Source organism: Somniosus microcephalus, chromosome 6 (assembly GCF_052327205.1).
Source record: "Somniosus microcephalus isolate GS21.2 chromosome 6, FLI_Smic_1.0, whole genome shotgun sequence".
Lineage (NCBI taxonomy): Eukaryota > Metazoa > Chordata > Chondrichthyes > Squaliformes > Somniosidae > Somniosus > Somniosus microcephalus.
The window spans coordinates 39,119,949-39,264,127 of record NC_140992.1 but is presented as its reverse complement, the minus strand read 5'-3'; the positions used below and the strand labels follow the sequence as shown (position 1 = coordinate 39,264,127).

The 144,179-nt window shown below is 48.5% G+C and overlaps 1 protein-coding gene across 1 annotated transcript; it reads right to left on the bottom strand.

The window, feature by feature from the left end:
* Positions 1–52,267: 52,267 nt before the first annotated feature.
* LOC147115631 (palmitoyltransferase ZDHHC19-like) lies at positions 52,268–138,868 on the bottom strand. Its single transcript, XM_085989821.1, has 9 exons — positions 138,704–138,868; positions 124,953–125,074; positions 117,598–117,743; positions 113,290–113,462; positions 112,567–112,669; positions 106,336–106,424; positions 75,227–75,290; positions 66,076–66,151; positions 52,268–53,760 (listed from the first exon to the last, which is right to left on the bottom strand). The coding sequence occupies exons 1-9, from the start codon at positions 138,805–138,807 to the stop codon at positions 53,591–53,593; spliced, it is 1,047 nt and encodes a 348-aa protein (XP_085845947.1). The 5' UTR covers positions 138,808–138,868; the 3' UTR covers positions 52,268–53,590.
* Between the last annotated feature and the right edge of the window lie 5,311 nt (positions 138,869–144,179).

Genomic DNA, 144,179 nt, shown 5'->3' with positions numbered 1-144,179 from the left:
CTGCTCCTGTCCCCACAGGGAGTAAGAACCTCGAACCTGTTGGTCAAGAGCAAGGGCTGCGGCTCCTCCAGCTCTACCTCCCTGGATCCCCGTACCTGCCTCACTCGTAGTCACACCGTCCTGTCCCTGACCATGGGCTACATCTGAATTACTTAACTTCATAGGTGTGACCACCTCCTGATACACAGAGTCCAGGTACTTCTCCCCCTCCCTGATGTGTCACAGTGTCTGAAGCTCAGACTCCAGCTCATCAACACGGAGCTGGAGTTCCTGTAGCAGCAGACACTTGTCACAGACGTAATCACCGTGAGCCTCAATGGGGTTCACCGGCTCCCACATCTCGCAACAGTAGCACATCACCTGCTCCATTCTATGTAATTAATTAAATGTTTTATTGTTAGTTATGGACACCCTCTGCCCGATTTTAGATGCTAGTATCCCCTTTAATTAATTGGATTTAAATTAAATCAATCCCTCTAGTTATACCAGTTAAGTGGTTTACCAACAGTCACTCTGCACCAGAAAGGCCTTATTAACTACAATCCACAGAGTTAAAGTTTGAAAAGAGCACCTAACACCCCACTTACCCTAACTCACAGCACTCTTTGATGACTCGCACTCCGTGCTTGCTTGCACTAGGACTGGTCTTTTTACACTGTTTGTTTGTTTACAGCCAAATGAGTCACCCCTGCTGATTGGTTAGAAAACTGGTTTCCACTGCCTGCTGTGCCAATTTACTCCTACTGCAGTGTAACCTTGTTTTACTCTTCTTAAACCAACAGAATCCCAAATATTTAACTTTTCCCGTTTACTTAAACTGCTTAAAGTAATCTTATCAAGAATGATTTAAAGAGAAATAACAATTGAAGAACTCTCACTCTTACCCAAACTCACAGCACTCTTTGATGACTCGCACTTACCCTTTAACTAATTAATTAAAATTAAATGATTCCCACCAATTTCACTACAGTTAAATGATATATTTAAGAGCCCTGGTTTACAAACTGTCCCTGGTACACCACAGCAACCTTAAAAACTATAAACCACAGACTTAAAGTTTTAAAACGAGAGAAATACTCCAACCAATCACCTACCTGTTTTGTGGTGATGTCACACCTTGAATACTTTTTACCTCTCTCCTTGCCTGAGATTGGAGATTGGTACACCTACCTGAGCCTCTGGGGCCTTTTGTAGTCGCTCTGCCGTGCTGCTCCACCTCCACCCGCTGCCGATGCCGCACTGAAGCCTACCTGAGCCTCTGGGGCCTCTTGTAGTCACTCTGCCGCGCTGCTCCGCCTCCACCCACTGCCGATGCCACACTGTTTATGTTTTTCCCTCCCATGTACCTTCTTATTTGCTTGCATTTGATTTGTTTTACATTATGCAATAAAATTTCATTTCGTTTCATCAAACTTGGTCTATAAGAGTTTTCTCTACATTGTAGTTCCTGCCCCAAAGTCCAGAGTACAGAATCTAAGGGGCGAGTGGGTCGAACCACTCACGGTTTTACTGTGCAACAGAGAGAGGCCTTTAGAGAGAGAAACCTCTGCGATCTAAAACCCCTTACAGAAAATGGCGACCGCGGCAGGACTCTGGCAGCAGGATTGCAATGTACTAGATCCAAGTTTGAATGGACGAAGTGGTATGGATGAGAGGATAGCGGATTATGTCTTTGGCAGCGTAAATCTCACTAAGCAGTGGATTTCCGACCTCTTACTGGATGGGCGTCCGGTGGACGCAGCCATCAGGTGGACAGAGAGCAAAGAGCATCAGAAGTCAGTGGAGAAGGCAGTGTGGCTGATGTGTTACAAGAAGCAAGTCCAGATCTTGGACCGAGTCGTTGCAGCACAGGCAGCCAGTATCACAACCCAGGCAGCAGAGATAGAGGAAAAGGCCATGGGTGGGGAAAAACTCATCACAGCGCTTCACGCGCTGAATCAGGAATGCCAAGTGGTAGCCAGTCAACATCGGGCTAGGATAGAGTACCTGGAGTGCCAGGTTACTGAGACAAAGATTCATGAAACGAGGATCCGGGAGAAAAACGCCCGCCTCGCACAACAGCTAAGAGCGCAGGAGGAGAGAGTAGTGGAGGTTAAGGCAGCTTACAAGCTAGCCCTCGAGCACGGGTTTGAGAGCACAGACCACGGCCCCTGCCAAAAGACCATAGAGGACCTAAGAACGGCTCTGGTTAAGGCAAAAGGCATGGTGTGTCTCGTCAGCCCGAAAGCCAGTCACATGGACTTTTTAAAGGAATCGAAACAGCCGATTCCAGCCGAAGTAGTTGTGGCACCAGCCACCGAGCCCTCAGCACCGCCGAGCTATAGTGAGGCTTGGCCGGAAAAACAGGGGGTGGTAAAAGAGGAGGTAGCCGAGGTGGAATGTGAGGAAGAACAGCCACTGGTAGCAAAGCCGGGACCGGCACCAATGTGTCCCGCTCGGCACCAGAGGTTCGGTCCCAACGCCGACAGTGGCGATGTCGGACAACACATGAACCAGCTCGTAGTGCCCTACAGTGCCCAACAAATAAGATCCATGGTGACCCACCTCCCAAGACTCACAGTAAAGGGAGATCCCTCAGTTCATTTCAGGGAGATAGAGGAGACAGCCGCCATTAATGATTGTGACGATCAGGAACAGGCGAAAATGTTGCTCTTCTCCCTGGATTGCACAATCCTTCAGTGCCTCTCAGATGAGAGTAAGAGGGGACGGAAAGGGTATGTGGATCTCAGGGAGGAAGTTTTACAAGTAATGGGAGTGGACGACGGTAGTCCGTTTGACCATGTGGAAGGGACCGTGCAGCTATCTGGAGAACCCCCACGGGTTTTCGCAGAAAGGCTGTGGCCAGTGTATCGACGCAGTTGTCCGGGTGTGCCTGAACGGGTTGCAATGAGCGCCGAACAGCGGGTTCATTGGCTCCGTTGCTTGGTTACCAACAGCTTGCCACAGATATGGGCCCTAGCCAGATCTTGGTTTGATCCCCAAGGTCCCGGTGTCACGGAGGAGACGGTGCTCCGCCAGCTCAACGTTGCATAGAAGAATTGTAGAGGTCAGGAAACACCTCCCCAGAAGGGAAAGGTGCATGAGGCAAAACCCGCAGCCCCAAGCAAGAAGGAGTGGTGTCAGGAGGGGAATCGCCCTGCCCAAGCCAAGCTCAATTGCTACGGGTGTGGGAAGGATGGACATTGGCGCAACGACTGTAGAAATCCGTGGAAGGATAATAAGGGAAAATTTCCCGCAGCCCAAGCCCAAGCCCAGACCGCCGCCCCAGCACCAGCCCAAACCCAAGCCGTAGCTCCTGCCCCAACACAAGGAGTTGGTGCAGCTATGAACCCCGCTGCGATTGAATCAATTTTAGAGACAATGCGGTCTCTTATGATTTCGCAGGGGAAGATAGCCGTCACCACTGGTCTTGTCGTTCCCGAAACCCCGACCGCTGTGCCCAAATGACTAGAGCCGCCACAGCCCGTCTACCTGTGTGTGCTGCGATATGATGTATGGAGGCGACCCCTCATGGAGATGGAGGTGGAGGAGGTAAAAGGGATCTATTTGTTGGATACGGGGGCATCGTGCACCGTGATCCACGCAGATAACCCCACCGCCTCGCCTCTGTCCACTGGGGTCCCATACCTTCTGTCGGGCTTCACGGGCGAAGAACAGGCTGGCGCACATTCCATTCCCCTCTCCATTCATTTAGGATCACTCCGCACCACGTGGAAGTGTACACTGATGAAGTGGGAGAGGGGGGGGTGGAACGGGAGTCCTTGGGTCTGATTTCTTGGTAGCCCACGGGATCCTCGTGGACCTGAGAAATCACTGTCTCTGGGGAGCGGGTGCGGGCGTGAAAGGGATAGAGGATGCCAAGGCCAACCCAACGAAAGCACGGGTCGGCCGGCGGGAAGTCAAATTCCTGGGTCTGACCCTCCGCGCTGGCGAGAGAGGCACAGACCAGGATAGACAGGAATCGGTGCAAGATCCACTGGTCCCCGCCAGTCGTGCAGTGGAGGTACCCCGACGCAACAAGTGGTTTCACATAAAGCGGTGCAAACTGTTTAAGCCGGGTGCAAGAGTACCAGCAACCGAAGCCAGGTCTGAGGGTAAAGATCCTCAGCCTGAGGCGTGCGATGAGCCACAGACCACACAAGCTGGAACAGCAGCCTGCTTGAGAGGAGAAGCTCTCCTGCCCACCTGGGGGGAGGTTTCCCCTATGGCCTGGGACTCGGACGAGGAGGAGCCCGAACAGCAAGGCCCCGCCCTCGACGCGATTCTGGAGGAGGTGGAGTCGGGGGCGGAGGTCCCGCCCTTGACTCAAGCATGGGGGAGGTAGAAATTGGGGGCAGAGATTCTCCACCTGTAGGGACAGGTGAGGAGGAGCCGTCTGCCACAGGCCCAATTCCTGAAGGGGCGGAGCCTGAGGGGAGGGAGCCGAAGCCCACAGACGTGGAAGAGCCATGGGCTGTGAACGCTGAAATCCCACCCGAAGGTCCATTCGCTAAGGGAGCCTGCCCAAATCCCAAAGGGGCGGAGCCTGAAGGAAGGGAGCTGAAGCCAGCAGCTGTGGAAGTGCCACGGGCTGTGAGGGCTAAAGTCCCACCCGAAGGTCCGCTCGCTAAGGGAGCCACGCCAAAAGTACCTCTTCGCAGGTCAGCTCGTATGCCTCAGCCGGTGAAACCTTGGCCCAATTCCCCCACCTTCAGTAAACGCCGATTTGGGAAATCCCTGGCAAAACGCAGTCCTCGTACAGCAAAAGGTTGCGAGGAATCCAAACCACAGGTCACTGTAGCCCCGCCACAAGGAGCGGCAAGCTGCAGCCAAAACAGGGATTAGGCAAGCCGCCCGGGGACGGGCGGCGCTGTACATAAGTTTAAGTTTAGGTTAAGTTTTAGTTGTACATACATTAAAGTGTTTAGAGTTATAAGTAGTTTTGGATCTGCCCAGTATATGTGTTTGTTTGGATCGAGGTCGGAAGACCCGATCATGCCTTCACCCAAGCCAGAATCTCTCGGGAGCCTGGCTATATCTTTTAATTTCGTTGCAGAAACCAGGAAAAGATGAATAGGATCCTTGTCGTGGCCATGATAATCGAGTACAGTGTGGCCTATCGGGGCCGCACTAAGGACTCCACAGTATATGGGTGCTCTGGCAACAGAGGCCCCATCGCGATCGACAGAACCGGCCCGCGGGACGCTGAAGAGACTGCTTCCTACTTCCATGAAGGAAGATGGCCAGGCTGGCTGGGGTCGAACTCTACTGAATACTCCAGCCAGACGGGGTTTGCATACAGAGAGACATCTCTGATGTGCCCCAGGGTGCGGATCATTGCACCCAGAATAAGCGTCACTGTCGGGAAGAAGATTTGCCTGGTTTGCAATGGACATGTACCTTTGAATCGCTGGTGGTGGCTGCGCAAGTTGAGCAGCACCATGAAGAACTCCACGGTCGAGTGGGAGAGATTGGGTAACAACACCCATCGGACTATTACAGGGACTCAGGGGGGGTTGAGTGTCTGCTGGGACAAATGGTGGGAACCAGATGAGGGGATCTACATCTGTATGTGGGGTTCAGAACGCGCTTGCCCCACAGGCGTCTCCATCTTTTTCCAAAGGCAGTGGCAAGATGCTGGGAGAGGAATGAGGTGGGGCGTCAGCACACGGGTGTGCGGAGTCCCATACTCTCAGATCCCAGTAAACGCCACTGAGCTCATCACCCGCCCCCGCAAACCCCTGCCCACGATTCCGGTAGCCAAAGCCCGCAAGGAAGGGTGCCCCACCACTACCAAGGGACCCGGGAATGGATTGGTATTACAGTAGTACCCACAGGTCAGGTGCTGTACCAAGGGGTACACTACGTGGTGGCTTCAGTGATTTTAAACCTCACCGAGGTGCGCTTGCCTGAGCGGTGCCCCAAGGAAACAGAACAATTGTACCAGGTCCTGTTAACAAACATGTTCAGACAGTTTTATGAATTCGACTTTGCCGATGTCGACAGAGCTGAATTGTACACCACACCACATGAGGTCTTGGACAGGATAGGGAGGCAAAGAAGGGGTGCAGTAAATGATTTTTTCACAGCTTTTAATACAGGAACTTCCGTCATCAACACACTGGATGATGTGGAGCTGCAAACCCAAATCAATGGTTTGAAAACACAGTTAAGAAAGATATTGACTGACGAGAACAAGGTAGTGGGTTCTGAGTTACATGAGGACAAGGCCATGACACTACACTTAAAAGAAATTATAGCTGAGCTGGAGAAACACGCCATAACGGTAAATGCTCTCATCAGGGAGAATCGGAATGCATCCGATCAGGCTGCGCAGAACAAAGCTTGTGTGCTATACGGGGCGTGGTTACTGGGCGAGGGCCGCAGTAACCTGGAGGATTTGAAACAAGGTTTAGTCCCCTCCTCAGCAACAAGCACCTCGCAGCCCTCCACCCTTTTGAGAATGCATTAAGTCCGTGCCAGCTCAGACTAGCTTCAGAAGCCTACCCAGTCCCAGTGGACTGTGGACGGTTTAATCACACCATTATGGGTATAGTGGTAAGAATGCCGGTGATGGAAAAGACAGCTAAACCCGCCCCGGTATACAGGTTGGAGAACATTGGAGTCATTCAGTGGGGTGCGCACATTCGCTACACAGGGGTCCCACCTTACGTCATTCGATGGGAGCATGCAATGACGGGTACCGACCTCTCGGGGTGCCAGAGCCGGGGAGCACACATCATCCTGTGTCCCCAGCACTTGAATGCCCATTCAAAACCACAGTGCGGGTTCAGAGCTGCTGGCACGAAGCCTATAAATTGCACCATGGAGGCAATGGCACAAGGCCATGTGCCCCCGCAGGTAGCATATATAGGGGGTGGGACATACTGTGTCACCACTGCAGCGCCCCACTACCAACATGGACAGCACGGTTGGTGTCCGGTTAGTGACAGCAGCTTCTGTTTCAAGCCCAGGGCAGGAGTTCAAGTGGCCCAAGAGCGAATTGTCCCCATTCCTGAACCTTCCACTGTTCAAATCACTGTTAAAATGAATTTTACCGATCTGCAGCGAGTCGTTGCACATTTTGGATATATCATTCCCCCTCTCCCTGAATACCTCACCAAGATATTAAAAGCCGTTGTTGTTTCACAGAAACATTTCTATACACTGGAGCAGAAGACTTTAGAGATAGGGGCAGACATATTGGATGTAGTGACCCCACCGTGGTAGGACCTGTTCACTAGTATAGAAGTCCCTTCTTGGATTAGGATAGCCTCCCACATTCTTGTAGTGTGCCAGGTTATCATTGTAGTTTATTTACTGTTTGTACACTGTAAAAAGGTTAAACATTCGCAAAAGTATGAGAACAGAGGGGAATGGAGGGAGCATTATGTGCGGGTAGAAGAAGAGACACTAGTTTAGATTTTTGCTGCTCTGTATAAAGTTAAAGCTTTCCCTCCCTCCTCTGTATTATTTTGATATGTATTCATGTGCATTTGATTTTTGTGTGTGTACTTTATTTTTATTCTTGAAGTTTATTAGATGTGTTGTTATTATTAAAAGATAGTGTGTATACACCAGGTGATGTAAGGGTATTAGGTCCCCCTCCACGCCTGGAAGTGAATGTGTCAGATTTCAAATCCAATGTATTGCCATCTATAGATGCTTAATGTACACTGTAGATTTTTCTGAAATGGGAAATGCACATGTCGTGGGGTCATAGATAGGTAAATACTGGGGATGGTTTGATTGTGGAAGGTCAGAAAATTTTGCTCACCCAGAATTATGATACTTCAAGCAAGTTACAGTATCATCAGGGGGGAGTGTAGGATTCGCAACATTGAACTTTATATTATAAAGGGTCGAATGGCAGAAGAGGCCATGATTTTAAAGACTGTTTTAAAAGAAGCCTAGGAAAAAGGGGCATTCAAAATGGCCACCAGACCCCGTGACCAACTTATTGGGACACTTTAAAATGGTTCCTGCAGTCCTCAGACAGCTTTGTGGATTCAGCCCACAGTAAGTTCTGGAAGCCGTTTCTGAGAGAACGAAACCAGACACCCACATATACATATAGATTGGATGCAGATCCAGTCAAGATCGGCCTATAGATAAAGGCCATCTAAATGTTTACCCAGACAAAAGGGAACAGTTTCATATTCATGAGAAGAGCATCAAGGACCCGTTAAGGACATCACCAGGACATTAAAAACAATGAAGGTCATTCCAGACCAGAGATGGCCCTTTACCGGCCATCCCAAAGTATTTTAAAATATAATAACTACCCCGCTGTGCGATAAGCCAGCCAAAAGTTAAACAAAGATTAACCTGATTTGGGCGGGAGAAAGGGGCTTCTCCTGAGAAGTATATCTGGGGAACCCGGGGGTAGAAACAAAGACAGTCATCGTTGTGCTACCATCGTATCGGTGGCGTCATCGCAAGAAGAAGGAGAAGAAGACAGTTCAAGCCGGCGTCCCGCCCCGGGGTAAAACATCGGGAGATCATCGACCAACCCCGGGCCGTTGACGAAACGGGAGGCCATCGACCCACTCCGGCTCGGGAGAAGAGACAACAAAAAACTACAGAAGGGAAAAAGGGGGCCAGTCCGAGGCTCCTCTGACCGGAATCGAGCAGACGATCCTCGACTCCGCCGACATCCAGGCCCGTCAGTGTCCAGCCTGTCCGTGACCTTCACCTCGAGAGAGAGAGAGAGAGAGAGAGAGCGAGAGAGAGAGAGAGAGAGAGAGATGTGGCGCAGCTCGCTGGGGCTCCACTAACCACGTGGAGACAGGACGCCTGAAAGGATCAAAACACAAGACTTCAAAACTCTATACTTTTCTCATTGGACTGGTGAGCATGTTTCTGGCCCTTCATAATCGGATCTAGATAGGTTAAAGGGGGTGGACATTTAAGGGTATAATTAACATGAGTTGTTGTCCCTCGATGTTCTGTGTGTTTCCCCATTTCATGATGATCTTTGTAGAGTATAATATGCCTGTATTTGCCTTAGTTAGTATTGTGTCGTTATGATTTGTTTGTGTTGTACCCTCTTATTTGCTTGCATTTGATTTGTTTTACATTATGCAATAAAATTTCATTTCGTTTCATCAAACTTGGTCTATAAGAGTTTTCTCTACATTGTAGTTCCTGCGCCTAAGTCCAGAGTACAGAATCTAAGGGGCGAGTGGGTCGAACCACTCACGGTTTTACTGTGCAAGAGAGAGAGGCCACTAGAGAGAGAAACCTCTGCGATCTAAAACCCCTTACACACCGGGCATGCATGGGCTGCAGCCAGGGCAGGGGGAAAGGGTAGCACAGGTGCCAGCTCCCCAGAGGGTGAGGTCACACATGAATTCTGGTGCACAGGACTCAGATGAGGACTTTGATGGGGTGGCCTACAGAAGAACTCTGATGGATATGCACAATGAAATGCTTGGTGCATTGGCAGGCCTGCCAGAAAGCCTGATGCACTGTCAAGGAGCATGGAGGAGTCCGGCACCAACCTTGCACAGGGCTTTGCACAGGGCTTGGAGCCCATCCTTTCCAGCATGGATGTGATGGGCAATTTCATTAGAGCACTTGTGGACCCAACCATGATGCAGCATCTGATGGCCAATGTTTCAGCTTCCATTGCAACACAAGCAGAAGCCACCCAATGTCTGAGTGCTGCAGTGGAAGCTCAGACTGAAGTCATGCAAGCACAGCTTACTTCACGCAAGCGCAGACTGCTGCCATCATGGCTGCGGTTACCAGTGTTGAAAAGGTCTTGCAGGGTGTCACAGCAATCCAGTGATCTGTCCTTCAACAGATTACTATGATTGCTGAGGCGCCACACCAGGGGAGTGGCAGTGGCTTCGTGGAGCACGAACCTGTTGTCCTCTCTCAAGATGACAGCATTCATCCTCCCACCACTGCCACTCCACCAGTGCCCTTGCTGTTGCCTGTCAGCCAGCCAGCCCAGACTGCTGCCGCCCATGCCAAGGTGGTGCAGTCTAAAGCCGGGCCTGCTAGGCCCAGAGCTGCTCCAGGTCAACCTGCAAGGCCATCTGCAGTCTCCCCTACTGCAAGTCAGCAGCTTTCCTCCAGCCCTGCTGCAACCATTGGGTTAGCACTGTGTAGGAGCAATAGGACAGGCAAAGGCACACGGAAATCAGGCACTAAGGGAATGCACAAGGGTGATTAGTTGACAGTGTTATGTAATATTGGATGGAGTGATGCACAATGTCGGTTTGGAATGTTTGTTTTGTGGTGGCTTTTATTGTAGCATTGTGGCCAAGAGGACGCTGTGATGGTCTCAATAAATCCGAGACTCGATGTTAGCGAAACAAAACAAGGCTTTTATTGACTTAGAAGGTAACACACAGGAGAGAGGTATCTTCCATCCAGAGCTCTGCCGTACTGGATGTGCTGCAGGCTGGGCCAGCTTACATAGGGGCCAGGTATGGGCGGAGCCCTACACGTAGTACAATACAATGGGCCAGGTATGGGCGGAGCCCTACACATAGTACAATACAATGGTGAGGAAACGGAACAGAGGTAAGGGAAATGAAACTGAAACCAACCACAGTCACAGGCAGTGATGAATGGAATATTTCATCACATTCACCCCTTCTATAGATTTAGTCTGTTCGGGGGTTTGATAGTCCTCTGCGACAGACGTGGCTGTTGTGGTGCCGTGGGTGTCGGCTGGGTGACCCCGGTGGCCTCCTGGGTCTCTGCCGGGGGTGCCGCCAGGGTTGTTGAAGGGGTAGTTGGTGGGGGTGCCGTTGGTCGATGTTCTTCCGGGGGTGATGAAAGAGTAGTGGGTGGGTAAGAGTTGCTGTGATCGTTGTTGCTGCTATTGTCGTGGTTGTTGTCGTTACCGGCTGGGGCGACGTCTTTTATGGACACGGTGTCCTCCCTTCCGTCGGCGTGCCGGACATACGCGTATTGGGGGTTGGCGTAGAGTAGGTGCACTGGCTCCACGAGAGGGTCCGTCTTGTGGCCCCTCACATGCCTTCGCACGAATACCAGACCTGGGGTGGAGAGCCATGACGGCATGGATACGCCTGAGGTGGATTTCCGGGGAAAGACAAACATTCATTCATGAGGCGTGGCATTAGTGGCAGTACACAATAGCGACCGCATCGAATGGAGCACATCTGGGAGGACTTCCTGCCAGTGGGAGATAGGGAGGCCCTTGGTCCTTAGAGCTAGAGTGACTGCTTTCCATACTGTCCCGTTCTCTCGCTCCACTTGACCTTTATCCCGGGGGTTGTAGCTGGTGGTACGGCTCGTGGCGATCCCCCTGGACAGCATGTACTGGCGTAGCTCTTCACTCATGAAGGACGCCCTCCTATCCGTATGGATGTAGCTCGGCATACCGAACAGGCAGAACAGGCTGTTGAGGCATTTAATGACCGTGGCGCTGGTCATGTCTGGGCAGGGGAAGGCGAATGGGAACCGGGAGTATTCATCCACAATGTTCAGGAAGTAAACATTGCGGTCGACGGACGGGAGGGGGCCCTTGAAATCTAAGCTGAGCCGCTCAAAGGGCCGTGTAGCTTTGATTAAGTGGGCTCTATCTGGGCGGTAGAACCGAGGCTTGCACTCAGCGCAAGTGCGGCAGTTCCTGGTCAGAGACCGAACTTCCTCAATTGAGTAGGGTAAGTTGCGGGACTTTATGAAGTGGAACAGCCGCGTGACCCCTGGGTGGCAGAGGTCGTTGTGGAGGGTCTGTAGCCGATCCCCGGTGGCGCTGGCACACATCCCTCGTGAGAGGGCGTCAGGGGATTCGTTAAGGGCCCCTGGCCGGTAAATGATGTCATACTCGAAGGTGCAGAGCTCGATCCGCCACCTAAGAATCTTATCATTTTTGATCTTCCCCCTCTGTTTATTATTGAACATAAACGCTACCGACCGCTGGTCGGTAAGTAGGGTGAAGCGTTTGCCGGCTAGGTAGTGGCGCCAGTGGCGCACTGCCTCCACAATGGCTTGGGCCTCCTTTTCCACGGAGGATTGTCTGATCTCGGGCCCTTGGAGGGTCCTCGAGAAGAAAGCTACGGGCCGCCCCGCCTGGTTGAGGGTGGCCGCCAAGGCGAAGTCAGACGCATCACTTTCCACCTGAAATGGAGTGTTCTCGTCCACTGCCTGTAGCGTGGCCCGCTCAATATCCTGCTTAATGCTTTTGAAGGCGGCGTGGGCCTCAGCAGAGAGCGGAAAAGAGGATGCTTTCAAGAGGGGGCGGGCTTTGTCGGAGTAGTTGGGGACCCATTGGGAATAATAAGAAAATAACCCCAGGCACCTTTTCAGGGCTTTGGGAGTGTTGGGCAGGGGCAGCTCCCGTAGGGGGCGCAATCGGTCGGGGTCTGGTCCGATTTCCCCATTCTCCACCACGCTGCCTAGTATGCAGAGGCGCGTGGTGTTTAAAACGCACTTGTCCTCGTTGTAGGTGAGGTTGAGTTTTTGTGCGGTTTTCAGGAACCTCTCGAGGTTCGAGTCGTGATCCTGCTGGTTGTGACCGCAGATGGTGACGTTGTCGAGGTAGGGGAAGGTTGCCTGCAAGTGGTGGTCATCGACCATGCGGTCCATCTCCCTCTGGAAGACCGAGACCCCATTCGTCACCCCAAAGGGGACTCTGAGGAATTGGTAGAGGCGTCCGTTCGCCTCGAAGGCGGTGTACGGGCGGTCCTCTGGTCTGATAGGGAGCTGGTGGTACGCTGACTTGAGGTCGATGGTGGAGAACACCCGGTATTGGGCGATTTGGTTCACCATTTCTGATATGCGGGGTAGCGGGTAGGCGTCTAGTTGGGTGTACCTGTTGATCGTTTGGCTATAGTCGATCACCATCCGTTTCTTCTCGCTACCCCTTACCACTACCACTTGGGCGCGCCACGGGCTGTTGCTGCGTTCAATAATGCGCTCTTTCAGGAGCCTGTCTACCTCGGTCGCGATAAACCGCCTGTCCTCCCAGCTGTACCTCCTGCTTTTCGTCGCTATTGGCCGGCAGTTAGGGGTAAGGTTCGCAAATAGCGAAGGCGGCTTTACCTTCAGGGTAGCCAGACCGCACACTGTGAGGGGCGGCTGGGACCCACCGTACTTGAGCGTGATGCTTTGGTGGTTGCACTGGAAATCTAGGCCCAAGATCACGCTCGCACATAGATTCTTCATGATTAATACTTTAAAATTATCGTATACAGTTCCGTTAACGGACAATTGTACCGTGCAGTAACCCATGATGGTCGATGTCTGGGTTTTATCAGCCATAGAGATGGTACCCCGAGTAGGGACCACCTTTAGGGAGAGTTGTTGTGCCAGTTCAGGGTGGATAAAACTCTCCGTGCTTCCACTGTCAATTAAACATTTAACCCCGCACCCGTTTACCTCGATGTCCACCATTGATTTGGATAGCGGGTGCGGCCTGGTCTGGTCCACTGTGACCGATGCCACTGTAGGGCCCTGATCAAGACAAGATGGCGTCCACGCTGTCTGCTCATAAGATGGCGGACCCCACGAGGTCGGGCAAGATGGCGTCCAAGATGGCCGCTCCCACGGCGCACACGCGGCGGTGGCGGGTTTTGGTTTTCCGGCGGGGTTCCCTCTGCACACCTTCCCGAAGTGCCCCTTCTTACCGCACTTAAAGCAGGTGGTGCCTTTCGCCGGGCACAGGTTTCTGGTGTGCTTCGGCTGCCCGCAGAAGTAGCAGTTGGGTCCCCGACGCGTCGCGGCTGTCGTAGGGCTTCTGGGGGGAGAGCGGGGCCCCGACGGTGTCGGGCTGCCGGGCGGGGAAGATGCCTTCCAAGATGGCAGCGCCCTTGGTGCGCACGTGGCGGCGTGGATGGCGCGGGCTGAAGAGTAGGCGTCCGAGTTTCTCTGGGCCACAGTCCGCAGCCTGTTTCAGGTCCAATCCTGTTTTTTCCAGCAGTCTCTGCCGGATGTAAGTGGAGCTGAGGCCTGTGATAAAGGCATCGCGAACAAGCTCGTCAGTGTACACTGCGGCTTTTACATCTTGGCACTTGCAGTCTTTGCCAAGCGTTTTCAGGGTGCCTAGGAACTCCTCCACCGATTCCCCAGGTCGCTGTGCGCGAGTAGCGAGCAGATGCCTAACATACACCTCATTCGTAGGCTGCTGGTAATGCGCCTTTAAGATGTCGCAGGCGGCCGGGTACGTGTCGGCGTCTTGGATGAGGGGGTAAACCTGGTGGCTTACCCAATTCCGCAGAATTCCGAGTTTCATACTCGCAGCGTCCGTAGCGCCTTTGACGGCTGTGGAATTGTCCAGGAAGAATTCCATGCACATAAACCAGTGTCCGAAGCATGCCGATGCGTCCGAAGCATGCTGGTCCAAATCCAAACATTCGGGTTTCAAGAGTTGATCCATTGTGTTGAAAATTAAGTCAATAAAATTGATGTGCCTCAATAAATCCGAGACTCGATGTTAGCGAAACAAAACAAGGCTTTTATTGACTTAGAAGGTAACACACAGGAGAGAGGTATCTTCCATCCAGAGCTCTGCCGTACTGGATGTGCTGCAGGCTGGGCCAGCTTACATAGGGGCCAGGTATGGGCGGAGCCCTACACGTAGTACAATACAATGGGCCAGGTATGGGCGGAGCCCTACACATAGTACAATACAATGGTGAGGAAACGGAACAGAGGTAAGGGAAATGAAACTGAAACCAACCACAGTCACAGGCAGTGATGAATGGAATATTTCATCACAATGGTCAGTAACAGAGGGAAGGTAAGGTGTGGGACTAACCTGAAAGTAGGTGATGATTCCTTTAAATAGCGTTGGTGGGGGATCCTTTCTGCTGCTGAACACATGTTCAGCTGTGCGAGTTTAAGGTCGTTGAGGCCGAAAATGGCATCGCTGGCTTAAAATCAGTATTACACGCTGACTGACATCACGATCTGCCTACTCTGCATAGTTCCAGTGCATAATCCTAACGCCCGCGCTAGCGACCTCACCAAAATGGCATCCGGCACGGCCCGCACCAGAAATGTGCGCGTGCGGTGTGGACCCCACCTTGGATACAAAATGGCACCTGCAGTACCGAAAAAACGGGCACTACGGAGCTGAATTTCGCGGCCACTATATTTTGAGATTTTAATAGCATTTTGATTTTGGGAAAAATTTTCAAAGTTGCAGGGAAAATCTGATGGCTAGTCCAGTAAGAAGGTTTAAACATACGACTACTATGCAATTTCTGGCATAATGTTGCTGTTATTGAGCAGGTGGATCATCACATTACTTCTGCACGTACTCAGCTGTTCATTCATGGAATAGTAACATTATTAGGATGCTAGAATGCCATAACTAAGCTGACTGCACGGAAAGAACTACGAACTTGAACTTGACCGACAGCCTGATGGAGGGTAATTGGACAGAACAAAATGCTCCACCCTCCAATTTGAAGGATGCTGATTGGATAGTGAGTATTAAACCACACTGCAACCTAAAGGAGGCTACTTGCTTGTACAGAAAGACTTTCAATCTACCAGGGAAACACTAGGGGTGAATTTCCACATGAGTTCTCCCACTCATCCACTGTAACTTCAGCAGAAGAGTTGAAGAAACTCCAGAACAACAGATTAAATGGTATTTACGCCATTTCTATGGCTCTTCGCGGGAACTCTCCCAGAAATTAATTCCCTAAGTAGTTGCTTGACTCATTGGGTCAGAAGGTCATTTGTTCAAGACTCGCTACAGGACTTGTGTACTGAGGGAGCACTACGTTGTTAGATGTTCCGGGTGTTATAATGTGGACCTAAAAGCAAAATAAAAACAGATTATCTGATCATTAACTCATTGTTGTTTGTGTGATCTTGCTGTGTCCATTTTGGCTGCTGTGTTTGTCTATATAACAACAGCGGCTGCATTTCAAAAGTGTGAAGTATTTTGGAACATCATGAGAACAAGAAAGGTGCTATATAAATGCAAGTTCTTTCTTTTTTTTTAAAAAGGCCATAGGCATGTCACAAAATGGAAAAATGCAAATTAAAATTGACATTACAAGGCAGATAAATAATCTCTATTCATTCTGTAAAAGTAAGGATAACAAAGGTGACCTTGTTAAGCACTTGTACGCTGTCACAAGAGGTTCATTAATAATTGCTTTGCTCTCTGAGCTGCATGGAATTTGAAAGCCGCTTGTGTTGGTATGCTCCATACATCATAGTGTTAACCCCATCAACACCATACCATACAACAACAGAGCCAGCCCATACAAGATACATGCTAGTACAAGGTGTGCTGCGGTTACTAAAGTCAAGTATTTGCAACTATTTGCATTACCAGACTGCCCAGTGCTGATTTCTTATCTCATTTGGTGTCTCAAAAAGGTCCTGCACTTGTGCTAATTCAGTGTGGGGGTGGGAGGGTTGGTTGGGGGTGGGGCGGCGGGGGTGGGGGGTAGGGGTCGGGGGGGGTGGGGGGGTTAAGGGTCGGGGGGTGGTGGGGGATAGGGGTCAGGGTGGTGGTGGGGGGTGGTGGTGGGGGTGGGGGGTAGGGGTCAGGGGGTGGTGGGTAGGGGTCGGGGGGTGGTGGGGGTGGGGAGTAGGGTTCGGGGGTGGTGGGAGGTGGAGGGTAGGGTTTGGGGGGTGGTGGGGGGTGGGGGTGGGGGGGTAGAGGTTGGGGTTGGTGGGGGGCGGGGTGGTAGGGGGTGGGGGTGGGGGGTAGGGGTTGGGGGTGGTGGGGGTGGGGGTGGGGGGGTTAGGGGTCGGGGGGGTGGTGGGGGTGGGGGTGGGGTGGTTAGGGGTCGGGGGGGTGGTGGGGGGTGGGGGTGGGGAGGTTAGGGGTTGGGGGGGTGCTGGGTAGGGGTTGGGGGGTGATGGGGTGGGGGTGGGGTGGTAGGGATCAGGGGGGTGGTGTGGGGGTGGGGTGTAGGGGTCGGGGGGTGTGGGTGGTAGGGATCGGGTGTGTGATGAGGGTTGGGTGTGGGGCGTAGGGGTCGGGGGAGTCATGGGGGGTGGGAGTGGGGGGTAGGGGTCGGGGGGTGGGAGTGGGGGGGTAGGGGTCGGGGGTGGTGAGGGGTGGGGCGTTGGGTCGGGGGGTCGTGGGGGGTGGGAGTGGACGGGTAGGGGTCGGGGGTGGGTGTGGGGGTTAGGGGTCGGGGGTGGGGGGTAGGGGTCGGGGGTGGGGGGTAGGGGTCGGGGGGTTCATGGAGGGTGGGTGTGGGGTGTAGGGGTCGGGGGCTGGTGTGGGGTGTGGGTGGGGGGTAGGGGTCGGGGGGGTTGTGGAGGGTGGGTGTGGGGGGTAGTGGTCAGGGGGTGGTGGTGGGGGTGGGGGGTAGGGGTTGGGGGGTGGTGTGGGGTGTGGGTGGGGGGTAGGGGTCGGGAGGTTGGGTGGTAGGGGTCGGGGGATGTTGTGGGTTGGGGTGGGGGTCGGGGGGTTGTTGGGGGGTAGGGGTTGGGGTGGGGTGGTGGGGTTGTTGGGGTGGGGGTTTAGTTGTTTGGGGGAGTGGGGTTGGGGGTATAGGGGTCAGGGGGGGTGGTGGGGGTGTGGGTGGAGTGTGGGGGGTTGGTTGGGGGTGGGTGGGGGGTTGTTTGGTTGGGGGATTGTTGGGGGTGGGTGGGGGGTGGTAGCGGTGGGGGGGTAGAAGTTGGGAGGGTGGCAGGGTTGTTGGGGGGGTGGGGGTTTGGTTGGTTGGGGAATTGTTGGGGGTGGGGGCAGGTCGGTTGGTTGCGGGAGTGGGGTGTTGGTTGAAGTGGGGGTGTAGGGGTCGGGGGGGTAGAAGTCGGGAGGGTGGCGGGGTGGTTGGGGGGTTGGTTAGTTGGGGGATTGTTGGTGGTGTGGGGGCACTGTTGTGGATCTGATGAGAGCTAATGCTGATCTGAAATCCAAACTTCATTGGCAGGCTGGGGAAGGCAACAGAGCAGAATCAAAACACAACTTTGTTATTTTGGACACACATCCAATTGGATTGATTGATTTTTTTTCCTCAAAAGGGCAAAGTTTTCAAAACATGTTTGCAAAACATTTAACCTGTGCACTTTGGTTTTAAATGTAACAAAACTGTCTTCACAATGACCATGACCTACACCCCTCATGCTTCCAGCTCTTCTTTCCGCATTACCGGCACCCGGCTACCGACCATACAGCACATATACCAGAAACGCTGTCTACGGAGGTCACGGTCCATCATCAAAGACCCTACCCACCCCAGCCACAGTCTGTTCGCCCTCCTGCCATCTGGGAGATGCTACAGATGCATTCGCACCCGTACGACCAGATTTAGGAACAGCTTCTTTCCCAGGGCTGTCATCCTACTGAACTCCACAAATAAACTCTAAAGCCTGCACATCTGCCAATGCACTTTATTATGGTTATGTTATGTTAATATACTACAAGCCAAATGTATGTTGAATGTTTAAATGTCTTAATCCAAATGTACACTATCGGGAGCCGCAAGCCTACATTTCGTTGTACTGCACTTGTGCACTAACAATGACAATAAAGTTGATTTGATTTGATTGATTTGATTTGATTTGAATGAAACAGTTGAGAAAGATTCTCAACTTGCAGTCTGGCAGTAAAACAGGTGTTGCAGATTGGCTGCCATTGAAATCAATGGGAATAAAAATCGGGCAGTTTCTATAAGGAGCGGCCAAGCTACAACATTAGTTTTACACCCAGGCAGCAAGTTGAAAATCTATTCCCTGTGTCCTTTTAAAATATCAACATTTTCAATGCAAATTTTCGCGTGGCTTCTATTGTGGTTGATGGAATGGTGATTTCAGCAGTTCATGTTTCAGGCTGCCTATTCACCTTCCACTGACAAGGGCAAATGTCAGCACAAAGTCAGATTGCCAATGATTCTGATTTATGTTTATGCACAGTGCTGTGGGGAGAAAGACGTGTGCTTTAAAGATAGGTGAAAGGGCTAACGTGCACACTTGCATAACAATCTTAGCAGCTTGAACGCAGAGAGCCCTTGTGAGCTCATGTTAAGGATGAGACTAGTTTCTTTCAAAAAGATTAACAATCCTGATCCATGCAAATAATAGCCACTTCATGGGGGTTAGACCTGTGCACTGAGACAGAAGCTTGTTTGTGGCATTCAGTTAACAGAAAATTGGCTTGACAAAGACTCCTAAGGTCTCCCTAGTTTTCATTTGTAAAGAATCTGTTGGCTCGGATTTAATAACTGCTCGTTCATGCTTAGTGTCCGAGCAGAGGGCTTACAGTTGTTGCAAGTTAGCCAGGTTCCAAGTTCCTGACTGGTCTTATATCCAAGATATTATTGTGCAGTATTAAGCGTTAGAGCAGATTTGTCTTGTCCTGTACCTGGGCTATTGGAATACACTGGCACGTTAAATATGAGACAAGTGCCTGCCTGTGAGGAAGCTGCCCACTTTTCTGTTCATTTAAATTAACTCTGGTTGACTTTTTCAGCACGGTTTCACACTGTGCTGATGGTTTAAGAGTGTTTTCCACTAAGAGCCCCCAGATCCACTCCTGTCTTGTTTCATGCAGACTGTTCACATTTATTTTTTATTCCCACTTTGCATTTCCCGACTTTAAACAAGATTTACCATTTTTGACGCGGTCTCCCAACCTTTCCTCTGGAAATGGGCCTTTTTATAACCCTTTTCTAATTTATTTTTATTGGCAAACTTGGAGAGCTTTGCTACCATTCCTCCAAAACATTAATAAACATCAACCCAACAATGGCTCCAGAACTGATCCCTGGAATACCCCACAAGTCACCTCATTCCATTTTGATGTTGCTCCCTTAGGCCTAGAAATTGGGTTGGTAGCGCCGGCGCTGAGCGCCTAAAGAGACCTAGAATTGGGGCGAAGCCCTATGTTGGGGCGAACGCTATGAGGATAGCGCCGACTCAGAAATTGACTATACATTTAGCGCCTGCGCTAAGTGTTTGCGCGCGCCCGCAAGCGCAAGCAGCTCATGACGTCATTTCAGTGTGCAACGCCTTTTAGGAGCGCCTGAGCGCATATTGGGTGGCGCCCAACACTGTGAAGGGGCAGAGAGACGGCGGGAGAGAGGGCTGGGATTGGCCAGAAGGAGGAGGGGCAATGGAGGTCGGCCAATCCGACGGGATGCTGCGAGAGTCTTTAGCCAGCAGGTGACAAGCCTTGACATGTCGGAGGAGCAGTGTTTGCGAAGGCTCCGAATCTGGAGGGGCATTGTTACTGATCTGTGCCACCTGCTTGGTCAGGATCTGCAGCCGCGTGAACGCTGCAGAACCTCTCTGTCCGTGATGGCTACACTGACTGATGGCCTCCATTTTTATGCCAACGGATCCTTTCAGTCAGCCATTGGGGACAATGCGACTGTCGCTCAGGCTGCAGTCCGCTGTTGCATCCGGCAAGTGACAGATGCCCTTCATAGGCGAACGCGTCCATTCATTACCTTCCCTCGGACCCTGCACAAGCAGGCAGAGGAGGAGGAGTATGAGGAGGAGGAGGGGGAGGAGGAGGAAGAGCAGGCGGAGGAGGAGGAGGAGGAGGAGGAAGATGGAAGGGCTGCTGAAAGTGGAAGGTCCATACGTCAGAGGCTCCTCTGGACTCGTCTCGACACCCCTGTGGCGGAATGATGAGAGTCTTACCTCATGCGCACTTTGGATGTTTGAGGGCCTCTGCATGCCAGCATCACTGAAAGTAGTCACATGCACCAAGCAACATTGAAACTTCTGTTTATTGACACAAAAGTCTTTCATTACAGCTAAACAACGTAAAGTGAGCAGAAACCATAACTTCCAAAATAACTGTGACCTGTTCGGCAAAGCCGCAAAACTCAACAAAAATCTGCAACTATAACAGCAGGTGAGGGTGCCTTGAATTTGGACAAAGAAACGTCTCAGCACCTCCCTCTACAACTGGCCCCTTGAGGGAGAACGACTTCTCTTTCGCGCCCGGCCCCTTCCCTCCCTGCTGCTCCTACGTAATTGCACCCCAGTGGCGGGCTCAAGGCTGGGGGACGCTTGCTGACTGTCTGGAAGTGCAGAAGCCCCTGAGGTATGGCCTGGCCGACCTCTGGGCTTGGAGGGTGCGGACGCAGGATGCTTGCTTTGAGCATGGCTGGAAGCAGTGTGGGCTGCAGGTGGTGGCAGCTGCAATGCAGGCGTCCCAGCGCTGGCATGTGCAATGGTCTCCTGACGAGAGAGGACACCTGCACCATGGTCGGACGACACACTGGCTATCTGAGGGGAGCGGCTCGGCTCATCCGCCACAATCGCAGGCTCCACGGATTCCTGGCCTTGTATGGGAGTGGAAGGGCCCGGGGTGATCCTATCTGATGCAGAGAGGGTGGCTGCAGTGAGCGATCGCGTTGCGTCAATCTGGCTGTGGAGGAGCCCAGCAAGTGACTGCGTGGCAACAGTGAGGACCTGTGTGCCAGGTGCCAGTGCTTCGGAGAACGCCTGGACAGTTCTTCCCATGGCTTCGGACAAGGCAGGAGCCGACCGCTCCACTGCCTCGGACAAGCCCTGCACAGACCTTTCCAGGGATTGTCCGAAGCCCTGAACAGTCCTTTCCATTGCCGACTCAAAGCCCTGGACAGTCCTCTCCATTGTTAGGCCGAAGCCCTGGATAGTCCTGTCCATTGTGGCCCCGAAGCCCTGGATAGACCTGTCCATTGTTTCCCCGAACACCTGGAGAGTCCTCTCCATTGTTGCCCCAAAGCCCTGCAGAGTCCTCTCCATTGTTGCCCCGAAGTCCAACATACTCCTAGCCAATGAATCTATTGACTCAGGCATCTTCTCCACTGCAGCCATCAGCTCCGTGTGTCTGACCCGGGCCTGTTTGCTCATCTCTGCCAGGCGACGGACCTCATCTGCACTCTGTGCAGCAGTCATGATGACCTGCCTTGCCCTGCGGGGAGACGGTGGCCGAACTTGCCTATCCCCCCTGCGTTGCTGCATGCCGCTTGGTCCGGCAACTGGTTCATCCTCAGAGCCACCCCCCCTCCCCTCCAGGGGACTACTATCCCCAGTCTGCAGATGTCTCAGCTCCCCGGATTCTGCAACGGCTGGTCCAGATTCCTCCTGGTCCTCGCCTCCGGTGGCACTGGCACTGGCAGCTTCAGCGCGTTGAGCCCGAGTTGGTGTTGCGTCATCTGAAAGTGGGAGGTGGAAGACTGGCTTTAGCAAAAGGACAGGTTTGCTGAAAGGCATGCCAGAATGCGGCAAGGCTCTCACATGGCTGCACACTGAGGATGCATGCTGGCGGGGGGACCAAGTGGAAGGCAACAGGTGGAAAAGGTGTGAGGTATACCCTCGCTGTCAGTAATGGGGTCGGCAGATGCAGTGGTCACTGGACCAGACAGACGTCCTCCAAGTATCTGGTGCACTCTCTCCTCCAGATCCGTGAGAGTGACCACTTGTGCAGGTCCGCCACCGGTTCGACGCTGCTCCTTTCTAATCTGCGCCATCTTGGACTGCAGGGGAAAGAAGGGGAGGTTCTGTTACATGAGGCCTTGAGACCTCCTCGCATGCCCCCCATGGTGCAAGAGCCCTTACATGAGGCCTTGAGACCTCCTCGCATGCCCCCCATGGTGCAAGAGCCCTTACATGAGGCCTTGAGACATCATCGCATGCCCCCGATGGTGCAAGAGCCCTTACATGAGGCCTTGAGACATCTGTCCATGTGTGTGCCCAGAAAGGGCCATGGGTGCATACTGACAGATGGCCATTGGCGCATCATTGCAGCAGGGTGCCCGAAGTCAGCTGCAGATGGAGGGAAGCACAAGTTTGGTAAACCATCACTCACCCTAACGATCCGTGTGAGGTCGTTGAATTTCTTCCTGCACTGAACAGGGGTCCTGGTCGTCATGCTGCTGGAGTTCACCCTCACAGCAACCTCCCTCCAAGATCGTCGATAAGCCTTCTGATTTGGCCTCTTGCCATTATCCGGGTACAGGACCTCTCGACGGTGTTCAACTGCAGCCACCAAGTGGTCCAGAGCCTCAGTGCTGAAGCGCTCTGCTCTCTGCCTAACCTTCTCCATAATGAACAACTTTGTACCGCCAGACAAGGGCGAGCGCTGAATCTGAGGCCTACAGGGCGTTGGGTGTTGAAGCTCAGTCTGACTGACCCACCCCTTTAAGAGCCGGCCGGCGCCTGTAGGTCTCGTGCTTTCCCGTAATTGAGTTCACCTGCGCTGCGCCCGTCCGCGTCGAAATTGAGTAGCGCCTGACCTTTTGCGCCTTAAGAGCACCGTGCAATGGCTGATTTAGCGCCTCAATCCCCTTTGGGGGCGATGCAACCCAATATCGCGCCAGGCGCCGATAAGTCTCGTCTGGCTATAAACTTTGCGCATCGCCAGTTCTAACGCCTCAAGTGGGGCTATACCCAATTTCTAGGCCTTAGTCCTTTACAGAGGATCCTTTGCGTCCACTGACTCAACCAGTTAGTTATCCACTTCAAAGTACCCCCCACCACACCATGCTCACTTTCCACTGCTGATTTAAACCTCTTTTGCTGGTTTCTATCCTGTTAGGCTGCTTTTGATTTTAAGTCAGCAGTGGGAGTTGGGAATAACAACAGAAAATGCTGGAAAAACTCAGCAGGTCAGGCAACATCCGTGGAGAGAAATTTGAGTTGACGTTTCGGGTCGAACCCATCTTCAAAACTGGAAAGAAAAGAAAATAGATCGAAGGCAGGGCTGCGATCGGACAAAAGAAGTGAAAGAAACAAAAGAGGTAAAAGAGACAATAAAAGGTATTAGAAGCTAGACGAGATGGTAATAGGCTGAGATTAGGTGTAAAGTGTACTGGCAGGGCAAGAGATAGCTGCCAGGTGTGAGAGAGAAACAAAAGGAAAGGGGGGGGGGGGAAAGGAGTGGAAAAATTACAAGAAAAAAAGGAAATGGGGGCCAAGGTTATGATCTGAAATTGTTGAACTCGATATTGAGTCCGGAAGGCTGCAGAGTGCCTAATCGGAAGATGAGGTGCTGTTCCTCGAGTTTACGTTGAGCTTTCGTGGAACAATACAAGAGGCCAAGGACGGTGAGATCCGAGTGGGAATGGAGCGGTGAATTAAAATGACAGGCGACCGGAAGCTCGGGGTCACCCTTACGGACTGAATGGAGGTGTCCCGCAAAACGGTCACCCAATCTGCGTTTGGCCTCCCCAATGTAGAGGAGACCGCATCGTGAGCAGCGAATACAGTATACTAGTTGGGAATTGGGAGGGAAAATTGCCATTAAGATGTCAAAAAAGAAAAAAGACTTGCATTTATATGGCGCCTTTCACGACCTCAGGATGTCCCAAAATGCTTTACAGCCAATGAAGTACTTTTGAAATGTAGTCACCAATGTTTCCTGTAAGCCACGCGGCCGCGCAGTGCTTCAGGAATCCTGCGCAGCCGGCTTGCTGGCTTTTCAATGCAAAAACTGTGCACGTGTGGTATTTTGAATGGCCCTTGCAGCCCCTTAAAGGGGCCACGCGATGCCAAACAAAATTACAGGGAACATTGGTAGTCACTGGTGTAATGTAGGAAATGCGGCAGCCAATTGCGCACAGCAAGTTCCCACAAACAGCAATATAATAATGACCAGATAATCTGTTTTTTTGTTATGTTGATTGAGGGATAAATATTGGCCAGGACACCAGGGATAACTCCCCTGCTCTTCTTCAAAATAGTGCCATGGGATCTTTTACGTCTACTTGAGAGAGCAGACAGGGCTTCAGTTTAACGTCTCATCCGAAAGACAGTGCAGCAGTCCCTCAGCATTGTACTAGAGCGTCAGCCTAGATTTTTGTGCTCAAGTCTCTGGAGTGGGGCTTGAACCCATAACCTCTGACTCAGGCAAGAGTGCTACCCACTGAGTGTTCAAGTCTCACTCCCACACAGTGTTGGTGCAGAGTAGAGAAGCAACAACTAACTAATAAATTAAAACTGTAACACTGGGCAGTGAAAATAGCCTCGAGAAAACATTTTAACAGTTGAAAGTTCAATTCTGTTCAGTGAAATAAAATTAAATGATGCAAATAGTATTTTTTTACTTCCATATGACATTCATTTAAATCTGAATACGTGGATGAAGCAGGTTTAGCTGATGTACGAATCCACTGCACGTCAAAGTTATTCCTTATAGGTTGTGCACTATGGGGTGTTTCTGTGAGATGTGATGAGGTACTATATAAATGCAATGTCCTCTCCCCCTCTTGTGCTGCCCTCTTCCTTTATCTCTCCCTCTCTGATTCCCTCGATCCCTCTCCTCACTCTCTCCTTCCTCTCTCTGTCTCTATCTCCGTGTCTCCAATTTCCCTGCTAAGACAACAGAGAATTGCACATTGGTACCTTGCATGGACACATGGCAGTCACATTCAGTCAGTTGTAAGGTTGCCAACTCCAGTTGTACATATTCCTGGCGGTTTCATTATATGACCTCCTGCCTTCAACCGCTCCGCACGGTCAAACAGGCATTTTTCCCAATTAGCAATATTTGTACAATTAATAATGAAAGTGTTAAAAATAAAAGAAAAGAAAACACACAATTTTCTTGAATCCCTATGATTTTTCTCCGGGTTGCTCACAGCAGTGTCGAGGAGATTAATCTTTAATTCCTGGAGACTCCAGAACAATTCTGGAGGGTTGGCAATCCTAGTCAGTTGCCACGTTGCAGCTAGCTTGAACACAGGGTGTGCAGGGAACGCTGGTCTGTTCACAATGATCCAGTTGAACCCTAGCATGAGACAGTTGGGGTGTCATAGAACTGACGAACAGCAAAGTGTTTTCATGTAAACAGGTTCACTACAATTGCACATGTAAAATCATTTATTTTATATAAATAAGTATACTTGGTAAACATTTGAAGCAGGACAAGGCATGCAGAAAGATCGGGGCAGTGGGATTCATTTTGAAGTGTTTCAGCAAAGAGCTGGCACAGACACAATAGGCTAGTGGCCTCCATCTGTGCTGTAAACCTATGTGTTTCTATGGTAATAACTGATAGAATGCTCCTTCTGGGTCCATTGCCTTTGGATTGTCACCAATCTAAATCCTCACCTGCCTCTTGCAGCACTTGGATTTTGACTCTCAGAGCGCAAAGGTTAACCTGAGGCACCAGACAGGCAGCACAACTAGAAAGCGGCTCACAAGATGATCAACCCAACCTGCCAGTGATTTGATTTGCATTGAGACTGGCAACAACAATACCTTGCACCTTATACCCATCATGGAAGTGATCTAAAAATTCGAGCATGTCAGGAAACAAGTCACAATGGCACTATTAAATAAAAAACAAAATGATGCGCTCTGTCTTTTCTTTCCTGTACAAGGTATTTTTTCGTACAAGTGATGCCTGGAGGAAATTCTCTTCGAGAAATTAAGTCAATGTCCGTGGAACCTCATTTAAATCGTGCTTTTTGCACAGATGTGAAAGGGTTCAAGAGTAAATTAGTTATTCTGGGCTAAAAATTCGGTGGCGTCCCATTTGGGGCGCCAGTCTCGCCTGGACGCTGGAAGTTCTGCCCTGGAAGGAGCCGTGAGTGCCAGCCCAATATTCAGTTTCAGCGCCCCAAACGGAAGCGGGGCGCTGCTCGAGGTGCCCCGCGTCCCTCTTGGGGCGCTGCAATTGAAAATTGCAGCACTACGTGCCACAGCGCCACACGCTGCGGCATGGCGCGCTGCGGTACTGCAGGCCTTCCTCCCCTTCTTAAAGGGGAGGGGCCTGCTGCAGCGCGATCGGAGATCGCGAGTGCCGGCAAAAGAGTCCGGCACCGAGGAGAAGTGCCGGGCTCTTGGGACACAGCCGGCACTACCCGGGGGGGGGGGGACTCAGGAGGCCGGGGATGGCAGCACGGAGAGGTGCTGGCAGGCGGCCAACAAAAATGGCCGCCCCGCACCTCTCCTTTAATTTGCGCCTCTACCGCCGCAGGTAGGCCCCCCTGAGCCGGTCGCAAATTGTGACCAGCGCTACAGCGGGGGGCGCGACCAAATATCATGTTCGGGGCGTGTACTGGCCGCGCTAGACGTGCTCCTATCTAGCTATCCAGCAAGTTAAACACTCATTCAAAAATAATTCTTCTGAAGCGGTTGCTGTTTTGAAGCTTTTACTTGAACAAATTTGTGAAACTGTAAACAAAGACAAAGTATGTTTTGTACATAAACTAAGTACTATACATTCGATATTACATAAGATATAAACATATTTACAACAGTAGAATAGACTAATTGTATAACTAACTAACATTTGAACTAACTTCTGTAACTATTAAATATTAACCTTTTATAAACATCGTATTATCAAAATATTACTCTGACAACATTGCTATTATGCTAAGAACCAAAGATACTCACAGATATTGCGCTTGGCCTAACATATGAAATCAGATTACATTAGATTGTAAATGGAACCTCTCATGGCAGATTCTCCATTACTCAAGTCAGGTTCTTCCTGGCAAAACTGCTTCCTGGGGTCAACAGGAAGAAAGGTAGGAAGGTCAAATGACCTCTCACAGGAAGAAAGGAACAAAGGTCAAATGACCTCACACAGGAAGAAAGATCAGATGACCTTTCCAGCATACAAACTGTTAACACAATAACCGCCACCAGAGGGTGCTATTGCATGTAAAAATGTCCAGAATGTCACATAATGTCCATCGGTCCAGAACAGGGCGGTAACGGGGTGCTGCGCACACCGATGGTGTCATCGGTGGTGGCGCAGCGCTACAGGCTAACGCCGCCATTAGCGCCCCGCTAAATTTCGCGGGAGGCGTGGCCAGTGGCGCTAAAACCACTAAGTGCCCTTTTTGGGCGCTAACTGGTGGCGCAGCCCACCGAATTTCTAGGCCAGTTTACATCTAGTTAGAAATTGTACTTTTTTCTTACATTGTATTTCAGGGAGTATATATTGATGCAATGAATTGTGTTGATGTGGTTAAGCCTCCGCTCCCTGTTGATTGCACCCATATCCATATTGGCAGACACCACAGAAAACCTGAAGGCGATCTGGGAGTGCAACTGGAAGAATGGAGCCGGCAGATTCAGGAAAATGCAGAAAGGCCAATTCAGACTTGCAGACCAAACGTACCACATCCCACACAAATTCCATAAATCTTAACCCTTCCTGACAGTCAAATCCTTCAGCCAGTCTTGCTTCTGTGAACCTTCTGCTGTCTTTAACTAGGAACTGCTCGTAACCATTGTGATTTCAGAAACGTGGTACAAGTTAATCAACAGTCAGACAGACAGTGAAGTGGATCAAAGATTACTGCTCTAGGTTCCCTTATTAGTACCTGGAGCTGGTATTTGTCAGTGCAACTGTTTAGCCCTACCTTTCTCCTGAAGGCACTGGCTCTTGCTGGGCTACATGTGCCAGTCACTCTCCAGTATTTCACATAATGCTATTTTTCATGTGTAAACCTAAACAGTGATTTCCAGCAGCCTACAATACCACAGCCATGCTTGTACAATGCACATTTTAGAGCAGGAGTAATTGAATAATAATCAGGAGTTGATTTTGCATAGAGCTGAGCACTGAGGATAATTGCAGCAACTCTAAAGCTTTGGGGATTAATTCAGAACTTTCCATGATGAGATTAAATATGTGGAGGGAAAGTACGTAACATGGTCGACTGTGCGTGGTCTGTGAGAGGAACTGATCTGGTGGGTCACATGACCTCTTATTCAATGATTTCTCACATTCGTAAGATTTATTTAGAGAAAGGAGCCAATGTGCAGTCCCTTGGAGTGTGGGGATGCAAGATTGGTTCCCCATTGCTACCATTGTATTGGCTCTCTGATAGCAGATACACTTGGGATAAAATAAGAAATGATGAAAATATCCTCCTACCACTCTGTAATATGCCTCTGAACTTGGACTTCCATTATTCTGCAGTAATAACATTATTATCTTACCTGTGCAGTCCAACATAACACCAGTCAATGTTTCGCAATGTGTTGAACTCCTGATTTCAGTTGTACTGAAATCCTGTCATCTCATGGTAAGATCACTTCAGCCATTTAACCATCTCGTTTTCCATTTAAGCACTTCACAAGTCATTCTATTTCCTCTCTCGTATGTGTCTGTGTTTTTCCCTTCCCCTTCCCTTTCCTCTATTTCTTTTTAAATGCTCTTTATTTGTATTTTCTCCAGTTCTGATGAAAGGTCTTCTGATATCCGAGTGGTAAGGTCAGAAACTGAGAGAAGCGAGATATTAGGAACAAACCCAACTGTTTATTTACACGGTGTAGCAGAGGAACATATCTCTTACAAGCTGGAGGCCAGGCACACAATTCTTACTGCACGGGCCAAGATGGAGGATCAACCTCTGAGTCATACCCATAATGCAATGCCACATTACCGTGTTAACTGGTGTACCAGGACATTGAATACATGACCCATTACCTTAAATACTGGTGAATGTGAACCCTTAATATTTGGCTCCATCTGGTGGATAACTTAAACATTACATCCCAGATTACTATATCCCTCCCCTCTTAAGTTGAACATTAATTTCTTAACAACATTCTTAAAAAGTCCCATAAGGAAACTCCTTTAACGATACTGCGGGTTAGGTTGATTGGCTATGATAAATTGACCCTTAGTGTTAGTGGGGTTATGGGGATAGGGTGGGATATGTGTTGATGTAGGGGTTACGGGGATCGGGTGGGATATGTGTCGGTGCAGGCTCGATGGGCCGAAATGGCCTCTATCTGCACTGTGGGGTTTCTGTGATTTCTGTGATTCTGTGATAGTCCATACTGAACGAATCTAGCAGGTCGTTATCAATCTCTCTCTGGCGGTTTGTGTGACCTTGGTGAACGTCTTACAGTCAAGTCCCTGCTTGGTTGTGGTAGAGCCACCTGCTGCTCCTGAGCAGTACTCAGAGTATCTGACTCTGCTACGATGGTTTCCTCTTGACGAAGGGGTCCAGGTGGAACTGGCTCTGTTCGTGGTGGTGGTACCACCGATGCATTTGGATAACTGGGGGCCAACTTGTCCTCCGACATCTCCTCTGGAACCTCCATTTCGATTTCCCCTTGTCTGGTCAGTATCTGATCTACATGTCTGTGTACTACCTGACCAGTTTCCACCATGACCGTATATGATACTGGACTGGTCATTGAGTCTATGATGCCAGGAATCCATTTTGGACCATAACTGAAATTCCTGGTAAGGACCGCATCTCCTTCTCCAAAACTGCGGCTCTTTGTCCTTCTGTCATGGTTCTCCTTTTGTTTGATTTGTCGGTTTTCCACCTTCCTTTTTAGGTCTGGGTGAACCAGGTCAAGAGTGGAGCGTAGACGACGTCCTAACAACAGCTCAGCAGGAGAGAGTCCTGTGGTAGATTGAGGTGTTATTCTGTAGCTGAACAGAACTCGTGACACCTTGGCTGCCAAACTCCCTTCCACACTTTTTATCATCATCTCCTTAAATGTTTGTATGGCTCTCTCCACAAGTCCATTTGAAGACGGATGATATGGAGCTGAGGTCACGTGCACTATGCCATTGTTTCTCATGAACTCTTTTTTTTCTGTACTCACAAAACACGTGGCATTGTCACTTACTACAATCTCCGGTAGCCCTTGATTACTAAAACTCCTACGCAGGCAGTCTATAGTAACAGTAGATGAAGCAGAATTTACAGGATACACATCCATCCATTTGGAATGGGCATCAATGATTATGAGGAACATCTTTCCCATGAATGGACCCGCATAATCTACATGTAATCTTCTCCATGGTTAATCCGGCCACTCCCAGGGGTGGAGAGGAGCCGCTGCTGGTGCCTTCCTGTGTACTTGACAAGTGCTGCAGGTCTTGACTAGATTTTCTATCTCCTCATCTAGCTTTGGCCACCACAAGTAACTCCTTGCCAAGGCTTTCATACGCGAAACTCCAGGATGACACTGATGTAATTGCCCTAGGATAGACTGTCGTGCTGGCTGTGGAATAATCACTCGTGCTCCCCACAACACGCAACCATCCTACACACCCAGCTCTGTCTTCCTGACACTGTAAGGTATGAACTCAGTCCCTTCCGGATGCTGTGGCCAACCCCTCATCACATACTCTCGGACTCTAGACAGTACTGGATCTTTACCGGTCCATGTCCTTACTTATTCTGCGGTCACAATTGCCGTGTCCGTGTCCTCCAACATCAAAACTCTGCACTCTGCGGCTGCACGGATAGGTGTACCTGGCAGTGGAAGATGGCTCAAGGCACCTGCGTTCCCATGGTACTTGCCCACCTTGTAAACGATGACATACTCATATGCCCTCAACGTCACTGCCCACCTCTGGATCCGGGGTGACACCATCTGTGGTACTGCTTTAATTTCATTAAAAAGAGATAGAAGAGGTTTATGATCGGTGCATATGGTGAATTTCCTGCCATATATGTACTTGTGAAACCTCCGTAACCCAAACATTACTGCTAACCCCTCTTTATCTAACTGGGAATAGTTTTTTTCCGCCGGTGTCAGAGTGCGAGACATAAACCCTATTGGTCTTTCTGTGTCATCTTCCAAGCTGTGTGAAAGAACCGCCCCCACCCCGTAAGGTGAAGCATCACAAGAGAGAATGATGTCTTTCTCTGCATTGTAGTGATCCAGCACATCCGAGGACAGCATCAGTTTCTTGGACTGTTCAAATGAAACCCTCTGTTCCTCTTCCCACTGCCACTGTGTCTCCTTGCACAGAAGTTTGTGAAGAGGTGCTAACACTGTTGCCAAGTTTGGTAAAAATCTGTTATAACAGTTTAGCAGTCCCAGGTAAGCTTTTAACTCAATCACATTGGTAGGAGCTGGGGCTTCCTGCAGTGCTTGTACCTTCTCCTTGATTGGATGGAACCCGGTGGCGTCCACCCTGTGTCCCAGGAACACGGGCTCATTCCCCAGGAAAGTGCACTTACTCCTCTTGAGCCATAACCCAGCCTTATCCAACCTTTGTAGTACCTCTCTCAGAGTGCTCAGATGCTCCTGGTCGGTTCTTCCCATCACCAGAATGTCATCCAGATAGATTGAAACATGTGGGATCCCTTGCAGTACACCCTCGATAGTCCTCTGGAAAATAGCTGGACTAGATGAGACACTGAATATTAAGCGGTTATAGGTAAACAAACCCTTGTGTGTATTCATGGTTACATACTTCTTGGATCCCTCCTCTAGTGTAATCTGCAAGTATGCATGACTCATATCCAGCTTTGTGAATTTCTTCCCTCCAGCCAGGTTTGCAAAGAGATCCTCTGTTTTGGGAATAGGATACTGTTCTAGTTTAGACACCCTATTTACTGTCAATTTATAATCTCCACAGAGTCTTACCGAATTGTTCGGTTTTAAAACAGGTACAATGGGAGCTGCCCATTCTGAACATTTCACGGGTTCCAGTATGTTCTCTCTCAAAAGACAGTTAAGCTCAGCCTCTACCTTTGGTTTCATGGCATACGGCACAGGTCGTTGTTTAAAAAACCTTGGCAGTGCCTCCTTGTCTACATAAATCTTAGCTGGGGGGCCATTAAATGTGCCAAGTTCTTCCTTGAACATTTTCTCATGTTCAATCAACACTTCTTGCAAAGACAACTGTTTGCCTCCCTCTATTTGATTTATTGCTCCCCAGTCCAATTTAAGTTCTTGTATCCAGCCCCGACCTAACAGGTTTGGTCCGGAACCCGATACTACAACTACAGGTAGCTGTTCCACGGTGTCCCTGTGTTGCACAATTACAGTAGCTGTACCCAATGTCGCCACTCGTTCACCGGTATATGTTTTAAGCTGCATAGAGCAAGTCTTTAACTCTGGAACTTTTGCACGGTTCCACAATTTTGAGTACTCCTCCCTGTTCATTATGGTTACACCGCATCCTGTATCCACTTCAAAGTTGACCTTAGAGTCATTTACTGTCAGTTGCAAAGTGATAGGATCCACTTTTGGAATGTTCTCCACCATACTATGCATTATGAACATGTCGTCTTCCTTCTCAGCTTCTCCGCTGATGTGATGTGCTCCCTGTTTTTTCACTTCTCTTCCTAGGTTTTGCTTTCCTCCCCCTTTTGGTTTATATTCCTCCACGGTTGCTTTTGCCCTGCATGCACGTTTTATATGTCCTTTTTTCCCACACTTGTGGCACTTTTCCTCCAGAAACCTGCATTCCCTTGCCTGGTGATCGCCATTGCATCTATAACACGCCTTCACATGCTCACGTTGTGGTTTCTGACACATATTTAACTTGTGCACTACAACCTGACCTGCAACTTGCTTTGTAGTAGCCCAGTCGGAACCTTGTATTTCTTTTACATCTCGGTTCGCTGTCTCTATGGCTTGAGCAAGTTCCAACGCTTTTTCATACGTAAGCCCAGTCTCGGACAATAATCACCGCTGCATTCGATCATCCATTATCCCGCAAACTAGCCTATCTCTCAGCATGTCTTTCAGGTTGTTGCTGTAATTGCAATCGTGTGCCAATTTTCTCAACACCGCTACATAATCCAATACAGTCTCTCCCGGTTTTCTGTTCCGTGAATTAAATTTGAAACGCTGTACAATCTCACTCGGTCTGGGATTGAAATGGTCCTTCAGCAAGGCCACTAAGTTAGCAAATGATCTGTCTCCAGGCTTTTCAGGACTGCATAAGTTTCTCATTAAACTATATGTCTGACTTCCCATGGAAGTGAGCAAAATCGCTCTCCTTTTTCCGACATCATTTATATCATTTGCTTCACAGAAATGCATCAACACCTCGCAGTATTCATCCCAGGTCTGCGTCTGAACATCAAAAGCAGAGATCTTTCCTACCGTAGCAGCCATGATCCGTTATTCAGTGTTCCTTTTCTTTATTTTTCTTCGTCAAATCGTGATCTGTTTATCCTCGTCGCCAATATGTGATATCCGAGTGGTAAGGTCAGAAACTGAGAGAAGCGAGATATTAGGAACAAACCCAACTGTTTATTTACACGGTGTAGCAGAGGAACATATCTCTTACAAACTGGAGGCCAGGCACACAATTCTTACTGCACGAGCCAAGATGGAGGATCAACCTCTGAGTCATACCCATAATGCAATGCCACATTACCGTGTTAACTGGTGTACCAGGACATTGAATACATGACCCATTACCTTAAATACTGGTGAATGTGAACCCTTAATATTTGGCTCCATCTGGTGGATAACTTAAACATTACATCCCAGATTATTATAGGTCTATATCTGAAATGTTAACTTTACTGTTCTCTCCACAGATGCTGCCTGACCTGCTGAGTGTTACCAGCATTTTCTACATTTGTATTGATGTAAGTTAAATAGTTTCCGATGAGCTACATGCTGGGGTTAATAATATTCTGAAATGTTATCCTAAACCAATTATATTTGTGCTTTATACAGTGTGTATCCAGTTAAGGTAATTTCAACCAGAGCTAAACAGATACCATCTTTTTTTTGCAGAAGAAGGAAAACAATGATGTTTTTATGATGCAGTGATAGGTTTTGATGCAATTGTTGTATTATATAGTGTTCAGCAAGGAGAAGAAAGTTTGCCAAACACCTTTTGATAATGACAGTGAGGTAGACGTACCACTTCTGCACTTGCCAACCTGCAATTTTCTGTCCATTCACTTTAAAGAGAAGAGATTTCAGGCTGGCGTGCGGAGAAGCCAACTTTCTACCCCAGTGCTGTATTCTGTGTGTATATGTGTATTGTATGTTTGTATGTGTAAAATAAAATGTTAAGACAAAGAGGTTGAAGGTACAAACTTAGAAGCTAGGAAAAATAGAAACATAGAAGATAGGAGGAGTAGGTCATTCGGCCCCTCGAGCCTGCTCCGCCATTCAATGAGATCATGGCTGATCATCCAAATTCAGTACTCTGTCCCTGCCTTCTCCCCATATCCCTTGATCCCTTTAGCCTTAAGAAATATATCCAACTCCTTCTTGAATATATTTAATGAATTGGCCTCCACTGCCTTCCGTGGCAGAGAATTCCACAGGTTCACCACTCTCTGGGTGAAGAAATTCCTCCTCATCTCAGTCCTAAATGGCTTACCCCTTATCCTTAGACTATGACCCCTAGTTCTGGACTCCCCGGCCATCGGGAACATCCTTCCTGCATCTAGTCTGTCCAGGCCCGACAGAATTTTATAGGTTTCGATGAGATCCCCTCTCAATCTTCTAAACTCCAGCGAGTATAAGCCCAATCGACCCAATCTCTCCCCGTACGTCATTCCTGCCATCCCAGCTATCAGCCTGGTGAATCTTCACTGCATTCCTTCCATACTTAATAGTAAATAATTCCACATACTAAAAGTAGAAGTCCAACTGGCTTGTAAATGACTACATATTTACTCAGCTCCAATATGGATAAGCAGTAGCTCTTATCTAACATGAGCTCAAAGAACAAGGGCTGAATCTGATGAACGGTATCCATCCCAAAAATCATATCCTGTCTTTTCTCTATATAGATGCTGATTCAGCTGCTATGTATTTCTAGCATTTTCTGTTTTTATTTCAAACTTCCACCATTTGCATCTTTTTCTTTTTATTTCAAACAACAAGAGCATTGGCTTAAACCACCTCAGACACCGCCGAACAACTTCGTGCGAGCTGCAGTACCACGGTGATTTCATCAGCGTGAAAGTGGAGCCTGCTTTCTTTCCAACACTGTCACTGTCTGCACAAACAGAACTTTGAGGTTACTTCCAGAACATTCTAGATAACATTTATCTGCTGGTTCAGGACATTGACCAGTAAAAATTGCTAACATAGAAATTCTTATTCACACAAAAAATAATTCTTTTGAGGGCTTTATCTTTACTGCTTTTTTTCCCTCAGCAACCAGTGGCTCAGTTGGTAGCGCCCTTGCCGCTGAGTTAGAAGGTTGTGGGGTCAAGTCCCCACTCCAGAGACTTGAGCACAAAAATCTGGGCTGAAACTCCAGTGCAATGCTAAGGGAATGCTGCACTGTCGGAGGTGCTGTCTTTTGGATGAGACATTAAACCGAGGCCCCATCTGCTCTCTCAAGTGGACATAAAAGGCACTATTTCAAGGAAGAGCAGGGGAGTTATCCCCGGTGTCCTGGCCAATATTTATTCCTCAATCAACATCAATAAAACAGATTACCTGGTCATTAATCACATTGCTGTTTGCGGGAGCTTACTGTGTGCAAATTGGAAGCTTGCTGTGTGAAAATTGGCTGCTGTGTTTCCCACATTACAACAGTGAGTACATGTCAAAAAGTACTTCATTGGCTGTAAAGTGCTTTGGGATGCCCGGTGGTCATGAAAGGCGCTATAGAAATGCAAGTCTGTCTTTCTTTCTTTGGACAGCCCAAGCTATACTCCAACTGCATCCTTGATCAATGCTGCTTAGAAGTGGTCAGCAGAAGACACACAACAGCCAGAAGAGGTTTCTGCCTTTTCTTCCTATGGAGAAGCAGCTAACCGTTGCTCAACCCCTTCTCATACTGATGGAATCTAGACCATGAAATCAGAGGAATTGTGGTAGAAACCTGTGTCTTCCTTCTGGGCTGCCCAAAATAAAATGAAGTTTAACAACATTTGGGGCACTATTCAATAAGCAGTTTTGGATCTATTCATTTAAATTTTCCCAGAGACTTAAAAAAAATGCTCTTTTGATACTACACTAACCAAGGGTGAACAGTCTGCAATGGAACAAGTCTAGGTTATGGATATTTCCTTTCTCTTCTGCCCCTTCCAAAACAAACATATGTGCCGCAGCAACAAAATAGTCATAAGTTAATATACTTTTCAAATCAGTCACAAATGGCATCCTCTGTGATTGTGACTGTGGTACTCTATCCCTCCTCATCCTTCTCAACCTCTCTGCAGCCGTTGGCATGGTCAATGTCACCAATCACCTCCAACACATCTCTGTTGTCCAGCTGAGTGGGGCTGCTATCGTTTAGTTCCACTCTTACCTAGCCTATCATAGCCAGAGCATCTCCATCAATGGCTTCTCTTCTGTTGTCTCCTAAGGGTTATCTTCGGCTCCCTTCTATTGCTTATCTACATGCTGTCCCTCGGCGACATCATCTGAAGACATGGTGTCAGGTTCCACATGTACGTTGTCAACACCCAGCTTTACCTATTCTACATCTCTCTTGACCCCTCCACTGCCCATGTTGTCAAACTGCTTGTCTGACATCCAGTCTTGGATGAGCCGCAATTTCCTCCAGTTAAACATTGGGAATACCATAACCATTGTCTTCGGCCAACTCTAAAACTGAGGGCTAGAAATTCAGCTCCTTTGCACCTGCCATTAGTGCCTCCAGGGGCGCTAACGAGGCACAAAGGGCTTATCGCCCTGGGGGGGCAGAAAAAGTGCCTCCCGAGAAATTCTCCATAAACTTGAACACATCCAAAACTCTGCTGCTCATATCCTAACCTGCACAAAGCCCTGCTCATTCATCACACTGGTGCTCGCAGAACTACACTAGCTCCTGGTCTCACAAATGCCTCCAATTTAAAATTCTCATCCTCGTGTTCAAATCTCTTCATGGCCTCACCCCTCCTTATATCTGTAACTTCCTGCAGCTCTACAATCCTCTAAGAACTCTGCATTACTCCAACTCTGGTCTCTTACACATCCCCCTCTCCCTTCGCCCCACCATTGATGGGTGTGCCTTCAGCTACCTAGCTTCTGAAATGCCCGCCTAAAACCTCACCACCTCTCCACCTGTCTCTTGTCTTTTAAAACCCTCCTTAAAACAGCAATCAGAGGCTCCTCCATGTCAATGCCCGATATGCAGGAAGTCACGATGATATCTTCATCCTTTATTGTTCAGCCTTTCCTGACCTCCACGGAACAGAATAAAATCAATGGACAGTTTCTGGGTGACAAAGCATACCATTTGATGCCATAGCTGATCAGAGTGCCCTGAACAGCACCAGAGGAGTAGTATATGGGGCATGTGCATCTACTAGGTTTGTCATAGAGTGAACCACTGATGTACTGAAAGCATGCTTTCACTGCCTGAACAGGGTGGATGGGGATCTGCTCCAGATCGTGTGTCCAGATAGTGTTAACCTGCTGTGCCCTTCACAGTTTTGCAGTTCAGGAAGGGCTGCACTTTGACATGCCTGAGAAGGAGGCCATTCCTCTAGTGGATCCAGAACTAAATGGAGCAGATAATCACAATGATCGCAAAGGCACAGAAGTGTTGTCATCATTAGAGAGGGCATCATTTTCCATTTCCATTGCACGGCTGCTCCAGCTACTAATCTGTGGGAGAGAAGACTCTGGGAGATTAGTGATCTAAGTGAGACCCTAATTCATTCGATCTTCCAGGCTGTCCAAAGTGGAGGCGATGGCTGAGCTGAGAGCCTGTATGGCTTCAGTGTGAGCATCCCTCAGAGATGTTACTTCTGGCATCACAGACTTCTGCCATTGACCAGCATGGTGACCACGTGTTCCATGGTTGATTGCCGAGTGACGATGCAATGTGTGAGAAACCCACAAAGGCTGGTAGTGGATTTCACTATACTCTTTAACATACTTTGGAAGCTCCCTGGCAGGCAGTCCAATGTCCTCCACAATTGCTGGTGCACAGAAATTGTTGTGTATGTGCCTTTAAGAGAAGAACTGATTCTATACTGCAGTACCGGCAGTGACCACCCCTGTATATAAAGCCATAGCAGGCTTCTGTATTTCAGTCTTAAGTTACACTCTCTTCAAGTAAATACCTGTTTTATTGTTCTCCTGCAGTCTGTGTATTATTTATACTCAGACATTACACTGGCGACGGGCAGGTTCAAACTCACCTGCAGTACTGTATCACCTCACAGGGATCTTTTCCCTGAAGAGAAGCTTCTTGGAGGTCGAAGTCAGAACGGCGGGCGTCGACCGCGGGCAACCGCCCAGGGATCCATCGGAGAGTTGCAGGGGAGGCTGTGGAGAGCTGGGCCTGGCTCCCCATGTGATGAAATATATGTCTTCATCAGCCTCTGTGTTTTACCTGCATTGTATTGTGTGTACCGCCCCCTTTTCCCCTATTGTGTGTATTGGCTCCGCCCCTGTCTTTTGTCATATAAAGGTCTCAAGAGCTGTATGAGTCATTCTGCCAGACGAATCCGATGTGGAATGACGTGCAATGTTCTTAGCGATTAAAAGCCTTCAGTTGAATCCTTTAACTTCTTGTCTTTGAGTTATTGATGGCACATCAATTTTAATCGCTAAAACACCAAGATGGGTCGACTCCTGAAACCAGAGCGCTTGGATCTGGACCCCCATGCCACAGACGCAGCCACACAGTTCGGACACTGGTTGCTTCGAATTTTTCATCGATACCTCAGCCACCGCCATAGCAGCCGCGACCGCCACCGGAGACGTGAAACTGGGAATCCTGCGAAACTGGGTGAGTCATCGGGTCTCCCCTCTCATCCGAGATGCCACCAGCTACGAGGATGCCTGCACCATTCTGAAGGCCCACTACGTGCGGCCAATAAACGAGGTGTACGCCAGGCATCTTCTGAGTACTCGCACGCAGCGGCATGGTGAGTCACTAGAGGACTTCATGCTAAGCCTAAAAGTACTGGGCAGAGACTGTAACTGTAAGGCCGTGTCTGCCACCGTGTACACGGTGGAGCTGATCCGAGACTCCTTTATTGCGGGCCTCAGTTCAAATTACATTTGGCAGAAACTGTTTGAAAAGGAGGGACTGGACTTAAAACAGGCTATGGGCATAGCGCGATCGCTGGATATGGCCCAGAGGAACTCTGAATCCTGTTCCTCAGGCCACGCGGCCCACTCCGCCTCGTGAGCGCCGTGGGGGTCGCCATCTTGGAAGCCATCTTCACCTCCCAGGTCTCAGGCCAGCCCAGCACCGTCGGAGCCCCAGCCTCCACCCAGGAGCCCCACTACTGCCGCGATGCATCGGGGCCTGAAATGCTACTTCTGCGGCCAGGACAAACATTCCAGGCACCTGTGCCCAGCGAAGGGCACCACCTGTTTTAAATGCGGGAAGAAAGGACATTTCAGTAAAGTCTGCAGAGGGAACCCCGCCTCCAACTCCGCCACCGCCGTGTGCGTGCCGTGGGGGCGGCCATCTTGGACGCCATCTTGTCCACCCTCATGGAGTCCACCATCTTGTCCCGACTACACGGACCCCCAGGACTCACTGGTGGCCTCAATCACAGTGGATCAATCCAGGCCGCATCCGTTGTCTAGATCGATGATGGACATAGAGGTAAACGGGAACAAGGTTAAGTGCTTGATTGACAGCGGGAGCACCGAAAGCATTATTCATCCTAGCCTGGTAAAACGACTTTCACTAACGATAGTCCCTACACAGGGCAAAATCGCCATGGCTGATAAGACTCATACCTCAAAAATTACAGGTTTCTGCGCGGTTATGTTGTCGGTAAAAGGCACTGATTACAGAGATTTTAAACTGTTGATAATGCCAGATCTCTGTGTGAGCGTGATCTTGGGTCTGGACTTCCAGTGCCACCACCAAAGTATCACGCTTACCTACGGTGGGTCCCAGCCGCCCCTCACAGTGTGCGGTCTGGCTACCCTGAAGGTCAAGCCACCCTCTCTGTACGCCAACCTCGCACCCAACTGTCGACTCATAGCGACCAAGAGTAGGCGGTACAGCTGGGAGGACAGACGGTTCATTGCGTCTGAAGTGGAAAGACTCAAGCGGGAGGGTATCATCGAATGCAGTACCAGCCCGTGGCGCGCCCAGGTAGTAGTGGTTAAGGGTAGCGAAAAGAAGCGGATGGTGATAGATTATAGCCAGACGGTTAATCTATACACCCAGCTAGACGCCTACCCTCTGCCCCGCATAGCGGATATGGTTAACCAAATTGCGCAATACCGGGTGTTTTCCACCATCGACCTAAAATCGGCATACCACCAGCTCCCCATTCGGCCGGAGGACCGTCCATACACCACCTTTGAGGCGAACGGACGCCTCTACCACTTCCTCAGAGTCCCCTTTGGGGTAACGAATGGGGTCTCGGTCTTCCAGCGGGAGATGGACCGCATGGTTGATGAGAACCAGTTAACAGCCACCTATCCATACCTAGACAACGTCACCATCTGCGGCCACGACCAGCAAGACCACGACTCGAACCTCGCGAGATTTCTGAAAACCGCCCTCAGACTCAATCTCACCTACAACGAGGATAAGTGTGTCTTTAGCACCACGCGCCTCTGTATCCTGGGCTGCGTGGTGGAAAACGGGGAAATCGGTCCGGACCCCGACCGATTGCGCCCCCTACGGGAGCTACCCCTACCAAACACTCCCAAGGCCCTGAAAAGGTGCCTGGGGTTTTTCTCCTATTACGCCCAATGGGTCCCCAATTATTCCGACAAGGCCCGTCCCCTCCTGAAATCAACGTCCTTCCCGCTCACGGCCGAGGCCCACGCCGCCTTCAACAGCATTAAACACGACATTGAGAAGGCCGCGCTGCGGGCAGTGGACGAAAACATCCCTTTCCAGGTCGAAAGCGATGCGTCCGACTTTGCTTTAGCAGCCACCCTCAACCAGGATGGGCGGCCCGTAGCCTTTTTCTCAAGAACCCTCCAAGGGCCCGAGATCAGGCACTCCTCGGTAGAGAAGGAGGCCCAGGCCATAGTGGAGGCAGTGCGGCACTGGAGGCACTACCTAGCCGGCAAACGCTTCACCTTGCTTACCGACCAGCGGTCGGTAGCCTTCATGTTTAACAACAAACAGAGGGGGAAGATCAAGAACGACAAAATTCTTAGGTGGCGGATCGAACTCTCCACGTTTGAGTACGACATAATATATAGGCCGGGGGCCCTCAACGAATCCCCCGACGCCCTATCACGAGGGATGTGTGCCAGCATCCAGGGGGACAGGCTACAGGGCCTCCACAATGGCCTCTGCCACCCGGGGGTCACCCGGCTATTTTACTTTATAAAATCCCGTAACCTGCCCTATTCCATCGAGGTCTATGACCAGGGACTGCCGCACCTGTGCGGAATGCAAGCCCCGTTTTTACAGGCCCGACCGAGCCCACCTGATCAAAGCTACATGGCCATTTGAGCGCCTGAGCTTAGATTTCAAGGGACCACTCCCCTCCACCGACCGCAATGTGTACTTTCTCAACATTGTGGACGAGTACTCCCGCTTCCCATTCGCCTACCCCTGCCCAGACATGACCAGTGCCACGGTCATCAAGTGCTTCGGCAGCCTGTTTTGCACGTTCGGCATGCCGAACTACATCCACACTGACAGGGGGGCGTCGTTCATGAGCGACGAACTGCGCCAATACCTGCTGTCGAAGGGGATAGCCACGAGTCGGACCAATAGTTATAACCCCCGGGGTAATGGGCAAGTGGAGAGGGAGAACGCGACGGTGTGGAAGGCGGCCACCTTAGCACTAAGGTCTAAAGGCCTCCCTACCTCCCGCTGGCAAGAGGTCCTCCCAGACGTACTCCACTCGATAAGGTCGCTACTGCGTACTGCTACTAACGCCACTCCCCACGAGAAGATGTTTGTTTTTCCCCGCAAATCAACCTCGGGAGTGTCCCTACCTTCGTGGCTCTCCACCCCAGGGACAGTCCTATTACGGAAGCATGTGAGGGGCCACAAAATGGATCCCCTCGTGGAGGCAGTACACCTACTCCACGCAACCCACAGTACGCGTACGTCAAGCACACCGACGGGCGTGAGGACACCGTGTCCATAAAGGACCTTGCCTCGGCAGGAAGCGACGACGACCCATCCTCACCACCCCCAGAAGAACCTCCACCATCCCCAGAGGTATCCTCACCACCCCCAGAAGTACCTGCAACACCCCCAGCACATGGGTATGCCCAGGAGGGCACCACGGACTCCCGGTCGGAACCCGAGGTACTGTTGCGACATTCAGGAAGGACTATCACACCCCCGGACAGACTAAATCTGTAGAAGGGGTGAATGTGATGAAATATATGTCTTCATCAGCCTCTGTGTTTTACCTGCATTGTATTGTGTGTACCGCCCCCTTTTCCCCTATTGTGTGTATTGGCTCCGCCCCTGTCTTTTGTCATATAAAGGTCTCAAGAGCTGTATGAGTCATTCTGCCAGACGAATCCGATGTGGAATGACGTGCAATGTTCTTAGCGAGTAAAAGCCTTCAGTTGAATCCTTTAACTTCTTGTCTTTGAGTTATTGATGGCACATCACCCCAGTCGAGGTATTCCAGCAAGTCGTGCTGGTAGCAGGTAGCGCGCTGACCCTTCCAGACTGCGGCAGGCTCGGGCTCGATCGAGCGGCTCTGCAAAGGGGCTGTGCAGCGTTGTCGGGAGGAAGAGAGAGAGAGAGGGTGGAGCGCACAGGGCACGGTCAGTGCTCAAGAACAGGGCAGCGTGGAGAGGATAGAATGCGGGGAAGGAAAAGTGATATGCGCCGAAACCGCGGGTCGCCGCCATTACCCTGTAGAATGCTAGGAGCAGCGTGGCAGCAAGGGGAAGAAGGAAAAGCGCGGGAGGCGCCATTTTATTACACTGGGGAAGAAGGAAAAGCGTGTGAGGCGCCATTTTATTCCATTGGGGAAGAAGAAAAAGCACAGGAGGCGCCATTTTAAATCACTCAAGATGCCGAAGAGTGGCAGTATCCCTGCTTTCGACAACGAGGTAGAAGACTGGACCACGTATGTGGAAAGAATTGAAGTGTACTGCAAGGCAAATGAGGTGGCCGATGGAAAGAAGGCGTCGGTATTATTAAATTTGATGGGCGCGAGAACGTACGGCCTATGGCGGAATTTAATTACCCCAGCTAAACCAATGGAAAAAAGTTTTGAAGAGATTGTTAATATCTTACAGGAACACCTAAACCCTACATCACTGCTGATAGCAGAAAGATTCAAGTTCCATAAAAGAAACCAGCACAAAGATGAGAGCAATGCTGACTATCTTACGGAACTACACAAGTTATCGAAGCACTGCCAGTTCGGAGCAGGACTGGCAGACACCTTGCGGGATAAGTTTGTCTGCGGGCTCCAGAGTGAAGGAACCCAGAAACGACTACTTTCGGAAAAGGACCTGACGCTAGAACAGGCTTTCAGCATGGCAGTATCCTACGAAGAAGCAGCACGGGGAGCTGCGGAAATACAACAGAAACCGCAGGAATACAGCGCTAACGAAATGGCGTATGGAGCAGAAAAGTGCTATCGCTGCGGCAGAACAATCCATGATCAGAAGGACTGCTGGGTTAAGGACAAAGTATGTAGGCAATGTGGGAAAGTGGGACACATAGCAAGAGTCTGTAGGTCGGGAAAGAAAACCAACACTACAAGAACTACTAAGGAAAAGTACAAGAAAGTAAAGAAATTGACAGACAGTAGCTCAGAAGATCAGGAGAGTGATAAGGACTCCGGGAGCAGGAGACTAAGTTGTCTAAAGTTACACAACGTGATCGCAAAGGAGGATCACCGAACCATTTGGGTCACCCTCACAATAGCAGTGTCCCCAGTAAAGATGGAATTGGACACAGGATCAGCCCTAACTGTCATGGATCGACGAGACTATGAGCGGCTATTCTCACACATACCCTTGAAGGACACGTCCATTGTATTGAAGACATACATGGGGCAAAATGTCTACCCCAGAGGAAAAATAAGGGTGCCAGTTGAATGCAACGGCAAGGAAACACAGAAACTGTATCTATATATACTACCAGATGGAGGACCACCATTATTGGGACGTGAATGGATCCGAAAAATACAATTGGATTGGCATTCCATTCAGGCGCTAACAGTGACTGATAAAAAGGATGATGACGTCACACCTGGACAACTGTCAAAAATTCTAACTGACGCGAAAGAGGTGTTCCAACAAGGACTTGGGACTCTAAAAGGAGTAACGGCAACGATAAAAATCGAAGATAACGCAAACCCAAAATTTTTTAAGGCCAGACCGGTACCTTACGCGATCCGCCCAGCCGTTGAAGCAGAGCTGGAGAGTCTGGAGCGTTTGGGTGTGCTGTCCAAGGTGGACTGGAGCAAGTGGGCCACACCCATCATTCCTGTAATGAAGAAATCATTGAGCAGCACACCTGGGGAACCGAAGAAGGTTCGCATCTGTGGGGACTTCAAGGTAACTGTGAACCCAGTCCTGCACACAGTACAATATCCACTTCCACGGATAGAAGATATTTTAGCCTCACTATCTGGAGGGAAACGCTTTACAAAGATTGATCTTGCCCAAGCATATCTACAAATGGAGGTGGAAGAAGCGTCTAGGAAATACCTCACAATAAACACTCACAAAGGCCTTTACCAGTACAATCGACTGGTATTCGGGGTAGCATCAGCCCCGGCTATTTGGCAGAGGGTGATGGAACAAGTCCTGCAAGGGATCCCAGGGACCCAGTGTTATTTGGACGACATCCTGGTTACGGGCGAAAATGACAGTGAACACCTTGCCAACCTGGAGCAGGTGCTCACGAGATTACAGGAATATGGGCTACGAGCCAACCGCCCCAAATGCGAGTTCTTCAGGAGACAAATCTCGTATTGTGGCCACATGATTGATGAGGAAGGGTTGCATAAGTCACCGGACAAGATTGAGGCTGTAGTCAAGGCTCCAGCACCGGAAAATGTGTTGCAACTGAGGTCGTTCCTCGGGTTGGTGAACTATTACCATAAGTTCTTGCCGAATTTATCCACAATTCTGCACCCACTGAACACCCTACTGCAAACTGGAGTAACATGGAAATGGAGTGATGAGTGTAAGCGTGCCTTTCAGAAATGTAAATGCCTAATCACTTCAAAAGAAGTATTGGCCCACTACAATCCAACACTACCGATTTGGTTAGCATGTGATGCGTCTCCCTACGGCATCGGAGCGGTGCTGTCACACAAATTCCTTGACGGTTCAGAGAGGCCAATAGCCTTTGCGTCATGCTCGTTAACCTCAGCCGAGCGTAACTACGCCCAGATTGACAGGGAGGCCCTCAGCCTGGTGTGGGGGGTGAAGAAGTTCAATCACTATCTGCACGGGCAGAAATTCACCCTACTGACTGATCATCAGCCCCTGGTCTCCATTTTTAACCCAAAGAAGGGCGTTCCGGTGGTGACGGCGCAACGGCTGCAAAGATGGTCACTTTTTCTAGGGGCACATCAGTACGACATAGAGTACAAGGGTACAAAACAGCATGGAAATGCTGATGGGCTGTCGCGCCTACCGTTGCCTACGGTAGAGGAAGCACCTGCAGTGGACCCTGTTGAGATATTCCATGCGACCATAGTCGAATGTCTACCTGTTACAAACTCAAGTATAGAGAAGGAAGCCCGAAATGACCCGACACTCTCTCGGGTCTATGATTTGACGGTGAAGGAATGGCCAGCACATGGCGACTCACTGTTGCCAGCATTCTCGCCAAGGAGAGAACAGCTGTCAGTGTGCCGGGGGACCTTGATGTGTGGATCCCGAGTGGTAATTCCACCCAAGTTGTGAGATAGAGTGCTCAATGAGCTTCATGAGGGTCATCTGGGAGGGTTAAAAATGAAGAGCCTAGCCAGGGCATTTGTGTGGTGGCCGGGAATCGATAAAGAAATCGAGGATATGACCAAGAGATGCACAGGATGCCAGAAGGTACAAAACGCTCCAGCACAGGCCCCGCTACATCCATGGGAGTGGCCCTCATCTCCATGGCAATGGGTACACATTGATTTTGCTGGTCCATTTATGGACTCAATGTTCCTAATCGCTGTGGATGCCCATTCGAAATGGCCAGAGGTCATCAAAATGTCCTCCACCACCACGGAGAAAACTATTGCAGTCCTACGGACCATCTTCGCCAGGAATGGCTTGCCAGAACAGATTTGCTCTGACAATGGGCCACAGTTTGTGTCAGAGGGTTTCTGGAGGTTTCTGAGGAATAATGGGGTGAAGCATTACACATCTGCCCCATATCATCCAACCACAAATGGATTGGCTGAGAGGTTTGTTCAGACCTTTAAAAAGGCCATAAAGGCAATGCATAATGATGACATACCACTACAACACAAGGTGGATAATTTCTTGTTTGCTTACCGGAATGCAACACATGCAGTCACCAACCAAGCTCCAGCCATAATGTTCTTCAACCGAAGGCTAAGATGTCGCCTGGATTTGCTCAAACCAAACATAAGACGAGATGTTGAGGATAAGCAATTCCAGCACATAAATGAGAAGCCAACCAAGAGCTTCAAGATAGGGCAACCAGTCTTGGCCCGCGACTACCGAACAGAAAAATGGCTGCCAGGAACGATATGCACACGGCAGGGCCCACTAATGTACACAGTGGACGTTGGAAAGAGCATCGTGAGACGCCATGCTGACCAGATTCTAGAGTCACAGGAACAAGCCAGACCCATACCACGAGCAGGTGCACCTGGTAATCAACCCAAAGTACAGATTGCGTCTACCTCAGAAGCAGTGGTATTGGAAGCTGACGAACCAACCAATGACAATGAGCCAGAATCAACTCTGCCGCAAGAACAGGATACTCGAGAAAGGTGCTATCCAGTCAGGATCAGGAAGCCTCCTCAAAGACTGAACTTATAAATTATTATTTCAGTTGATGTATATAGTACAGAGAAAATTGTAAGTGTAATTAGTTATTATTTAGTTGTTAAATGAATGTTATGTACTGTTTATCTAAAACGGGAGGAATTGTTGTGTATGTGCCTTTAAGAGAAGAACTGATTCTATACTGCAGTACTGGCAGTGACCACCCCTGTATATAAAGCCATAGCAGGCTTCTGTATTTCAGTCTTAAGTTACCCTCTGTTCAAGTAAATACCTGTTTTATTGTTCTCCTGCAGTCCGTGTATTATTTATACTCGGACATTACAGAAATCATCTTGTTTTAAAAATCAATGGAAAGGACAATCGGGTGAGGTGTATAATGGGCGGCTGATCTGCTGCCGCAGGGTTTGTGCCACTGCTGAAGAGAATTTAATTCCCTTTATTTCTCCCCTCTCTTTATCTGACTGCCTGAGAGGAGGAAAGCCCTGCTCCAGGCACAGCCCCAACACCAACTTCCCCTTCCTATATTATTTTGTGCTCATTTTACCCATATATCTGATGTCCACTGTCTGCCTATATAGTCATTCCGTCTTGTTGGACTAATCCTCCAGAGTCCTAAAAATCAAGCCTGAGATCTGTCCAAGTGTAAATTACATGACCCGCCAATATCGGGTCCGAATAGGGCACTATAGTTCTCCTTGTTTAGAACTTGTTGATATTTCTGATGCAGTGCCTCTTGGTTTGTTTATTTGATGGGGGTAAATTCCAGAGTTTGCATAGGCATTTGGCGAGGATCTCTGCCGGCAGCAAGTACTTGAAAATATTGTCAATATTTTAAATTTCCTGCTGATGTAACCTCACTTGTTTACTGCTTATTGATGTAATCTTGAGTGTTTGACTGCTGCAAACTTAAATTTGTTATTGCCAGACTAGACTAAAAGATATGACGGTAGATAAGCAATGGCAAACATTTAAAGAAAGAATTCACAATTCTTCTGAATACAGCGTGATGTTAACAAAAAGTTCCAGTTACTGGCAATCTGAAACAAAAACAAAAAATGCTGGAAATGCTGATTTCCATGAAATCGCTTCCCAGTTGTGAATGACAAAAGATCTTCTTCGCCATTAATTTATCAGACATTCAAGAATGGGCAACAAACTTGGTCACTGGTAAATGTGCTCTGTCACACTTTGACAATCAAACATGTTAGTGTAGTTATAGGTTACTGGACTAATGATCAAGAGGCCTAGGCTAATAATATACCAGAGAATGTGAGTTCCACTCCCAACATTACACTTTGAGAATTTGCATTCAGTTTAAATGAAAAGCTGGTATTAGTAAAAGTGGCCATGAAGCTGTAGGATTGTCATAAAAACCCAACTGGTTTACTAATGTCCTTTAGGGAAGAAAACCTGCTGCCCTTACCTGGCCTATATGTGACTTCAATCTCACATCAATGTAGTTGGGGTAGATCTTGACTTTGTGCAATAGTGTAAAATGGGTACTCGTGTGTCGGCAGCCTGTTTTACATCTCTCTTGATTTTAGTTTCCCTTGACTTCAAAAGCATTTGAGAAATTGATCCTCATGGTTTTGAAGGGTGAGGGAAGGATGAGGAGATGTTCTAGAAGTTTAAGAACGCAGTTCAGGATTGAACAGAATGGCAAAGCTGCTCAGCACCAGATTCAGTTGGATTGAAATCATATTGGCTGGGCAAACCAAATTTGCAGTAATAGCGTGGATGACAAGATCATGGAATGCATACAAGATAGTTTTCTAGATCAGTATGTTGGGGAACCAATTAGGGAACAAGCTATTTTAGATCTAATATTGTGCAATGATCCAGCGGGGTTAATTAATAACCTTGTAGTAAAGGAACCTCTGGGGAAGAGTGATCATAATATGATAGAATTTTATGTTGGATATGAGAGTGATTTTGTTAAGTCCGAAACTCGGGTCTTAAATCTGAACAAAGCAAACTACATAGGTATGAGGGGTGGGTTGGCTAAGGTAGATTGGGAAACTAGATTAAGCAATGGCAAGTATTTTAAGAAATAATTCATAATTCGAAACAAATATACATTCCCTTAAGGAATGAAAACCCCACAGGAAAGTCGGTCTAACTGTTGCTAACAAGACTAGTTAAAGCTGGTATTAGATTAAAGGAAGAGGTTTATAATGTTGGCAATAAGAGTAGTAAGCCTGAAGATTGGGAGGGTTTTAGAATTCAGAAAAGGATGACCAAGAAATTGATAAAGAGAGAGCAAATAGAATATATGAGAGTAAACTAGCAAGAGACATAAAACAGATTGTAAAAGCTTCTATAGGTATATAAAAAAGAGATTAGAGAAAATAAAAGTGAGTTCCTTATAGGCAGAGACAGGAGAAATTCTAATGGGGAATAAGGAAATGGCAGAGACATTAAACAAATATTTGTATCTGTCTTCACGGTAGAAGACACAACAAACATTTCGGAAATAGTGGGGAACCAAGGGTCTAGTGAGAATGAGGAACTTAAAGAAGTTGGTATTAGTAAAGGAATAGTATTGGTGAAATTAATGCAACTATAAGTCGACAAATCCCCTGGACCTGATGGCCTACCTCCTAGGGTTTTTAAAGAAGTGGCTACAGAGATAGTGGATGCATTGGTTTTGATCTGCCAGAAATCCCTAGATTTCAGAATGGTCCCTGCAGATTGAAAGGTAGCAAACGTAACCCCGCTATTCAAGAAAGGAGGGAAAGAGAAAGGAGGGAACTATAGGCCAGTTAGCCTGACATTAGTAGTAGGGAAAATGCTAGAATCTATTATTAGGCACGTGGTAACAGGGCACTTAGAAAATCATAATATGATTGGGCAGAGTCAACACAGATTTATGAAAGGGAAATTATGTTTGACAAATCTGTTAAGAGTTTTTTGAGGGTGTAACTAGCAGGGTAGAAAAGATGGAACCAGTGGATGTAGTGTATTTGGATTTTCAAAAAGCATTCGATAAGGTGCCACACAAGAGGTTATTACACAAAATTAGGGCTCATGTGATTGGGGGGTAAAATATTAGCATGGATTGAGGCTTGGTTAATGGACTGAAAACAGAGAGTAGAAATAAATGGGTAATTTTCGGGTTGGCAGGCTGTAACTAGTGGAGTGCCACAAGGGTCAATGCTTGAGCCTCAGCTTATCTATATTAATGATTTAGATGAAGGGACCGAGTGTAATGTATCCAAGTTTGCTGACGAGGCAAAGCTAGGTGGGAAAGTAAGCTGTGAGGAGGACGCAAAGGGATATAGACAGGTTAAGTGAGTGGGCAAGAACGTGGCAGATGGAATATAATGTGAAGAAATGTGAAGTTATCCACTTTGGTAAGAAAAACAGAAAAGCAGAGTATTTTTTAAATGGTGAGAGATTGGGAAATGTTGGTGTTCAGAGGGACCTGGGTGTTCATATACACAAATCACAGAAAGTTAACACGCAGGTGCAGCAAGCAATTAGGAAAGCAAGTGGTGTGTTAGCTTTTATTACAAAAGGATTGGAGTACAAGAGTAAAGACGTCTTACTGCAATTATATAGGGCCTTGGTGAGACCACACCTCATGTACTGTGTACAGTTTTGGTCTCCTTACCTTAGTGGGAGTGCAACAAAGGTTCACTATACTGATTCCTGGGACAGGGGAATTGCCCTATGAGGAGAGATTGAGTATACTAGGCCTATATTTCCCAGAGTTTAGAAGAATGAGAGGTGATCTCATTGAAACAGATAAAATTCTTAAGGGGCTTGATAGGGTAGATGCAGGGAGGATGTTTCTCCTGGCTGGGACTAGGGGTCACCATCTCAGAATAAAGAGTCAGCCATTTAGGACTGAGATGAGGAGAAATGTCTTCACTCAGAGGCTTGTGATTCTTTCTCTACCCCAGAGGGCTGTGGCTGCTCAGTCCTTGAGTATATTCAAGACAGAGATCATAGGTTTTTGGATACTAAGGGAATCAAGGGATATGGGGATAGTGCAGGAAAGTGGAGTTGAGGTAGAAGATCAGCCATGATCTTATTGAATGGCAGAGCAGGGTGGAAGGGCCAAATGGCCTACTCCTGCTCCTATTTCTTATGTTCTTATGGAAGTGCCCAAATCTAATGTATATAGGATCTTACTGTCATTCTGCGTTAGATTTGAATCCAGATGACACAGATAAAAGGCCAATGTACAACCTATTGCATCACTTGGTCATCTATTTTCTTATGTTCTAATATACTGGAGAAACAGTTCATTTAAGAAGTAAAAATGTATAACTGTAACACTTCAGAATTTACTTCTGGGTGTTCCACTGACCCCTGAAGGTTATCAGCTTTTCACCAAGACCCTGTTGAGCCCTTCCTCACCTACACACACAGGCAGAGGAAGGAACTATTGTGTAAGACAAGAATTTTCTCATGGCAGAAGAAGGAATAACACTTAATAGACTGCACACAAAGCTGCTCAGAACTTAAGAGAAGACTGGAAGCCATTAGAAAGAAATTTAAAAAATGAACCATTCACCAAAAATAAATGCAAACTGCTTTGGAGACCTCAGAGATACAATTAATGGTGATTCTATGTCAAATGCATAATAGTCAATAGTACATTATTAATAATAATCCACATAGTGCAGTCTACTTCAATTTCATAATTACAAATGGTAGTCAGAGAATTACACACGTGTTGTATGATAAGGAATTGACTATTTTTCTTTTTCATCAGTGAGGGAAAATCTAAATCAATAAATAGCTTGCTGGGTTTTAGAAATTGTAATTTGTTTAGAAATATATTAACAGTCAATGCACGGGAAATGTTAATCAGCAGGAAGTAGTTTTTTTTGTCTTGGATTAACGTCTCGTCAGTTAAAATGAAAACAAAATGGTTGCAAAACGTTTTGAAAAACACTTCATTCATTTATTGACGAGCTAATCTACACCAAACATGAGTGCATGTTATAATTCACAGCAATTTTTCAGAGATGGAACGACTTGTCTAACTGAACAGCTTTACATATACTCAATTATATACACTTTACATAAAGAAATCAAATTGGATGCTTAGAGGAAACATCTGGATTTTTTAAATGACCAAATGTGGCCAACTGAACATTTAGAGGCGATACGAGGCTAAACTTTTAGTTTTGATTTTGTATCCTGTACCAATCACAACTTGCAGTAACTCCTGTACCCGCCAACAGGACCTTTCTCAAATTGGATGCCTAATCACAAAGTTGTATGCTTTTTACATTTTGTTGTTGCAAAAGTGCTTTGTTATACAATTGTGCTTGCCAAAATTGGTATTTGTAACATTTTTGTGATATGAGGGATGGCACATGGAGGAGGGTAGAGGTAAACTAAATCCCCCTATTTTGAAGTCACACAATCAAATGAATCTCTTTGAACAGTTGAAATTGTTTCTGAGATATCACTCATAATTTCACTTAGTTTTGAGAAACTTTTGACCCCTCTCAATTTGTTTGGGACTGATTTGGGAAAGTAAAAGATTTTAAAATCTTTATTGGCACAGGTGACTGCTGCTGATCTGGGACTGAGGAGAATGTTAAGGGTGAAGAACACGTTGCTATCTGGTGGCATCACTATCATATTCTTTGGACATGAATATGTTAACATGGCGACTTGCATAGCTGTGCAACAAAGTGTATTGAAAACATAACACTGGCAGGATGTGGGGTTGTCTCTGTGATTTACAACAGGATAACATAGAATCATAGAAGGATACAGCACCGAAGGAACATATCCTGTTGTTGGCTGTGCAGTCATGGATCGATACCGAGTGACAGTCAGACAAATTCCCAAAATGCAAGGGGTGGAGCGGGGTAACTGAAATAGTGTGTCACCTAGGATCCTCTCTCACACCTCCTAGTGGCCAGCTTGACTGAAGTATTTGCAAAAATTGGGTCTCATGCTCTGGAAATAGTCTGTAGACTAGGGGGACTTAAAAAGGCCATGGGAAAAAATATTTCATTTGCAATGTTCTCAGAATAAGCTCACACTGTAAGTTTGAGATGTGATCGAAATACAAGCTTTTGAGGCACTGTTGAAAATCAGGCCTAAAATCAGCAAGGGCTGGTTATTTAGGGGTAATTACTGGGTAAAAGAGTGGTATTAGTAGTTGGTTTCCAGCCCTGCTATTTTGAGTTGTAATATGGATATTATACATTTACTGAGTAAAACAGACAGGTTATAAAAGTAAGGATTAGAGGTTCACTGAAACATGGCTTATTTAAACACGGCTCTCATTTAGGATGTAATTGATGGCTGGAATTAGCTTGTTTTCATTCATCTTGAAAGTCCACTTGCTGTTCTCCATGAGTGTATAGGGATCGACCTTCTGTACATCTGTAAAAGACAAGGGGCTGCAGTGCTGCTTTATTCCAAGGTGGGACAAACAAACTGATTATTAAACCTTGAAGGTCACTCTCAGTATTTTTCTCCCATGCTCATATGCTCTATAAGTTTAGCGTTTTGCATTGTTCTAGGACTCTGCTCTAAATAGAGAGCTGCAATATATCACCATTTACTGTGTAATATTTGTACGGTGTCTTGTATTATCATTCTAGAAAGATGTGCACTGATACTTCTGCCGACCTCCCCTCTCCCCCAGTTGTCATCCTCATCTTGTTTGATATCTTTGGAACCAGTGATGATAAAGGGAAATAATACAGCCTTTACCACTTCATTAAGATGGCCTAAGAGTGCTCCCCAGTGAAAGTGCAAAAATACCTGTACTGGTGAAATTAACTGTGATAAGTCCTTGATGTCTGCTCACGAAAAGAAATCCAGGATCATTTGATATTAAAATATGCTGTTTTCCTCAAAATTATGTGCTCAGAAAGGGGCACTGGTGTCAGGAGTGTTTAGCTTGTAAGTATGAAACTTCAGGTTACACAATATGATGCCATCATAAGAGTGCCAGGGGGAGAAATTCGGTATCGCCCCGTTTGGGGCGTAAGTATTGGGCGGGCGCGAAATTTTGCGCCCGGCGCAAATTATCGCCACCTACTGGTAAATTGGCCTGCTTCGCCCCAGGAGGTGCTTGGAGCGCTAAAACAGGCGCTGCTCGACTGTCTTAAGGTGCTAAGCCGGAGAAGCGAGGTGCTACCACCGAGGGCGGGCGCAGCGCAGGTGCAGCCAGTTAGCGATTGCACGCAGACACACTGGCGCCGGTCAGCTCTTAAAGGGGAGGTTCGATCTTGGATTGCAGCCACACCCTGCGCATCGGAGCCCTGATTCTCGGCCTGGACAGACCTGCTGCCACATTCTTAAGCCTAGGACCATGGAGAGGGCCAGGGAGCGAGCGCAGCGGTTCAGCGAGGGGGCCTTGCAGGTTCTGGTTGGCGCGGTGGAGCGCAGGCGATCTATCCTGTTCCCGGACAGTGGCAGGAGGCCGCTGCCCAACGACTATCGCAAAGCTTGGAGGGAGGTGGCTCACAGAGTGACCTCCAGCAGCATGGTGCCTAGGACCCCTGTGCAATGCAGGAAGAAGTTCAACGACCTCACTTGGGTCGTCAGGGTGAGTGCCCTTTTCAGAATCCTCTGCATCCCTGCATGTCGACCTCACTTTATGGCCAAAGGATCCTGAAAGCCCCAATGCCCAGCCCTCATCCAACACCTATGGCCCTTTCAGGAAACTCACACGCACATTCAGCACTTTACACAATGTAAGGGCTATTCGACCATGGGAGGCAGTGCAGCCAAGATCAGGACTTCACACTGTAAGGGCTATTCCACCATGGGAGGCAGTGCAGCCAAGATCAGGGCTTCACACTGTAAGGGCTATTCCACCATGGGAGGCAGTGCAGCCAAGATCAGGGCTTCACACTGTAAGGGCTATTCCACCATGGGAGGCATTGCAGCCAAGATCAGGGCTTCACACTGTAAGGGCTATTCCACCATGGGAGGCAGTGCAGCCAAGATCAGGGCTTCACACTGTACTCAGAGCCTGTCCTTTGTCTTGCAGGGCAAGCTGGCGCATAACAGGAGGCAGCAGCAATGGACCGGGGGAGGCCGGCCTCACCTTCAAGCCCTCACCGATCTGGAGCAGCGAGTCCAGCGGATTATGGCAGGCCGGATGATTGGCCCCGTCGCCACTGGAGATGCTGACCCCGTTATGGACAGCAATGGTAAGGTCATCACCTTTTTGACCTCTCTCCTTCCACTTGTGCATCACACCAGCATCCTTTGCCACTATCGAACAAATACAGTACATTGCAGCACTCATGCCTCCCTCGCTGCCACCCTGTCCTCATGCTAAAGCCACTCTTGTACCTCCCTGCTTTCAGATGCTGATTCGCCAAGTGAGGAGGCGGGCCCTCAAGCTGCCACTGTGAGTGACTCTGAAGGTGACAACGAGGAGGAAGCCGGACCATCAGTGCCACCCTCTACCGAGGCAACCCATGGCCATAATGGGGACACGTCTTCCCTGGAGGGGAGCAGGGGGGAATGGTCTGAGGAGGGTGAAGCTCTGGGGCCCAGCGGGCTGCAGCAACGCGGGGGGGGGGGGGCGGCGGTAGGGAAGCTCGGCGGCCTTCTCCCCGGAGGGAGAATCTGGCCTCAAGTCCTGCTACAGTGAGCGCAGAAGAGGTGCAGCTCCTCGCTGAAATGAGCGCCTAGGCGGAGCACAGGCACACTGAGCTCATGGCTGCAGTGGCAAGGATGCCCGAATCCATTGAGTCACTGGCAAGGAGTGTCCAGGACTTCGGCGCAGCACAGGCAAGGATTGTCCAGGACGTCGGTGCAGCACAGGCAAGGATTGTCCACGACGCCGGCGCAGCACAGGCAAGGAGTCTCCAGGACTTCGGCGCAGCACAGGCGGCTGCCACATAAGTGCTTAGTGCTGCAATGCAGTCAGTGGCTGGTCTCATGCAGACGCAGATTGAGGCCACACGAGCACTGATTGCTGCCACCCTCGCTGGATCGGGCACGAATCGCCGGGGCCCTCACCGCGCCACAGCAGGCCAGCAGTCTGTGCTTCAGCAGATTGCTCCGCATGCTGCAGTGCTGCCCCATGGGAGTGCCAGTGTGTCGTCCGAACAGGGAGTTGCTGTCCTGTCTCAGGATGACAGCATTCCTGCTGCCAACACTGTCACTTCTCCACTGCAGCTGCCACCACCTGTAGGACAGACCGCTGCCGCCCATGCAGAGTTGGAGCAGTCAGCAGCCGGGCCCTCTAGGCCCAGAGCTGGTCCAGGCCGTCCCTCAAGGGCATCTGCAGTTTCAGTTTCTGACACTCAGCAGCCTTCCCCCAGCCTTGCTGCAGCCACTGGGGTCCCATTGCGGAGGAGCTGCAGGGTGGGAAGGGGCGAATCTCGCAAGCGAAGCAGATCACCCTCGAAGGGCAAAAAGTAGGAGGTGTGGCAAAATGCTGTTAAATGTTTTATTGAAGGCCGAGGGTCGTGGTCATTTTTTGGTTACTGTTTTGGTCATTGTCTCCAGGTTGTGAGAGCCAGTTATGTGACTGACTGCTTTTTTTGGGGTTTCTCTCTATTACTTTGTCATGCGGGAAGGGCACACAGTTTGTTAAATAAAGAAGTATCTTTATTCAGAATGTGCATGTTTGCTCTTTGAACTATTTGTTGCCTTGACCGGCTTAGGGGTTGCGGCATGGTTCCATTCATGTTCTTTGAATGGCAGAAGCCATTCCCTCAGAGGGGGCCTAGAATCAACTTGCTATAAGCCGCTGACGGACGGCCCTTGCACTTTGTGCCTCCCTCCCGTCTTGGTGCTGCTGCTCCTCCTCCTCCTCCTCCTCTGCTGGTGCTCCAATGTCTGGTGGCAGTGGCTGAGTCGTGAGGATTGCCAGGTTATGCAGCATGCAGCACACAACAACGAAATGGGAGACTCGCTCAGGTGAGTACTGAAGGGCTCCTCCGGAATGGTCCAGACACCGGAACCGTTGCTTGAGCACGCCGATTGTGTGCTCAATGATGTTCCTGGTCGCTTGATGGCTCTCATTGTATCGTTCTTCAGCAGGGGTGCTGGGCGAACGGAGCAGGGTCATCAGCCAGGTGCACAGAGGATAGCCCTTGTCCCCGAGAAGCCAGCCTCCCGAGTGAGCCGGGGCCTCAAAGGTCTGCCACAGAAGTCTGGCGCAGGATGAAGGCATCGTGGCTGCTGCCTGGAAAGTGGGCATTGACAGCGACTATCAGCTGTCCGTGGTCACAGACCAACTGGACGTTCAATGAATGGAACCCCTTCCAGTTGCGGTAATCCTCGGCATTCTCTTGTGGCACCCGCAAAGCCACATGCGTGCAGTCAATGGCACCCTGGACCATGGGGAAGCCCGCTATTCTTGCAAATGCCACCGCGCGCTCTTGCTGCTTGTCTGGGGTCATGGGGAAGGAGATGTACTGACGTCTCCTTTTAAAGAGGGCATTCGGTACTTGACGGATGCAGCAATGCACCGCGAACTGGGAGATATTGGCAATGTCCCCAGTAGCAGATTGAAAGGAGCTGGTGGCATAGAAGTTGAGAGCCACTGTGACCTTCACTGCCACCGACAGAGACGTCCTGCTCCTCAGTTGAGGCTGCAGATCTGGCTGAAGCAGGTGGCAGAGCTCAGTGACCACCTCCTTGTTGAATCGCTCCTCAGACATATTGAGGTATGAGAACTGTTGGCGGAAAATCCTGGGACGGTAAGGTCTCGTGTGCCGACGCCTGTTGGCCCTCCTCCGTCTGGCCATGATTGGCACTCTCTCTCTGTGCCTCTGTGCCCTCTCAATGTAATGGAGAAGCCCAAAGTTCCCACCCATTGCAGCCCCCATAGTATGTGGCCACTCAAGGGTATGCCAGTGAAAAAGCAAACCAACTACAAAGTTCTGGTCAGAAGCCAAAAGTACCTCAGCGAGCGCTGACTCAATGCAGAAAGCTCTCTCCCTTTGACTTTCTGCAAATCTCTCTCTCTCTCACAGAAGGAATGGTCCAAAAATGGCTACCACAAAGAAGCCAGGAAGAGCCCCCTTTAAATAGCGCCCCCCCCCAGCCCCACAACGACTGGGAACCGTTCCAGTCAACCAGTCGCTGGGAGCGACAGGCGGAAAGGAGGGGGGCGCCACTGAATTTCCGGTTCAGGGCGCCCCAAGGGCGTTGCACCATGAAATGACATCAGGATCTGCGTGGGCAGCTGAGCGGGCGTTGCGGTTTAGCGCCGCCGCTAAATGTCCGCTCAATTTCGCGAGAGGTGCAGGTCTTGCCGCGCCCGGGCGCGAGCTAGCTTGCGCCCCACTTATCGCCCTCTTAAGGCGCTAACGGGTGGCGCAACCAACTGAATTTCTCCCTGCTAATGTTGTTCCATTATATCCTTGCTGAAGTTGTGCTGTTAAAGAAGGCAATGTAAAGCACATGAGCACTGCACGAGTGACAACTAAGAGGATTTCTGACAGTTTCATAAAAATACTCTATTCAGGGCTTCATTTCCTGTTCATTTGTTGATAATGAAAACACAGTATGTAGCTAGATGTAGAAGGAGAAATGACCGACAGAAGACTTTGTTTGTACAATGATGCCGCTCGACCTGTCATACACATTTACAGCACAGAAGGAGGCCAATCGGCCCATCATGTCTCTGCCGGCTCATTGCTGGAGCATTCCAAAAGTAATCCCACTGTCCTGCTTTCTTGATAGAAACATAGAAACATAGAAGATAGGAGCAGGAGTAGGCCATTCGGCCCCTCGAGCCTGCTCCGCCATTCAATGCGATCATGGCTGATCATCCAATTTCAGTACCCGGTCCCTGCTTTCTCCCCATACCCCTTGATCCCTTTAGCCTTAAGAAATATATCCAACTCCTTCTTGAATATATTTAATGAATTGGCCTCTACTGCCTTCTGTGGTAGAGAATTCCACAGGTTCACCACTCTCTGGGTGAAGAAATTCCTCCTCATTTCTGTCCTAAATGGCCTACCCCTTATCCTTAGACTGTGACCCCTGGTTCTGGACTCCCTGACCATCGGGAACATCCTTCCTGCATCTAGTCTGTCCAGTCCTGTCAGAATTTTATAAGTTTCAATGAGATCCCCTCTCATTCTTCTAAACTCCAGCGAGTACAAGCCCAATCGTCCCAATCTCTCCTCATACGTCATTCCTGCCATCCCAGGTATAAGCCTGGTGAATCTTCGCTGAACTCCTTCCATGGCAAGAATATCCTTCCTCAGATAAGGCGACCAAAACGGCACACAATACTCAAGATGTGGTCTCATCAAGGCCCTGTACAACTGCAGCAAGACATCCTTGTTCCTGTACTCAAACCCTCTCGCTACGAAGGCCAACATACCATTTGCCTTCTTAACCGCCTGCTGCACCTGCATGCTTACCTTCAGCGACTGGTGCACAAGGACACCCAGGTCTCGTTGCACTTCCCCTTCTCCCAATCTATTGCCATTCAGATAATAATCTGCCTTCCTGTTTTTGCCACCAAAGTGAATAACCTCACATTTATCCACATTATATTGCATCTGCCATGCTTTTGCCCAATCACCCAACCTGTCCAAATCATCCTGGAGTTTCTCGGCATCCTCCTCACAGCACACACGCCCACCCAGCTTTGTGTCGTCTGCAAATTTGGAGATATTACATCTAGTTCCCTTGTCTAGATCATTAATATATATCGTGAATAGCTGGGGTCCAAGGACCGATCCCTGTGGTACCCCACTAGTCACTGCCTGCCACTCGGAAAAAGACCCGTTTATTCCAACTCTTTGCTTTCTGTCTGCCAACCAGTTCTCTATCCAAGTCAATACCTTGCCCCCAATCTCATGTGCCTTAACTTTACATGCTAATCTCTTATGCGGGACCTTATCAAAAGCCTTCTGAAAGTCCAAATACACCACATCCACTGGTTCTCCTTTATCTATTTTACCAGTTACATCCTCAAAAAATTCCAGTAGATTAGTCAAGCATGATTTACCTTTTGTAAATCGATGTTTACTTTGTCCGATCCTGTCACTGTTTTCCAAGTGCTCTGCTATTACATCTTTTATAATGGACTCTAGCATTTTCCCCACTACCGATGTCAGGCTTACTGGTCAGTAATTCCCCGTTTTCTCTCTACCACCTTTTTTGAATAGTGGGGTAACATTAGCTACCCTGCAATCCATAGGTGCTGTTCCAGATTCCATCGAATGTTGGAAGATGATCAGCAATGCATCTACTATTTCTAGGGCCACTTCCTTAAGTACCCTAGGAGGTAGATTATCAGGCCCTGGGGATTTATCGGCCTTCAATCCCATCAATTTCCCTAACACCATTTCCCTACAACTACTGATTTCTTTCAGTTCCTCCCTTTCATCAGACCCTATGTTCCCCAACATCTCTGGGAGGCTATTTGTGTCCTCTTTTGTGAAGACAGAACCAAAATATGTATTTAATTGGTCTGCCATTTCTTTGTTCCCCATTATAAATTCCCCTGATTCTGACTGCAAGGGACCTACACTTGACTTCACCAATCTTTTTCTCTTTACATATCTATAAAAGCTTTTACAGTCAGTTTTTATGTTCCCTGAAAGCTTACTCTCATATTCTATTTTCCCCTTCTTAATTAATCCCTTTGTCCTCCTTTGTTGAATCCTAAACTGCTCCCAGTCCTCAGGTTTACTGCTTTTTCTGGCCAATTTATATGTCCTCTCCTTGGATCTTATGCTATCCCTAATTTCCCTTGTTAGCCACGGTTGAGTCACCTTTTTTGTTTTATTTTTATGCCAAACTGGGATGAACAAATTCTGTAGTTCATCCATGCGGTCTTTGAATGTTTGCCATTGCCTATCCACCGTCAACCCTTTGAGTGACATTCCCCAATCAATCCTACCCAACTCGCGCCTCAGACCATCGTAGTTTCCTTCATTTAAATTGAGGACCCTAGTCTCTGAGTCAACTACTTCATTCTCCATCTAAATGAAGAATTCGATCATATTATGATTGCTCCGACCCAAGGGGCCTCGTACAACAAGATTGCTAATTAATCCTTTCTCGTTACATAATACCCAGTCTAAGATGGCCTGATCTCTGGTTGGTTCCTCGACATATTGGTCCAGGAACCCATCCCGTAAACACTCCAGGAATTCCTCCTCCACAGTATTGTTACTAATTTGGTTAGCCCAATCTATATGTAGATTAAAGTCACCCATGATGGCTGCTGTGCCCTTTTGCATGCTTCTCTAATTTCCCTTTTAATGCCATCCCCAACCTCCGCATTACTGTTTGGAGGTCTATATACCACTCCCACTAACGTTTTCTGCCCCTTGGTATTTCTCAGTTCTACCCATACAGATTCCACATCATCAGAGCTAATATCCTTCCTTACAATTGTGTTAATCCCTTCTTTAACCAGCAATGCTACCCCACCTCCCTTTCCTTTTTGCCTATCTTTCCTGAATATTGAATACCCCTGGATGTTGAGTTCCCAGCCTTGGCCACCCTGGAGCCATGTTTCCGTAATCCAAATCAAATCATATTCGTTTACCTCTATTTGCGCAGCTAATTCATCCACCTTATTACGAATGCTCCTTGCATTAAGACACAAGGCCTTCAGGCTTGTTTTTTTAACGCTCTTAGACCTATTAGAATTATTATTTAATGTGGCCATGTTTGACTTAAACCGTTGATTTCTCTGACTGCCACTTTTGTTTTTCTCCTTCCTATCTTTTGCTTTTATCCTTGTTTCCCTTTCCTCTGTCCCGCTGCTCAGGTTCCCAACCCCCTGACATTTTAGTTTAAACCCTCCCCCAGAGCACTAGCAAACACTCCCCCTAGGACATCGGTCCCGGCCCTGCCCAGTGCAAACCGTCCGGTTTAAACTGGTCCCACCTCCCCCAGAACCGGTTCTAATGTTCCAGGAATTTGAATTCCTCCCCCTCGCACCATTCCTCTAGCCACGTATTCATCTGAAATATCCTTCTATTTCTATTCTGACTAGCACGTGGCACTGGTAGCAATCCTGAGATTACTACCTTTGAGGTCCTATTTTTAAATTTACCTCCTAACTCCCTATATTCAGCTTTTAGGACCTCATCCCGTTTTTTACCTATATCATTGGTACCTATATGCACCACGACAACTGGCTGTTCACCCTCCCCTTCCAAAATGTTCTGCAGCCACTCTGAGACATCCTTGATCCTTGCACCAGGGAGGCAGCACACCATCCTGGAGTCTCGTTTGCAGCCGCAGAAACGTCTATCTATTCCCCTTACAATAGAATCCCCTATTACTATAGCGCTACCCCTCTTTTTCCTCCCGTCCTGTGCAGCAGAGCCACCCCTGGTGCCAGGAAGTTGGCTGCTGCTGCCTTCCTCTGAAAAGCCATCCCCCCCAACAGTACTCAAAGTGGTGTATCTGTTTGAGAGGGGGATGTCCACAGGGGACTCCTGCACTACCTGCCTGCTCCTAGTACTCTGCCTGTTGGTCACCCCTTCCCTTTCTGCCTGTCCAACCTTTGCCTGTGGTGTGACCAACTGCTGAAACGTGATTTAACCTTGTATCTTGCTCTGCTTCAAATATTTATCCACACTTCCCTTAAAAGAAGCCTCAACCATTCCCTGTGGCAAAGCATTCCATGATCCAACAATCCTTTGTGTAAAGAAATTTTTCCTAACCTCTCTCCTCACTCTCTTAATGACAATTTTAAGTGGATAACCCCTTGTCATTGACTTCCTAACCAGAGGAAATAGTCATCCCCCAATCACTCTCAAAATTTTTCATAAGTTTAAAAACCTCTATTAAATCTCTTAACTATCTCTGCTTCATTGGAAATAGTCCCAGTAGCTCAAGACTCTCCTCATAACTATTGCAGCATCATCACACTATACAGTCTGTATGGCTTTAGTGTCCTTTCCATGATGGGATGCCCAAAATTCCACACACTACTGTAGCTGTGGCCTTTACTCTTGTCTCTATGCCTTTATTTATAAAACCCAAAATTCTATTGGCCTTTTTTGGGGCTTTATTTACCTGTACATTTACCAGGGACTTGAGCACACAAAGCTAGGCTGACACTCCAGTGCAGTGCTGAGGGAGTGCTGCACTGTCGGAGGTGCCGTCTTTCGGATGAGACGTTAAACCGAGTCCCCGTCTGTTTTCTCAGGTGGACGTAAAAGATCCCCCGGCACTATTTCGAACAAGAGCAGGGGAGTTATCCCCGTTGTCCTGGACAATATTTCTCCCTCAACCAACATAACAAAAACAGATTATCTGGTCATTATCACACATTGCTGTTTGTGGGACCTTGCTGTGCGCAAAACTGGCTGCTGCGTTTCCCACATTACACCAGTGAATCCACTTAAAAAAAAAAGTACTTCATTGGCTGTAAAACACTTTGAGATGTCCGGTGGTCGTGAAATGCACTATATAACTGCAAGTCTTTCTTTCTTTTGTACTCGCACTTTCAGAGAATTATTATTGAACTGCTAGGTCTTTTGGTTCATCTAGACCCTTCGGTGTCTTTCCATTGAGGGTATACTCACATTCCTTGTTCTTTATCCCAAAATATATTACCTCACACTTATCCACATTAAGTCGCATCTACCACCTGATGGTCCATGCCACTAACTGATGTCTTTCATAGTCCTTCTCACTACATTTGTGTCATCAGTAACTTTTGAGATTGTGTTCCCTATACCCAAGTCCAAATTAACTATATACACCAAGAACCATAGTGGACTCAGCAGTAGTCCCTGGGACATGCCACTATCAACAATTCTCCAGTCCGAGCAACACTCTGTCTCTTCATTTCCTGTCCGTCAACCCTAACTTTATATCTGCAGTGCTACGTTTCCTCTTATATCATACGCCTACATTTTACTACCGAGCTTCTTGTGAGACACCTTATCAGGCACCTTCTGACAATCCATATATACTCCAACCTGCAGGCCCCTGCTACCCCGCCATTGCCCTCCTCCCATTTGTTTTCCCCAAACCCAGACTTACCTGTGGAAATTGGAAAGGCCTGGATTGGAAAGCTAGTTGGGGTTGCCCGCAGCTCGCTGCTATTACTATAACGAGGCTCTCTGGCACAGACACGATGGGCTGAATGGCCTCCTTCTGTGCCATAAATTTCTATGATTCTATGATACATCTACTGCATTCCTGTTATCTATCCAATCAGTCACTTCTTAAAATAAATCAGATGCCTTTAATAAATCCATGCCAGCTGTCCTTGATTAACTCATGCATTTCTAAATGCTCTCCAATTTTATCTTGGCAGTTTCCTGACATTTTCATTCTCAAGATATCCTCAGTGTTATCCAGTTACCAGTGCCAGGGCACCAGAAAACTCTGGTTCATAATTGAGATTTGGAAATTCATTTGGGATCCTGCTGTTAAGAAATGGAGACTTCCCACTGGATGCAAACTCATCCCTCCCAGAAAAGTTTCATTATGTATCATGACCCCATCATTGTTTTTTCTGTTGCTAAAACCACAAAACAACTTTGAAAAAGTAATAACTAAAATTGAAAAATTACATATTCAAAAGGAAATAACGCAAAAAATCTAAAAAAAAACTTCAAAGGGCCATTTTATGGAATATGAAAGATTTTTGCTGGGGTGTTCTACAGAGATCTGTTTTAAAAAAAAATGAAGCCTTGAATTATACAGTGGGATGCTAGAATACTTTTAATGGCTTTGTCTAAAATTTCTCTCTTTGTGAAGCGTTAACCCATTTACAATAAAGGGATTGGCTATTATCCTACAGTGCAATTTCATGGCCTTATTAAGAATTATTAGGGCCCTGGGCACAAAGAACATTTGGGGCTCCTCCCCACCCCCCACATAACCCCTGCCAACCCATTAAAACTCAAACATGTACTAAAAGGCATGACAAAATAGGCTCTTAGAATGTTTACACACAGCTTTAATAATAAAGCAAATCATAACCACAATTTTAAATGCTAGAATATTTTGATCCAGCGATTGTGTACAGTTTTTCTGCATTATGGTGAGTTTTACTGGGGCCCCCATAATTGAATGGGGCCTCTGGACACGGGCCCTGTTGGCCCATGTGTTAATCCGCCCATGCCTACAACATGCCCTCTCTTGCAAACTCCCTGATACGTGACAGCAGTGACTTCTCACAAACTACTGCATAGATTATATTTTAAAAATAATACAGTTCAGCGTCTTCCACAAATGCATCTGTGGATTTAATCTGAAATATCAACCAACAGGAAGATAAACCGTGGATTTTCCTGAAAGTAAAACATATTCTTTTCCCATTATTCTAAACCTTCTATTCTAAAGAAAGGTTGAAGGCTCATTTGCAGCAGCAGTTTGCTTTTATTCTTCAAAACTGATCTTCCTGCCGTAGTCACAGAGTCCCACTCTGCGAAATCACAGCAGAAATCTCAAACTCATGACCTGTACTGAGATAAACACAAAATGGCAGACGTTCTTTCAGATACCCTGCCGTGCAGCGCAGTGCAGTGACATCATGGTGGAGAGGAACAGGTAGAACGTGAGCAGTACAGAAATACAAAGTGATCACTTTCAATTCAGTGCAGCCAACTTTCTGCTTTAATACCTAGAAAGATAAAAATGGAGTTAAATCATGAGTTTTTATATTGCTGGAATTTTTGGTTATTGCTTTTAATTTCTGCACCAAAATATTGTGGGGTGTTGCAGCTTTATCAGTCATTGTGACTTGAAGGGTTAAAAGGAATAAAGAGTAAAACAATAATTTCATAGTATGGTTTTCAATATGTGTGTTAAATAAAACTACTGTACCTCGAGTTGCCTTTGTGGTTGTTTCCTTTTTCATTGCCTTTTTACTTCTAATTAGATTTCCAGCTTTGATGTCAGCCTGTAAATACAAGGAGGATGATTACTACCCACACACCCATGTCTATCAATGGGGTGACGAAAATGTTGTTTCCCTTAACTCTTTAAAGACCAAGGGCTAAAAATTGAGTAGTGCCCCAGAAAAATTAGCACCCCTGCGCCGGAAATTGAGTGGTCGTGCCTCAAGAGGGAAGCGGGGCACTACTGGAAGTGCCCTGCATCCCTCTTGGGGCGCTGTGAGTCAATATTGCGGCGTTATGTGCCGCAGTGCCACACGCTGTGCCACATCGCGCCGCTGTATTGCAGGCCTTCCTCCCCTTCTTAAAGGGGAGGGGCCTTGTGCAGCGCGACCTGGGGCCCAGCTGGGCCCCCGGGGATTGGGAGTGCAGGCAAAAGAGCCCGGCACTCAAGAGAAGTGCCGGGCTCTTGGAGCGCAGCCAGCACTCCGCGTTGGGGGGGAGGGGGGGCATTTCAGGAGGTCTGGGACGGGAGCACAGGCAGGTGCTGGCAGGCGGCCAGCAACAAAAATGGCCGCCCCGCACCTCATCTTTAAATTGCGCCTCCTCAGCCGCAGGTAGGCCCCCCTGACCCCGTCAGACATAGCGTCCGGCGGTAAGTCAGGGGGCGCTCCCGAAGGTCGTGGCCGGGGCGTGAGCGGGGCGCTGCACACACCAATGACGTCATTGCCAGCGGCACAGCGCCGCAGGGTGCTACCAGTTAGCGCCACCACTAACCTGCCGCTGAATTTTGCGGGAGGCGTGGGCAGTGCCGCGCCCAGGCGCTGGTTGCTTTGCGTCCTGTTAGCGCCCTCTTAAGGCGCTAACGGGAGGCGCAACCAACTGAATTTTCCTCCCCAATTCTTGACATCACTTGCTAATCCAAACAATAGATATCGGCCTAGAAATTCAGCTGTTTGCGCCAGCCGTTAGCGCCAGATTTCCGGCGCTATCCACTTAGCGGCCGGGCACCGCCGGACCTGCGCCTACGCCGAAATTCAGCTGGGCTTTAGCGCCGGCGCAAAGTGTTAGCGCCCGCTCAGCTGCGCGCGCATCTTATGACGTCATTCCGTCGTGCAACGCCGTTTGTGCGCCCCAAACCGGAAATTCAGTGGCGCCCGGCCGATGTGGGCGTGGCGCTGCTAAGAACTGTGAAATGGAACTCAACAGAGGCCCTGTGGGATTCGGGGAGCGCTAATTAAAGGGCACATCCACTCACCCATAAAAGCCAGCCATTTCGCTGCAATGACTTTACTGCTTTGGATTTCTGCACAGAGAGCAAGGCACAGAGATTACTGATTTCGGACACCATAGGAGAGGTATTTTTGGCTTCTAGCCAGTGCTTTGACATTTGCATCCTTGTGATTTTGCTGTTTGGAACTTTGTAATGGGGGCTGCATGGGGGGCCAACCCTCAGTTGCTACATTTTGTGCGAAGGGCTCGCAGACGCTTTGAGAGAGGGCCAGGCATGCCTAGACGCAGAGGGGCCATTAGGCGTCGCCAACGTAGGCCTTACCCAGTCAGGCAATACCGGGAGCAGGTCTCATATCTCACCATGACTGCGGCGCATTGTGTTAAGAGGCTGCGCTTCAGAAGGGAGGTGGTTGGAGAGATCTGCCAGCTGCTTCACGCAGATTTGCAGCCACAGCTCATGTCCAGGGCGTCTCTCTCGGTGGAAGTGAAGGTCACGGTGGCTCTCAGCTTTTATGCAAGCGGCTCCTTCCAAGCCGCTGCTGGGGACATTGTGAACATCTCCCAGTTCGCCGCGCATCGCTGCATCCGACAGGTCACCGAAGCACTTTTCGCGAGGAGGCACCAATTCATCTCCTTCCCCATGACCCAACACAAGCAGGAGCAGCGTGCAGTCGGATTTGCCAGGATCGCGGCCTTCCCCATGGTGCAGGGCGCCATTGACTGCACGCATGTGGCTATGCGGGCACCTATCCACAATGCCGAGCAATACCGCAACCGGAAGGGCTACCATTCCCTAAATGTGCAGCTGGTGTGTGACCACAGGCAGCGCATCCTAGCTGTCAATGCCCGCTTCCCAGGAAGCAGCCACGATGCCTTTATCCTGCGCCAGACTACTGTGGCTGACATGTTCCAGGCACAGCCTCCACCAAGGGGATGGCTTATCGGGGACAAGGGCTACCCTTTGTGCACATGGCTCATGACCCCGCTCCGCGCGCCCAGGACCCCAGCGGAGCTGGCATACAACGAAAGCCATCAAGCCACAAGGAACCTAATAGAGCAAATGATAGGCGTCCTCAAGCAACGGTTCCGTTGCCTGGATCATTCGGGCGGGTCTCTTCAGTATTCGCCGGATAGAGTCTCCCAGTTCGTCGTGGTGTGCTGCATGCTCCACAACCTGGCTATCCGCAGGACTCAGGCACTGCCACCTGACATTGGCCCACCACCTCAGGAGGACGAGCAGGAGGACCCTGAGGAGGAGGAGCACCAGGCCAGGAGGGAGCGACAAGGTCCAAGGGCCGTCCGCCGGGGGCTTATTGCTCGACACTTCTAGGCCCCCTGTCAGGGAATGGCCTGGGCCACTGAACGCAGCTGAAGGCAGCCGCTCCGCAAGCCCTCAGCCGGTTAACCCAACAACCACTTGAAACATGACACCTGCACATGGTGAATAAATAAACATCTTTATTTCAAAAACTCAGGGCCCTTCCCACATGGAAGAGCAAAACAGAGAAGACCCCCAAAAAACAGTCACAAACTTCTGTCACTCCCAAAACCTGGAGAGGACTAACAAAACATCAACATCCAAATGGCCTTCCTCACTGGCCTAACAAAAACAAGCCCCCCCCACAACACAAACACCCCCATAAAACCAAACAACATAATGCCCCCCAGAACAGAAGCCCCCGCATCACCCAAACCCTCGCTCACCACACTCTATTCGGTGTGGCGAGAGGGCGAGTCCGTCGACAGCCGTCTTTTGCCCCGGCCCCTCCTGCTGCTGCGCCTCAAGCTGGGCCGTGAGGCTGTGGCGAGGCTGGGGGAAGGATATTCAGGGCGACAAGGCGTCTCGCCAGATGCCCTTGGGGGTCGGCCTACACGAGGGCGGGCCCGGGAGGGGCCGGCTGGTGGCTGCTGCAGCTGTGGGTGGCCCTCTTCACTGCCTGCAGCAGCTCCTTGTACCCTGGCTGGGGGAGTGGCAGGCTCGCCTGCACCAATGGGGACAAGGTGGGTGATGCCAGGCGCGCGCTGCTCGCCAGACACACGTGCACTCGGGCGGCCTGGCCGGGGAGCAAGCGCGCCAAACTGTTGGTCGCCAGACCGGTGTGCGGCAGCAGGGCGGCGGCTGGCCTGGCGACGCCTCCGCGCCAGTGCGAGGGTGGCAGAAGTCAGTGCCCCAACTGCGCCGGCATGTGCCCGCATCTGCAGTGCCATTGTCTGCCCAGCACCTCTCAGCTGGCGACTGGCGTGCTGCGCTGCCTCGAGTTGTTGCACGCCCCTCTCATGCGCTGCCACAAGGAGCTCCACCCCCCTGGCGTGCGCTGCTGCGATTTGCTCCAGCCCCCTGGCCTGGGATTGGCCGAAAGCCACCACACTTTGTGCGAGGCTTTCGATGGCGTGAGGCATCTGTGCCACCACCTCCATGAATTCGATGTGCCGCCGCTCCGACGCCGCCGGCATCTCGTCCAGGAGGCGCACCTCCTGGGCGACGTTCGAGTCCGGACTGGAGGGCGCCTCCACCCTCTGGCCAGAAGGCTGGCGTGCCGCCGGAGCCTTGCCGCGTGCGGCCACGCCACTGGGAGCAGGTTCTGCCCTCCCCTCCACCACCTCCCCCCTCTGGGCAGAAGGCTGGCGTGCCGCCGGAGCCTTGCCGCGTGCGTCCATGCCACTGGGACCAGGTTCGGGGCTCCCCTCCCCTGCCTCCCCCTGGCTCTCCGGCACGCCAGACGTCTCCCCTTCATTGCCATCTCCTGGAGCGGAGGAGGGTTCCCCCGAGGTGGCGCATTCCTGCTGCTCCTCGACGTCCTCCTCCTCCGAGGGCCTGGCTGTCTGGGCTTCAGGGAGCACCTCCTCCTCACCAGCTGAAAGCAGGAAGGCACAAGTGTAGCTTTAGAGTGAGGACAGGCCGACAGCGAGGGAGGCCGCACTGGTGCATTATGCGCATTTTTCGGCCAGTGGGGAAGGATGTAGATCTGATGCGCGAGGGCAAGGAGAGAGGTGCACCCGGTCCTGTCCTTACCAGTAGGTTCCAGTATAGGATCGGCGTCGCCGAGCGCCACAGGCCCAGTCACCGGGTGACGCAGGAGTCGGGCCACCCTCTCTTCCAGAACCGTTAGCTCCTGGTAATCGCGAGGGCCTCCACCAGTGACACGCAGGCTCCTGGCGTTCCTCGCCAGCTTGGCCTGCAAGAGAAAGGAGGGTGTCTAAGTACAGTGTGGTGCCCCGTTGGTGTGTGTGAGTCCTCCCATGATGGAATAGCTTGGACAGTGTGGTGCCCTGTTGCTGTGTGTGAGCCCTCCCATGGTGGAATAGCTTGGACAGTGTGGTGCCCTGTTGCTGTGTGTGAGGCCTCCCATGGTGGAATAGCTTGGACAGTGTGGTGCCCTGTTGCTGTGTGTGAGGCCTCCCATGGTGGAATAGCTTGGACAGTGTGGTGCCCTGTTGCTGTGTGTGAGGCCTCCCATGGTGGAATAGCTTGGACAGTGTGATAAGTGCAGAAAGAGCTATTGATTAACATGCAAGTGCCATTGCAGCGGCAGGAGGGCTGGGCATTAGACCTTTGATGTCCCTTTGGCCCTAATGGGAGGTGCACATGCAAGGATGAGGGGGACACTGGAAAGGGTACTCACCTTGACCAGCCGACATAGGTCATTGTATTTCTTGCGGCACTGGTCCGCACTCCTGGGAACATCGGAGTTGGAGGAGACCCTCCGGGCAATTTTGGTCCACGCCTCCCTGAACTGGCTCCTGGGAGCCTTCCTGCCACTAGCCGGGCACACGACCCGTCTTCTCTTGCGTACCCCATGAAGGAGCACACCCAGCGCATGGTCAGAGAACCGCTGGGCTCTTTCACGGGCCCTCTCCATTACCTCCAGGCGTTGATTTGGTACACAACCAGTCCTGAGGCCTAGTTGCAGGGCTACAGCATGCAGGGCGTGGCTGCAGTCAAAGTTGACCCTTCCCCCTTTAAGAGCTGGCCGGCGTCAGGGTGCCTGCTGACACTCACCACATGGTCGCACCTGCGCTGCGCCCGGAATCGGCGTTATCAGGCCGCATCGCCGGATTAGCGCCTGAACACAGGGTTCCAACGCCTATTGCAGCGCTCGGCCAAAAAGTTGGCCAAATCTACTGAATTTCGGCGAGCTCGCCTGCACTTTCCGGCGGCTGCTAAATTCGCCGAGCGCCCGACTTTAGCGCCGCAATAGCGTCCGAACTGAATTTCTAGGCCACCACCTCTTACCTTTGATGGCTTCAATCTTAGTTCTTGGCCTCACTATTTCCTCTGATCTGAAATGGAAGTCGCATATCTCCCTCACTCCTAAAACTGACTCAAAAAAGCTTGGTTTCCTCTTTTGTACCAAACTTTTCTTTTCCCCTCAACCACTTTTAACTTTCTGTAAAGTTCTGCCCAAGACATGAATATTGTTTTACTATCTGGGGAGGCTCTATGAACCTCTCTTTCACACTCTTAAGCAGTGTACAAGAAAAGCGTTGTCATTCTCATAGATGATCCTTCTCTCTCCTCTAGCCTTCGGATTTTTTGTTTGAAAACTTTCTTCTTTTTATCTATTTTATCAATATATTATGGCGCAATTTCCTCCCATATGGTAAGAAACAGGTGTGAATGTGGTCAGCTCCTTTTCATAATTATGCATAGTTCCAGGTGCAGATTTAGACAAATATAGGGAGCAGAGTAGGGGTGGGAGTGAAAATTTAAGAAATTTAAAGGGATACAGGGCTGTTCCATATGTTACAAGTGTACCCGCAATTAAAATACGCCAATAAGGATGGCACGATCAATGACGGTACCTGTCTGTTAAGGCCTCATATGGTCTCTCGGATTTGTCTGATTTACACTCAGAAATTGAGTGTACCCAAGTAGAAAATCCAGGCTCTCTTACTGTAATTCATCCTTTTCTCAGACCTCAAAGCAATGGAACTTCTCACCAGCCTAAATCTGCCCTTCCTCCTACAGCTCATGGTTTTGAAATTTTAATGTGGCGTCACCAAACCATTAATTCTTAATTGGGTCTCATCTTCTCATCCTACTCTTTTCAACCTTGGTGGTGTCTAACGCTATAGAGCTTGTTCCTTTAACTTGGTGCCTCAATAAATAAAAACCCTTACTTCAGGAAGCATCTGTTAAATCCTCGTAGCTCAACTAAATCTATCAATCTATACATTTAAAATTATTATGTTCATCTACAAAAAGCTATCGTAAGTCCTAATTAGTGTGAAATGAAGCTAATGCTGGAAACATTTAAATACTTCAAAGAGAAATTCTGTGCCATGCTCTTTTCAACCACATTGTTTTTGAAATCCTGCATTAAAATTTATCTTCTGAAAGTTAAAAAATTAAAATGAGATTGATGATGAGCTTCAAAAACAATTTTGTGCCATTGTAGGAATGGTCAAATTCCTATCTAGAGATTGAGTTCGACGCAGGCAATCAATCAAAAAGGGTTCTAATGTCAAACTAACGAGTTTAAACAGATTGATGCAAGAGAACTATGAATACAGCTCTTAACAGGTCGGAGGCTCCATGAGGACTGCTCGGCGGTCCCGTGGATGGCGTCATGATGTCATCACGTTTTTCCCGTGTTTGGGTGATCATGTGATTAGTGGCATGACGTCATCGCGTTTGCCCGCGCTCTTAAAGGGACCGCGCACTGTACATGCAAATAGTATATACAATGGTACAGATTTAGTCTGTAGCTAACACATCGTTAAAGGGAATTATGTACAGTTGTTCAGAGTCCCTCAGTGGCTCTGCCACATGCGCCCCCCCAGAATTGTCTCTAACGGAAAAAGTCAAATGGTGAGGGGGCCTGACAAGCCTATCAGAACGACTCCTGTATTCCCGAAGCGGAAGCTGTTGGACGGCGGGCGGTCTGGCGGGTGGTTGCAATTGTTCTGGCATGACGACGGTGGGCGGCCGACCTCGTCTCGGTGGCTGTGCGGTCTCGACGGGACGGTCATAGTCCAGGTGTGCTGGCTTCAAACGGTCGATCGAAATGTGGTCCGGTTTACCACCGACATCCACCTTGAAGGTTTTGTCTCCTGCCTCTAACACGCGGAAAGGACCAGTGTATGGGGCCTTGAGCAGATCCCGGTGAGCATCGTGGCGGATGAACACGTAGTCGGCTTGTTTCAGCTCTGCTGGAACGTGAGAGTCCTGAAACCTGTGATGCGATGTGGGAACCAGCGCGAAACATCTGGTTGCTTCCTGGTGACTGATAAGCTGGTGTAAGGCAGACCATGGCTCCGTTTGTGTTGGCAGGAAATCCCCTGGCACTCGCAGCGGCTGACCATAAACGAGCTCTGCCACGGAAGAGTGAAGATCTTCCTTGGGGGCCGTGCGAAGGCCCAACATGACCCACGGCAGCTTGTCTGCCCATCCAGCGTCTTGGAGGCTGGCCCTCAGTGTGGCCTTAAGCGATCTGTGAAAACGTTCGCACAGACCGTTCGCTTGTGGGTGGTAGACTGTGGTGCAGTGTAACTTGACACTGAGTCGTTGAGCCACCGCATTCCAGAGTTCGGGGGAAAACTGCGGTCCCTGGTCCGAAGAGATGTCAGCAGGCACTCCAAAACAGGCGACCCATGAAGAGATGAACGCCCTGGCCACGTCCGCCGAAGTAGTAGATGACAGGGGAACCGCCTCCAGCCATCTGGTGGTGCGATCTACTATGGTCAGGATGTGCGTAAAACCATGGGAAGGTGGAAGTGGTCCTATCAGGTCCACATTAACGTGGTCAAACCGTCGTTCAGGAACTGCAAAGGTGGCCAATGGAGCCTTGACGTGGCACTGTACCTTGGCCTTTTGGCAGACCACGCAGGTGTTGGCCCAGTCGCGGTCATCTTTATGCATGCCCCACCAAACGAACTTAGATGACATTAGCTTCTGAGAAGCCTTCATTCCTGGGTGTGACAACCCATGTATGGTGTCAAACACCTTGCGGCGCCAGGCGACCAGCACAATAGGGCGAGGGTCCCGAACGGATGTAATGTTTTCCTGACTGATCTGTTTGGACACCATTCACACCTTTGATTGCTGTGATTATCTCTCTGCCGAGGTGTGATAAAGGGCAGTTAGAAAGATTACCTGTAATCACCTGGCAGTATTCTCTGACTATATATGCTGTGCCTATATGCATCTCTTCACTTCACCTGACGAAGGAGCAGCGCTCCGAAAGCTTGTGATTTCAAATAAAGCTGTTGGACTATAACCTGGTGTTGTGTGACTTCTTACATTTGTCCACCCCAGTCCAACACCGGCATCTCCATATCATAAATCTTTGTGGGCAGCTTTCTTCGAGGTCAGCAGTGAGTGTCGTCCTTTCGCCGCTGACTGCAAAAATCCAGGCCAATGTATTTTACAGCAAATAAAGCAAACATCAAAGCAAACAACGTCTACTTACAGAGTCTATTTAAAAAGACAGCAAACAAAATTCATGCATGACCGAAACTCCAGTAACTTACCCCAATAAAAGCACAGTGATTTCTTCAGCAAAATGAAGTGAGTGGAGGATAGTTACTTAATGCAAATAATGTGCGTAATATCAATCCCAGTCACTTACAGCAGTCTCTAGGCATGACTGATGGGGGCATTACCCAATCATCTCCATTCTGGCCAGGAATAGTGGTGTCACTATATGCAACCATAAGAAAAGAATTGGGAACGGCCATTATCATTCGATTGTCTAAAAATCCTATTAAACTTGTTGCCATCTTATTCATTTAATCTGCCACTAAGTGATATGCACATTTCCATTCCAATAACAATTATTTGAGGCCCTTATACTTGTGTATTCTTCTATATATGTGTTTGTATTCTTCTATAAATGTGCTTGTATGCTATTTGTAGAAACGTATGTGTATGTTACATTCTGCAGAATGTGTGAGTTTTCACTAACCTGCTGTGCATCTCTCTTCCTCAATGTCCTTTTAGTTTCCAGTTTATCAAGTGATCCAAGGTACCTGAAGGATTAGACCAAACAGTAACCAATAAATGACAGCTGCTCCAGGTTAGACCAGACTGCAATATCTTCCAATGTGTTCCACAATGCTCCATAACTTCTACAACTTGTTTAATCCTTTGAATACCAGTATCCCTGGCAATTCCTGTTCCCCCGGGTCTACTGATTTTGTATAGTTTCAGCTCATGCGCTGTGATGCTGGAAAACACAATAATACACTAACAGCTACTCAGACAATAGGAATTCCTTTATTACTATAGTATATGAACATATGGTTAGCATTCATTACAAAATGCAATATAAACATTTACGGCTAAGAATTAGATTAAAGGTTATAGGAATACATTTGCAAAGAGATGATCAAATACTCTTCAAAACATTATGGCCTAGAAATTGGGTATAGCCCCGCTTGAGGCGTTAGAACTGGCGCTGCGCAAAGTTTATAGCCAGACGAAACTTATCGCTGCCTGGCGAGATATTGGGTTGCATCGCCCCCAAAGGGGATTGAGGCGCGAACTCAGACGTTGCACGGGGCTCCTAAGGCGCAAAAGTTCAGGCGCTACCCAATATCGGCACGGACGGGCGCAGCGCAGGTGATCTCAATTACCGGAAACCACGAGACTTCCAGGCGCCGGCTGGCTCTTAAAGGGGTGGGTCAGTCAGCCTGAGCTGCCACACTCAACACCCTGTAGGCCTCAGAATCGGCGCTCGCCCTTCTCTGGCACAAGAAGCTTGTTCAGGATGGAGAAGGTGAGACAGAGAGCAGAGCGCTTCAGCACTGAGGCTCTGGACCATTTGGTGTCTGCAGTTGAGCGCTGTCGAGATGTTCTGTATCCTGACAATGGCAAGAGGCCGAATCAAAAGGCTTACCGGCGATCTTGGAGGGAGGTTTCTCTGAGGGTCAACTCCAGCAGCATGGCGACCAGGACCCCTGTTCAGTGCACCCATGGCCCTTTCTGGGCACACACATGCACATTTCACTCAAGGCCACATGTAAGGGCCCTTGCACCATGGGGGGCATGAGATGATCTCTCAAGGCCTCATGTAAGGGCTCTTGCACCATGGGGGGCATGAGATGATCTCTCAAGGCCTCATGTAAGGGCTCTTGCACCATGGGGGGCATGCAATGATCTCTCAAGGCCTCATGTAAGGGCTCTTGCACAATGGGGGGCATGAGATGATCTCTCAAGGCCTCATGTAAGGGCTCTTGCACCATGGGGGGCATGCGATGATCTCTCAAGGCCTCATGTAAGGGCTCTTGCACCATGGGGGGCATGCGAGGAGGTCTCAAGATCTCTTAAGGCATCATGTTACAGAACTTCCCCTTCTTTCCCCTGCAGTCCAAGCTGGCAGCGAGGCGAAAGGAGCAGACTCGAACCGGTGGCGGGCCTCCACAAGTCGTCACTCTGATGGATCTCGAGGAGAGAGTGCACCAGATTCTTGGAGGACGTCTGTCTGGTCCTGTTACCACTGCAGCTGCCGACCCCATTTCCGACAGCGAGGGTAAGGCTCTTTCCTTTTTCAGCTGTTTCCTGCCACTTGGTCCCCCTGCCAGCATGCTTCCTCAGTGTGCAGCCATGTCAGAGCCTTGCCGCAATCTGGCATGCCTTTCCGCCAACCTGTCCTTTTGCCAAAGCCACTCTTCCACCTCCCTGCTTTCAGATGATGCATCACCAACTCGGGCTCAACGCCCTGAAGCTGCCAGTGCCAGTGCCTCCGGAAGCGAGGATCAGGAGGAAGCCGGACCGTCCGTTCCAATCTCAGGGGAGCATACACATCTACAGACTGGGGATAGTAGTTCCCTGGAGGAGAGGGGGGGGTGCTCTGAGGATCAGCCAGTTGCCGGAACAAGCGGCATGCAGCAACGCAAGGGGGGTAGGCAAGTTCGGCCACCGTCTCCCCGGAGGGCAAGGCAGGTAGTGATGACTGCTGCACAGAGTGCAGAGGAGGTGCGTCGCCTGGCTGAAATGAGCACCCAGGCCCGGCTCAGGCACACTGAGCTGATGGCTGCAGTGGGGAGGATGCCTCAGTCAATAGATACACTGGCAAAGAGTGTGTTGGACTTCGGGGCAACAATGGAGAGGACTCTCCAGGGCTTCGGGGCAACAATGGACAGGACTCTCCAGGGCTTCGGGGCAACAATGGACAGGACTCTCGAGGGCTTTGGGGCAACAATGGAGAGGACTGTCCAGGGCTTCGGGCCAACAATGGAGAGGACTCTCGAGGGCTTCGGGGCAACAATGGAGAGGACTGTCCAGGGCTTCAGGCCAACAATGGAGAGGACTGTCCAGGGTTTCGAGGCCACTATGGAAAGGACTGTTCAGGGCTTCGGACAAGCCCTGGAAAGGTCTGTCCAGGGCTTGTCCGAGGCAGTGGAGCGGTCGGCACCGGCCTTGTCCGAAGCAATGGAAAGAACTGTCCAGGGCTTCTCCGAAGCACTGGCACCTGGCTCACAGGTCCTCACTGCTGCCACGCAGTCACTTGCTGGCCTCGTCCACACCCAGATTGAGGCAACGCGAACTCTCACTGCAGCCACCCTATCTGCATCAGCTAGGATCACCCCGGGCCCTTCCAGTCCCATACAAGGCCAGGAATCAGTGGAGCATGCGATTGTGGCGAATGAGCCGAGCCAGTTCCACTCAGAGAGCCAGTATGTCGTCCGACCATGGTGCAGGTGTCCTCTCTCGGCAGGTGACCATTGCACATGCCAGCGCTGGTAAGTCTGCAGTGCAGCTGCCACCACCTGCAGGGAACACTGCTTCCAGCCATGCCCAGATCAAGCATCCTGCGTCCGCACCCTCCAAGCCCAGAGGTCGGCCAGGCCGTCCCTCAGGGGCTTCTGCGCTTCCACACAGTCAGCAGGCATCCCCCAGCCTTCACCCTGCCACTGGGGTTCAATTACGTAGGAGCAGCAGGGAGGGAAGGGGCCGTCCGCGAAAGAGAAGTCGTTCTCCATCAAGGGGCCAGCAGTAGAGGGAGGTGCTGAGACGTTTCCTTGGCCAAATTCAAGGACACCCTCACCTGTTGTAATTGTTGGAAATGGTTTGTTTAGTTTTGCGGCTTTGCCGAAGAGTTAACTGTTATTTTGTTAGTTATGGTTTCTGTTGACATGACGTTGTTTTGCTGTAATAAAAGACTTTTGTGACAATAAAGAGAAGTTTTAATGTGCTATGGTGCACGTGACTAATTACAGTGATGTTGGCCTTCAGAGGCTTTCAAACATCCAAAGTGCGCAGGAGTAAAGACACTCATCATTCCGCCAGAGAGGCCTCGAAACGAGTCCTCATGAGCCTCTGACGGATGGCCCTTCCACTTTCAGGAGCCCTTCCATGTTCCTCCTCCTCCTCCTCCTCCCCCTCGTCCGCATGCTCATCCTCCTCCTCCTCCGCCTGCTCTTCCTCCTCCTCCTCCTCCTCCTCCTCCTCCTCCTCGACCGCCTGCTCTGCTGGTCGTTGAGGGACAGCTGGAATTGGCTGGGTGCGTCGAATCGCCAAGTTGTGGAGCATGCAGCAGACGACGACGGTGTGACCCACTTGCTCCAGCGAGTACTGCAGGGTTCCCCCCGAATGGTCAAGACATCGGAAACGCTTTTTGAGCACACCAATAGTGTGCTCTACAATGTTCCTGGTCGCCTGATGGCTGCTGTTGAACAGCTCTTCTGCTGGGGTGGCGGACACACGGAGTGGTGTGATCAGCCATGGGCAGAGAGGGTAGCCCTTGTCCCCAATAAGCCAGCCTCGTGGTCGAGCCGGCCCCTCAAAAAGGTAACAAACTGAGGTCTACCGCAGGATAAAGGCATCGTGGCTGCTCCCTGGGAATTGTGCGTTGACTGCCACGATGATTTGGCGGTGGTCACAGACCAGCTGCACGTTGAGGGAGTGGAAGCCCTTGCGGCTGCGGAAGTCCTCAGGATTCTGGAATGGCGCCCTCAAAGCCACGTGTGTACACTCAATCGCCCCCTGCACCATGGGGAAGTCCGCAATAGCAGCGAAGCCCTGCGCGCGCTCCGTCTGCTTCTCCAGGGTCAGAGGGAAGGTGATGAATTGACGCCTTCGCCTATAAAGGGCAGCTGTAACTTGCCGGATGCAACAGTGGACTGCAAACTGAGAGATATTCGCAATGTCCCCAATGGCTGACTGAAAGGATCCGTTGCCATAAAAATTGAGGGCAACAGTCAGTTTAACGGTCACCAACAGAGAGGTCCTGCACCGTACACGCGGCTGCAGATCCTCAGCAAGCAGGTGGCACAGCTCAGTAACAACATCCCTCCCGATTCGGAGCCTTCGCACACACTGCTCCTCCGACATGTCAAGGTATGACACCTGCTGCCTAAAGACCCTCGCAGCATACCCTCGGATTGGCCGACCTCCATTGCCCCTCCTCCTTCTGGCCAATCCCGGCCCTCTCTCCCGCCGTCTCTCTGCCCCTAGTGTTCGGCCATGAGGCGGTCGCCCTCCAAAGCATCTCCCATTCCGATGCCAGTTGGTCAAAAGGCTGTTAGGTCTAGTGCTCCAACGGCTCCGGACATGTTTGAAGGTCCCAAGTACTGTAATGCTAAATTCCAAAAACTCTGCTCCACAGTAGCTCACCAACTCTCTCCACCAACGATCGCAATGAACAGGCCAAGTGGCTGAAGCTTCTATACTAGAGCGGTCCCCTTTAAATAGCGCCCCCCGACTCCGAGAAGGGCCTGCTAACGCTCCTTCGAACTGTCACTAATAGCGCTAGGCGTAAAGGCTCCGGGCGCCACCCAATATCCGCTCAGGCGCCCCTAAAAGGCGTTGCACACTGAAATGACGTCATGATCTGCTTGCGCTCGCGGGCGCGCGCAAACACTTAGCGCAGGCGTTAAATGTATAGTCAATATGGGAGTTGTCGCTATCTTCATTGCGCCCGCCCCAACATTGGGTAACGCCCCAATTCTCGGTCTCTTTAGGCGCTAACCGCTGGCGCAAACAACCGAATTTCTAGGCCTATAGCTCCAATTTTAGCTCGAGCCAAGGCAGACAGCAAACCATCCCAACCTCAGCAATGTGAGGTCAGGGCGATTTTAACTCTCAGGCCTCATCTGTATTACCTCAGTCAGTCTCCCACCCAAAGCCAGCATGAAGTAGGATGCCGCCGCTGTGGACTGAAGCAACAGTCCTAGGCATTCAGGTAAGTCGCCGGGAGGTTCGAGAGGGCCTCATGATTGGTGTAATGGGGAAGCCCCGGGGTAGGGGAGGACAAAACTTGCCTTGTGTGGCCCAGAGTGAGTCAAAATAATTAAAAAGACAACCATTTTGTGCCTCTTCTGGTCCTGACTACTCTTCCCACTAGACCGCCCTGGTTTCCCTGCGCAGTGCTCTGGTTAAAATAACAGTCGGGTCCCGATAATATAATTGGAGCCCAATCTACATATTTAAAGAAGCAACCTGCTGGTGTCCGGCAGGTGTCCCTCTTGCCTGTTCAGAAGAGAAAGGTTAAAATTGGATCCTGCCGGATTGGTGTGGGACATCGATAGGTAGGACGTCAGCAGGTGAGTCCTATGGGCGATTTTAACTGCCCGCCCACCTGGTTTCCGCTGAGTGGGTAGGGTTAAAATCACCACTAATGATTCTTGTGCTTTTGGCACTATAATATCTCATTGTGGAATAAAAGTGATCAGGGTTGAATAATGTTAGATTGTAAAGTTAAACCGGTTCACTAGAGATTTTGCTTCATTGCTTTCAGGTTAATGAAGCAAAACTTTAGAGCATTTCCCCATTTTACCAATTGTTAATCACACCCTTCAGCAGACTAAATAAGTGGAGAGATTCGAAGTCAGCATAATATGTATAATATGTATAGCTCTTTTATTTGCTTTTTTTTCCACTTTTGGGAATTTCATGGTCCTTTTCTTTTCCCACCCAACTGAAGGCACCCCATCTGCTTCGCTTTCCCTTCTAGTAAGTCCCTGGACTCGACTCAGCATCTGCCTCTCAGAGCAACTGAAATCATGGCCGTAATTTTCCCATTGGAGCGAAAGTATGTGGGTTTGGGGGCAAGGCGACGGTTAAAAGCACGGAAATTAACCGCGTCGGGAACCCACCGTCATCCTGCCGACTTCTACATTTAACTCGGGCGTGTTTCAAGGCGCGCCACCGACCCACTCAGGAGAGCCGGGCGACCTCAAGAGGTACTTAACTGCTTGTTTACAGACCCTTAACTGCCTTTTTAACTTTAACTGGTTGCGCACGGGATTCATGCACCTCGGTAACCTCGCCAGTGAAGGGGAGGCGGAAGTTCAGTGGCCATTGTGCGAATTAATTAAGTGACAGCTGGAAAAAGCACATAAATACTCACACCTGACACCTTCTTCCTTGCCTAAGGGAAGGGCTCTGGTTGACACCATTTTGTGCAGAGATTTAGCTTTCAGGATTTTGCAGGTCATTTCTGCAGCCTCTGAAGCCACTCTCACTACATTGGAGGATTGTGCCTCTGATCTCCACTTTACCTGGCATCTATTAGATCAACATGGGTGCCGCTTATGCTGTCTCTACTTGGACCTCAGAATCAGACCAAGATGAGCCCCAGCACCAACAACACCAGCCACATCAACAGCAGCAGTAACCACAACAGCAGCCTTCTCAACGACCTGATGCTCTACAGGAGAGAGGGGGTCAGCACAGGGGTGCACCGCACCGGAGGCGATTCCCCCAACACAGGGTATACAGGCAGAGGATGAGCTTCCTGGACATGACTGAGCAGCAGTGCTTCAGGAGGCTCAGGCTATCATGCCAGGTCATCACAGACATTTGTAGCTTGCTGGAACAAGACGTGCTGCCCAGAGGACCTGGTGGACACACCTTACCAGTGGCTGTCTAAGTCACCACTGCCCTCAACTTCTTCGCCTCAGGCTTCTTCCAGGAATCTGCAGCATACATTTGCAGAAACTTGAAGTCGGCCACCCACAGATGCATCACCCAGGTGCCCGATGCCATGTTTCACAAGTCAGCCAATTATGTAAACTTTGCCATTGATGAAGCCAGTGTTACTGAATGGGCACTTGGCTTTGCGGCTCTGGCTGGCTTCCCACAGGTACAGGGCGTTATTGCCTGCACACATGTGGCCATCAGGGCACCCCATATTCAACCAGGAATGTTTATGAACCACAAGGGCTTCCACTTCCTCAATGTGCAGCTCGTCTGCAACCATAAAATGATCATCATGCATGTGTGCGCATGATTCCCTGGCAGCTGTCATGACTCTTTTGTGCTGCACCAGTCCACCCTCCCTCAGCACTTTGCACCTCCAAACAGACTTACTGACTGGCTGCTTGGAGACAAGGGCTATCCACTGAAGACGTGGTTGATGACATCATTGAAAAGGCCAAGCAATGAGGCCGAGGAGCATTATAATGAGAGCCACATGTCCACCAGATGTGTCATAGAGCAAGCAATCGGCATGATGAAGATGTGCTTCAGATGCCTTGACAGATCTGGAGGAGCCCTTCAGTATGCACGAGCCAGGGTCTCCAGATTCATCGTCGTATGCTGCACGCTGCACAACATAGTGCAGCAGCGAGGATTGGAGCTGCAGGAGGAGCACAGCCTCTTTGGAGGAGGAAGAACAGGTGGAACACGAGGAGGAGGAGGAAGAGGTGGAACACAAGGGGGAGGAGGAGGAAGAGGAGGAGGAGGAACCTGAGGTGGTGATGGCACCAGCAGCGGCACGCATTTCTGCCCGGGAGGCCTGGGATGGCCTCATAATGGCCCGATTTACTTAACTTGCACCAGTGAACCCATATGGTTCCCAGATGCTGTACCAACTCCTCCCCCACCCACCCCACAACACCACCACAAAGCAGCCCTACAAAGACCAAGCCATTCCTGTCACTGAAACCCCCATTGCTTGAGGCTAAGTAATGTCTCACCACTCACTCCAAGTGACAAAGCCACTTCCCAGGTAGCAGGCAAAAGTGGACAAGACGGGAAAGTTGTGCAAAGAAATAAATTGATGTGCATCATAAATATAACTGAAACTTAACATTAACATTTTTTCATACACCCACGTGCTTACCCTTATGCATCCACAATTGTGTCTTTTTTCATTTCTGTGTGTTTCTACGAGATGCAACCCCTGTGGCTTCAGCAGAGGTAGAGGCAGGCTGCTCACTTCCCTGCTGCGGCTGCTTTGACACTTTTGGCGGATATCCTCTGGGTTTTGGAGCCTGTGATGGCCCCGTCAAAAACTGCTCCTCCTGTAACTGTGCAGGGGCAGACTTGGCCATCGGGATCCTCGGCAGTATGTGTAATGATATCAGCAAATAGTGATGATATTTGTCTGTGTTTGATTACTTATGCCTTACAGCATATTTGTCTGTGTTTTTGATTACTTGTGCCTGACCAGCAGAGGTCATGTGAGAGACAAGTCCAGAGGAGTTTTACTTTCGGTTTCATTCTAGATGCATCACAGCACAGTGTGTTCTGTAAAAAGCTGTAGAAAGTCTTGAACAAGACTTTAGATTAAACAACATTCTCTTTCAGAAATGAGTCTTTATTGAACCCAAAAAGAAAACAAAACATGATGTCAGAAGTGGCTGAAAGAGAAAAAATCTGAAATTAGCAACTTGATGGGACAGTGAAAGCAGTTGTGGCAAGTAAGCGAAATCAGCTCTCCACATATTAGCAAGCCAAAAGAGAACATTGTTGCTTACCATTAGAGAATAGCTAACGAAGTGAAAAATGGAAGGTTTACACCCACCGGTGACGCTTCAATTGACCGGTAATGTGGCTGAAAATTGGAGGAGATTCAAACAACGTGTAGGGTTGTATTTATCAGCAATCGGAGCTGACGAGAAAAGTAATAAACAGAAATCGTCACTGTTCTTACATGTCGTGGGTGATGCAGTGCTGGAGGTATATAATAATTTCATATTTGCCGTTGATGGAGACAAAATGAAGCTAGATAAAATAATGGAACAGTTTGAGGCCTACTGCATACCTAAACGCAACGTGACCTTTGAGAGGCACAAATTTTTCACATGCGTACAGAAAATCGGTGAGACTATTGATCAGTATGTGACTGAACTGAGAAACCGGAGCAAATCGTGTGAATTTGGGGGACTCACAGACTCGCTGATAAAAGACAGACTGGTGTGTGGTATTCGAGATAATGGTCTAAGGGAAAGACTGCTAAGAGAGCAAGATCTAGACCTGGGAAAAGCCATAGCACTGTGTAGGGTTACCAAGACTGTGAAGTTGCAGGCAAAGGAGCTGTTCAGTGACAGTAGCTGCAACGTGGATGCAGTGAGAAAGAATGGATACAAACCATTTAACAAAGAGAGCGCCAATGTGAAAAAAAAGGCGTGGCCAGCAAAAGAAAATGAAAGGGACAATCGGAAGTCATGTAGTCGATGCGGTACACAGCATCCACCAAGAAAGTGTCCAGCATATGGTGAAACATGCTATAGATGCAACAGAAACAACCATTATGCCCGTTGCTGTAAGAACCAAGCGCAACAAAGCAAGGTCCATACAGTAGATGAAAGCGAGATAGGGGAATTCAATGTAGATGTCGTGTCTGAAAACAAAAAAGAAAGAGACTGGATGTTGACACTAAAAGTGAACGACATACACATTCCATTTAAATTGGATACTGGAGCACAAGTTAATGTGATATCAGAGACCGATTTTAAGAGAATTAGACCCAGACCAAAGTTACATGGAATACAAGTGAAAGTGACCGGATACTCAGGTACTGATATACCAGTGAAAGGAAAATGCATTGTCAAAGTAACACACAAGGACAGAGAGCACACGTTAGCATTAATCGTGGTGCCAAAGGATGTGCAAGCCATACTAGGTTTAAAAGCCTGTGAGAGACTGAACCTGGTAAAGAGAGTCCTCGTTGTGGAAAGTGAAAGAGAGACAGTCTATGATGAACTGAATGTTGCGTACACACCGGGTAAGCTGATGTATACAGCAGACACGTTGTCCAGAGCTGTTGACCCAGGAGAGCCCGCAAACACAGTGAAAAGACTGAAGTACAAGGCAAAAGACAGTGGAACTGACTTCTACCAAAGCATGCTTGTATACCGCACAACGCCGCTCGAGTGTGGTATGTCACCAGCCCAACTCCTGATGGGACGTCGGCTAAGGTCAAACCTACCCATCCCAGAGAACCTCCTGAAAACAAAAGAGGAGGAGAAAGTGAGGAAGTTCAAAGAACAACAGAAAGAAAAGCAAAAGTACTACTATGACAGAGGAACACAAAACCTACCTGAACTCCACACTGGTGACCAAGTAAGGTTCAAAGACAAAACAAACACATGGACTCAGAAGGGAACTGTCCTGAGTGAAGTTCAACCAAGATCATACACCATTCAGACAGATGAGGGTGCTGTTCTGAGAAGAAATCGTCGAGATCTTCTCATGGGACCAGCCACAGCAGGTCAAGAGACTGATACTGGTGAACAACCTGATCACACAGCTGAGAACCAATCATCTGAGGCAACAACTCAGATTCAAGGACAATCAATCAGAAAATCCTCAAGACACGTGAAGCCTCCCGAGAAACTCATTGAGCAAATTTAAGGACTATTGTTAAAGAAGGAAGTAATGTTATCTTATTCTTTCTTCAAGTTCTGGTGTATTGACATATTTTATGTGAACACACAAAGCAAGGTTAAAAAACCTTGATCATGATAATGATAATGTAAGTTCATTAAATGTTGTTAGTTAAAAGTAAAATACTTTTGTTTTAAGAAAGGGAGATGTAATGATATCAGCAAATAGTGATGATATTTGTCTGTGTTTGATTACTTATGCCTTACAGCATATTTGTCTGTGTTTTTGATTACTTGTGCCTGACCAGCAGAGGTCATGTGAGAGACAAGCAGTCCAGAGGAGTTTTACTTTCGGTTTCATTCTAGATGCATCACAGCATAGTGTGTTCTGTAAAAAGCTGTAGAAAGTCTTGAACAAGACTTTAGATTAAACAACATTCTCTTTCAGAAATGAGTCTTTATTGAACCCAAAAAGAAAACAAAACAGTATGTGGGGCTCTGACTGAGGGGGAGGCAATGGGAGAGAAATGGGAGCGCTTTGAGAAGTGAGAAGAGCCCCCACTTCCATTTCCCCTCTCACCATCAACCCTCTCATGGGCCACCCATACTTCCCTGCTAACAAGGAGCTGGCGAGCACCTTGCGGTATGTTGGATTGCAAAATTAGGCCTGTAAACCGAAGCCTGAATCCTCCAGTCTCTAATACATAAACCATTAGGCTGTAATATTAGAAATCATATTTAAAGGATGATTAGCTTTACATTATTGAGATATATATGTATTAAAAGTGTACATGTAGCATTTAGATAGTTGCAAAGCATGCTGGGATGCTTGACCATTATACGTTAACTCTTTTTAACTAGTACTGTAGAATAGCTGACCAAAGCAGATTTGCCAGACTGCTGGTCGCCACCCCACGTATCTCCAAACATTCTGGACTGTTGTTATCAGCTTCACAGAAGCAGTGTTCAACATAGCTTGCCATTCTAAGAGATAAGGACACTAGCTACAGAATATGTGGCTTTTTGGTTTGTTTGCTCGATGGTTAGGGGAGACACATGTCCTTTTGGAGTTACAAACCTTCCGGCACTAGCTCCTACTGTAGAATTGGGCTATACAACATTTATAAGCGAAGTCTCTAAAATCCCACAACAAGTTGTGGCCACCAAGTTAAACACTAAAAGGAATCAGCCATGTCTGAGACAATCCTTGCTTCAAACACCTTGGCCCCGATTTTCTGCCAGCCGTCGGGCGGCTTTTCAGGCGGCCGGGGGCCGAAAATCACCGAAAAAGGGGGTCGCGACCCCACACACCTGATTCCCCACCCCGTCCGACTTTCGGACCGCCGTTTCTCCGCGACCCGCTTCAGTCCCGCCCGCCGCTGGTGGGACTGGCCATCGGAACACTAATGAGCAATTATTACCTTGTTTAAGTCGATTTTCAGGGGCCGTTGCGATTTTGGGGCTTTCCCCACATAAAACACGCCTGCGGGGAACCCCGCTGATGAAACCTGGTGTGAAGCTTACCGGCTTGCTTGCTGTCAGCTGCAGGTCATTCGGAAAAGCTGCGATTTAAAGGGACAGCATTTGTATGGTGAAGGACCTTGTTGCTGCAGGCTTGGGGCTACTTCTTCAAGGCTTAGGCAAAGCTGTGGAAGGTCGGAGCCTCACACACTTCTCCAATGTGATCTCCTGGGAAGCCCCTCTCGCCACCCTCGCTCAGCGCTTCCTCAGCGGAGGCATCTACGAGAAGCATGGGATGCCTTTTTTTCCTTCCCTTCTTGCCATTAGAGGATCTCCAGCAGCAGAGGCGGCAGCAGCAGAACCAGGAACAGTAGGATGAGCACCAGGAGCACCAGGCTGCTGCTCACTCACCTGAAGCTGCACAGGCCAGAAGGGGCCAGCGCTTGGAAGTGGCTTGAGAGCACCTTGCTGCGCTTTAGGGGGCCATGGGGACCCGTTTCTGCACTGGTAGTCCTACTCAGAAGGACTTCCATGAAGGTCTGGTTTCTCTGTTCAATAGATGGCCAATGCTCCTCAAGAGATGTCATTCTCTTATGAGCACTCACCATGTTTTCCGTACCCTGGCGAGTTATCTCCTCCATGGAGGTTGCCAACCTTTCCATGGTGATGCGTTCATGCGCCAATGACTCCACAAAGGCTCTGCTCATGGTCGCTATGGACTCCTCCATTCGCTCCACACTCACAGTGACCCTGGAGACAAAACCTGTCAGAGACTCCTGCATCTATGCATGGAGATCCATCACCTCTTCTCTTGCGGATGGACCCAGAGGCAGAGGGTCGACATGCAGCGCAGCTGAGCTGAGCTGGCAGAGTCCTGCACCCTTGACGAGGACTCTCCACTGCTGTCCCTGTCTCCAGAATCTGCTGAAGCTCACTTGTGAGCTGTGAAACACCAGGTGACAACACTACTCTATGTCCCGAAGGTCCCCCCGAGGTGTGAGTGTCTGCGCTGGTGCTGGGTGCGCTTACTTCTGCTGATGCTGCGCCCTCAGAGGTTGGAGCTTCCTCTGAGGAGTCTGGCTGCACAGCCTCTTCCTCCTCCACAGTGGGGACGGGGGCTCTGGATGGTCCTGTGGGGGAGTAGAGGAAGGAGTTAGAGATGTGATGCCAAGGTTACATGCACATTTGAGTTGACATCTGCTGACACCCGCATCCATGCAGCCTTGGTCTCAGTGGGAGGCCTCTTCCTGCCTGGCCTAGGGAAGAGGACCTCACTGTGGGCCCTAACCCCATCCAATAATGCCTGCAGTGAAGCTTCATCGAATTTGGAGGCAGCTCGGGGTCTGGCACTGGCCACAGCTGCTGCAGGCTCCTCTGCCATCCTGTATGGTTCATTTGGAAGCCTTCAGAGGATGCAGTGCTTGCTATGGACCTTGAAAGCACCACAAATGATGACATCATACTGTGGGGCTTTTTGACTAGAAATGGACAATTAGCAAGGTTGCCCACATGCTGGAAATTAATTGGCCACTTGAGGGAAAATTGCGTGGAGCTGGCTGACACATTTTTTTGTGTGTCAGAACCCCACATTCGGGGAAACCCGACCATTTCCCACACAATCCACAAAATCGGGCCCCTTATCTCCCTTTGGAATGTTTACTCAAAGCTCGAGCTGACATTGTTTATCCCAACAAGCTTTTCTCGAGAGATTAATGAAGTAACCGCGCATCTCCAGGGCTAGCACAATAACACCAGGGGTGATAAGCATGGTTGCGCCCTTGCTGAAAGCTACTTTGTGGAGTCTCAATGTCTGAAAACTATGCGCTTACTGATAAGAAGTAACTACAACTAGTGTGAGATGTTTAGTGTCACAGGACACCTCAAGGCGGGCCCTGACAGTTGAGTGACTAACCACGTCAACCAATAAGAAAGTAACTGTAGTGACGCTGTTTGTACATTTTGTAACCGGTGGGCGTTGCCTATTGAAAGGTGTAAATATGCTTGTATTGCTGGGTTTCCTTTGAGAGCTAGGTGTGAGCTTGAGGAAGCCAGCTTCTCTCCCGTTGTGCACAAGGCCTCCTGGCCATTTTCTAATAAACTTTAGCTTTATCAGCAGTTCCGTCTCTCCGTCTGGTTTTGCTCCAAAAATTCGAGTCCAACAGGTACGTCAGTGAGGTGATGAACGCCCAAGTCTACGTTAGTATCCCTCTTCGAGATGAGGACAATGAGTGTCTGCAATCTGTTGTCCTCCATTCAGTGACTGCAGCTTCTTCTGAGGAGTCATCTTCCTACTCCGGCTGGACAGTGTGTGGGGGTGCGGGTGCATTTGCTGCACCTGTAGGAGAGTAAAGAGATGAATTAGGAGTCTTATGATAAGAATGTGTAATGTTACTATTATGCACATGATGACATTTCACTGGCTGCTGACATCAAGACACCATGAGTGACTGTTGTATGCCATGTGGCTGTATGAGATTTAATTCTGTCACCAGGATGCTGGGAGGTCTCCCTCTCTCCGTCTCCCACCACCAGCAGCTCTGCAACTCCAGAGATTTCACGCGCCTCCTCCTCTGCTGAAGTCAAATTGGTGAATATTGGAGGGCCACCTCCAGTTCGCTGCCTCTCCCTGTTGTTCTGCGCACTCTTCTTCTGCAAGGAGGGAAAGAAGAGAACTTTAAGTGAGAGTGATGGAATAAGTATAAGGAACGGATGGGCTGCATCTGTAGGGGGTGACTATGAGGGAGTGGTGTGACATTGTCAAATGGCTTCCTTCTGTGGTGTTACTTCCTATGATTGCATTAGGATGAGTGATGGTTAATCTGATGGGGATGTGTTGGTGCATAGACAGAGAGGGATGGGCGCACCTGCAAGGTAGGTTGGTGTAGGCTTGGGAAGGCAGAGTGATGGGGTTGTGGTGACATGCACATCAGGATGAAGTTGAATGTGGCATTGCACTCACCTTTCCTGGCCTCATGAGATCATTACATTTTTTCCGCCACTCGCTCCAGGATTGCCTTACGACATCCCTGCTGCTGACCTTTTATTTTATTCATTGATGGGATGTGGGCGTCGCTGGCTGGCTAGGCCTGCATTTAGTGCCCATCCCTAATTGCCCTTGAGAAGATGGTGGTGAGCCGCCTTCTTGAACCGCTGCAGTCCATATGGTGTAGGTACACCCACAATGCTGTTAGGAAGGGAGTTCCAGGATTTTGGCCCAGCGACAGTGAAGGAACGGCGATACAGGTCCAAGTCAGGATGGTGTGTGGCTTGGAGGGGAACTTGTAGGTGGTGATGTTCCCATGCGTCTGCTGCCCTTGTCCTTCTAAGTGGTAGAGGTTGCGGGTTTGGAAGGTGCTGTTGAAGGAGCTTTGGCGAGTTGCTGCAGTGCACCTTGTAGATGGTATACACTGCAGCCACAGTACGCCGGTGGTGGAGGGAGTGAATGTTGAAGGTGGTGGATGGAGTGCCAATCAAGCGGGCTGCTTTATCCTGAATGGTGTCAAGCTTCTTGAGTGTTGTTGGGGCTGCACTCATCCAGGCAAGTGGAGAGTATTCCATCACACTCCTGACTTGTGCCTTGTAGATGGTAGAAAGGCTTTGGGGAGTCAGGAGGTGAGACACCAGCCACAGAATTCCCAGCCTCTGGCCTGCTCTTGTAGCCACAGTATTTATATGGCTGGTCCAGTTCAGTTTCTGATCAATGGTAACCCCCAGGATGTTGATAGTGGGGGATTCAGCGATGGTAATGCCATTGAATGTCAAGGGGAGATAGTTTGAGTCTCGCTTGTTGGAGATGGTCATTGCCTGGCACTTGTGTGGTGCGAATGTTACTTGCCACTTGTCAGCCCAAGTCTGAATGTTGTCCAGGTCTTGCTTCATATGGACACGGACTGCGTCAGTATCTGACGAGTCTCGAATGGCACTGAACACTGTGCAATCATCAGCAAACATCCCCACTTCTGACCTTATGATGGAGGGAAGGTCATTGATGAAACAGCTGAAGATAGTTGGGCCTAGGACACTGCCCTGAGGAACTCCTGCAGTGATGTCATGTGATTGAGATGAATGACCTCCAACAACCACAGCCAACTTCCTTTGTGCTAGGTATGATTCCAACCAATGGAGAGTTTTCCCCTTGATTCCCATTGACTTCAGTTTTGCTAGGGTTCCTTGAAGCCACACTCGATCAAATGCTGCCTTGATGTCAAGGGCAGTCACTCTCACCTCACCTCTTGAGTTCAGCTCTTTTGTCCATGTTTGGACCAAGGCTGTAATGAGGTCAGGAGCTGAGTGGCCCTGGTGGAACCCAAACTGGGCGTCAGTTAGCAGGTTATTGCTGAGTAAGTGCCGCTTGATAGCACTGTCGACGACACCTTCCATCACTTTGCTGATGATTGAGAGTAGACTGATGCGACGGTAATTGGCCGGGTCGGATTTGTCCTGCTTTTTGTAGACAGGACATACTTGGGCAATTTTCCACATTGCCAGGTAGATGCCAGTGTTGTAGCTGTACTGGAACAGCTTGGCTAGGGGCGCAGCTAGTTCTGGAGCACAAGTCTTCAGTACTATTGCCGGAATGTTGTCAGGGACCATAGCCTTTGCAGTATCCAGTGTCTTCAGCCATTTCTTGATATCACGTGGAGTGAATTGAATGGGCTGAAGACTGGCATCTGTGATGCTGGGGACCTCAGGAGGAGGCCGAGATGGATCATCCACTCAGCACTTCTGGCTGAAGATAGTTGCAAATGCTTCAGCCTTGTCTTTTGCACTCACGTGCTGGGCTCCACCATCATTGAGGATGGGGATATTTTTGGAGCCTCCTCCTCCTGTTAACTGTTTAATTGTCCACCACCACTCTCGACTGGATGTGGCAGGACTGCAGAGCTTTGATTTGATCCGATGGTTGTGAGATCGCTTAGCTCTGTCTATCGCATGTTGCTTCCGTTGTTTGGCATGCAAGTAGTCCTGTGTTGTAGCCTCACCAGGTTAACACCTCATTTTTCGGTATGCCTGGTGCTCTTCCTGGCATGCTCTCCTGCACTCTTCATTAAACCAGGGTTGATCTGCCGGCTTGATGGTAATGGTAGAGTGAGGGATGTAATGTCCGTGTGTAATTGAGACACGGACTGCAGAAGTTGGTTATAACAGGTGTTTACTGAATGGAGACAAAACTGGAACAACTATACAAAGTTACTGCACAGGCTTATATACAGGGGTGGTCACTACTGGTACTGCAGTATACAGGGGCTGCAGAATATAGTTCCTTCTTCAAGGTACATACACTATAATTCCTCCCCTTTTAGCTAAACAGTACATAACATTCGATTAATAATTAAATAACATATTTACAATTACAGTTGCTATATACATTAGCTGAAGTTAATCAATTATAAATTCAGTCTTTGAGGAGGCTTCCTGATTCTGTCCGGATAACGCCTCTTTGGGGTATCAGGTTCTTCTGGCAAAGTTGATTCGGGATCAACGTCGTTGTTTGGTTCGTCTGCTTCCAATATCACCGATTCTGAGGTAGATGCAATTGGTACTTCGGTTTCATCACCAGGTGTATAGGATCGTGGTGTAGATTTGACGTTTTCCAGTGACTCTAGAATCTGGTCAACATGGCGTCTTACAATGCTCTCTCCAACGTCCACGGTATACATTAGAGGTCCTTGCCGTGTGCAGATCGTTCCTGGCTGCCACTTCTCTGTGCGGTAGTCCCGGGCCAAAACTGGTTGACCTATCTTGAAACTCCTGGTTGGCCTTTCATTCATATTCTGAAACTGCCTGTTCTCCACATCTCTTCTGATGTTTGGCTTAACCAAATCCAAGCGGCATCTTAGTCTTCGATTGAAGAACATCATGGCTGGAGTTTGGTTGGTAACCGCATGTGTCGCATTCTGGTAGGCAAACAAGAAGTTATCCACCTTGTGTTGTAGGGGTATGTCTTCATTATTGTCTTCATGTCTTCATTGCCTTGATATCCTTCTTGAATGTTTGAACGAACCTCTCAGCCAATCCATTGGTGGCTGGATGATATGGGGTGGATGTGTAATGCTTAACACCATTGTTCTTTAAGAACCTCCGGAACTCTTCAGACACAAACTGTGGTCCATTGTTGGAGCAAATCTGTTCAGGCAGCCCATTTCTGGCGAATATGGTTCGTAAGACTGTGATAGTTTTTTCTGTGGTGGTTGAGGACATTTTTATTACCTCTGGCCACTTTGAATGTGCATCCACCGCAATTAAAAACATCGAGTTCATAAAAGGACCAGCAAAATCAATGTGTACCCTTTGCCATGCAGATGAGGGCCACTCCCATGGATGTAGAGGGGCTTGTGGTGGTGCGTTTTGGACCTTCTGGCATCCTGTACAGCTCTTGGTCATCTCTTCGATTTCTCTATCGATTCCCGGCCACCACACAAACGCTCTGGCTAAGTTCTTCATTTTTCCCCTCCCAGATGACCCTCATGAAGCTCATTGAGCACTCTATCCTTCAATTTGGGTGGAATTACTACTCTGGATCCACACATCAAGGTTCCTCGGCACACTGACAGCTGTTCTCTTCTCGGCGAAAATGCTGGCAACAGTGGTTCGCCATGTGCTGGCCATCCCTTCACCGTTAAATCATAGACCCTGGAGAGTGTCGGGTCATTTCGTGATTCCTTTTCTATGTTTGCATTCGTCACAGGTAGACATTCGACTATGGTCGAGTGGAATATCTCCACAGGATCCACTGCAGGTGCCTCTTCCACCATCGGCAACGGTAGGCGCGACAATCCATCAGCATTCCCATGCTATTTAGTTCCTTTGTACTCAATGTCATATTGGTGTGCCCCTAGGAAAAGGGACCACCTCTGTAGCCGTTGTGCTGTCATTATTGGGACGCCCTTCTTAGGGTTGAAAATGGAGACAAGAGGTTGATGATCAGTTAGTAGAGTAAATTTCTGTCCGTGCAGGTAGTGATTGAACTTCTTCACCCCCCACACCAGGCTGAGGGCCTCTCTGTCAATCTGGGCGTAGTTATGCTCGGCTGCAGTTAACGAGCGTGACGCAAAAGCTATCGGCCTCTCTGAACCATCAAGGGATTTATGTGACAGTACCGCTCCAACGCCGTAGGGAGACGCATCACACGCCAGTCTGATCGGTAGTGATGGGTTGTAGTGAGCCAATACTTCTCTTGAAGTGATCAGGCCTTTACACTTCTGAAAGGCCCGCTTACATTCATCGCTCCATTTCCATGCTACTCCAGTTTGTAGCAGGACGTTCAGTGGGTGCAGAATTGTGGACAAATTCGGCAAAAACTTATGGTAGTAATTCACCAATCCGAGGAATGACCTCAGTTGTGACACATTTTCAGGCGCTGGAGCCTTAACTGCCGCTTCAATTTTGTCAGGGGACTTATGAAACCCCTCTTCATCAATCACGTGGCCACAGTACGATATTTGTTTCTTAAAAAACTCGCACTTGGGGCGATTGGCTCGTAGCCCATGTTCTCTTAGTCTAGTGAGCACCTGCTCTAGGTTGGCAAGTTGTTCACTGTCATTTTCACCTGTCACTAGGATGTCGTCCAAGTAACACTGAGTCCCCGGAATCCCTTGCAGGACTTGTTCCATCACTCTTTGCCATATAGCCGGAGCTGATGCTACTCCGAATACCAGTTGATTATACTGGTAAAGACCTTTGTGAGTGTTTATCGTGAGATATTTCCTAGAGGATTCTTCAACCTCCAACTGCAAATATGCTTGCGCTAGGTCAATTTGTGTAAAACGTTTCCCTCCAGATAGTGAGGCGAAAATATCTTCTATCCTCGGAAGAGGATACTGTACTGTGTGAAGGACTGGGTTCACAGTCACCTTGAAGTCCCCACAGATGCGAACCTTCCTTGGCTCCTCAGACTTATTGTTTAACGTTTTCTTCATGACAGGAACGATGGGTGTCGCCCACTCGCTACAGTCTACCTTAGATAACATGCCTGCATTCTCCAGATTCTCCAGCTCTGCCTCGACGGCTGGGCGAATTGCATACGGTACCGGTCTTGCTTTGAAAAACTTGGGAATTGCATTCTCTTCTATTTTTATCGAGGCGGTTACACCTTTAAGAGTTCCCAGTCCTTGTTGAAATACCTCTTTAGCGTTAGCTAAGATTTTTGACAATCGTCCAGGTGTGACGTCGTCATCCTTTTTACCAGCCACAGTCAGTGCCTGAATGGAGTGCCAGTCTAAACTTATCTTTCTGATCCATTCACGTCCCAATAACGGTGGGCCACCATCTTGCAGTATGTACAGATACAATTTCTGTATTTCCTTGCCGTTGTATTCGACAGGCACCCTTATTTTCCCTCTGTGGTATACTTTCTGCCCCGTATATGTCTTCAAGACAATGGATGTGTCTTTCAAGGGTATGTGTGAGAATAGCCGCTCGTAGTCTCGTCGATTCATGACGGTCAGGGCTGATCCTGTATCCAATTCCATTTTGACTTGGGACCCTACTATCGTGAGGGTGACCCAAATGGTTTGGTGATCCTCTTTTGCGATTACGTTGTGTAGTTTGAGACAGCTTAGTCTCTTGTTCCCGGATTCACTATCGCTCTTCTGGTCTTCGGAACTACTGTCCGTCATCTTTTGTACTTTCCTGTACTTTTCCTTAGTAGTCTTTTTGTTGTCGTTAGTCTTCTTCCCGGACCTGCAAACTCGTGCAATGTGTCCCATCTTTCCACATTGCCTGCATGTTTTGTCCTTGGACCAGCAGTCCTTCTGGTCATGGGTTGTTCTGCCGCAGCGATAACATTTTTCAAATCCCCATGTCATTTCATGGGTGCCGTATTCCTGTGGCTTTTGCTGTATTTCCGCAGCTCCCCTTGCTGCTGCTTCATACGATACTGCCACGCTGAAAGCCTTATCTAGCGTCAGCTCTTTCTCTGAGAGTAACCTCTTCTGGGTTCCTTCACTCAGGAGTCCACAGACAAATTTGTCCCGTAGGGTATCTGCCAGTCCTGCTCCGAACTGGCAGTGCTTTGATAGCTTGCGTAGTTCCGTAAGGTAATCAGCATTGCTCTCATCTTTATGCTGATTTCTCTTGTGGAATTTAAATCTTTCTGCTATCAGCAGCGGTGTAGGATTTAGGTGTTCCTGTAGGATATCAACAATTTCGTTAAAACTCTTCTCCATCGGTTTGACTGGAGTGATTAGGTTCCGCAATAGGCCGTACGTTCTTGCGCCCATTAAGTTTAGTAGTACCGATGCCTTTTTCTCATCGGCTCCTTCATTTGCCTTGCAATATACTTCGACTCTTTCCACATACGTGGTCCAGTCTTCTATTGCATTATCGAAGGCAGTGATATTGCCAGTCTTCGGCATCTTGGAGATCTAAGATGGCGCCTCCCGCGCTTTGCCTTCTTCCCCGATTGAACAAAATGGCACCTCCCGCGCTTTGCCTTCTTCCCCGCTGGATTAAGATGGCGCCTCCCGTGCTTTCTGCCTTTTCCACTGCTGCCAGCGCTGTTGCTGCCGTTTTTATGCCTTGATGGCGACGCCCTATGGTCTTCGCGCGCTTCCCCCTGCGCTGCTGCCAACGCCACTCTCCGCGGTCCCCGTGGCAAACTGCAGCTCCTCGCGGCTTTCTGCGCTTCTAATTTCTTTTTCTTTTATTTTAATTACTGTTCCCGTCGTCAGAGCAGACCCTATGGGACACTTCCCTCCCTCTTCTCGGGTCTGTATACTGCCCGGCTTCGTAGCACCGGCCGCGCCCTGTGTGCTCCACCCTCTCTCTCTCTCTCCTCTTCGCGACAACGCTGCTCGGCCCCGTTGAAAAGCCACCCGATCGAGCTCTAGCCCGCCGCAGCCCAGGAAGGATCAGTGTACTACCCGCCACCAGCCCGATTAGCTGGAACATCATAGACTGGATAACCAAGCGCAGCTCTCGACAACCTCTCCTGCAAATCTTCGAATTCGATGAATCAGAGGGCGGTTGCCCACGGTCGACGCCCGTTTCTTCTGTTTGTTTTTTTTTCTTTTTGGATTTCTTCCTTCTGGCTTCGACCTCTAATAACTTCGCTTCAGGGATGGATCCCCGTGAAGTGGTGCAGAACTGTAGGTAAGTTCGGATCTGTTCGTCGCCAATGTAATGTCCGTGTGTAATTGAGACACGGACTGCAGAAGTTGGTTATAACAGGTGTTTACTGAATGGGGACAAAACTGGAACTACTATACAAAGTTACTGCACAGGCTTATATACAGGGGTGGTCACTACTGGTGCTGCAGTATACAGGGGCTGCAGAATATAGTTCCTTCTTCAAGGTACATACACTACAAGGGATATGCCGGGCCATGAGGTTACAGATTGTGGTTGAATACAATTCTGCTGCTGCTGATGGCCCACAGCGCCTCATGGATGCCCAGTTTTGAGTTGCCTGATCTGGTCGAATTCTGTCCCATTTAGCACGGTGGTAGTGCCACACAACACGGTGGAGGGTATCCTCAACATGAAGACGGGACTTCGTCTCCACAAGGACTGTGCGGTCGTCACTTCCACCAATGCTGTCATGGACAGACGCATCTGCAACAGGTATATTGGTGAGGACGAGATCAAGTAGGTTTTTCCCTCTTGTTGGTTCCCTCACCACCTGTCGCAGACCCAGTCTGGCAGCTATGTCCTTTAGGACTCGGCCAGCTCGGTCAGTTGTGGTGCTACCGAGCCACTCTTGGTGATGGACATTGAAGTCCCCCACCCAGAGGACATTTTGTGCCCTTGCTACTCTCAGTGCTTCTTCCAATTGGTGTTCAACATGAAGGAGTACTGATTCATCAGCTGAGGGAGGGCGGTAGGTGGTAATCAGCAGGAGGTTTCCTTGCCCATGTTTGACTTGATGCCATGAGACCTCATGGGTCCTGAGTCAATGTTGAGGATTCCCAGGGCTACTCCCTCCCGACTGTATACCACGGTGCCACCACCTCTGGTGGGTCTCCGTGATCTCCAGCCATGCCCTCTTGGTGTCTCTGGCTGGTCTTTTGCGCCCATCCGCAGGGAACAGGACCTCCCTGCGTGCTCTGACTCCTTGGACCAGCACTTCCAGGGAGGCACGAGGGAACCTGGGCACAGCCTTCTGTCGGTGTGACGCCATGACCCACACAAATCTCAGTGATCTCCAGCAATTTCCACCTCTATCAAACACCTTTATCTCTCATCCAGCAACCTTCAACTGGGATGTGTGCAAGGCTGCTTTAAATATCTGCGCTGAAAACGAGTCAGTGGTGATGTCAGCAGACCCGCTCCATTTAATTGGGCCGGGAAACCCACATGACTGTTTCAATTGATGTAATTGAGTTAAACGTGCAGTGCAGAACGCGCTGTTAAAAACTTTGGGATGGTGACCCATTACACGGCCTGCACGCACCTGCCCCGACGCTCAGGTAAAGATTCTGGCCCATGATCAGTCTTTATTGCAAAACACTGATTGGTGTTATGTCAGGTTACACAGGCAAATAAATAGTCTGGACCCCTGAAGAGAGGAACATTTAAAACCATGTTTGCAGATCTTCCCCCTTGCTCAGGGGATTGAGGGGAAAGTGACTGAAGCCGGGGAAAGGGTGGGGGGAGGGGGCAAGTGCCAAAGTTCTTTTGGGCATGGATCAGGTGGGTGCCAGAGTTTACCTGCCTTCCCAATGATAATTAGTTACCCTCCCATTGACCCTGCAAACTACAGGGTCATGTCCCGAGGAATTTCGAGGTCACTGTTACTACAATAATGGAAATCGAAACTTAGAGACAAATTACAGAGGGGGCGGGGAGGGACATTATATCATTTCTTATTTTATCACAAGTATACCTGAGATCAGGGAACCAGTGCAATTGTGGAAAAGGGGAACTAAACTTGCATCCCCACATTCCAAGGGATCGCACCCTTTCTCCAAATAAATCTGAAGAACATGGGAAATCATTGAACACCCGCCAGAGCAGTTCCTCACACAGACCACGCACAGTCGACCATGTTACGTACTCTCCATACAATTAATCTCAGCATGGAAAGTTCTAAATTAATACTCCCTCATCCCCAAAGGTTTAGGGTTGCTACAATTATCCTCAGTGCTCCTGGGATAAAATCAACCCCTAATTGTTATCCAGTGACTCCTGTTCAAAGGTGTGCACTGTATGGGCATCGGTTAAGAACCAATTTAGCTTCAACTGCATTGTTCGTTGTGGTTGCATATATGGCTGGCAATCAGTGTCTAAGTTCACACATGAAGAATACTGGAGAGTGACTGGCACACGTAGCCCAGCAAGAGCCAGTACCTTCAGGAGAAAGGTAGGGCTAAACAGTTGCACTGACGAATACCAGCTCCAGCTACTTAATTAGTAATGGAACTATAGTCATCTGGGATGTAATGTTTAAGTTATCCACCAGATGGAGCCAAAAAGTAAGGTTTCACATTCACCAGTATTTAAGGTAATGGGTCATGTACTCAATGTCCTGGTACACCAGTTATTAAGGTAATGTGGAATTGCATTATGGGTATGACTCAGAGGTGAATCCTCCATCTTGGCTCGTGCAGTTAGAATTGGGTGTTTTGCTTGCAGCCTGTAAGAGATGTTTCTCTGCTACACCGTGTAATAAACAGTTGGGTTTTGTTCCTTATATCTCGCTTATCTCAGTTTCGGACCTTACCACTCAGATATCACATATTGGCGACGAGAATAAACAGATCACATCTTGAAGAAGAAAAAAAAAGAGCGCTGAATAACCGATCATGGCTGCTATGGTAGGAAAGATCTCTGCTTTTGATGTTCAGACACAGACCTGGGATGAGTACTGCGAGTTGCTGATGCATTTCTTTGTAGCAAATGATATAGATGATGTCGGAAAAAGGAGAGCTATTTTGCTCACTTCCGTGGGAAGTCAGACGTATAGTTTAATGAGAAACTTATGCAGTCCTGCAAAGCCGGGAGACAGTACATTTGCTAACTTAGTGGCCTTGCTGAAGGACCATTTCAATCCCAGACCGAGTGAGATTGTACAGTGTTTCAAGTTTAATTCACGGAACAGGAAACCGGGAGAGACTGTATTGGATTATGTAGCGGTGTTGAGAAAATTGGCACATGATTGCAATTACGGGAACAACTTGAAAGACATGCTGAGAGATAGGCTGGTTTGCGGGATAATGGATGATCGAGTGCAGAGGAGATTATTGTCCGAGACTGGGCTTACGTATGAAAAAGCGTTGGAACTTGCTCAAGCCATAGAGACAGTGAACCGAGATGTAAAAGAAATACAAGGTTCAGACTGGGCTACTACAAAGCAAGTTGGAGGTCAGGTTGTTGTGCACAAGTTAAATATGCGTCTGAAACCACAACGTGCGCATGTGAAGGCATGTTATAGATGCAATGGCGGTCACCTGGCGAGGGAATGCAGGTTCCTGGAGGAAAAGTGCCACAAGTGTGGGGAAAAAGGACACATAAAACGTGCATGCAGGGCAAAAGCAACCGTGGAGGAATACAAACCAAAAGGAGGAGGAAAGCAAAACCTAGGAAGAGAAGTGAAAAAACGGGGAGCACATCACATCAGCGGAGAAGCTGAGAAAGAAGACGACATGTTCATAATGCATAGTATGGTAGAGAACTTTCCAAAAGTGGATCCTATCACTTTGCAACTGACAGTAAATGACTCTAAGGTCAACTTTGAAGTGGATAACGGATGCGGCGTAACCATAATGAACAGGGAGGAGTACTCAAAATTGTGGAACCGTGCAAAAGTTCCAGAGTTAAAGTCTTGCTCTATGCAGCTTAAAACATATACCGGTGAACGAGTGGCGACATTGGTGTAGGGGTTTCGCAAAATCCCCTATTTCCCTGAAGAGTGAAAATATTGGTCCACATCGTGGACGAAGAATTGGGTGATGTGACTGGTCTGCAGTGTTTTAAAATGTGCCGAGAACCGCAAAAGACTGCTCTGAGATGGACAGAATGTGGACAACACCGGAGTCGTAGAGCTCTGTGGAAAATATTCTCACACCTTGAGACAGTGCTTTTAGTAATAAAATTGTTCCCTGGAGTTTGGGCAATCACAAAAGGTTTTAAAATGGCCACAGAAAGCTTGGCCAAAAGGACAAAGCAGCAAAACAGCTCGCAGCGAGTTGCCTGTGTGAAAAAGTAGGAGGATACAGGGGCTGTGAGTCAGACCTGCCAATCAAAGGGAGTTTCCCTCTCAGCACTTGAAGTTGTTTATTGACTTAAGCAATTGTCCACTTGAGAATTGACCGCAGGACAATCGATTTGTAACTGCTATGTTTACACAGCAATTCAAGGCACTCACAGTCAATGAGACATTGAAACCATGGAACCGGATCATGAATGGGAACCGTTTAAGCATTGAATGTGTTTAAATCACCCATCATTCTGGACAATAGGGCTGTTGCGTTCTCTTTTGTTTTAGCCCAGGTGAGCTCCGGATGAGGGCGGGAACATTTCGGCCCCACAGTGCAGACACACTCACCCAGTCCAACCACTTTGAGTTAGCCAATCACAGCTTTTCTCTTGTGAATTGGAACTTTTTGGGCGCGAATTTTCCAGACAGGCAAACAGCAGGATGGTGGTGGGGGGGGGGGCTCACAAGTTATATATGATAGCTCCTGAGAAGCTATCGCTCTCTCTTTACTTCCTGGGACCACAGGTGAGCCTCTCTCTCTCTCTCTTTCACTTCGCTGGACCACATGTGAGCAGAGTTTCTGACTCCTCAGCAAAGCAGCCTAGTAAGGAGTTGGGGGATGGTAATTAAGGGGATATTGCTAAGATTGTTTAATCAACATTGTAGTCACTTACCCCTCGTTTTTACCGTCGGCATTCCCCCATTTAAGCAATTTTACTGTAATTACTGTGTTCGTGTGGTATAGTTTGATATTTGATTATAGTTTCTTGTAGTTAATAAAACTTGATTTTTTTCTCATCCAAACCATGTGTCCGTTTTAATATCATTAATTATAAGTCCTGCAGTCAGAACTGGAAGGTGGGGTAGCGATTCGAAACCGCTGTTTTAAAATTGGTTTATTTGGAATTGGTCAGAGTGCAGGCAAAGGCTGCAGACCAGGTGAATTACCTTAAACCAGTTAAAAGAAGCCCCCCCCCTACATTGGGTACAGCTACTGTAACTGTGCAACACAGGGACACCGTGGAACAGCTACCTGTAGTTGTAGTATCGGGTTCCGGACCAAACTTGTTAGGTCGGGGCTGGATACAAGGACTTAAATTAGATTGGGGAGCAATAAATCAAATAGAGGGAGGCAAACAGTTGTCTTTGCAAGAAGTGTTGATTGAACATGAGAACGTGTTCCAGGAAGAACTTGGCACATTTAATGGCCCCCCAGCTAAGATTTATGTAGACAAGGAGGCACTGCCAAGGTTTTTTAAACAACGACCTGTGCCGTATGCCATGAAACCGAAGGTAGAGGTTGAGCTTGACCGTCTTTTGAGAGAGAACATTCTGGAACCTGTGAAATGTTCAGAATGGGCAGCTCCCATTGTACCTGTTTTAAAACCGGACAATTCGGTAAGACTCTGTGGAGATTATAAATTGACAGTAAATAGGGTGTCTAAACTAGAACAGTATCCTATTCCCAAAACAGAGGATCTCTTTGCAAACCTGGCTGGAGGGAAGAAATTCACAAAGCTGGATATGAGTCATGCATACTTGCAGATTACACTAGATGAGGAATCCAAGAAGTATGTAACCATAAATACACACAAGGGTTTGTTTACTTATAACCGCTTACCATTCGGTGTCTCATCTAGTCCAGCTATTTTCCAGAGGACTATCGAGGGTGTACTGCAAGGGATCCCACATGTTTCAATCTATCTGGATGACATTCTGGTGACGGGAAGAACCGACCAGGAGCATCTGAGCACTCTGAGAGAGGTACTACAAAGATTGGATAAGGCTGGGTTACGGCTCAAGAGGAGTAAGTGCACTTTCCTGGGGAATGAGGCCGTGTTCCTGGGACACAGAGTGGACACCACCGGGCTCCATCCAATCAAGGAGAAGGTACAAGCTCTGCAGGAGGCCCCAGCTCCTACCAATGTGACTGAGTTAAAAGCTTACCTGGGACTGCTAAACTATTATAACAGATTTTTACCAAACTTGGCAACAGTGTTAGCACCTCTTCACAAATTTCTGCACAAGGAGACACAGTGGCAGTGGGAAGAGGAACAGAGGGTTTCATTTGAACAGTTCAAGAAACTGATGCTGTCCTCGGATGTGCTGGTTCACTACAATGCAGAGAAAGACATCATTCTCTCTTGTGATGCTTCACCGTACGGAGTGGGGGCAGTTCTTTCACACAGCTTGGAAGATGGAACAGAAAGACCAATAGGGTTTATGTCTCGAACTCTGACACCAGTGGAAAAAAACTATTCCCAGTTGGATAAAGAGGGGTTAGCAGTAATGTTTGGGTTACGGAGGTTTCACAAGTACATATATGGCAGGAAATTCACCATATGCACCGATCATAAACCTCTTCTATCTCTTTTTAATGAAATTAAAGCAGTACCACAGATGGTGTCATCCAGGATCCAGAGGTGGGCAGTGACGTTAAGGGCATATGAGTGTGTCATCGTTTACAAGGCCGGCAAGTACCATGGGAACGCAGATGCCTTGAACCATCTTCTACTGCCAGGTACACCTATCCGTGCAGCTCCAGAGGACAGAGTTTTGATGTTGGAGGACACGGACACGGCAATTGTGACCGCGGAACAAGTAAGGACAAGGACCGGTAAAGATCCAGTACTGTCTAGAGTCCGAGAATATGTGATGAGGGGTTGGCCACAGCATCCGGAAGGGACTGAATTCACACCTTACAGTGTCAGGAAGACAGAGCTGAGTGTGCAGGATGGTTGCGTGTTGTGGGGAGCACGAGTGATTATTCCACAGCCAGCACGACAGTCTATCCTAGGGCAACTACATCAGTGTCATCCTGGAGTTTCGCATATGAAAGCCTTGGCAAGGAGTTACTTGTGGTGGCCAAAGCTAGATGAGGAGATAGAAAATCTAGTCAAGACATGCAGCACTTGTCAAGTACACAGGAAGGCACCAGCAGCGGCTCCTCTCCACCCCTGGGAGTGGCCGGATAAACCATGGAGAAGATTACATGTAGATTATGCGGGTCCATTCATGGGAAAGATGTTCCTCATAATCATTGATGCCCATTCCAAATGGATGGATGTTTATCCTGTAAATTCTGCTTCATCTACTGTTACTATAGACTGCCTGTGTTGGAGTTTTGGTAATCAAGGGCTGCCGGAGATCGTAGTAAGTGACAATGTCACATGTTTTGTGAGTACAGAAACAAAAGAATTCATGAGAAACAATGGCATAGTGCACGTGACCTCAGCTCCATATCATCCGTCTTCAAATGGACTTGCGGAGAGAGCCGTACAAACATTTAAGGAGATGATGAATAAAAGTGCGGAAGGGAGTTTGGCAAACAAGGTGTCACGAGTTCTGTTCAGCTACAGAATAACACCTCAATCTACCACAGGACTCTCTCCTGCTGAGCTGTTGTTAGGACGTCAACTACGCTCCACTCTTGACCTGGTTCACCCAGACCTAAAAAGGAAGGTGGAAAACCGACAAATCAAACAAAAGGAGAACCATGACAGAAGGACAAAGAGCTGCAGTTTTGGAGAAGGAGATGCGGTCCTTACCAGGAATTTCAGTTATGGTCCAAAATGGATTCCTGGTGTCATAGACTCAATGACCGGTCCAGTATCATATACGGTCATGTTGGGAACTGGTCAGGTAGTATGCAGACATGTAGATCAGATACTGACCAGACAAGGGGAAATCGAAATGGAGGTTCCAGAGGAGATGTCGGAGGACAAGTTGGCCCCCAGTTATCCAAATGCATCGGTGGTACCACCACCACGAACAGAGCCAGTTCCACCTGGACCCCTTCGTCAAGAGGAAACCATCGTAGCAGAGTCAGATACTCTGAGGACTGCTCAGGAGCAGCAGGTGTCTCTACCACAACCAAGCAGGGACTTGATTGTAAGACGTTCACCAAGGACTCACAAGCCACCAGAGAGATTGATAACGACCTGCTAGGTTCGTTCAGTATGGACTATCGTTAAAGGAGTTTCCTTATGGGACATTTTAAGAATGTTGTTAAGAAATTAATGTAAACTTAAGAGGGGGGATATAGTAATCTGGGATGTAATGTTTAAGTTATCCACCAGATGGAGCCAAAGAGTAAGGTTTCACATTCACCAGTATTTAAGGTAATGGGTCATGTACTGAATGCCCTGGTACACCAGTTATTAAGGTAATGTGGCATTGCATTATGGGTATGACTCAGAGGTGAATCCTCCATCTTGGCTCGTGCAGTTAGAATTGGGTGTTTTGCTTGCAGCCTGTAAGAGATGTTTCTCTGCTACACCGTGTAATAAACAGTTGGGTTTTGTTCCTTATATCTTGCTTATCTCAGTTTCGGACCTTACCACTCGGATATCACAGGAACCTAGAGCGGTAATCTTTGATCCACTTCACTGTCTGTCTGAATGTTGATTAACTTGTACCATGTTTCTTAAATCACAATGATTACTACCAGTTCTTAGTTAAACACAGCAGAAGGTTCATAGAAGCAAGACTGGCTGAAGGATTTGCCAGTCCAGAAGGGTTGAGATTTATGGAATTTGTGTGGGATGTGGTATGTCTGGTCTGCAAGTCTGAGTTCCGCCTCAGTTATGGTGGACGAGCTGGAGAATCTCTGTGGAAATTCACCCCTTTGTACCAATATATGTTCCCTCAACTACTGCATAAGCAAAAAGTAACATTTCGTCTGTATGTAAACCCATGTAAAACACAGTAACTGATTTACTCTGGAAACATCTTTTGGACAGATTTTGAGGGGGTTGATGGAACAGGTATTTCCACAAAGTTTCACCTCTATGTTTGCTGAAAATATATCTACGCATTCACTAATAAATTTTAGGTGATAAAGATTTTTTGTATAGAAATGGCATTGTGGTTTTTGGTGTAGATATGACCATTCTTTCGTTTCCATAGTGATAAACTCACCTTGGCACAATGCGAGCACACAGCATGTTGAAGAAGTTTTTCTTCCAGCCATGTGTGAAGGGATTTTTTCTATCCTCCTCTTCATTGTACTGTCAGAGGGGGGAAAAAAGTAACTGCTTTATGCATCCGAACTCATTTACATTAAAAATTAACAAATGCCATAGTTTGGCAGGACACTGGTGTTCAGATTTTTCCCAGTTTTCTTGCCTACTTTTGGGTGGGCTGTGGTGAGGGGGTGGTGGAAGAAGAGGAAAATTGGTTGATAAGGCATTCTGCCAAATGCCCGTCCCTAACAAACCATTTTCATCTGGAAGTGATGTCGGTGGCCAGAAGCAGCCCACGCAAATACTGCCGGATACTTTCCTCCACTGACGACTATCCATTGCTAAAAATACCAGCAGATAAGATGCACTTAGCATCTAGGCAGCTGCCAACAGGCAGAACTGAATTTAAATATCATTAATAGGATATTGTATTGAACTATAGATGTATAGAACTATAAAAGTTTACAATACGGAAGTATCTGTGCTGGCTCTTCATTCAAGCAATCCAAAGCTAATCCCACTACTCTACACTCTCTCCGGAGAGCCTCGTATCTTTGCTTCAAACCTTTAGCCAATTTTCCGTTAAAAGAAGCAATGGTCTCTGCCTCAACCACATCTTGTGGCAAAACATTCACCGGAACTTTCAAATTCGGTGGGGGTATAAAACGGACAGCACCGCTTCGGCCATTGAAGTCAATGGAGAGGAAAATGGAGTAATTACTGGGCGGCCGATTCGATACCGCTCATTCTATGGCCTAGAAATTCAGCTGTTTGCGCCAGCCGTTAGCGCCAGATTTCCGGCGCTAGCCACTTAGCGCCCGGGCACCGCCGGATCTGCGCCTACGCCGAAATTCAGCTGGGATTTAGCGCCGGCGCAAAGTGCTAGCGCCCGCTCAGCTGCGCGCGCATCTTATGACGTCATTTCGTCGTGCAACGCCGTTTGTGCGCCCCAAACCGGAAATTCAGTGGCGCCCGGCCGATGTGGGCGTGGCGCTGCTAAGAACTGTGAAATGGAACTCAACAGAGGCCCTGTGGGATTCGGGGAGCGCTAATTAAAGGGCACATCCACTCACCCATAAAAGCCAGCCATTTCGCTGCAATGACTTTACTGCTTTGGATTTCTGCACAGAGAGCAAGGCACAGAGATTACTGATTTCGGACACCATAGGAGAGGTATTTTTGGCTTCTAGCCAGTGCTTTGACATTTGCATCCTTGTGATTTTGCTGTTTGGAACTTTGTAATGGGGGCTGCATGGGGGGCCAACCCTCAGTTGCTACATTTTGTGTGAAGGGCTCGCAGACGCTTTGAGAGAGGGCCAGGCATGCCTAGACGCAGAGGGGCCATTAGGCGTCGCCAACGTAGGCCTTACCCAGTCAGGCAATACCGGGAGCAGGTCTCATATCTCACCATGACTGCGGCGCATTGTGTTAAGAGGCTGCGCTTCAGAAGGGAGGTGGTTGGAGAGATCTGCCAGCTGCTTCACGCAGATTTGCAGCCACAGCTCATGTCCAGAACGTCTCTCTCGGTGGAAGTGAAGGTCACGGTGGCTCTCAGCTTTTATGCAAGCGGCTCCTTCCAAGCCGCTGCTGGGGACATTGCGAACATCTCCCAGTTCGCCGCGCATCGCTGCATCCGACAGGTCACCGAAGCACTTTTCGCGAGGAGGCACCAATTCATCTCCTTCCCCATGACCCAACACAAGCAGGAGCAGCGTGCAGTCGGATTTGCCAGGATCGCGGCCTTCCCCATGGTGCAGGGCGCCATTGACTGCACGCATGTGGCTATGCGGGCACCTATCCACAATGCCGAGCAATACCGCAACCGGAAGGGCTACCATTCCCTAAATGTGCAGCTGGTGTGTGACCACAGGCAGCGCATCCTAGCTGTCAATGCCCGCTTCCCAGGAAGCAGCCACGATGCCTTTATCCTGCACCAGACTACTGTGGCTGACATGTTCCAGGCACAGCCTCCACCAAGGGGATGGCTTATCGGGGACAAGGGCTACCCTTTGTGCACATGGCTCATGACCCCGCTCCGCGCGCCCAGGACCCCAGCAGAGCTGGCATACAACGAAAGCCATCAAGCCACAAGGAACCTAATAGAGCAAACGATAGGCGTCCTCAAGCAACGGTTCCGTTGCCTGGATCGTTCGGGCGGGTCTCTTCAGTATTCGCCGGATAGAGTCTCCCAGTTCGTCGTGGTGTGCTGCATGCTCCACAACCTGGCTATCCGCAGGACTCAGGCACTGCCACCTGACATTGCCCCACCACCTCAGGAGGACGAGCAGGAGGACCCTGAGGAGGAGGAGCACCAGGCCAGGAGGGAGCGACAAGGTCCAAGGGCCGTCCGCCGGGGGCTTATTGCTCGACACTTCTAGGCCCCCTGTCAGGGAATGGCCTGGGCCACTGAACGCAGCTGAAGGCAGCCGCTCCGCAAGCCCTCAGCCGGTTAACCCAACAACCACTTGAAACATGACACCTGCACATGGTGAATAAATAAACATCTTTATTTCAAAAACTCAGGGCCCTTCCCACATGGAAGAGCAAAACAGAGAAGACCCCCAAAAAACAGTCACAAACTTCTGTCACTCCCAAAACCTGGGGAGGACTAACAAAACATCAACATCCAAATGGCCTTCCTCACTGGCCTAACAAAAACAAGCCCCCCCCACAACACAAACACCCCCAAAAAACCAAACAACATAATGCCCCCCAGAACAGAAGCCCCCGCATCACCCAAACCCTCGCTCACCACACTCTATTCGGTGTGGCGAGAGGGCGAGTCCGTCGACAGCCGTCTTTTGCCCCGGCCCGTCCTGCTGCTGCGCCTCAAGCTGGGCCGTGAGGCTGTGGCGAGGCTGGGGGAAGGATCTTCAGGGCGACAAGGCGTCTCGCCAGATGCCCTTGGGGGTCGGCCTACACGAGGGCGGGCCCGGGAGGGGCCGGCTGGTGGCTGCTGCAGCTGTGGGTGGCCCTCTTCACTGCCTGCAGCAGCTCCTTGCACCCTGGCTGGGGGAGTGGCAGGCTCGCCTGCACCAATGGGGACAAGGTGGGTGATGCCAGGCGCGCGCTGCTCGCCAGACACACGTGCACTCGGGCGGCCTGGCCGGGGAGCAAGCACGCCAAACTGTTGGTCGCCAGACCGGTGTGCGGCAGCAGGGCGGCGGCTGGCCTGGCGACGCCTCCGCGCCAGTGCGAGGGTGGCAGAAGTCAGTGCCCCAACTGCGCCGGCATGTGCCCGCATCTGCAGTGCCATTGTCTGCCCAGCACCTCTCAGCTGGCGACTGGCGTGCTGCGCTGCCTCGAGTTGTTGCACCCCCCTCTCATGCGCTGCCACAAGGAGCTCCACCCCCCTGGCGTGCGCTGCTGCGATTTGCTCCAGCCCCCTGGCCTGGGATTGGCCGAAAGCCACCACACTTTGTGCGAGGCTTTCGATGGCGTGAGGCATCTGTGCCACCACCTCCATGAATTCGACGTGCCGCCGCTCCGACGCCGCCGACATCTCGTCCAGGAGGCGCACCTCCTGGGCGACGTCCGAGTCCGGACTGGAGGGCGCCTCCCCCCTCTGCGCAGAAGGCTGGCGTGCCGCCGGAGCCTTGCCGCGTGCGGCCACGCCACTGGGAGCAGGTTCTGCCCTCCCCTCCACCGCCTCCCCCCTCTGGGCAGAAGGCTGGCGTGCCGCCGGAGCCTTGCCGCGTGCGTCCATGCCACTGGGACCAGGTTCGGGGCTCCCCTCCCCCGCCTCCCCCTGGCTCTCCGGCACGCCAGACGTCTCCCCTTCATTGCCATCTCCTGGAGCGGAGGAGGGTTCCCCCGAGGTGGCGCCTTCCTGCTGCTCCTCGACGTCCTCCTCCTCCGAGGGCCTGGCTGTCTGGGCTTCAGGGAGCACCTCCTCCTCACCAGCTGAAAGCAGGAAGGCACAAGTGTAGCTTTAGAGTGAGGACAGGCCGACAGCGAGGGAGGCCGCACTGGTGCATTATGCGCATTTTTCGGCCAGTGGGGAAGGATGTAGATCTGATGCGCGAGGGCAAGGAGAGAGGTGCACCCGGTCCTGTCCTTACCAGTGGGTTCCAGTATAGGGTCTGCGTCGCCGAGCGCCACAGGCCCAGTCACCGGGTGACGCAGGAGTCGGGCCACCCTCTCTTCCAGAACCGTTAGCTCCTGGTAATCGCGAGGGCCTCCACCAGTGACGCGCAGGCTCCTGGCGTTCCTCGCCAGCTTGGCCTGCAAGAGAAAGGAGGGCGTCTAAGTACAGTGTGGTGCCCCGTTGGTGTGTGTGAGTCCTCCCATGGTGGAATAGCTTGGACAGTGCGGTGCCCTGTTGCTGTGTGTGAGTCCTCCCATGGTGGAATAGCTTGGACAGTGTGATAAGTGCAGAAAGAGCTATTGATTAACATGCAAGTGCCATTGCAGCGGGAGGAGTGCTGGGCATTAGACCTTTGATGTCCCTTTGGCCCTAATGGGAGGTGCACATGCAAGGATGAGGGGGACACTGGAAAGGGTACTCACCTTGACCAGCCGACATAGGTCATTGTATTTCTTGCGGCACTGGTCCGCACTCCTGGGAACATCGGAGTTGGAGGAGACCCTCCGGGCAATTTTGGTCCAGGCCTCCCTGAACTTGCTCCTGGGAGCCTTCCTGCCACTAGCCGGGCACACAACCCGTCTTCTCTTGCGTACCCCATGAAGGAGCACACCCAGCGCATGGTCAGAGAACCGCTGGGCTCTTTCACGGGCCCTCTCCATTACCTCCAGGCGTTGATTTGGGACACAACCAGTCCTGAGGCCTAGTTGCAGGGCTACAGCATGCAGGGCGTGGCTGCAGTCAAAGTTGACCCTTCCCCCTTTAAGAGCTGGCCGGCGTCAGGGTGTCTGCTGACACTCACCACATGATCGCACCTGCGCTGCGCCCGGAATCGGCGTTATCAGGCCGCATCGCCGGATTAGCGCCTGAACACAGGGTTCCAACGCCTATTGCAGCGCTCGGCCAAAAAGTTGGCCAAATCTACTGAATTTCGGTGAGGTCGCCTGCACTTTCCGGCGGCCGCTAAATTTGCCGAGCGCCCGACTTTAGCGCCGCAATAGTGTCCGAACTGAATTTCTAGGCCTATATTCCTACAATCCTGTGTAAACAAATTTCTCCTAACCTCCGTCCTCATTCTTAGTGATAATTTTAAATTGATCATCACTAACTCCCCAACCTGAAAGAAGTCTTTCCCTGTTCATTCTATCAAAACACTTCATAATTTTATAATCTCTATTAAATCTTCTCTTAGCCTTGACTTTTTTTAACATTTTAATTCAGTCTACAATACCAGCAATGTTTGCAGTTGAAAGGCAGGTGTCTGGACATGAAGGCTACCTTCTCCAGCAGTGGCTGATGGCCCCAGTTCAATTCCCGTGGAAGGGCACACCAGCCTCCAATAATACTTTGGCTTGCTACTGAGGTGGGAAAGCAGGAATTCCTGAAGAAAGAAGTCCCCATCTGTAGCTCCACCTCCTCAGTGTCATTGACCATGTCATCGGCAGATGGAACACTGACTGTCAGCAGAGACCAGGCGTAACTGGGCCAGTGCGCTTTTCTAGTGGTTTCTGCCAGTGTTTCAGTGGGAGCCTGGCAGAACCCTTGATTAAATTGAAAGAAAGACAGCCTTGCATTTATATAGCGCCTTTCATGGCCACTGGATGTCCCAAAGCACTTTACAGCCAATGAAGTAATTATTTAAAGTGTAGTCACTGTTGTAATGTAGGAAACACGGCAGCCAATTTGCACACAGCAAGCTCCCACAGACAACAATGTGATAATGACCAGATAATCTGTTTTAGTGATGTTGATTGAGGGATAAATATTGGCCAGTACACCGAGGATAACTCCCCTGCTCTTCTTCAAAATAGTGCCATGGGATCTTTTACGTCCACCTGAGAGAGCAGACGGGGCCACAGTTTAATGTCTCATCCAAAAGACGGCACCTCCGACAGTGCAGCACTCCCTCAGTACTGCACTGGAGTGTCAGCTTAGATTTTTGTGCTCAAGTCTGTAGAGTGGGACTTGAACCCACAACCTTCTGACTCAGAGGTGAGAGTGCTGCCAATCGAAGTAGAAAAGTTACTATATGATCAGCTGTTGCCACATTTAAAGAAATTATTTAGTTTACACCACCTCTGTCACTTTTATTTTATGTTTTACCTCTTCAGACATGGTTTCTCCCAACACAATGAGTTCAATATGAGCTCCAAACAGGAAAAGCACTGGAAAGAGGAAAAAAGCAATCGGAACTATTACAACATAACTGAGAGTTATTATTAAGGAAAACTCATTTTTGCAAAGCATGGACAAAACATAGCTGTGTATGGCTGTCGGACTGGAGTGTTGGGCAGCATAAGTCTAAAGGCTACTGTAAACCATGAACTGGCATTCCAAGGTATTCCCTCAGCACGTGGCGAGACTGTTTTGAGACTAAGAACTGGAATTTAAAGGTACTCCATACAAGCCGTGACTGCGTGGGGTAGATTATCAACTCTCCATCTGGGCGTAATACTGGCGTTGTGGATTGACCACCTATTATAGAAACCGCCCCGATTTTTGTTTCCTTTGAAATCGGTGAGAGTGAAAATCGGGCGATTTCTATAACGAGCGGCCGATCCATAATACCAGTTTTATGCTTGGGTGGCAAGTTGAAAGCCTGCTGATATGAGTCTCTGACAGGATTCCCTGTAATGGTTCTGACTGCACTGAGTGCAAGAATTTACAGATTTCCTCAGCAGTGCTGATCTTCCAGCAGTGGCGATACTGAGCATAAGGATTCCATGGAACCTCTCCTCATCTCCCACCCTTTAACAAATTGTGCCAGTTTGGGAACTCCAGTCCCAGAAATGCTGTCTTCAGCTCCAAGTCAGAATGAAAGGATACGTAGTGCTCTTCTCCACTGTCATTGGCTCATGGTGGTTGAGAATAAGGTACGTGATGCAGGACCCCAAAATAGTCAGCATGTAAAGGACAAGAAAGAAGACAAAGAGGAAAAAGAAGCGGTAATTTCTTCTCCCAACACAGTTATTCACCCATTTACAATGGTGGTCAAAATCCTGCAAAAAGAAAAAGCAGTTTTTAACTTCTAATATTCTACTTTTTTAATGTCTTATTAAGATAGAAAACTCCACTGATGGCAGTCTATAATGACCCAGTTATCCAGATAGTAACTCAACCATTCAGAAAGGCCCCAGGTTTGATTCCTAATCTAAGTTGAGTTCGCTCATTGCCGCTGGGGCAACAGAAGTGGTACTATCATTGGTTTAAGGTTTAGGGAGGAAACAATTATCCATGATTCCTGCTCCTGATTGTTATCCAATGATCCTTGCTGGAGGTGTATCTTTGCGGATGTCAGGTGAGGACAGAATCAGACTCAGCTAATGCTCTTTGTGGTCAACAGTCACTGTTAAGGCTTACACCTAAATAATGGTCACATGGGTGAGGTACGGGAAAAGAAAGACTTGCATTTATATAGCGTCTTTCACGACCACCGGATGTCCCAAAGCGCTTTACAGCCAATGAAGTACTTTTTGAAGTGTAGTCACTGTTGTAATGTAGGAAACGCTGCAGCCAATTTCTGCACAGCAAGCTCCCACAAACAGCAATGTGATAATGACCAGATAATCTGTTTTAGTGAAGGGCATAGAACTGTAACCCAGTAAGGATTGAATGCCTTAAGCGGAGGAGGTAAAGGAGGAAATTTGCAGAGAAAAACTGGGAAGAAAAACCCACTCCAAAGTACCATAATGCAGTCAAGCAGAGTCAGCATGGTTTTATGAAAGGGAAATCATGTTTAACAAACTTGCTGGAGTTCTTTGAAGAGGTAACGAGCAGGGTGGACAAAGGTGAGCCAGTGGATGTGGTGTATTTGGATTTCCAGAAGGCATTCGATAAGGTGCCACATAAAAGGTTATTGCATTTAGCTAAGATAAGAGCTCACGGAGTTGGGGGTACTATATTAGCATGGTTAGAGAATTGGCTAACTAACAGAAAGCAGAGAGTCGGGATAAATAGGTCATTTTCCGGTTGGTGAACAGTAACCAGTGGGGTGCCACAGGGATCGGTGCTGGGGCCTCAACTATTTACAATCTACATTAATGACTTGGATGAAGGGACCGAGTGTAATGTAGCCAAGTTTGCGGATGATACAAAGATGGGTGGGAAAGCAAGTTGTGCAGAGGACTCAAAGAAACTGCAAAGGGATATAGACAGGCTATGTGAGTGGGCAAACATTTGGCAGATGCAGTATAATGTGGGAAAGTGCGAGGTTATACACTTTGGCAGGAAAAATAAAAAATCAAATTATTTAAATGGAGAGAGATTACAAAATGCGACAGTTCAGAGGGACCTGGGGGTCCTTGTGTATGAAACACAAAAAGTTAGCATGTGGGTACAGCAAGTACTCAAAAAGGCAAATGGAATGTTGGCCTTTATTTCAAAGGGGTTGGCGTATAAAAGCAAGGAAGTCTTGCTACAACTGTACAGGGTATTGGTGAGACCACACCTTGAGTACTGCATACAGTTTTGGTCTCCTTATTTAAGGAAGGATATACTTGCATTGGAGGCAGTTCAGAGACGATTCACTAGGTTAATTCCAGAGATGAGGGGGTTGACTTATGAGGAAAGGTTGAGCAGGCTGGGCCTATACTCATTGGAATTTAGAAGAATGAAAGGTGATCTTATTGAAACATATAAGATACTGAGGGGGCACGACAAGGTAGATGCAGAGAGGATGTTTCCCCTCCTGGGGAAATCTAGAACACGGGGGCATAGTCTCAGAATAAAGGGTCGCCCTTTTAGAACTGAGATGAGGAGGAATTTCTTCTCTCAGAGGGTCGTAAATCTGTGGAATTCTCTGCCCCAGAGAGCTGTGGAGGCTGGGTCATTAAATACATTTAAGGTGGAGATAGACAAATTTTTGCAAAATAAGGGAGTGAAGAGTTATGGGGAGCGGGCGGGGAAGTGGCTTTGAGCCCAAGATCAGCCATGATCTTATTGAATAGCGGAGCAGGCTCGAGGGGCCAAGTGGCCTATTCCTGCTCCTATTTCTTATGTTCTTATATGTTTATATGTTACTTCAGCCTACTTTTACATTTTTATTAATAGTGCTTAACTGAATACATTAGGAGTATTTACTATTAATGCAGCTATGATTAGAGAACATACAAAGCTTTCTGGGGTGTAAATACTGGAAGTTGCTGTATCACTGATGCTAAATTCTTATACATTTCAGTGTGTCAACACTTCTGGATCAAAGGATTAATCTCAATAAATATCCAGGTACCTTGCCTGTAATCCAGCACTGGTAATTCTCATTTGTTCCAATTCATGGGACAAGAAACTGATTATTATCATATGACTAGTGTTTGTGACACTGGTGCAACAGGAGACATTTTCCTAACCCTAACCCTAAATGCTGAACCACTAAATGGGCCCAATGTGTTCTTGCATTGTGTGTTAATTAGTTTATCTGTTAGCCACCAGTTTTACACCTCTTCCTATTCAAATGGAAAGTAAAACTGGGTGGGCTGTTAAACGGATGCCTGATTACCTAAGTTTATTAGGCAGCATTTGTAGAGAGAGAGAAACAGAGTTAACGTTTCAGGTCGATGACCTTTCGTCATTCTGGCGAAAGGTCATCGACCTGAAACGCTAACTCTGTTTCTCTCTCCACAGATGCTGCCTGACCTGCTGAGTATTTCCAGCATTTTCGGTTTTTATTTCAGATTTCCAGCATCCACAGTATTTTGCTTTTGTTTCCCTAAGTTTATTACTGTATTTGTATCCTAAGTACTGAGCGAGTTAGGATACAATGGGGGAGGAAGTCGTGTGTTTAGTGACCTCCAGGATGTTGACCATCCGTGTGAGCTCGTTAAACTTCTTCCTGCACTAGGTGTGGGACCTGGGGACCACAGTGTTGCCCATGATGTGGTGTGCCACCTCCCTCCACATAGTCCGGCAGGCTTGTAGTGAGGGCCTCCTGCGAGTTGGTACAGGACCACCCACCTTCTCTCCACTGCTGAAACCAATGCCTCCAAAGCTCATTTCGGAGAACCTCTGGGCTCTCTCCCTGGGGCGGCAATCTGCCATCAGGATTTGTAAATAAGTGCTCCTTCTCCTTCTTCTTATGGTTGTTCAGGTAGCTGCACACCCAACAATGCTGAAAATGAGCTGCTGCAGCATCAATGAACCTCCCCTTTAAGTAGTGAAAAAAGCCTGTGGCAATCATGACTTGCATTTAGACTGCCCCCGATATTGATCCATCTTTTCAGTGTAACGCCAATGAGCTTGGGTTTTTAGATGAGAATCGTGACTGCAATCATTTTAATGAGGAGTGAGGATGAATTTTGCGTGCAGCCTAGACGATTTTCAACTGGTGCTACTTAACCATTTTTTGTCTAAACACTGCCCATTCCTTGGCTATAACGAATTTCTAGCCCATTAATGACCCTCACTGTTTATAGAATGAAACATCATATACAGAAGAGTTGCCACATTACCTAAAGGAGAGCAGTCCATAAGTCTTACATATAGTTGATATGTACATGTGCCTAAATTTGCACATCTGGATTGACAGCTACACATGTGCACTTCTAGCGGGTGCCACCAGGTAGCAAACAGGAGTGGGAATTAGCCCAAAATCGGCATTGACTTTAGCAGCTAAATTGCTCATATACATTTCAAAATTCCCACTTTCAACAGCCCTGTAAAACATTAGGAAACAAATTAACAACAAACATCAATTACTCACAGCACACACGCTCTGTGCAATAAATGTTTATCATATGCAATGGCCCGTGGTCTGCGGATTACATTTTTGTCAAGAACATTAGAACATGAGAAAGCATAGATGAAGACAAAACTGCTTGGCTTGTCATGCTCGTTCCCTACACAGACAGTCCAGAAATAATCTACCCTATCATGGACCTATTTAATCTAAGGGGGGATGTTTTGGTATTGTTCCTTCCCCAGAGTTAATCAAGCAAACTTATCACATGCATGGATTTATATCTGTACGATGAATATTTCTGCTGATTTCTCAGTTAAGGACAGAATACATTTTTTAAATGAAGGAGAAAGGGGTGGAGAAAAGACCAAAGATAAAAAAAACAAGAATGCTCTATTTATTTTCTGTGGTTCTGTTTCAAACCATCTGCCCACGTGTAGTCTGTCTACTCTCGAGCTGCTCACCTCCAGACAGACGTTGCAGAGTCTGCAGTGTGCACAGCGAGGCGGGCGATAGAACTGACACACTCTGCACCATTTCAAACAAAATATCCTGTCGTTGACCTTCACAACCTTCGGGTCAAGACTCTCATGCAGCAATATATGTGAGCCTGCCATTAAAAAGAGTAGATGTTTAGAATTACACCAGTTTTGAAATTTGAATAGCAAAAAATACTCTGAAGGTACCTATTTGGTAGCTATAGCATACAACAGAAGCAATTCATGAACAAGAGCCTGTCAGCAACAGGACATTAATATCATTACAGAAATATTACAAATGATATGTACAACAATTGAGAAACATCATGCTGTAGGAGTCTACGTACTCCTAGCAAAAAATACTGAACTCGGAGAGGTTCAACAGAAAAGGTTTAATTGTTGAGGCTGCATGCTGAACACAAAATGGAGTCAGAGACTACACAAAGTACAACTCTCTTTCATCAGTGCACAGCTTCGACTGCTCCTCCCCCCTCTGGGCTTAACTATGTTGCAGATCGAGTTTCTTAAAGGTGTGATCCTTCTTAAAGGCATGATGCCTGATTTATAGTCTACGGACTGGAAAGCGGATTGTGTCCGTTCTGTGATCGGTACGCCACAATGCAAACATGTTGTGCAGCAAGATGTACACATTTTTTGCCTTGTTTCGTATGATTTTATACTCGGTTTGGATATAATAAAAGTACACTGCCATTCTGAAGAGTGTACTCCCAGTGAGATTCACAGACTGTGGCTGGGTTGGAGAATTCTATTGTGGGACAGAAAAGAAACTAAAAATGAATTATCCAGCTGCAGAGAGAGGCATGTTCGCACTGCAGTAAACAATAGGCTACCAAGCTCTTGTTCTTAACAATTCAAGTTAAGAAAGAAAAAATTGCATTTAAAGGGGAAATAATTCAGTACCTTAGCGTCTCCCATTAGCACCAGCAGATGGCGCTATCGGGGCGCTAGAGCATTATCGCCGGGGTGTGGTGAATCCAACGCCGCACGCCAAATCCCACCCTCCCGCAGTGCTGCCGCTAACACTTATCATTGGGAGCCTCAACGCCAGGTGGATCATGACGTCAGTGAGTGTGCAACGCTCACTGAGTGCTTGATCTGCGAAATTGATTGTCGCCACCTACCTTAACGCCTGGAGGAAACAGCGACAGGGAGAGCTGGTGTGAAGCAACAGGAAGCCAGCTCCAGGATTTTATTTAAAGGGATCATCAGTGATGAGTTGCAGCTGTAGGTTAATGGGGTTTCAGTGCTTTCTTGTCAGTTTCACATAGTGCAACAGTCTCATTCCGTAATTTCAAGGTTATTTAGTATCAGAAGTGTTATGGCAACTAAAATGTAGCTACATTTATTCTTAAAAAAAATCAAACTGCTACACTTGGTTACATTAATGGGCACTGTACTGGTAGTCGACCTTGCACTCCAGGATCTATGGCAGAGGGAGCGGTGACAGTGAGAAAGACTGGAGCATGTGCCCAGAGGGAGAAGGAGGGCCATCAGGGCTCTCAACAGGGGGCCTTACCCTCCGAGGGTATTCTGAGAGCACTTCACCTACCTCCAATTACACAAGGAGCAGTATATTAGAAGGCTACGCTTCACCAAGGAGGTGGTCATAGAACTCTGCCACCTTCTGCAATCAGTCCTCCAGCCTCAGATCAGGGCGACCACGGCTCTCTCAGTGGCAGTCAAGGTCACCATCGCCCTCAATTTCTTCACCAGTGGATCTTTCCAGTCTGCAACAGGAGACATAGCTAACATCTCGCAGTTTGCTGTCCATCGCTGCATCCGGGAGGTCACAGAGGCTCTCTACAATAGGAGAAGGGACTACATTGCCTTCCCCATCACCAGAGAGAAGCAGGGCGAGCATGCATGTGGCTTTGCCAGGATAGTGGGATTCCCCATGGTGCAGGGTGCCATTGACTACACCCATGTGGCTTTGCGGGCACCGCATAACAATCCTGAGATCTTCTATAACCGCAAAGGCTACCACTCACTTAATGTGCAGTTGGTGTGTGACGAAAGACAGCGAATCCTCAATGTGAATGCCCGCTATCCTGGCAGCAGCCATGATGTTCTCATCCTGTGCCAGACTGGAGTGCCAGCACTCTTCCAGCCACCACGACAAGCTCGTGGCTGGCTGCTCGGAGACAAGGGCTATCCGCTCTGTACCTGGCTCATGACTTCCCTCCGCAACCCCAACACCCCTGCCCAGCACTCATAATGAGAGCCATGCTGCCACCGGGAACATCATCGAGCAGACCATCGGCCTGCTGAAGCAACAGTTCTGCTGCCTTGACCGCTCGAGAGGAGCCCTCCAGTACTCAGCTGAGCGGGTGTCCCATTTCGTGGTAGTCAGCTGCATGCTCCACAACTTGACCATCGTGGGGGCCCAGCCCTTGCCACCAGCGACTGCAGGACCACCTCAGGAGGAGGAAGAGGGAGAGGAGGAGGAAGAAGAAGATGAGGAGGAGGAGGAACAGGAGCAAGGGAGGAGGTAGCCACTCAATCGGCTTTCTGGAAGGGCGGTCCATGATCGCCTCATCAGACTGCGGTTTCAATAAATTAAACCCCAGATCGCCATTGCTCACCACATCCCCATCATTCCATCCCTGTCGCAGGCCATATCACAGCGCAAAGCTGAAATGAGACACAACACAAAAGAATCCAAACTGAATTAATAAATTTATCAAAAATCAGTGAACACATATTTACACCAAAAATATCAACTATTCACCCTTGTGCAATCTCTTAGTGCCTCTCGATGCTGCGCCTTGGCCTACTCTAGTGCTCCTACGAAGTGTTGGCCCAGTGGCTGCAGCACGGCGGGTGGAAGGCTGCTGAATGTCCGTGCGGGAGACTTCAGATGGCCTTGCAGGACGCCCTCGACCACCTATGAGCCTGGAAGGCCCGACTGTAAACTGCACCACCTCAGCATGGGCGGCAGCGGTCTGGGCTGTCTGGATGACAGGCAGCAACAAGGGCAATGGCGGAGTGCCAGTGGTGGGAGCAGGAATGCTGTCATCCTGAGAGAGGACAGCAGCTTCCTGCTCCACTGACCCACTGCCACTCCCCTGGGGCAGCACCTCAGCATCCCTAGTAATCTGTTGGAGCACAGATTGCTGGCCTGCTGCGACACTGTGAAAACCCCGGTTGACGGTGGTAGACCCAGCCATGATGGCAGCAGTCAGAGCTTGCGTGGCATCAAGCTGAGACTGCATTACAGCCCTAAGACATTGCGTTGCTTCCGCCTGTGCTGCAATGGAAGCTGCCAGATCGCCCATCACATGCGGCATCAGGTCTGGGTTGTCACGGTCTCTCTGGGAGTCTACCATCCTTTGCAGACTGGAAATGATGGGCTCCATGGTGTGCGCAGAGCCTTGTGCAATGTTGGAGGCGGACTCCTCCTCGCTCCTTATAATTGCTGAGATGCTCTCGGGAACTCTTGCCATTGCACCTATCATCTCCGTGTGCATGCCCATCACCCTTCTTCTAAAGGCCTCCCCATCCAAGTCCTCATCTGAGTCCTGTGCAGCAGAACTTGTGCACGAACTCGTCCTCTGGGAAGCTGGCCCCCGAGCTACCCTTTCCCCCCAGCCTTGCTGCAGCCCACTCGTCCCTGGTGCCTCACCCTGTGCAGATCCCGCTACGATACTAGCTTCTAAAGAACGTGTAGTGCCAGTATCTGAGCTGGTGCCTGCGGGTGAGACAAGCAGTGACGCAGTGTGTTATTCCTCCTCTTCCTCTCCCACCTCGCTCTCTACGGTGCCCTCAGGGACAGGCTGCTCAGCTGCTTGCTCATTATCTGAAAGCATAAAGGCACAAGAGTCAGGTTAAGGTGAGGGGAGGGCAGAAAGGGAGAAATGCATGCATACAGCATGATTAGCTGGAAAGTGCAAACCGCGTGTGGGGTGAGGGGGAAATGTGATGTGAGAAGGAGTAGGGATGAACATACCATTGTTATCCCCAAGGGGGGTCAACGTTGCCGGTGGCCACGGCGCCCACCACCTGGTGCCCAATCATTTGTAGCACTCGATTCTCCAGCGCAGACAGTGGTTGGGTGTCGGCTTGTCCCCTGCCTGTGCGCTCCTGCTCCCTCCTGTTGTGAGCCACCTTGGCCTGCAAGAGAAAGGAAAGTGTGTGAGTGAGTGTGGAGCAATGTGTTTGGGTGACGTGCCTGCCATAGTTGAATAGCTGTCATTGTGTGCAAGTGTAAGAAGTCACACAACACCAGGTTATAGTCCAACAGCTTTATTTGAAATCACAAGCTTTCGGAGCGCTGCTCCTTCTTCAGGTGAAGTGGAGAAATGCATAAAGACACAGCTTATATAGTCAGAGAATCATGTCAGATGTTTACAGGTAACCTTTCCAACTGCCATTTATCACACCTCGGCAGAGAGATAATCACAGCAGTCAAAGGTGTGAATGGTGTCCAAACAGGTCAGTCAGGGAAACATTACATCAAAGAACAATGAGGTGGGGTCACAAGGGGTCAAATATTGCAGATGCTGGGGTCTGTATGAAAAACAAAAAAACAGACAAAAAACATTTTTTTTGGCTGGAAATCACAGCAGGTCCGGCCGCATCTGTGTAGAGAGAACAAGCCAATGTCGACTCGAGTCTGGATGACCCTGCGTCAGGTGGGGTTACATGTAGCGTGACATGAACCCAAGATCTCGGTTGAGGCCGTCCTCATGGGTGCGGAACTTGGCTATCAGTTTCTGCTCGACGATTTTGCGTTGTCGTGTGTCTCGAAGGCCGCCTTGGAGAATGCTTACCCGAAGATCGGAGGCTGAATGTCCTTGACTGCTGAAGTGTTCCCCGACTGGGAGGGAACACTCCTGCCTGGTGATTGTTGCGCGGTGTCCGTTCATCCGTTGTCGCAGTGTCTGCATGGTCTCGCCGATGTACCATGCTCCGGGGCATCCTTTCCTGCAACGTATGAGGTAGACAATGTTGGCCGAGTCACATGAGTATGTACCATGTACCTGGTGGGTGGTGTCCTCACGTGTGATGATGGTATCTGTGTTGATGATCTGGCATGTCTTGCAGAGGTTGCTGTGGCAGGGTTGTGTGGTGTCGTGGTCGCTGTTCTCCTGAAAGCTGGGTAATTTGCTGCGAACGATGGTCTGTTTGAGGTTAGGCGGCTGTTTGAAAGCGAGTAGTGGAGGCGTGGGGATGGCCTTAGCGAGGTGTTCGTCGTCATCGATGACATGTTGAAGGCTGCGAAGAACATGGCGTAGTTTCTCCGCTCCGGGGAAGTACTGGATGACGAAGGGTACTCTGTTGGTTGTGTCCCGTGTTTGTCTTCTGAGGAGGTCTATGCGATTTTTCGCTGTGGCCCGTCGGAACTGTCGATCGACGAGTCGAGCGTCATATCCCGTTCTTACAAGGGCGTCTTTCAGTGTCTGTAGGTGTCCATCGCGTTCCTCCTCATCTGAGCAGATCCTGTGTATTCGCAGGGCTTGTCCATAGGGGATGGCTTCTTTAACGTGGTTAGGGTGGAAGCTGGAGAAGTGAAGCATCGTGAGGTTGTCCGTGGGCTTGTGGTAGAGTGAAGTGCTGAGGTGTCCGTCTTTGATGGAGATTCGTGTGTCCAGGAATGAGACCGATTCTGAGGAGTAGTCCATGGTGAGTTTGATGGTGGGATGGAACTTGTTGATGTTATCGTGTAGTCTTGCGAGGTGTGAGATGTGGTGTGAGATGTGGTGTGAGTGTTGGTAGGTAGAGATTGTTGCTGGGGATGTGGTGCTTTGGGCAGCTTGTGCAGACTATGGCTCAGATGGTGGTATGTAGCATTTGTTGAAGCATTGACTCACCCTGACCACCTGAGTGAGGTTGTTAAATTTCTTCCTGCACTGTGTGTGGGTCCTGGGGACCACAGTGCTGCCTGAGATGTGCTGCGCTACTTCCCTCCACATGGTGTGGAAGACTTGTGGCGAGGGCCTCCTGCCACTTGCTGGGAAGAGCATCGCCCTCTGTCTCTCCACAGCGAACACCAACAACTCCAATGCTTGATCGCAGAATCTGCGGGCTCTCACCCTGGGGCGTGGTTCTGCCACGAGTACAGCTGCTTCAGTCCTCCGGCTCCTTCTCCTTGGCCTGCTGCTGCTTGCTGAGGCAGCTGCACAGCCAGCAATGCTGAGAATGAGGTTCTGCAGCATCCCTCGGGATTGACAAATATTCTAGGGTGCTAATGTGGAGCACGCAAGGCAATGTGCATGCAGTCAATGGCACCTTGGGAAGTCTGACATACAGGCGAAATCTCGTGCTCTCTCATCCTGCTTCTCTCTGTCAATAAGGAAGGAGATGTAAGTGTTTCTCTTGGTGACATTCCTGACTACATTAATGCACTGCGAACTGTGAGATGTCACTGATGTCACCTGTTGCTGTCTGAAAGGAGCCCGTGGCATAAAAGCTGAGTGTGACAGTAACCATGACAACCACAGGCAGTGCTGTCCATGCCCTGGTTTGAGGCTAGGAATCTGGCGGCAGCAGCTGACGTAGCCCAGTAACAACCTTCTCGATAAAGCGAAGGTGCCTCATACATTGCTCGTCAGTGAAGTTAAGGTAGGAGAATTGCTCCCTGAAGACCCTCTGTGGATATGGCCTCCTACTGAGTGCCTTCCTCCTCCCTCTTCTGGCAGCTTGTCCTGCTTGGTGATATCTTGATTGGTGCTCCCAATCGTGCTCCCCACCCAAAGGCAGCCCTACTAGACCACCCATTTTTGCAGGCAGACTATCTGTGAGGCTAACACCGAGAGCAATGCAAAGGCAGCCAAACCTCCCACTATGTAGAGAAAGTGAAGCCTGAAGACTGGTCGAACACAGCCAATAACGCCTAGAAGTAAAACAGTAGCTAGAAGTAGCGAACCAGCAACTAACCTGTAAGTACTGTATGATCCCTTTAAATATCGCTGACAAGTGGGCCTTCATGCCAGTTTGTGTCCCGTTGTGCTGAGCAAGGTCAGCACATGGCAATCCAAAATGGTGAGTGCATTCTGCATGCAGCAGATGACCCTCATCTGAATAAATGATTTTTGACATTAAATGCTGCCGGCGTGTGATTATCACGCGTGCGCTACCTCCTGTACCAAAATGGCGGGCAGTGCATTTTCGGCCGAAAGTGTCCGCGTGCAGCGATCCTGCCATTTTGGGTCCTTAGGTGGCCCTGTAGTGCCTGAAAAACACGTGCTACGCGGCCCAACTTCTAGTCCATGGAGATTATTTTATTTTAAAGATTGAGATTTATGAAAATAGGTTACAAAGTGAGTGAGACTCACCCCAACTGAACAAGACACAACAGGTCATCCATTAAATTGCTTTACCTTGTTGTAGAATTCCAGGGTCCATGAAGCTGGTGATAATGAAACTTGTAAAACACAGTATGAACAAGATTCCCGCAGTGATTGGGAATGCCAGGGAAACCTTAACAGCCAAGAAAGCACAACTGAAAAAGAGAGGCAACCATTAGGAAAATGCACTTTATAATCTGGAGTTAATGAGACAGTAAGTGTATGCATTGTACATGTGGCTGACAACCCAGAGTTGCAGTTTCTAGATCTCTGTTGCCTTTTTTTTTTAAATAGTTAATTTCCAAAGGTACTGCTCACAGACAAAACAATTCTCTCCCTCTTACTCTCTCTTCCTGTAACTGTCTCACGACAGCCAACTCCTACTGTCTAAATCTATCTCTCTTTCTGTTTGCTTTCCATTCCCGCATCTTCTGCCAAAAGTGTTACGTGGTCGATCCTACTTGGCCTCCCCCTGAGGTTCACACCATGATAGATACCAATGTCTAGCCAATTCAGTTCACTTCATCTGACAGTAAGAATTGACTGAGTGTACTGCCCAGAATATCTAACCTTGACAATTATTGCCCTATCAGCCTCCTTTCAATTACCAGTAAAATGATGGAAGAAGCCATCAATAGTGTCATCAAACAACACCTACTCAATAACCTATTCAGTGATGCTCAATTTGAGTTCTGTCAGAACCACTCGGCTCCAGTCCTCATCACAGTCTGATTAGCAATGGACGCAAGAGCTGAATGTCAGTGGAGAGCTAAGAATAGTCACCCTTTGACAATAAAGGTAGCATTTGACCAAGTATGGCGCCAAAGAGCCCTCATAAATTTGAGGTCAATGAGCTGTCAAAGGAAAAACATTCCAGTGGTTGGAGGCATAACTAACACAAAGGAAGCTGGTCGCACTTCTCAGGATCCAATCATCGCAGCTTCAGGACATCACTGCAGGAGTTCCTCAGGGAAGTTTCTTCAGCCCAACCCATCTTTAGCTGCTTCATCAATGACCTTCCCTCCATCATAAGGTCAGGCTGTTTACTGACAGTGTTCAGTTCCATTCACAATTCCTCTGATAATGAAGCAGCCTACAGCAGGACTTGGACAATATTCAGGCTTACAGTGCCAGGTAACATTCACACCACATAAGTGCCAGGTAACGACTGGGCTTTCTTTTGTTTGAGATGGTCATCTCCCCCTCCCCATCAATGGTATCTGACATAAGAAAACTACTAGGCACTTGGTCTAAGCATTAAACAAAGCTTTAATCAACTGTTTTACAACATGGAGGTCTAGTTGTGTCCTTCACTAGTTCCTGTTAAGGATGTCCTGCGCAAGCTGGGCCCGTGCCCGAGTATTTATACTCTCCGTGGACAGCGCCACCCACAGGCTGCTCAGTTGATTCATGTCATTCTTCCCGCCTGAAGGATTGGTAGTCCAGCGACTTCCTTCTATCAGATTAATCAGGCTACGACTAGCCGCAGTCAGTTGGATCTCCATTTGTGGCTGGAAGGCACGTCTCCTCGGACCTTGTCTGGGTCCCTGGGTCGCTTGGTTCGTACCGGCGGGCTGGCAGAGCCCGTGTCACCTTGATCGACCTGAGGGGGACTGGGGAGATTGTGACTCCGGGTACGGACCCCCACAGGCGCAGAGCTGGCTTCATCCTGCTCAGTAGTCGGTGATTGACTGGCATCCTGGCTTCGGGTGGTCATCCCGCGGTGAGCGCTCTGTTTTCCGGGTTGATCCAGCGGAGTAGCTGGCAGATCCCTTGACGTCCCGGGTAGGGCGTCATCCTCGGAGGAGTGCAGAGTATCGGCGTCATTAATACGGATCCCTCTATCGATTGGGTCCGTGCAACCGGTTGGGCAGGGAGCCAGATCCCGAAGTGAAACTGTAGACTCCCGCCCATCAGGGTACCGCACGTACGCGTATGTAGGATTGACATCCGTTAGTTCTACTTCGTCGACGAGGGGATCACTCTTGGAGGATCGGACTAATCTTCGGAGCAGCACGGGGCCAGGAGCTGCCAACCATAATGGTAGGGACGTCCCATGAGTAGAGCAACGCTGGAACCCGAAGAATCGTTCGTGAGGAGTAACATTGGTGGACGTAGAAAGGAGAGACCTGATGGAATGCAACGCGTCAGGGAGCATAGTTTCCCACTGCTGGTCTGGTAGGTTGTGTGACTTTAGTTCAAGACGAACAGCGTTCCAAATGATAGCATTGTATCTCTCAACCTGTCCGTTTCCAATAAAATGATACGGTGTCATTTTACTTGTGGCAATTCCCCGTTGGAAAAGATAACTTTTGAGTTCGCTTGACATGAAGGAGGGGCCCCGATCAGAGTGGATGAAATTGGCTATACCGCAAAGGGAAAAGACCTGATCGAGGCATTTGATCACTGTGGAAGTAAGCAAAGGGAAAGTGTGAATATTCGTCCACCATAGTAAGCAAGTAGTTGTTTCGTGTTGAAGAAGGCAGTGGCCCTTTAAAGTCAATGCTGAGTTGCTGCATAGGCTGTGTAGCGTGTATGAGCGAGCCATCCGACGGATGGAAGAATTGCGGTTTTAATTCCGCGCAAATTCTACAAGTGGAGCATATTCTTTTCACGTCTTCTGTAGAAAATGGGAGATTTTTAGATCGCACAAAGTGTAACATACAGATAACGCCAGGATGGCATAAATCAGTATGAAGATCCGCAAGAGTCGAAGTTGACATGGAAGAGCAGAATGCACGCGTGAGGGTATCCGGGGCTACATTATCTTTGCCGGGTCGATAATGTATGGTGTAGCCAAAGGCGGCCAATTCCATCCTCCAGAGCTGTATCTTGTTATTCTTGATCTTAGTGCATTTCCGTTTATCCAGCATAAAGGCCACGGAGCGCTGATCAGTTATAAGCGTGAAATGGCGACGAGCGAGAAAATGACTCCATTTATGTACTGCTTCGATGATAGCCGTAGCCTCCTTCTCGACAGGAGGATAATGACGCTCGCTACCCTGCAAAGTTCTGGACAGAAATGCAACGGGTTGACCACCTTGATTCAAGGTAGCCGAGATCGCCACCTCCGATGCATCGCACTCGACCACGAAAGGGAGATTTTCATCGATGGAACGAAGCGTGGCTTTTTCCAGTTGTTGCTTGAGGAGGTTGAAAGCTGAAATAGCCATTGCCTCCAATGGAAGTGACTTCGCGTGAAGCAGGGGCTGGATCTTGTCGGAAAAGTGGGGTATCCACTTCGCATAATAGGCGAACATGCCGAGGACCCGACGAAGAGAGCCGAGATTCATAGGAGGAGGGAGCTCCTGAAGCGGACGAAGTCGCTCCGGATCCGGTTTGATGACACCATTGCTCACCCAATAGCCAAGGATGTTGACTGATGGTACTGATTTCACGGATTTGGACTCATTTAAGGTTAAGTTGCGACGACGGAGAACGTCAAGAAATTTCTGGAGGTTGGCATCATGCTCCTTCTTGTCATGACCAGCAATGGTGATATTATCCAGATATGGAAAAGTGTCCACTAAGTTCTCCTGTTTGTCTAGGCAGTCCATTGCCCGTTGAAAGATGGCCACCCCATTGGTGACCCCAAACGGAAGGCGGCAAAACTGGTAAAGCCGACTGTTGGCCTCAAAGGCTGTATACTTCTTGTCAGAGTCCTTTAACGGTACTTGATGATATGCGCTCTTTAAGTCAAAAGTTGAAAATACCCTGTAGTTGGCAAGGTTATGTCATGTCATCAATGTGTTGTAGTGGGTAGGCATCCAGGTCAGTATACTGGTTAATAGTTTGCGAGTAATCGATGCAAAGACATTTCTTGTGTTGCTTCAGAGGATTTTTAACAACAACGACTTGAGCCCGCCAGGAAGATGAACATGGCTCAATGATACCGTCCGCTAGAAGGCGAGAGATTTCTGCCTCGATAAAGGATAGATCATCTTAACTGAAACGTCGTGATTTAGTGACTATGGGCTTGCATCGCGGGGGGGGGGGGAAAGATTGGTGAACAAGGAGGGCTTGGCGAGCAAAGCCACCGAAAGTGCACAAAACGGTACTTTGGAAATAGTAAGCTCCGGCTTTGACCCTCCAAACTCGAAAGTGAGTCTTTTGTGTTGCTTCTGGAAATCCTGTCCCAGGAGCACATCACTGCATAGGCTTTTGAGCACCCCAAGCCGGGTGGAAAATAAGTGCGGCCATTGAGAATAAAGTCGACAAGACAAAAGCCGGAAGAGTTGTTGGGCAGTGTCGTCAGAGCCATTGCAATTTCCCTGTCCGAGGGGTAAATACGCAGTTTTAACTTACTGACAGCCTGCTCACTGATGAAGCTGTCAGAGCTACATGAGTCGATTAGTGCACTCAAAATGTGTCCATTTACCAAAACCTTCATGGCTGCATGGGACAGGCTCTGGGGAAAAACAGCTGTGATGGGAGGAGGGGCAGTTTTATACTTGACAGCTGTAACATTAGTAGTGGCTCTTGGGGGAGGAGCAGTTTTATAGATGACAGCTGTAACATTAGTAGTGGCTCTTGGGGAAGGAACAGTTTTTTGATAGCAGCTGTAGCCCTAGGAGAGGCTCTTGACTGACATACTTTAGAAAAGTGACCTTTCTTACTGCAATGATTGCAGGTGGCATTATGAGCAGGACAAAATTTCCTATAGTGAAATGCACCTCCACAGAAGAAACACTTCTTTTTAGATTGCCAAGATGCCGCTAGGATAGGGTCGTCATCAGCTAGGATAGAGTTGTCATCAGTGAGGGCTTCCACCTGAGGCTTATCGGAGGAGTCACTAAAAGTGATAGCAGCAGTCCGTGCACGTGGCAAAAGATAGGCATCTGCATTTTTTTTGCTAAGCTGAGTCCAGAGAATATGCCTGGTCATAGGCAGTTTGTAACTCGAGGGTTTTATTCTCCAACAGACGCTGGCATATGAAGGGAGACACATTTCCATTAATAAAAGAATCACAAATTAATTCCTCCTGATACTGCTCAGCTGAGACAGCTTTGAGATAATAGTCTTTGCTGAGCCTGCGAAGCTTTTGAAGGAATTCGTCAAGTGATACCCTGGGTTGTTGTCGAGTTGTGGCCAGTAAGTGCCGAGCAAAAATTTCGTTTGGGGCCTTAACATATAGTTGCTGCAGTATTTGGATAGTGGAGTCATAGTCTACAGTCTTCGATATAGTCAAACACATGAGGAGATACATAATTGGCAAGCATTTGTAACTTATCAGGAACATTCTCACCACAAGCCTGAGGAAGTTGCTGAAGGTACGATACCAGTGTTTCCATACCTTAGCAGTTATAAGTGAATTCGGGTCCAGGTCAAGATGGGCGGGTCTGAGTAGTTTCTCCATGATGGATTGATTACTACGTCTGGTTCCCTTCTACCATTTGAGTCGTAGCCGTCTGTTCCCAAAATCACTCAGAGTGTGGAGTAAGTTCCAGTTGATTAAATTGACATAAGAAAACTACTAGGCACTTGGTCTAAGCATTAAACAAAGCTTTAATCAACTGTTTTACAACATGGAGGTCTAGTTGTGTCCTTCACTAGTTCTTGTTAAGAATGTCCTGCGCAAGCTGGGCCCGTGCCCGAGTATTTATACTCTCCCTGGACAGCGCCACCCGTAGGCCACTCAGTATTATTTCATAAGTCTTTCTTTCATGAATGACTGATTCATGTCAGTATCACCATTATCAAGTGCCCCTACTGTCAGCATCCTGTGGATGGATCATCATTGACCAGTAGTTCAACTGGATCAGCCATATCAACTAATAGCTAAAAGAGTAGGGCACAGATTGGGTACTCTGCTATGAATGGCTCACTTCCTGATCCCACAAAGTCTCACCACTGTACACAAAGACCAGATTATCAACAACAGCAACTTGCATTTAGAAGTGTGATGGAATTCTCAACAGTCACCTGGATGAATGCAGCCACAATAACATTCAAGAAGCTCAACACCATCCAGGACAGAGCAGTTAGCCTGATTGGCACCCCTGTCACTGGACTCAAGATCCACCACTGGTGCATTTTGGCTGCAATATGTACTATCTACAGTAACTCACCAAGGTTAATTCGACAGCACCTCCCTCCCCTGCGACCTCTACCACCAAGAAGGTCAAGAGCAGCAGTGTCATGGGAATACCCCCAAGTCACACACTATCCAGACTCAGACATATATTGCCATTCCTTCAATATGGGTCAATATCAATATCCCAGCTAACACCATCATGGGAGTATCATCACAAACTGCAATAGCTCAAAGAGAAGACCAATCACTACCTTCTCAGGGCACCTAGGGATGAGCAACAACTGTAGCCTTGCAGTCTCAACCCTATCCCAAGAACAAATAAAAAAACGTAAATTTATATAGCTCCTTTGACATACGAATCATACCAAGGTCCTTCATAAATGTACGCATATTAAATGGAACCAAACCAGGAAAAGGGAGATTAGGAGGGGTGAGCAAAAGCTTGGTGGAAGAGATCAGTTTTGAGAAGCAGAGGGAAAGCTGGAGAGGTTTAGGGAGGAAGCTCCAGAGAATAGGGCCGAGGCAGTGGGAGGCCCTGCTATCAATTGTGGGGTGAAAGAAGAGGATGCACAAATGGCTGGAGTTAAAGGAGGGTCGAATTGCGAATAATGAAGGCATCATGACAACTTCCAGCATATCGGGCATTGACACGTAGGATCCTCTGCATGTGGACACACAATCTGTACATTGAAGTAGTTGAGGGGGGTTTCTTTCAAACTTTCCAGACTCTTCTGTCTTAAAATCTCCACCTGACCCTGACACCTGCTGTAACATAAATCTCCGTCTAGGTTACCAGGGTGCATTCGGAATATAAAAGCAGGAAATTCGGAGCTGCAGCACCACTATAATGTATGGGAAACGGGACGAACCCGGTCGAGCGTCCTGTCTACTCCGGTGGAGGGGAATCCTTGCTTGGGAAATAGGAGGGCATTTCCGAAGTTTTAGTTCTAGTGCTGCTGTGCTCAGGTAATATTCCCAATCAGTGAAGCCATCCTCCTTCCTTCTACTCACAAACAGAAAAGCTAAGATTTTACTGTAAATTAAAGAAGGTCTTGAAAATTTTTCTTGTTCCTCTGTCTTTTCTCTCTTTTACTCAGCCATTCTCCTTTCTTTTCTTGTTTTACCTTCCCATACAAGCGCTTGTCTTCTATTTTAAGGTGGCATAGCAACAGAATGCAGGCAATGTGTAATGGGGCTCCAAGGACAGCTGCCTCAAAGATTTGAGCCTGATGTTTAATGAGATGAAAGGAAGATGTAGGGAAGTCATAGAGGGCAGGTCACAGGTTTCTTGTACCTGATGGCTGGCTTGATTTTGCCAATGATAATGAACTCTGTATCTCAACTACATTATCATACAGCAACAATAGCTGGGAAAATTACATAAACAGAAGCGGAGTGTGAAGCTTTACTGCTTAGATCCATTCATGTGCATTTGTAGGAGCTGCGTTCCTGGGATAACCATGGAGGCCAAAGATTCTTGCAGTGCTACTGCACTCAATAATATAAAGGGCTGATGCGGCGTGTCAATACATAACCTGCATTGGTATACGTGGCTATCCTCAAACAATGCTGTCAGATATATGAACATAAACATAAGAACATAAGAAATAGGAGCAGGAGTAGGCCAATTGGCCCCTTGAGCCCGCTCCACCATTCAATAAGATCATGGCTGATCTGATCCTAACCTCAAATCTTCTATCACTCTCCATCCACCTGAACCCATGTGATCTCCCGGGAGAGGCGAAAAACCAGCTAAAAAACCCAATGGCCAATTTGGGAGAAAAAAATCTGGGAAATTCCTCTCCGACCCATCTAGGCGATCGAAACTCGTCCAGGAGATCACTCTGTCCCTATATTTTCTACAGTACTTACATTCTGTAAAGGCGATCTCCACCCCAGCCAGGAACAGGAATAAAATAATCTCCTGAAATCTAACACAGAATTAGAACACAGTAGGAGCAGAACCAGGCTACACGGCCCCTGGGCCCACTCCACTACCCACAGGGCCATGACCATTCCGAACCTAGACTCATGTCCAATTTCCTGCCCGCTCCCCATAACCCTTAATTCCCTTTACTTCTAGGAAACTATCTATTTTTGTTTTAAATTTATTTAAAGATCTAGCTTCCACAGCTTTCTGGGGCAGCAAATTCCACAAACCTACCACCCTCTGAGTGAAGAAGTTTCTCCTCATCTCAGTTTTGAAAAAGCAGCCCCTTACTCTAAGATTATGCCCCCTAGTTCTAGTTTCACCCATCATTGGGAACATCCTCACCGCATCCACCCGATCAAGCCCCTTCACAATCTTATATGTTTCATTAAGATCGCCTCTCATTCTTCTGAATTCCAATGAGTAGAGTCCCAATCTACTCAACCTCTCCTCATATGACCACCCCCTCATCCCCAGGATTAACCGAGTGAACCTTCTTTGTACTGACTCGAGAGCAAGTATGTCTTTTCTTAAGTATGGACACCAAAACTGTATGCAGTATTCCAGGTGCGGTCTCACCAATACCTTGTACAACTGCAGCAATACCTCCCTGTTTTTATATTCTATCCCCCTAGCAATAAAAGCCAACATTCCATTGGCCTTCTTGATCACTTGCTGCACCTGCATACTAACTTTTTGAGTTTCGTGCACCAGGACCCCCAGATCCCTTTGTACTACAGTACTTTCCAGTTTCTTGCCATTAAGATAATAACTTGCTCTATGATTTTTCCTGCCAAAGTGCATAACCTCACACTTTCCAGTATTGTATTCCATCTGCCAAATCTCTGCCCACTTACTTAGCCTGTCTATGTCCCTTTGCAGGTTTTTTATGTCCTCCTCACTCACTACTTTCCGTCCCATCTTTGTATCATCTGCAAACTTTGATATGTTACACTCGGTCCCCTCCTCCAAATCGTTAATGTAGATTGTAAAGAGTTGGGGACCCAGCACTGACCCCTGCGGAACACCACTAGTTACTGGTTGCCAGTCTGAGAACGAACTATTTATCCCAACTCTCTGCTTTCTGTTAGAGAGCCAATCCTCCACCCACGCCAGGATATTACCCCCAATCCCGTGACTTTTTATCTTGAGCAATAACCTTTAGTGTGGCACCTTGTCAAATGCCTTTTGGAAGTCTAAATACACTACGTCCACTGGTTCCCCTTTATCCACCCTGTATGTTACTTCCTCAAAGAACTCAAGCAAATTTGTCAAACATGACTTCCCCTTCATGAAACCATGCTGAGTTTGTCCTATTAAATTATGTTTATCCAAATGTCCCGTTACTGTCTCCTTAATAATGGACTCTAACATTTTACCAACCACAGATGCTAGGCTAACAGGTCTATAGTTTCCAGCCTTCTGCCTACTACCCTTTTTAAATAAGGGTGTTACATTAGCAGTTTTCCAATCTGCCGGGACCTTTGCTGAGTCCAGGGAGTTTTGGAAAATTATTACCAATGCATCCACAATCCCTACCGTCACTTCCCTCAAGACCCTAGGACGCAAGCCATCAGGTCCAGGGGATTTATCCGCCTTGAGTCCCATTATTTTACCAAGTACCACTTCCTTAGTGATTTTAATCGTATTTAGCTCCTCCCCCCCAGAGCCCCCTGTTTGTCCAGTGTTGGGATATTCTTAGTGTCCTCTATCGTAAAGACTGATACAAAATAATTGTTCAGCGTTTTTGCCATCTCCATGTTTCCCACCATTAATTTCCCGGTCTCATCCTCTAAGGGACCAATATTTACTTTAGCCACCCTTTTTCTTTTTATATAACTATACAAACTTTTGCTGTCTGTTTTTATATTTTTTGCTAATTTACTTTCATAATCTATCTTCCCTTTCTTAATCAATGTTTTAGTTATTTTTTGCTGTCTTTTAAAGACTTCCCAATCTTCCATCCTCCCACTAGATTTGGCTACCTTATATGCCCTTGTTTTTAGTCGGATACTATCCTTAATTACTTTACTTAGCCACAGATGGCTATCTTTTCTTTTACACCCTTTTTTCCTCAGTGGAATATATTTTTTTGGAAGTTGTAAAATAACTCCATAAATGTACACCACTGATCATGTACCGTCTTACCCTTTAATCTCTTTTCCCAGTCCACTCTAATCAATTCCGCTCTCATACCTTCATAGTCTCCTTTATTCAAGCTCAGCACGCTTGTTTGAGATCCAACCTTCTCACCCTCTAATTGAATATGGAATTCAACCATGTTATGGTCACTCATTCCAAGGGGATCCTTTACTAGGACATTTTTAATTAATCCTGTCTCATTACACAGGACCAAATCTAAAGTTGCTTGCCCCCTGGTCGGTTCAGTTACATACTGCGCAAGAAACCCATCCCTAATACACTCAATGAACTCATCCTCAAGGCTGCTCTGCCCAATTCGATTTGTCCAGTTAATATGATAATTAAAATCCCCCATAATTATAGCTGTTCCCTTATTACAAGCCTCAACTATTTCCTGATTAATACTCCGTCCAACAGAGTTGCAACTGTTCGGAGGCCTATAGACTATGCCCACTAGTGTTTTTTTCCCCTTATTATTCCTTATCTCCACCCAAACTGTTTCACTATCCTGCTCCTTTGACCCAATATCATTTCTCTGTATTATAGTGATTCCTTCCTTTATTAACATAGCCACCCCACCTCCCCTCCCTTCCTGCCTGTCCTTCCTTATTGTTAAATAACCTGGTATATTTAATTCCCAGTCATGGTCACCCTGCAGCCATGTTTCTGTAATGGCCACAAGATCATACCCATATGTTGTTATTTGTGCCGTTAACTCATTCATTTTGTTCCTGTTTTTTCCCCTTTTAGTACTTTACTTTTTACTCCATACCTTCTGTCCCTTCCTGACACGTTCTGTTTTTTAATTCCCCCACTGCTACCTAAGTCTATGACCTTCTCCGTTGTCATTTCTATTATTTGCTCTCTAGAAACCTCCCCCCCACTAATTAGTTTAAAGCCCTCTCTACAGCCCTAGTTATATGATTCGCCAGGACTCTAGTCCTCTAGTACAGTACTACACCATACCAATATTTAATACCTAGGTTTAACTATCACCTGGCTGCATGCTGGCCTACAGTTTTGTATTTATGTTTAAATGTAGGATTTTTATAACAAGATCAAAGCATACTGGCCCAGAAATTCGGGTCTCCATGGGTGAGTACGCACGGGGTACTCACCCGTAGGCCCAATGGAAGTACCGGTTTCCTGCATGCACTGCGCATGCACGGGAAACCGGCACTTCCGTTCCTCTGAACGAAGAGGTTCAGAGGGCGAATGCGTGCGTGGGAGAGGCTGTGCGTGCGCATGAAAGTTAGATTTTTTTTACAGGTTTTCCCGGGAGGGTAAGCCTGCAGAATTTAGAAATGTAAAAAGCAGGCGTAAGGCCTGCTTTTTACAAGGTAAGTGGTGAATTAATTAAAATTAAAACATTTTTTCCACAGGTTTATTATTTTTAAATACTTTAAAGCAAGGTAAGTTTATTTTTAGCCCCGTTAGAAAATAAAATTATTTTTTTCAAAATGTTTAAATTATTGTTTAAAATAGTTATTTCATGTAATTTATAGTTTATTTAAAAATGTGATTAAAAAAAAAAAATTATTTGAAGATTTAGTGCTATTTTGGGGCCATAGTATTTATAAGTCTTGACAGCACTTCCTGTCAGTCTTATGAATGGAGCATCCCCATGGCCCACGTGATCCCAGGGGATGCATCGAACTAACTGCGCCCCTGGGATACGCAAGCACTGCGCGCCGGCAGCTGGACCAGGCCCCGGATCGGAATTCCACGGGGGCCCCAGAGCTCAACGGCCGGCGCGCAAGGTAAGTGCAGATCGGGTGCTTGCACCCGCGGGAAGCCCCCGACCCGAATTTCTGGGCCATTATATATACCACTAATGCATTCTGAGGGAAATTCACCTTGTCCTGACTTTCCATGGTCATCATGACATGAGATCCACTAGTTTAATATTATATATTGAGATATCTTATTAAAACTGTTATTTCAATGAACCATGGTCCAATTATCCCCCTGCCATCTAACTCTCGTTCACCTGGAGACTGTACTTGGTCGTGATTCTCCCTGTACAATGTCACAGCAGGTCGACTAGTTCCATATACGCTCACTGGGATAAATATTGGTTCAGTGCGCCGTTAGTGTGTACCTGAACTGGGATGCCCAAGGTCGGCCTGAAATTAGGCTTCGGGCCTCATTTACATTATTAGGGGAGCTGTTGGCGCCTATCGGCCATTTTAAATAGATGAATTATCTGTAAAGTATCCATACGGGATACTTTCTTTTATTAGCTGAGGCACAGAATATAAGAGCAGGGAGATTATGCTTGAACTGTATAAAACACTAGTTAGGCCACAGCTAGAGTACTGCATACAGTTCTGGTCACCACATTATAGGAAAAATGTGATTGCACTAGAGAGGGTGCAGAGGAGATTTACAAGGATGTTGCCTGGACTGGAGAATTTTAGGAAATATTGGATAGGCTGGGGTTGTTTTCTTTGGAACCGAGGAGGCTGAGGGGAGACTTGATTGAGATGTATAAAATTAGGTAGAGTGGATAGGAAGGACCTATTTCCCTTAGCAGTGTGGTCAATAACCAGAGGGCACTGATTTAAAGTAATTGATAGAAGGATTAGACGGGAGTTGAGGAGAACTTTTTTCACCCAGAGGGTGGTGGGGATCTGGGACTGCCTCAAAGAGTGGTAGAGGCAGAAATCCTCATCACATTTAAAAAGTATTTGGATATGCACTTGAAGTGCCGTAACCTGGAAGGCTACGGACCAAAAGCTGGAAAGTGGGATTAGGCTGGATAGCTCTTTTTCGGCCGGCACAGACACAATCGGCAGAATGGCCTCCTTCTGTACTGTAAATTTCTATGATTCCATGATTCTATGAATGTCGGGCCGCTCGGCTCACTGGCAGCATCCCTAAGGTAAGTCCAGGGTGGGTGTAGTGAAATGGCCCAGCACCTGCGCCACTCGTCGCAATCAATTTCTGCATGGGGGCCTAAAACATGCGTCTGGCCTCTTATTTACATATGTAAGAGGCCCAATGCCTTTCTTAGGTGGCAGGCAGGGATGCTTGAAAAATGGCCCGATCCAAAATCGGGTCAATTGTCTTTCAGGCGTCCTTGTGGGTCTAGATGTTGGTCCCCAAAACTGGTGCTCGTTGTGCCCGTTGTATGCCCATAAAATGGGAGCAATGACATCCAATTCCTACCCCATTATCTTGTATCACTGGCATTGGGGTGTATTAGGGGTCAGACTAGGGAGTCACAGGATAAGGGGTCGGCCATTTAGGATTGAGCTGAGGAGGAATTTCTTCAGTCAGAGGGTTGTGAATCTTTGGAATTCTCTACCCCAGGGGGTTGTGGATGCTCAGTTGATGAGTATATTCAAGACAGAGATCGATAGGGTTTGGGCACTAAGGGAATTGAGGGATATGGGGATCGGGCGGGAAAGTGGAGTTGAGGTCGATGATCAGCCATGATCTTATTGAATGGCAGAGCAGGCTCGAGGGAAAGTATGGCCTACTCCTGCTCCTATTTCTTATGTTTCTTAGCACCCTCTAAAATGCGTCAACTGCTAACTTGATTAAAAAAACTTTTTTTATTTCTACTGTTTTAAGATCAGGTTTTATGGGACTAGTTTACAAAATTATAATAGACTGATTATGATTAATTCTAACCACATGGTTCAATGCATCTATACATAGAGGGTTTCTTACGGGAAAGCGAAAAACAAGCTGCTACATCCCAGGATCATACAGGTGGTAAAATATGCCATCAGGCTCTTGTAGAAGGAGCTTCTGCGCCATTTTTCTTCATCCATGTTCCTTTACTAATAAATACACTGGTTTTGGTTTCCTGCCATGGATTGGTAGGAAAGCTATTTCTGTTCTTCCTCCACATACACTCAGATAAATAGAATCCACAGGGATTCATACAGCACACCAATACTGCATCACAATCACCATTACCAAAGAGATCATCACAAGCATCATTACTGCAGAGGTGTGTCACAATCACTCATTATCAAACAAATGTCACAGTGCCTCATTTTCATTGAGATCTACCACTGTTCGTTACAATCAACGATAACAACTTTAATGTTGAAAATGGCTCAAGATGTGTCATAGAGGAGGAAACAGACACCAAGCAGCAATGGAAGAGTTAGGAAAGGTAACCAAAGAGATTATCACAATCACCATTACCGCAGAAGTGTGTTGCAGTCAGCTATTATTCAAGAGATAGTGCAGTCAAAAGATAGATTTTAAGAAGGCTTCTGACACTGGAAAGAAGTAGAAAGGTGGAGAGGTTTAGAGAGGGATTTCCAGAGAATAGGGTCAAGACAGCTGAAGACTTTTCCTCCATTGGTGATTAACATTACTATATAGATATATAAGACAGTCCCCTATTTCCATGATGATGCCCAGTAACCACCCATAGGTGATGTACCACAACCATCCAACACTATGGTGTTGTGCCACAATCATGTAACACCATGAAGATGTATCACAGTTATCCAAGACCATGGCGATGTGCCAAAATCAGTACCTTGGAGATACGCCACAAAAAACTCAAGGTCACAGAGATATGCCCACAGTCATCCAATACCACGGAGATGCATGACTATCACTAGAAACCATAGTAAGGCGTATTTTCAATCTTGATAACGATTATCTGCAATGTTTATGTGTAACTGAGCAGGTTGAAGACAATGTTTTAATAGTAAACCTCTGCTTTCTTTGCAGATTGTGGCTGGGCCTTATTTCTATTGGCGGGCTGCTCCACTAAATATCCACACACCTTTTAACTTTAATTTATTGCTGGTTGCGTATGTGCATGTTAATGAATACGTGTTTAAATAAATATTAATTTAGCACTTTATATACAGCAGTATTTTAAATGGGAAGGCATTTGGAAGGTGTTTTGGAAGGCGGGCTGTGTCACAGTAGGAGAAATACATCAGGATTTTTTTCCTAATTGTCTTCCCTTAATTCTCCGCTCCTGCAGGCAGTGATTTCGCATGTAGATATGGTTTCAATGGTACTGGGAACCTTTTAGTATCTCACTCAATTGCTTGTAACTTGATAGACGATTTTAACGCTGCCCAGTCACATGAACAACAGGTGTCCCGCCAACAGCCCACAAGCTATGATTTGAACCTTCTCTTTGAAGCAGGCGAGAGGGACACTGGCTGGAAACCAGAAGGTCCTTCTTTTAATATGTAGACTGTGCTCCAATAACGTAATCGAGGATCAACTGCTTACCTAACTCTGGGCCTGAGCAGGCAGGCGGTTGTGGCTTTCCAGCCAGGTCTGCCTAGCGTGAAGAAGAGTCGGGACCAGAAGAGGCCTAAAAAGTTAAATGGTTTGACTTTTTTTTTAAACTTTTCTTGTGGGGCCAGGAGGAGGAGCAGGAATACTGATCGACTTACCTGAGTGCTGGGACCATTCCTACGGTTTCCAGCAGTGGTCTCCTGCCACCCAACATTGCGCTCCCGCCAGCAACTGCTGCCCACCGGTTTCGGGCAGGGAACCTCCCGGGGCATGCAGATGAATTCCGGGAGTTAAAATCTCCTGGGCCCAATGCTATTAAAGTCAGGACAATTTGCCGCCTGCCTCAGCCCCCATCCGCCCGATTCCCGCCCCGAGTTAAAATCGGGGCTTTGTTCTGAATGTGTGAAGTTAGTGAGCGTTGTGGACTATTTGACTAAATGGGCCAACACAGCTGAGCCCCATCCTCTCCTCACCTAACAGCAACACACATACATCTTCCAGCAGAGGTCACTGGAAAGCTAGCAGGAAGAGGGATAGCAACAGAAAATGCTGGAAACACTCAGCAGGTCAGGCAACATCTGTGGAGAGAGAAACAGAGTTAACGCTTCAGGTCTATAGGGAAACTGGCTGATTATTTTCCACCACTCCCAAAAAAAGTCATGCACGATTGTGGCTTGTGCGAGGGCAAACCACGATATGACTGCCTGCTCAAGCTCGTCTCACAACAGTTACCAAACTGTCAGACCGGCAGTTTCACTCCGGGCTATTTTAGAGCTTTTACATTGATGCAATATGAAAATTGTATTGTACTGACTGGTGATGTAGGCAGGATTTATTTCTGAGTGTGTTTGGATATGAGCTTGTCAGACCAAACAAACCTGCTTTGGAAGGTCTATTTTTCAAATAGGAATTTCACAATAAGGCTCAAATAGAAACATGATTACTTCCAGTAATTCAAATAAGTCAAATGAAAAGAAAGAAACAGTCTTGTCGGACAAATCCTCTGAAGCACCAAGTCCAAACGTCGGTTATGTGTCGTTAGTCTCTTCTTCTTCTTAGGCAGTCCCTTGAAACCGAGGATGACTTGCTTCCACATTAAAAATGAGTTCTCAGGTGACTGATGAGTCCAATGCGGGACCTATAGTCTCTGTCACAGGTGGGGCAGATGGTGGTTGAAGGGGCGGGTTGGTGGGGTGCTTGGGTTGACATGCGCTCCTTGCGCTGTCTGCGCTTGGCTTCCGCTTGCTCCTGGCGAAGAGACTCGAGGTGTTCGGCGCCTTCCCAGATGCTTCTCCTCCACTTTATGCGGTCTTGGGCCAGGGATTCCCAGGTGTCGGTGGGGATGTTACACTTCTTCAAGGAGGCTTTGAGGGTGTCCTTGAAGCATTTCCTCTGCCCACCTGGTGCTCTCTTGCTGTGCCGGAGCTCCGAGTAGAGCACTTGTTTTGGGAGTCTCGTATCAGGCATGCGGACAATGCGACCCGCCCATCGGAGCTGATCGAGCATGGTCAAAGCTTCGATGTTGGGGATGTTGGCCTGAGCTAGAACACCGACGTTGGTGCGCCTATCCTGCCAATGGATTTGCAGGATCTTGCAGAGTCAGAGTTGGTGGTACCTCTCCAGTGCTTTGAGATGCCTGCTGTACATGGTCCATGTCTCTGAGGCATACAGCAGGACAGGTATCACTGCTGCTCTGTAGACCATGAGCTTAGTGCCGGGTTTGAGGTCCTGGTCTTCAAACACTCTCTTCCTCAGGCGACCGAAGGCTGCAGTGGCACACTGAAGGCGGTGTTGGACTTCGTCATCAATGTCTGCCCTTGTTGACAGTAGGCTCCCGAGGTATGGAAAGTGGTCCACATTGTCCAAGGCCTTGTCGTGGATTTTGATAATCGGGGGGCAGTACTGTGTGGCGGGGGCAGGTTGGTAGAGGACCTTTGTCTTACAGATGTTTAGTGTAAGGCCCATGCTCTCGTATGCTTCGGTGAAGGTGTTGACGATGGTTTGGAGTTTGACCTCCGAGTGTGCGCAGACGCAAGCGTCGTCTGCATACTGTAATTCGACGACAGAGGATGGGACGACCTTGGATCTGGACTGGAGGCGACGGAGGTTGAACAGTTTCCCGTTTGTTCTGTAAATTAGCTCCACTCCAGCAGGGAGCTTACTGAGGGTGAGATGGAGCATTGCAGCAAGGAAGATCGAGAAGAGCATTGGTGCGATGACACAGCCTTGCTTGACCCCGGTTTGTACGTGAATTGGGTCTGTGGTGGAACCGTTGGTCAGGATCATGGCTTGCACGTCGTCGTGAAGCAGGCAATAACTTCGCTACTATTCACTGAAATATCCAGGCGAACATTTAGAAGCACAAGCTTTCAGTGGTTGAATCGCGGAACGAACCAGCTCTCGAAGAACATTCGTTGTTTCTATGTTCTATCAAGGCACGTTCTTTCAAAAGAAGTTGTGATCTGATTTAAAAAATGGTAGCAATTCAAGGGGTGTTTGAACACCCTAAATACAGGAAACTCTCGTTTAAACGGCACCTAAATATCCGGAATTCTCTATTTACTGGCAAAATTCTTGCTCCGAAAACAACACTTCAATAACCGGCAATGTTGCCGAGTCCGAGTCTCTCGCGGTGGCCGAGTTAGTCAGTGGGGGTAGTTCTCCAAACTCGGGTTCTTGGCGCTGTCGGAAGTCGGAACACCTCAATACCCCTGTAACAGGAGTCTGACTCTCCCGCGCTGCCGGTAGTCTCTTCTGAGCCGCCATTTTACAGGGGTACTGTGTGTCTCCCACGCTGCTGGTAGTCATTGCATTGCATTATGGAAATCCCAAAAGTTGTCCAAGCAAAAGGAACAGAGTGGTGTTTACTTTAAAACAGAAAATCGACATATGCCAATGACTAGAAAGGGGAGAGAAGCGTATCAACATTATGAATGAATTCAAAATCGGTTCGTCAACAATCTACGACATCAAATCGCAGAAGGATAAGCTGCTCAAGTTTTATTCAAGCTCGGAGACATCTAAGAGTGTAGAGAAACGGCATACGCTTTGTAAGCTTAAGCTTGAAGAGCTGGATACCGTGCTTTATGAGTGGTTTTCTCTTAAGGAAGAAGATGCTGCTAATGTCACAGTGAAAGAGGAGGTAGCGGAGATACTAGATGGGATAAAAATTGATAAGGAGAAGGTACTAGAAAGGCTGGCTATAGTTAAAGTAGATACGTCACCAGGACCAGATGGAATTCAACCTAGGATGTTGAGGGAAGTAAAGGTGGAAATTGTGGAGGTGCTGGCCATAATCTTCCAATCCTCCTTGGATACGCCCTTGTTCAAAAAAGGGTGTAAGGATAAACCCAGCAACTACAGGCCAGTCAGTTTAACCTTGGTAATGGGAAAGCTTTTAGAAATGACAATTGGAACAAAATTAACAGTCACTTGGGCAAGTGTGGATTAATTAAGGAAAGTCAGCATGGATTTGTTAAAGGCAAATCATGTTTAACCAACTTGATTGAGTTTTTTGATGAGGTAACAGAGAGGGTTGATGAGGGCAATGTAGTTGATGTGTTGTACATGGACTTCCAAAAGATGTTCGATAAAGTGCCACATAATAGGCTTGCCAGCAAAGTTGAAGCCCATGGAATAAAAGGGACAGTGACAGCATGGATGCAAAATTGGCTAAGTGACAGGAAACAGAGACTAGTGGTGAACGGTTGTTTTTCGGACTGGAGGAAGGTATACAGTGGTGTTACCCAGGGATTGGTATGAGGACCACTGCTTTTCTTGATATATATTAATGACTTGGACTTGGATGTACAGGGCACAATTTCAAAATTTGCAGATGAGACAAAACTTGGAAGTATAGTGAACAGTGAGGAGGATAGTGATAGACTTCAAGAAGACATAGATAGGCTGGTGGAATGGGCGG

Coding starts and splice junctions, on each gene's coding strand:
- LOC147115631 (XM_085989821.1), bottom strand. CDS start 138,807: ATGGATGAAGAAAAATGGCGCAGAAGCTCCTTCTACAAGAGCCTGATG. Junction 117,744..124,952: donor CCCTGGAATTCTACAACAAG/GTAAAGCAATTT, acceptor TTTTAATGGCAG/GCTCACATATATTGCTGCAT. Junction 53,761..66,075: donor AACCACAAAGGCAACTCGAG/GTACAGTAGTTT, acceptor TTTAATAATCAG/TTTGTTTGTCCCACCTTGGA.